General features: G+C 42.4%; 1 protein-coding gene, 2 long non-coding RNA genes and 1 pseudogene across 6 annotated transcripts; 3 read left to right on the top strand and 1 right to left on the bottom strand.

Annotated features, from left to right (window-relative positions):
- Positions 1 to 7,652: 7,652 nt before the first annotated feature.
- On the top strand, positions 7,653 to 11,034 carry LOC131830215 (alpha-internexin-like; annotated as a pseudogene).
- Positions 11,035 to 55,902: 44,868 nt separating this feature from the next.
- LOC131829793 (uncharacterized) lies at positions 55,903 to 77,690 on the top strand. Its single transcript, XR_009353000.1, has 3 exons — positions 55,903 to 56,059; positions 69,420 to 69,636; positions 76,732 to 77,690. It is a non-coding gene; the product is annotated as an uncharacterized LOC131829793 (long non-coding RNA).
- Positions 65,165 to 92,673, bottom strand: BPGM (bisphosphoglycerate mutase). Of its 2 annotated transcripts, none has more exons than XM_059171900.1 (3): positions 92,529 to 92,673; positions 79,095 to 79,757; positions 65,165 to 67,154 (listed from the first exon to the last, which is right to left on the bottom strand). In XM_059171900.1, the coding sequence occupies exons 2-3, from the start codon at positions 79,693 to 79,695 to the stop codon at positions 66,973 to 66,975; spliced, it is 783 nt and encodes a 260-aa protein (XP_059027883.1). In that variant the 5' UTR covers positions 79,696 to 79,757; positions 92,529 to 92,673; the 3' UTR covers positions 65,165 to 66,972. The 2 variants fall into 2 exon arrangements, with proteins under 2 accessions (XP_059027883.1, XP_059027884.1); XM_059171901.1 differs by lacking the exon at positions 92,529 to 92,673 and adding an exon at positions 80,423 to 81,183.
- Positions 92,674 to 92,889: 216 nt separating this feature from the next.
- On the top strand, positions 92,890 to 136,028 carry LOC131829791 (uncharacterized). Of its 3 annotated transcripts, none has more exons than XR_009352998.1 (5): positions 92,890 to 93,024; positions 95,564 to 95,736; positions 120,799 to 120,876; positions 121,145 to 121,260; positions 134,150 to 136,028. It is a non-coding gene; the product is annotated as an uncharacterized LOC131829791 (long non-coding RNA). The 3 variants fall into 3 exon arrangements; XR_009352999.1 differs by lacking the exon at positions 134,150 to 136,028 and adding an exon at positions 125,715 to 125,825; XR_009352997.1 differs by lacking the exon at positions 134,150 to 136,028 and having other exon boundaries at positions 121,145 to 125,825.
- The last annotated feature ends 4,651 nt before the right edge of the window (positions 136,029 to 140,679 follow it).

Here is a 140,679-nt window from a genome sequence, read left to right as displayed (position 1 = left end):
CCATGAAGGTTGAAAAGATCAGACATGTAAAGCATTCAGAGAAGAGTCTTGTACATGGGAAGAACTCAACCAATATCACCCACAACCACTGTTGGTACCACCAGCATTGTTATTATTATTGTTATTATTATCGGTTTTTTTAAGGGAGCATGCAGTCTAGCAGATGAGAAAGACTACAGCAGAAAGCTGGAGGAACAATACAAACACTAAGAAGGTCACCAGAATATGCTACGCACGCAGAGGCAGGAGACATCTTTATTCACCATCCTCATCACCTCCTCTGTGTAGTCTCGTTTGTCCCCGTGCCAACATACACAGATTTTAAAAAATAATGCCCCAGATTGCATGTGAGGAGCGCAGAGCCTAATGTGTCTCCTGATGATCACACAGTGCTTCCATGAACACAGCTCAGTTTGTGCAGCCATATCGCACTGTTGGCTCGAATCAAGCTTTTGGTCAAATAAGACCCCCAGGGCCTTTTTACGTCAACTGCTGCCAAGTTACACGGTCTCCATCCTATATTCCTATAATTCATTCTGGGACCTCAACACAAGACTCTGCATTTATCCTTATTACATTTCATGTTGTTAGTTTGGGCCAAGCACTGCAGCATGTCAAGATAATTCTGAATCTTGATTCTGTCAATATCTTATATCTTATTTCTATCCCCTCCAGAGTGGTGTCACTAGCACATTTGATCAGCATACCTACTACTACACCCTCATGCAAGACATGGATAAAAATGTGGCCCAAAACAAGTACAAGAGAACAGTCCAATGTTTCAATCGCAGAAGCCCCTGCTCACCTGAATGCACCCACTAATCACCTGGGCTCTGACTGTTTAGGCACCTTTAAATTCACTGAATAGTACCCTTTTTTCATTCTTTTATTCAAAATGCCTTGTCAAATGCCTTGCTGATACTGAGATACACTGGGTCTATAACACTGCTGAATATCATTTGAAATTTTAAAATGTCCTGGATGCTGGTATCTCCTTTAAATTTGATGAGACTATCGATATCTACGTCCAGGTTACCAATAAAGAATCTGGGGGGTAGGGGCGCCTGGGTGGCTCAGTGGGTTAAAGCCTCTGCCTTCGGCTCAGGTCATGATCTCAGGGTCCCGGGATGGAGTCCCACATTGGGCTCTCTGCTCATCAGGGAGCCTGCTTCCTCCTCTCTCTCTGCCTGCCTCTCTGCCTACTTGTGATCTCTGTCAAATAAATAAATAAAAATCTAGAAGAAAAAAAAAAGAATCTAGTGGGTATAGTTTAATAGATCACTTAAGGGCGCCTGGGTGGCTCAGGCAGTTAAGCATCTGCCTTCAGCTCAGGCCATGATCCCACAGTCCTGGAATCAAGCCCAGCATCGGGTTCCCTGCTTCTCTGCCCCTCCCCTGGTTTGTGCACTTTCTCTCCCTCCCTCTTGCTCACTCTCTCTCTCCTTACGTAAATAAATAAAATCTTAAAAAAAAAAAAAAATCACTTAAAAGTTGTGCCAAGATGTATGAGTATGTAGGAGCGTCACTCTTATGTAAGAGTGTTACCACTCTTACAGTCCCATTTAAGGCTTTAATCTGAAGGGGGTCCTTCTCACGGTATGCTATCTGCCCTAAAAACAAAACAGAAACACAAAACAAAACAAAAATAACTCCCAAATCCCAGTTGGCTTAAGGCAACAGAAATTTATTGCTCACATGAAGTCAGGTGAAGTGTTCCTGATTGACAGGCTGCTCACCATGTGTCATTCTGGAAATCCAGTTTCTTCCATCTGTGGCTTCACCCTTTTCTTGGTCCTTGGAATTTTCTGCCCTCAGCCACTAAAAGGGAAAAAGAGAGAGACGATTACATGTGGAGTGTTTCTGTGGTCCAGGCCTAGAGCACTGTACGTAACCCCGACGTGTTTCACTGGTTAGAATTCAGTCACATGACCACCTCCACCTCTGTGGAAGACTGGGAAGTACAGTCTAATTATGTGCCCAGTAAAAAGAGGACATGAGTGTGAGGAACACTCAACCTTGCTCGAAAAGAAAGAGCAAAGATAACTTAGGTGGAACACACATTTTCTTTCAGGTCAAGTGTGTGGCTAACCCTGTCAGAAAGGAAGGGTTTGCCAGATCCGGACTTGTAAGAGTTGGGTTCTAACTCTAAGTCCATCATTTACTGGGTAAGAGGCTTGGATAAGTCCCCAAACTGTAAGATATCTAGATCCATGAAGTACTGTTAGCATGTTTCCTCCAGCCCTAGCCCAGTGCCTGGTACACAGGTGGTACAATAAACAATCATCCAATCATTGCATGAATATATGAATAATTTTTCTGGACTTTTTTATTTATTTCCAAATTTTCTCTACCTATTATACTGGTTGTTTAAAGATCAAATGGACCATGGCTATAAAAATGGTTTGAAAACTAAGAGACATTATAAAAAATAGAGAATATGAATTTTACTCATATTTATATAAATTTGTACCATTTGTTCATATTCTTTTTTATGATTTCATTTATTTATTTATAAATATTTTTTAAAGGTTATTTATTTATTTATTTATTTATTTGTCAGAGAGATAAAGAGGGGTATAGAGAGTGCCCAAGCAGGGGGAACAGAAGGCAGAGGGAGAAGGTGTTTCCCCACTAAGCGAGGAGCCCGGTGTGGGGCTTGATCCCACAACCCTATCATGACCTGAGCAGAAGGCAGACACTTAACCGACTGAGCCACCCAGGCATCCCATTTGTATTACATTCTGTGTTTGACCTCCTCTGCACAGTTTTTTCTTACTGCACACAGACAATCTCCAAAACCAATCAAGGTAAATCTCTGCGCTAGTTGTTTCTCCTGTGGCTTGAAGTCCAATCACCAATGTCTCCTGTCTAATTAAATTTAAGAAGCAGGTATGAGTGCCTGTTGGGGTCAGGGCATGTTCTAAGATTTGGGGTGATATAAGGACTAATCCAATTTGCACTAAAATAGATAAAAATACTTGTCCTATAGTTGAGGACCCATCTGATAGCTTCATATACGAAGTAGTACTCACCTAATTTTTTTAAAAGAATGGTCAACTGTTCAAGAGAGAAAAATCAAAAACATCACTAAAACCAATAAAAAATATATTTAATTGGAGGCCAGATTACAGATGACCTTAAATGCAAGGACAGGGAATTTAGACTTTATTCCACAGACTTCATGGGGCCCATGAACAGTGGTTAGTTAAGTCAGATAATCATGCAGTCAAAATGTTCTTTTAGAATGATATAACTGAGAGATGGTATCTTAGACAACCCAGAGGAAAATACATGCAAGGGCTAATGCAGAAGTCCTAGCAAAAGTCATAAAGGTCTTGATCTAACAGTAAGAGGGGAAAACACAAAGCATAGATGAAAGGACTTCTAATTCTGATAATATGGCAGACTAACATAACTTGAAAACTCTCCCTTCAAGTATGCCTATATTAGCAGAATAAAATATAACAAAAAAATGTTTAAGATTTTATTTATTTGAGAAAAAGAGAGTGTGCACAAGCACACGTACAGGGAGGGGCAGAGAAGAAGGAAGAAGGAGAGAGAAAGAATATCAAGCAGACTCTGCACTGAGTACGGAGCCCCCATATGCAGCTTGATCTCATAACCCTGAGACCATGACCTGAGCAAAACCAATAGGACGCTTAACCAACTGAGCCACCCAGGCATCCCAACAACAACAAAAAATTTTAAGCGAAATTAAGATTATAAGAAAGAAGGGGGAATCACAGGAGAAAGAATGAAACCAAATAAGTCAGCATATAAAGTTATGCTCCATTTGCCCTCAGAATTGGAGTGAGTTACAGATCTTCAAAAAACTTAGAACTTGGATTTTAATGACCACAGGAGATAAGACCTTGAGCCTGCACAAAATAGGGGGAGAGATGAGACTACTACATGAAGTCAAGACCCTTGCAGGCCTGAACCCATCCTGAAGAATACTAACCCTTCCTACCCACCCCCATTCAAAAATTCCCTAACCACCACAGCAAGATGACACAGAAACTCATTTGTCTCTCTTTGTGGAAAAAAGCCTTTCCTGAGAATGTGAAACCCCACACCTGGTCTACACATGAATTTGGTTTTTGAAATTTCCCTACTGGAATGGCCCAGAAACTTTCAAGCCAAGAAATTAATGTAAAAACTGGTCCCTGGCTAGTAATATTTTGGGAGTACCTGGCAGAAGCAGTTACAGAAACACTCTAGAGAGACATTCCACAATGCAGAATACAGTTAGTTCCACAAAAATAAGCAAGCCCCACACGAGATGAGCTCACAATAAAAGAAATGGCAAAACACTGAAGGGACAAATCCATCATGGGCAAGAGTCAATAGGAATTCACCAATGTCACCCCTCCCACCTTCCAAAGAATGGGGCTACTACAACAATCTGAAAGAGAATATAAAATAAGAATGTTTAGAATAAAAACATTACAAAAAGAAAAAAAAACACACACAAGAAAAACAGAGTGCCATGACCAAAAAATGCAGAAATTCTAGAAATAAAATACATAGTTATTGAAATTAAAAACTCAGTGGGCACACTAAACAGTAGATTAGACATGTCTGAGGGAAAATTCATGAACAAGGAGCTCAAGCTAAAGCATCACACCAGAATGTATCCCACAGAAATAACAAGATGGAAAACTTGGAAAGGAGGTTAAGATAGAAAAGTAGCAAGAGAAGGTTCAATGAAGTCTAAAAGGATTTCTAGAAATGAAGGAGAGAGAATGGAGCTGAGGCAACATTAGAAAAGGTAATGGTGAGACTTTTCTAATTTGATGAAAATCATAAGTGAAGCAGCATATATATGCATATACACACATATAATACATATGTATTTATGTATATTATATGTATAATATATATTATATATATGTGTAATATATATGTGTATATACATATGTATATACATATATTTAAAATATAAATATGTAAGTATATTATCACATTTACTTATTTATAATATACATATTTTATTTATTAAAATATGTAGTTATAATATACTTGTTATTTATAACATGTATATTTATAATGTATTATATATAATTTATAATTATAAATTACCTATAATTTATATATTTATACACTTATATTTATATGTAATTTATGCATTTCTAATATATACTTCTATTTATAATGTATTATATATAATTATTGTAATTTGATAAAAAACATAAATCCTCATGATGCAGTATACATATAAGTATAAATACATAAAATATTATATACATATATGTGTATGTATATATATATGAATGAATGAATCCTGGGCAATATATATAAAAATTTGTCAAGGACCATCTTTTTTGGTGGTGACGTACTCTCCCATCAAACACACCACCAGTGTTAGCACTCTAAGGATTTATGGCCATCTTGGCGCTGTTGTCATTAGCCAAATCAGCTGCCATAGGCCAGACAGTGTATTGTTTAGCTTTGTTCTCTAAGGGAAGGCACTCTCATAGGCACTCATTTTGTCTATGTATAAGATAGAAATTTCTCTTCGAAGTGTCTGATGAATGAAAGGAAGGATCAGTCTGGGAGTAGGTAGAATGTGGAGTAGCATGAGGGCAGTGGAAGGAGCTGAGGTGTGCATCTAGCGGGCTGAATTTTTCTACAGCTCTGTACCCACATGTACATATGTATCTGTGCAAGAGCTTTAAGTAGTACATAAATGTGCTATCTTCTTTGGAAGGGTCACATTCTAAACTGGAATTTGAGACTGCCCTCCTCGGCTTTCACTGATCTTATGCCTCCATTAAGAGATTTGGGGACTTCATCTATCATAATCCAGTTACAATTCTCTCCATTTAAGGGAGATGTTTGTTTCAGGTTTTTGATGTTCATGGAGATGGTTCTTATGGCAGAAAGTGACCCCTGTCTTCACTCCTTTTCCTCTATGAGGCACACAGAAGACAAGGACTTACATTACATTTCCTATGGAAGGCACTGTATGCAGGAAGCCAAAAGCCTCTCACAAAGGACTTTTTAAAAATATATGACACTGTATCTGGTCATCCCTTTCCTTCCTGGGATTTCAGGTATGAGTAGCTTTTCCAGGTTTCTAAGTCAGCATCTTTGTGGATTTTTTCCTTTTAGTAGTCATCTTCATCAGCTTCCCAAGACATTTCTTCATAAGTTACTGCCGCAGGACTTCTGAAACCCCTCAGAACCTGGACCCCAGCTGGGCTCTCAGGAACCACCAGTGCACTGAGCTCTTTCAGAAGACTGTAGAGAGCGTCCAGGTTTGCACACTGCACTTCCCCCATAAGAAGCTCACTCCCCCACCCCATGTACCCCAAGGGAAGAAGCACAATGCCCACAAACACTGTCTTATCTCAACAGACATTCCTTATTACTCAGCGGTTTCCTCTGAGGGGCTTGGTATTTATCTACCTCCCAGAATGGTCTCAGGTAGCCATAACATTTTACCAAAAGTTCCACACTCAACTTTCAAGTCTCTTAGAATAGGTAATAGGATAATGTGTTAAATTAAGTCCCAGGGCAATCCCAAGGACCCCACAGCACTTAGAATAAGTGTATACATTTATTTCCCCTAAGAGCACTAAGTTCTACCTACACACACACAGAGAGAAATACCATTCCTTTAGGAGTGTTTGACTGTTATCCAAATAAGTGTCCTGCACGACACACACACACTCGTCAGATTATAGGCATATATGGTATTACTACCCAAGTTTAAGTTCTAAGGTTTATGTCAATATTTCACCCACCCAAACTCAGTTATTCGAATATCCTGGATGGCATTTGTTAGTGTATTTTTCTATCAAGACCCCTCCAAATAAACGAAGGCGTATAAATTTTGAATTATGTGCTATGAGGAGGTGATGCATCAATACTGAGGCACTTCAAAGAGAAACACTTGTGCTGCATCTACTTGACACCAAATATCTTAATGAAAATTGAAAACAGTGACTCTCAAAACACTAATTTTCTACAGATCCAGATGGCGGGCATCACATGAAGTTTCTGGGTGGTACAAAATGATTCACTCTTGAAAAATAAAACGAGTATGTTTTCTCATGAATTCTGAAAGGAAATAAAAATCTAGCAGCTTGGATAGGATTTTAAGAAATTATTCTTTATGGGAAACACTGTTTTATTTGAGCATTACCTTTGGACATGCAAAGAAACTAGAACTGTGTTCATTTTCTCTATGTGTCTCTCCCCATGCTATGTAGGCCCAAGAATAATTTGTTCTCCTGTGCAAAAACGAGCTTCTCCTCTGTAAATCTCTGGTAAAGCCAGTACTACACACTGGCAGCCTTTTGAATTTGTCAAATTCAAATAAAAGTAATTCAAATAAAAGTAATTTATTTATATAACTGCATAGTATGTTCTAAATCTATGGTATAACATTGTATCAAATGTATTATATGCTAATGTGATGGTATATAATAACAAGTATATATAATAAGTTATATACATAACTTATAGTAATAATTATGGTATATAATTTAATTATCTGACATTATTAAGCATCTGTCACCAAAAAGATGTATACAAAATATAGTCCCTGACGTCAGAAGTCCACAGTTTTATCAGAAAGGATTCTGACCTCTTCTATTATATCTAGAAGAGATGTTCTTTCCTAAACACCCCTGTGCTGTTCTCCCATGCCTTACCCCTCCCTGTGGAGGAGCGAGTTCCTGGATGGAACTTACAAAGATCTGCCAGGGATGGGCATGATCTGCCAGGGATGGGCATGCTCTGCTCCACCAACTACAGGAGCCCAGTGTGCTCTAACCCCACCTGTGACTGCAGAGGAGTCTGTCAAATTCTGGTATGTCCCTCTTAGGGAGCCTACTGTTGCAGCACAACAAGGCACCTTTCTTCAGAACCAGTTTTATCAATAAAAAAGTATTGTTTTGATCTTATCTGCCACTCCTCCCTCTCAAACAGGGAGAAGGGTATAATTCATTATCTTATCCCAGCAGGAATAAGACAGGTAAGGGGTAATTATAACACAAAGCACACTGTGATCAGTGCAGTGTGAGCTCCAAAGAGGAGGAGATCATTAGCAAAGGTGAACTCATTTCCGTGGACAGAATTACAAAGTAGCAGAATCACAGTGGAGACCTTTCTGCCCCAGGGCCCAACCTGCTTCGGAACTTGTCATAATTTTTTATATATGGCATATAATCAATAAGCTCAGTTATCAACTAAATCATAAACAAATATGGTCACTATTGTCATTTTTGAGTTAGAGTTTTTGTGTCTTGCTGTTGGACATAAAACTACAGCATGTGCTTATATGTTGGTGTTCAAAGTCAAAACTGGTGGTGCGGGGAAACCTCATGGGAAATAAAACTGGAGAGGTAGTTTGGAGCTAGAGGTAGAGGGTCCTACTTGTGTTGTGTGCATCTGAGTCTTCATGCGTTAGGTATGAGGGAGCCAGTAAAAGTGTCTGAGCAGGGAAATAACCAGCTTCGAAGGGTGCTTCAGGACTTAACATGGTAGTGCTGTATCAGAGTATAAGGGGCAGCTCAGGAGAGTAGGACCGGAAGCAGCAACACCTTAGTAGGTGACTATCCTTAAAGGAAGTGGAAGGAAGCCAGGTCTTGAACTAGCAGGTATGAGCAGGAATAAAAAGGAAAGAATGAACACAAAAGAAACATGTTTCAAACAAAATTAATAGAACTTGACCGCTACTCAGATGTGGGACAGAGAAGAAAGGGTGGAATTAAAGATTCTAGCAAAGTTTTGAGCTGGTGAAATGAGAAAGATCTTAATTAACAGAAATGGGAAGAAGTAAATGTTCAGGAAGGGAAATACTGACTTGGATTTGAGTCTGCTAAGAGCAACACCCTGGTAGATGGGTGGAAACTTCCAAAGAGGAGCTGTCAGGACTAGAGACAGGGTTTCAGAAATGAGTCACCAACAAGGAAGAAGTAAAGCCATGGGACTGAATGGGCTCCCCAAGAAACCACACAGAAGTGAGGATGGAGTAGAGGGCCAAGGACAGCTTCTAAGGGGAAACATATTTCAATCTGGAACAGAAGACAAGGAGACACAGGGATAAAAGGAGAGGTGAGAAATTATTATCAGGGAAGCCTAAGGAGGTGAGAACTTCACAGGCGTGGGGGAGGTGATTAGGATGAGGGAACAGGGTCAATCATATAAAGGGATTAGGCAAAATAAAGGATAAAAAGGAACACTGCATTTGGTAACCAGGTGACTAGTGACCTTTAAAAAATCACCGAGTGGTAAGAGCGGAAGCCAGTTTACAATTAAGGAACGAGGGAGTGGTATCCCGATGGAAGCAGTTGACAAAGATGACTTTTTAAAGAAGCTCTGTGATGGATGGAAATAGGGGAGGCACTTGCTTAGAGGGGCCAGCAGAATGGAGGGAAAGTGGTTGTGTGTCTGTGTGTGTGGTTGTGTGTGTGTCTGTCGGGTTGGTTTCTTGTTTGGTTGGCTAGTTTTGGATAAGAGGAACTTGAGTATGATTACAGTCCGGGAGCAAGGGCCAGTGGTGAAGCGAAGGAGAGGAAGAGAGGGAACTGGCGTGAAAACGACAGAGCAAAGCTTCAGGGCTGGCAAGAGCTCCAAACGAGAGAGAGGGAGACAGACAGACAGACAGACAGGAGAGAACAGCTGGTGAGCAAGCAGAAGGAAGCTGTAAAGGGTCCATTACCTGGGCGGCGCCTCCTGCTACCACGAGGTGTTCGGAGGTGGCCCTCGCCTGTCCTCGCGCCGCTCCAGCGCTGGGGGCCACGCGGCGGCTCGCAGTCCCTGCCCCGCGGCGGTGCAGCCTCGACGCTCCGCCTGGGCCTGGGTTTGAGCCTGGCCTCCGCCAGAGGCCCTGCGGCGTTCACAGGCGGCTGTGCACACCGACGAACCCAGGATCATCCGCGTCCATGGAAGGAGCAGTTGGAAGACCTGAGGGCCACTTTCCCCGCGGAGGTGCACCCGCCAGAGACAGAAAAGCGCGCGCCAAGCCGAGGTGGTGGCACTGGGGAAGCGCCACACAGGCCCGTCGCGTGTCACGAGCTCTTCCGGCGCCAGCTGCGTGCGCAGCAGGCGGAGGCGCGCTCGGCGCATGCGCAGGCCTCGCTGCTTCCACGGCCTGGGGAGAGAGGTGCGGCTGCTGCGGTCACACTTGGAAGAGGCGAGAGTGTCGGGCCCGTTGAGCGTAACGTGGATGGCGCCTGGGTGGCCCTCCTGGACCTGAAGAAGAAGCTGGAGTCTCTGCTGAACTGGCTGGCCTTCGTGCGCCGGGTGTAAGAGGCGGAGGTGGCCAAGCCGCTGGCCATGCGGCAGGCGTCATTGCAGGCCATTGTGGAGGTGGACATGGCCATGGCCAAACCAGACCTGAGCTCCGCATGGGGCGAGATCTGCGCTCAGTGTGAGTCCCTGGCTGCTGGGACAGTGGAGGAGTGTACAAGTCCAAGTTTGCCAACCTGAACTAGCAGGCACTGCGGCTTTCGGGACCACAGGCGCCGCGAGATTCACAAGTACCGTCGCTAGCTGCAGGCACGGCATGCCCGATGGGGACTGGGGCCAAGGAATCGCTGGAGAGGCAGGCGCTGGAGCCGGAGGGGCGGCAAAGCGCAGACGTATCTACCTACTGGGATAGCACTGGGCAGCTGGGGGGGCGATCTCAGGAACACCGAAAGTGTGAGAGGGCCGGCCCCTTTCAGTAATACCGGGACTTGGTCAATGGCAAAATGGCTCTTGGCATTGAGATAGCAGCTTACAGGAAACTGCTGGAAGGCGAGGAGATACGTTTTAGCCCAGTGAATTAAGCATGGCAGGGCTGAACTCAAACCTCCCAATCCCAATCCAGGTTATCTGTGCTCACCTAGAATTCTCAGTTCTGCATCCTCCAAAGTCTCAGCCACGGGGCTATTTCTTAGCAGAAGGGGCTTCTAAGACAGCCTCTAAGAAAAATCTAGGTAGGGAGGAATTTCGAAGAAATATTGGAAGAGGCAGTAATATCTACCAAGAAAACCTTCAAATATAGAAGGAAGCACTACTTCAAGCCAAAAAATATAATTTTTTATATTTAAATAATGCTTCTGGGGTACCTGGATGGCTCAGTCTGTTAAGTGTCTGCCTTTGGCTCAGGTCATGATCCTGGGGCCTGGGATTGCGTCCTGGAGTCAGAGTTGGACTCCCTACTCAGCAGGGAGCCTACTTCTTCCTCTGCCTGCCGCTCCCCCTGCTTGTGCTCTCTGTCAAACAAGTAAATAAAATCTTAAAGAAAAAAAAAAAAAAAAGCAAAAGGTAATGCCTAACGGGATAATGTGCAGGGGCATCTGGTTGGTTCAGTTGGTATAGCGTGCAACTTTTGATCTCTGGTTGTGAGTTGAGTGTAGAGATTACTTAAAAAAATAAATCTTTAAAAGTGGGGGAGAGAGGGCACCTGGGTGGCTCAGTCAGTTAAGAGGTTGCCTTCGGCTCAGGTGATGATTCCAGGGTCCTGGGATCAAGTCCTGTATCAGGCTCCCTGCTCTGCAGAGAGCCTGCTTCTCCTCCCTCTGCCTGCTGCTCTGCCTACTTGTGCTATCTCTCTGTCAAATAAATAAATAAAATCTTTTAAAAAACAAAATAAAAGGGAGAGAATATGCTTTTGATGTATTAAAGAGCCTATTCCTGAATCAAAACACCTGTCACCACTGTAAAATGTTTTCAAGATGTCAGTTTCCTATTTAATATTGAGTATTTTTCTCTACTAAGAAAACCACCTCTTGGGTTGGTGCAGACTCACAAAGAAGTTATGGAAGAATCCAACTTTCTCCCCCAAAGTGCACGCTTCAGAGCAATGGATGATTTGGGTACAGAAGTAAAATGCTAAACCTGTGCTTGTTATCATTTACTGTGAATTCAAAGTAAAACTTATATCCACTCACTATACCCAGCCATCAGCCAGCTATATAATGTCACTGTAGGTACCTAAAACATGAGATCACTGTCAAAGATAAACCAGCGATCCCTGCCTTACTCCACTCTGACAGAACTGTTACACAAATGGTGGGTGTTTGTTTAATGAACACATTCCTTCCCAACTTGTTCAGTTCCATATATCCCTTTTTTTTTCCCAATTCAGGGGAAAAAAGGCTAGTGTAGTATTTCACTTTAAACACATTTAGGTTCTTCTTAAAAGAACTTACCCCCTTTAGCTGTCTTTGCTCAATGATAAAATTAGATAAATGTTGACTATTTCTATAATTCGTGTAATGACTTCTTGTCCATTTCATCCCTTACAATTTTGTAAGTTAAAAAAAAAAATGGTGGTAAAAGTTTTAAGGGTTGCCCCCAACAAAACAATGAAAAGAGTCCCTAGTTTTTAGGCTTTCAGCTTATTCAAATCCATTTAGTTTTGGGCTGGGGGGGGGGTCCTATTAAGAATATAGCTTCTCAAAAAAAAATATATATATATAGCTTCTCACCTTAACTGTGGAAACACAGTAATAGTATCCCAACCTGTGATTAAGCTGACCTTAGATTTAGTAGTATAAGCTAGGAAATTAGGGGTTTTATGTGAATGGAAAAGGCCAAGGTCTCATTTATCTGTGGCAGTTCATTTGTGGTGGTATAGAATTAGCTGTTTTGTGCCCTTACCCTGAGATAAGAACCCACATAGTACTCTTCCTACTACTCTATATCCTAAAGAGGCCTTGTCTTCACTCTCCCATGCCTTTTAAGAGTTTTGGGTATAGATTATGTTATCTCCAGGATACAACGCAGTAGCCCCAAAGTCGAAGAAGTCACTCTGGTTAATCAACCACCAGCAAAAACAAACAAACAAACAACAACAAAAACCAAAAAACCTTTCTCTTCTTAACAAATCTTGCCCAACAGTTTTACCATCCCTGCATGGTATGTAGGGTCGCCCTTCCCTACTGGGGAGGAAGAACACTCAGGCCAGAGAAGGGGTATACATATTCCTACTCATGTGCCAGGAAGTACATTCTGGAGATGCAACTTTTCATCTGCCCAACTGTGTAGCAGCTACATTGCATGGTGTATGGTTAATTTTCTGTTGGCAGTCACTTCTACCACACCTAAAGAGCTGCCCTGTCCCTGTCGCATCTTTCCACTAAGCACCCCCTGGTAATAGGGACATGATACTTTTACTGAACTTTCCTATTCCAGCACATTCTTCAGTAGATCAAGGAACTTAAAGGATGCTTTTCTTCCTTTCCCTTACTCCATCCTTGTCTTTACTCTCCACACTTCCTATAAAACATTAATAAAATAAGAATTTAAATCATGCAGTAGGGTTATGGACATTGGGGAGGGTATGTGCTGTGGTGAGTGCTGTGAAGTGCATAAACCTGGCGATTCACAGACCTGTACCCCTGGGGCTAATGATACATTATATGTTTATAAAAATTAAAAATTAAAAAATTAAAATAAAAAGAATTTAAATCCTGCAAATCTCACCAACATTTAAAAAAAAAAAAAAAGAATGGCTTTCCTTTGGGATTACTCACTCTAAATCTGCAAGTCTCCCCTCCCCACCCACCCTCGCACGAATGCCAGCCTGTCTGCACACAAAATCTTATGAATCTTGAAAGCCAAAAGTCTATTTTAATCCCCAAATTACCTTCCACTTTGCTATTTTGTAACTTGTGTTGTTCCTAATTATGGTATTAACCAGTCAATGCTTTAATTTTTTTCTTATTCTGGAAGATGAATAAGGCCAGAAATTTATAAATAGACTACACCACATTACGAGTTTCTGCGCTTCTTCAAAAGACAGGATGCCAGAGAGAAGACGTTTTGGAGATAGAATCTGTTATCAGTCTAAGTGCCGTAAGTCTGGGTTTTTTAAGAGGCTTAAATCACAGTGCGGTGTTTGCATGACTACTTGTAAAGCCTATTTCTGCTGATAGTACCCGACCGACTCTCTTCTGATGATGAAAGAATTGGGAAACTGGAGTCATGGCGTGATGGATTTGGCAGAAGCTTTTCTGTATTTCTCCACCATTGTCTGATCTGTTGGGAAAACCAAAGGATTGCTCGATGCTCTTTTGTTTTAGTTCCCCCTTACTTATCGTCCAATGTTTCTGGTTACTTGAATTATATTTAGAATCAGACACTGTGGGTGCTGGAGAAAGAGAGAGGGAGGGGGGGACAGAGAGAGAATCAGGATGAGATTGGAATCCTGGTTTGGAGTCTGACCTTCTCTGTGAAAGGATTGCCCCCAGAACTAAATGTCATTATTAACTTTCGGGCTAGTAAATTCCCTAGCAGAAGCAGCAGTGGTAACATTTGTGGCTTCACATCTGTGAATATTTGGGCTTATGAATATTAATTTGTGGAGATTTGTGAATCTGTCTCTCCAGCAAGAAGGCTCTGGGGCTTATGTTTCACAGAGCTCGCCTTCCAGAGACATAAGCCCCCAGTTGGATTCTCCATCCAGACATCTAGACATAGCTAGCAATGGCACCAACAGCTTTCATCCTCTGTCCTCAGGAGCTTGCCCCACCGTTATGCATATTGCTGACTTTGCTTTCCATAGGTAGCAAATGATTTTCCTTATCTCCTTAAGGATCACTCGTGTATCCTCTTGATACTGCTCTCTTACCCCCACTGTATCCTTGGATCTCAAGGTGGCAGACAAAGTCTGCCAATTTTATTAGGTATGAAGGTAATTGATAGAAGGCAGAGCCCTGAAGTCAGAGCAAGTCTGCATAAAAGGGTTAAGGTCCACTAGCCAGGAAGAAGGACAGCCCTTGGCCAAAGGGCGATGTATGCTGCACCAGCCCTCCAAATCCTTCCTCTGTGTCCCTTCAGAAGAGTTCCTACCTGGACTTAGGCCTGCCTTCCATGGGCTATGTGCCATGCACTGGACCTGGGCTCCCTCCTCCCTTATGTCAGCATTTACCAGCTCTGTGTCCTATTTCTGTCACTGCTCGCCTAGAAGATAAGCAGCAAAGGACATGGGCTAAAAGGTGCGTGTTGGGGATGGGCACAGGGGGGTTTGAATCCCAGCTAAACCACTTAGTATCTGTGCAACCTTGGGCAAGTTATTGACTTCTCTGTCCCTCACTTTGCTCATCTGGAGAAAAGGAACAGCATAAGATCACCCTATGACAGGGCTTTTGTGAGGAATGATGGGATGAATTGTGCATAAAGACGTGTTAGTTACTACTAGAAAAATTCACTCCTTGAAGGTATCCAAAGTGACAACTGTTTTATATGTTGTCACTTATGTGATTTTGTATTTTAATGAGAGCCTTGTGGAAAGGGTCCAAGGAATTAACGTCAAAGGATAAAGCAATAGAGACAACGTAGAGGTCTTCCATCACTCTTCAATCATAGTAATGCAGCTGTCCAAAACACTGGCCTTTCCAGCCAGATATTCTCTAATCTAACACTTCCCTTCAATCAAGGAGAATGAGAGGGCCTGCTTAAGAATCATCACAGATCAAGGACTTAATTCATCCAGGAAGCAAGCTGGTCAGGGCTTAAACAGGGTCAAAGTCATTCCCTACACTAAATACCAAAGTGCAAAGGAAAGAACAGTACATTTAACTACCTGCCACCCTTTTAGATTTTATTTTTCCTTCTCTTGGACACAAAAATAGGTAGCCAATAGAATGTCCATAAAGGAACAAACATTAGTTTAAAAAAATTTTAGCCAAAGTAGGAAGTTAGTGACACAGATTTAGATGATTTACTTCCTAATGATCTCATAATTCTCAAATATATCTGACTACAAAGTATTCTTTACTAATGAGACACAAAGAAGAGCTTAGATGAGTGGCAAAACTAGGTCCTTAAGAGTAGAAGATGGGTCACTAATGCCAAGATCTCCCCGTTGCCCTGTTCTCATGGCTTACTAACATTGGTAGACCTGAAGGCATGGAATGGATCCTTGTCAATTACTATCATCATCATCATCATCATCATCTTCATCACTATTATTATTAGGCTGTTCACATTCTGCACACTCCCAGTTTTGAGAAGACCTATTTTCCTGTACATCTGGATGCAAGGGAAAACTTGCTTCCCGTCGCAGACTGAAGACACTCTCCCAACCTCGCTTGCACTTGGAGCTCACACTGCGACCTAGACACTGTCAGTCAGATGCATGCTCGGCAGCCTAGAGCTAGGGATACAAAGAAGGAGAGGTGAGGCGCATCCTTGCTGGTGGTTGGCAACAGCAGTGTCATCAGTTCCAACTTCCTAGGGGCAGCCGCTGCACCTGTGACTTGTGCCTCCAGAGTGCAGGCTGTGGCATCCAGCACTGTCCTCTCTCGATGGGCTCTGGAGCAAGATCTTGGCTGCGGTCCTGACTGCGGCCAGGCCTCATTTGTTCCTGCTCGATTTCTAAGGCTGGTTCTGTAGTCTGTGAAATACACAATATCCTTTTATTCATTACTTTTTCTGCTTAAATCGACCACATCTGTTTCAGTTGTTTGCAACTATAAAACCCTGACTAATACAACGGGTGAGACAAGATTTTTACTACGATGGCTGGGACTGCCAGCTGTCTGCCAATGTTCTCCATTTCATCCTTTGGTAATAGAACTTGGATGTTAGCTGTATCCTCAGCAGCATTAGGTCCTGATCTGAAAAAGAAAGGGAGTGGGGCTGCGAGTTTTCCATTTGTGTCTTTTCTGGGTCAGTTGAATTGATTGATTTTTCTTCTCATTATGTGTTGTCTTTCTTCCCCCCCCCCCCAACTCTTTTGCATGCCTGTTCACTTTTGATTGGATGTTAAACACTGTGAATTTTATCTCATTATGTGCTGAATAATTTTGTAATCCTATAAATATTCTTGAGTCTCGTTATGGAGTATGGTTAAGCTACTTGGTGTAGTAGTCTCCTGGTGCCACTATAACAGATTATCCCAAACTTAGTGGCTTGAAACATAGGCATTTATTCTTTCACAGTTGTGGGGGCCAGAAGTCTGAAACCAAACTGTCAGCAGGATATCTCCAGGGGCTCTAAGCGAGAATCTTTCCTTGCCTTTCCAGCTTCTGGTGGCACTCAACATTGGCCATATCACTCCAATTGCTGGTTCTGTCTTCTTCCCATTGCTTTCTCCTCTGTGTGAATCTAATCTCTTTGCTTCCTCCTCCTCTTTTTTTTTTTCCTAAAGATTTATTTATTTACGAGAGAGGGAGAGAGAGAGAGAGAGAGAGAGAGAGAGAACTCACGAGCAGGGGGAGGGGCAGAGGGAGAGAATCCCCAAGCAGACTCCCCACTAAGTGTGGAGCCAAACACAGGACTGGATCTCACGGCCCTAAGATCATGACCTGGGCAGAAACCAAGAGTTGGGTGCTTCACTGACTGAGCCACCCAGGTGTCCTCTTTGCCTCCTTCTTAAAAGAACATTTGAGATGGCATTCCGGTCCACCTGGAGAATCCAGGTTGATCTCTTCATCTCAGCATTCTTAAATGTCATGTAACGTCTGCAAAGATCCTTTTTCCAAATAAGGTAACACTGATAGATTCCAGGGATCAGGACTTGATATCTTTCATTCATCCCATTCCATTTGGAAACAATTTGATCCTTTTATGTCTTATTTTAAGCTTTGGTCAGACCAGAGCAGTGTTTAACCTAGGGCTCATTTTGCCTCACTGAAGTCAGACTCCGTGAGAATTCTACCAGAATTCTACCCACTAATTGGAAGATTTTCTGCTCTGGCTAGTGGGTAGAGGAGCTAATTCCTGACTGAGCACTTGAGAATTGTCTTTCTGCGATGCTTAGGTGATTCTTTCCCAGGCCTTGGCTGGTTTCCTTACCTACATGCAGTAATCAGGGCTGAGAGGAGACCCAGGGAAGGGGAACCCTCTGCAGATCTCTGGAGTGGTGTCCGCGCAGCACCGTCCTCTGCCATACTTTGCCTCTGAACCCTAACTACCTGGGCTCCTGGGACTCGCAGCCCAACCCTCAACTCTGGATTGCCCCATCTGGCACCATGGCCTGGGGCAACTCACTCACTTGTTTCCTGTCTCTCAGGGATCCCTTTGTCACCCACGTCCACCATCTTGAAAACCATCATTTATCATTTAATATGTTTTGTTTCTGTTGTTGTTTGAGTAGAGATTATAAATCTAGTTTGTTACTCCATCTTGGCTGGAAATCAAAAGCTGTGGTTTCTTTAAACTAAAAATTATAACCAACTGTGCCCTCCTTTCGCCCTTCTCCCTTCTTGATGACTAGAATTTGGGTGTGACTGTGGGAGGTAGAGCAGCCATCATGGACTATGAGGCAAAAGCCAAGGTTGACAGAAAAACAAGGTAGAAGGAACGTGAATGCCAGTCCCTCACTGACCACCGGACACTTACAGGGAGAGAGACACACACATCTGTATCTTGTTAAAGCCATCATAGTCTTACATCTCTTCGGGTCTGTAGTTTGGTACCTATTTAATAGAACTTATTTGTGAAATATTGTGATATATCATAGTGTCCTCTAGTTTTGCCCTTTCTGGCAGAGTGATTTGGAAATGGATACAGTTCATCACTGAATGGTGCCAGAGGGCCACAACAGCAGTATGTAGTCACAACCTCCTCAGGAATTCAAAACTAATTTCCCATGGGAAAATATGCATATATATATATATATATATATATATATATATATATACACACACACACACATATACACACACACACACACACACATCCACACACATCCATGCGCATGTGTGTGTATGCACACGTGTGCTGCATTAATCAACAAACACTGTAACTTGTTTTTACTTCTAACAAGGTTTTGGGCACAATAAATAGCACTTACTTCGTGGCATTTTATGACATCTAACTTCTAGTCCAGGGGCCATAAAACTATGACCTGTGTGGAGCACCCGGGTGGCTCAGTTGGTTAAGCGGCCGTCTTTGGCTCAGGTCATGATTTCAGGGTCCTGGGATGGAGCCCCGCATCGGGCTCTCTGCTCAGCGGTAAGCCTACTTCTCCCTCTCCCACTCCCCCTGTTTGTGTTCCCTCTCTAGCTGTGTCTCTCTCTGTCAAATAAACAAATAAAATCTTTAAGAACAAAAAAACCCTATGACCTGTAGACTCAGTGCAGCCCATCGCCCAGTTTGGTGCAGCCCACAGCTAAGAATGGTTTTTACATTTTTATATAGTAGAAAAATCCCCTAAAATAATTCCTTTGACAAGTGAAAATTATACAAAATTCACATTTTAGTGTTCATCTGTAAAGTTTATTAGAACATAGCTACATTCAATCACTTCATATTGTCTATGTCTGCTTCCATGCTTTAACGGCAGAGAGGAATGGCTGTGACAGAGACCAAAAGACTTGCAAAGTCAAACAGGTTTCCTATCAGACCCTTGCAGAGAACATATACAAACCCCTATTCGTTCTACCACTTAACAGGCACTTGGTTGGCATTGTTATGTGACATAAAGAGGATCTTCACTTATTGCAGTAGCAATTGATTAAAACAAAACCAAAAAACCCCAAATAACAAAAAAACAAGGCCACAGACACCAAGTTCACTGACAGTTCTGGAGCGATCGAGTGTCCACACCCTACAGCCAACACCTGCAGGACACGGCTGTTCTCCAGGTCCTCCAGTCCGCCAGGAAGCACACAGCCTACCCAAGGTTTTGTACTTACCCAACCCACCAGATTCAGAAGTCAACTACTCTTGAAGCTTTCCCCTCAGCTCGGCCTCCGCGCCAAAAAAGAGGAGCTTCAAATTTTTACAATTTTTATTTATTAAATAACATATTGGAATATTTCAAATCTTCAAAATTCAAATTGACCAACAACACAACCATATTGTATGATAAAAGTGCCTCTTTCTCTAGAGAAATATTTTCCCTCTGTTGCCTGCTTTATTTCACTGGCTAAAACTTTTGCAGAGCTGTGAACTAAGGAGAGAAGTCCTGTTCCCTTTAGTACCGATTCCAGTGGGGCCCTCAGTTAAGAACCCCTAAACTATATGATCTCTCAGGCTCTGTTCATGTCTAAGGGAGGGGGGACATTTTTCAAGCACCAATGTTTCACCATAGAAGTACCACAGAATTAAGGGGTGATGCTAATGTCATATGTGATCTAGAAACTGAGGAATAGCTAAATCCTGCCCTAAATCAACCACTTTCGAAAGTCTCCCCAAGAGAGATAAGTGTACAAAACCTGAAACGAGACAAAGTAGCATTTTGTTCCCAGCAGAGTTCCAGTCCCACATGCAATGTAGAATCCGGAAACCGAGGGCGAACCCATGGAAGTTTCCTTTTGTTCCATAGAAGAGAAGCCTGAGGAGGCCTGTCTCTGTCAGTTTCTGCACCCAGGTCCACAAGTGGTGGATTAAGGAAAGGCTTCACAGAGCAGAAGAAGACGACTTTGCTTTGAGGCCTACGAGGGGAGCTGGCCTGGGCTTACCACACCGGCACCAAGGCCAGGCTGAGGAGTGGGAAAGAGGCGACAGGTCTTCCCAGTTCTGAGGAGCAAGGCCTTTGCCACCTAACTCTATTATCCCCAGAAGTGGAACAGAAAAGGGAGGGAGTTGAGTGCACCCCCTTCCAAAGCTCCCTAGGCAAAGGGAGTTGACTCGTTTGGCAGAGAGATCTAGGGGACCTGGCAGGGGTCTGCCCCCTGGTTGGGCACAAGGCCTTTAGCTCAGCACACTGAGGCCCCCAACAGGGGCGATGGCTGTGAATGTCCTTAAACCACCAGCCACAGCAGGGGAGGGGAGGGAGGTGGACAGGAGGAGTGTTGAGTCCCCCCTAGAGGCCAGCGCCAACTACAAGCCAGAGGTTATCAAGGATGGTTCTTCCTTTGACGGGGTCCGGTCTGAGGGCATCCGTTCAATAAGGGAGGAAACCAAGGCTTAAAGCCGCCAATGATTTGAGGAAACTGTGATACCTTGGAAAAAACAAGGGCTTTGGAGTCAAACAAGTCTAGGGTGATTCAACCAGCTACTGACTCTATATGATCTAGCCGAGCTACTCCGAAGTGTTAAAAGGAAAAATACAGTGAAAGCATATTGCATGTGCAAGACTCGCGTTCGGTGTGGCCTATGAGAGGTGGGCGGTAGCTCGAGTTATCTGCCTTTTCTGTCCCAGCTCACAGAGTCCGTAAGCAGCAGAAGGGCGGGGAGGTGGGAGTCTGGCCTTCCTGACCGGAACCTCAGGTCGCTCCTGATGGCTTCCTCTCAGCTGCCCCTGAGCATAAAACCCAGGTTCCCATTTCAGACGTTTTGCCTCTAAACCAGTGACGCAGGTTGATCTTCATGTCTTAGGCACAGAGGATCGTTCCCAAACAACCCCTTTTTAGGTCTAGAGTCCAGTCCCTGCACCACAGCCTCTTCACTCTCACCTCCTGGGAAGTGTAAACACCCCTCCGGGAGGGCTGCCGCTGGAAGGCGGGCCAGACTTGCCCTTTCCCAGTGATTTGTCAGGCTCACAAGGGAAACCCTTGAAGGGAATCCCTCTGGGCAGCAGAGTCCATCCCTTTTATGGACAGATTCTCCTGCCCTGCATAGCAAACCCTGAGCACATTTTTTTGGCACGTAAAAGGCTACAGATCTTTTTGCCCGAAAGGCAAACATGCCTCTGTGATTCATAACAGCGACTCCTCCGTTTAAAGGTTTACAAATCCCCCTGAATGCCTCCTCTATCTAGACTTTTCTCAGGCTTAATAGTAAGATACTAAAGCCAAAAGGATCCCCCTAATAACAAAACGACTTTGTGTCACTGGCTACCTCTAAACCAGGGTTTCTCAACCTCGGCACCATGACATGTTGGCTAGGGGGATGCTTCACACTGTGGAATACTCAGCAGCCTCTTTGACCTCTACCTATTACATGCCCCACACCACCCCCAAGTTGTTACAATCAAAAATATGTCCAGACATCATCAAATGTCTCCTGGGAGGCAAAAATCATCCCCCAGTGGCGAACCACTGCTCTCAACAGATCTGGTATGAGATTTAAAATGGATTTGGAGCTGGCAATTTATTTTTATTTATTTGTTTGTTTGTTTATTTATTTATTTTGAGAGAGAGAGAGAGCACAAAAGCGGGGTTGGGGAGGGGACAAGGAAGAGGGAGAGAGAGAACATTAAGCAGGTGTGGACCCAGAGCAGAGCCCGACACAGGGCTCCAACCCACAACCCCAAGATCAGGTCCGGAGCCAAATCAAGATACAGATGCTGAACTGACTGAGCCAGCCAGGCGCCCCTGAAGAATCTTTTCGATCATGCAGGTAAGATTTCACAGTGTAGTGGGGCCGCCTGTTTCGTGTGATTTATGGAAAGCAGCCTCAGGACCTCGTGATGGGGATCCCATTCGGCGTTGTCCCTGTGACTCTATACTGAAGATCCGCCATGGGGGCTCTCGATTGACTTCTTAACAGCAGCTTTTTACTCTGATGATGGTTTCCATTCTTCTCCTAAACAGAGAGTACAGCTGAACCCTTTGGGCTAATGTCATAGTCTAGAAGGGCGGGGTTCTGAGAGGCGGAAGTTTTTACTATAAGCTGTGCACAGACATTTTGTCATCGGTTGGCGGGTAGGATGGGAATGAGGAGCTCAGCAGAAGTCAGCAGCCACAACGATGGCTTTGGAGCCGATTCTATTCACTGTTCCTTTCCTCCAGTTAGGTTTCCCTCTGGCCCTCCCTTCCTTGCTCTTTGTTTCTCATCTTTTGTCCTTTTGACTTTCTCCTTTTGTCTTCACTCTCCTCCCCTGCTGACTGCACTCTCCCCTCTGTCCTACTCTGGCCTGTGCATTCGGCAGTGTGTTGCTTTTCCTACTGCTTTACCACTTTCTATTCCATCCTCTTTTCCTTTTTATTTTCCTGGGCTTGAACTTACCTAGGATTCTCTCTCTCCCTCTCCGCCTTTGCCCGACTCGCTCACACAGTCTCTCTCAAATAAACAAATAAATATTCTTCCAACAACGGATCCAAAATCATAAAAATATGATAGTTGCCACTTATTGATCATTTGTAATTGTTCCTACAGCAATGCTGTAAGGTGAGAACCATTAACTCCATCAGGGATAGAGACATGGCCAAGAAATGTTGAGCAACTGGCCCAGGCTCCCACAGCCAGTCACTGGAATTGGCTCAAGACCTCTCAGTCACTCCCCCAAGGTACACGTACCCCTCAACACACACACACGATCACACACACACACAATCACACACACGCACACAATCCCACAGTCACGCACTGCCATCTGGTTGTATTCAATGCGTAATTTTTGCTACAGCAGAACAGTAAACGGATAAATTCTGAGATTTTAGCCACAGAAGCTGAAACAGAATCCTGCTTTGTGCTCATTTCATAGAATTATAGAATTCCAGGACCCGCAGGGACAGGGTCATACAGTCCCCTTCTCTTTTTGTTTGCAGATAACCTAAACCAGCCTCAGTGAATTGAAAGGGCCAAAGTCACAGCGTTAGTAGCTAACAATTAACTAGAAAATTCAATTAACTCAAAATCCTCATTCTCAAAAATACTCTGTTCCTGCAGGGTTTTCTTGGACCCCAGAGGGCACATTCTTCTCTCTTAGGGGGCTGCTTTGCTGCTTTCACACCAACTGTGGGGCCTTCAGAGGGCCCCCCCAGGGCACCATTTTGCCCCCCTCCAGAGGTGGGTCGGGGCACCCGAAGAGCAGCCTCCAACTTTTGAGGGGCAGGTAGGGAGGAGACCCAGGAGGTCTAGCTCAGAGACCACAGCTTTGCTAGGAAGCTATGTGGCAAGAACAAAATCAGCACTTTCCAACTCTTTGCTCCATACTCTCACTTTTATCATCTATGGCTCCCTTTAAATACAGCGTAACATAACAGGCTTATAATTCAAAACACATTTGGAAAAATGTAAAATCCGTACTCTACAAGCCCATGAATGTAAGAAGCAATGTTCCCTTCAGGCCTCCTATTGAAAGCAGACAACACTTCTTCAAACAATCTGACATTTTTTGTCTGCTTCCTTTCACGCTCCGCAACATCCACTCACTGTTGTTTTCCTATCGATCAACTGCTAAGTTTCACATGGGTCCTCTTGCTGGTATGCGAGTGCACGTTAAGCACTCTTTTTTTTTTTTTCCAGGACAGACATTCCCTGCTGTGCTTTTCCTGGATTTGGACTATTTTTATTATTTACTTTATGTTGCCAGGGAGACGGGGAGATCACAGATGTTAAGAGTTGGAATCTAGGGCCACAGGAGACATTTATCATTGTACTTTGTATGAAGTGGGCTCTTGTTCCCTGTTTCTGCAGAGCCTCGTGTTTATTTTATATAAGGGCTACTAATGAGGACTCAAGCCTAATGAATAATAGGAAACTCGGCTTCACCCCCACGGCACACTATTTTTTCAAAAACGGTAAGTGAGCCTGTAGGAGAGCAAGGTGGGGCTCAGGAAAGCACAGAGATGAGCAGCTGTCAGTTTCTTCCCTTGTAGGAGGCAGAATGATGCATCAGAACAAGGGAGCCATTCATCATTCTTTCCCAGCCCCCTGAAGAAGAGAAGCTTTCCCAAATTATTTCAACCATGCTCTGTAAGGAAACAAAGAACAGGGGGCTCACCAGCATGCCACCATCATCACTGACAAATGTTTGCAGAGTGTCAGTGAGCTAAGTGTGGTTCTGAACACAACAAAATAGGGTGGGCAGTGCTTACGAGGCTACATGCTAGAACCATATTGTTTAGTTACTACTCAAAGTGGGGGTCAAAGAACAGCAACCTTTATTATTTTCAAGGCCCTTCATGGCTCAAAGCACAACTCAATTGAACAAATCAAAACAAGGGCACAAAGAACTCACGGCAGGTGTCTTCGGTGGTTGACTCCAAACATTTTGGTTTTTGAACAGATATCTGACAGAGTTCATTGCCCTAAGGAACAGCCAAAGGTAAATGGCAGTTGCTGTTGTTTTGTCCAAACCAGATTGGGGTCCTTAACAGTTTCCTTCTGCACAAAGTCAATAATAATGATAATAATAATAATAATAAAGCAGACAAACACCCAACAGTGACAACAGACTGCCCCCATCACAGTAATCCAGTGCTTTGAGAAATCTCCCCTATCTTCTCTCTCCAACTACCAAGGCCTTGATATTCTTCCCCGTCTCTGATGAATGTCTCATTTGCTTGCTTACTCAACTTTTGGCTCCTTCTAGAGCTTACTGTGGGCTCCATGTTTGAGATTCTCCATGGATCAACACCAATTCCCCTTAATCATATCCATAATCCCCTCCTAACTCCAACCCTTGCTTTAGGGAACTTACTCCACCATTTGCACTAAAAGGTATTTGGACATATTCTTCATCCTCTCTCTCCTCTATTTCTTTCACACCCATTCTTTCTTCACCTCCTCCTGTCCTTCTAGTTGAAAGTTCACATATTCTCTTTAAACAATCAGTTTATTTCCCAGTGGCATTTATAATTTAATTTGAAAGTTAACATTTCTGAAGCTAAAATGTTTCAAGAGGCAATAGTGGCAAAAAGAACATTGGGCTTGTTTCAAGTTTAAGTTCTAACATTTACTAGTTGAAAGATATTGGGGGAAATACTCAGTGTCCCTACTCATCAGTTTCCTCATTTGAAAAATGAGGCTAATAGTCTATACTGGACAGAGCTGTTATGAGGCTAGCATGTGGGAAACCTCCAGTAGGTTTTCACTAAAAGGTGATTCATTTGTTCCACTTACCTCAAAGATTCCTTTGACAAGTGTTATTGATTTAGGTGGTGGTGATGGTATTTTCATAAGATAAAGAATATAGATATAGGTGTCAAGAACTATGAAAGGTCTGAGGCTTTACCCTTCCTGCAAACCAGCAAGGTAGTATGGTATAGTTGCATGAATGTTGGCGAAGACTTGAGGCTCCTGGGTCAGAGACAAAGGATTTCATTATTCATAGCAATGTCAGTAGTCAACATGTTTTGGCATTTTTCTCATGCCACTTTCCTGAACCACAGTAGCCACAGAACGACACGAAGAGGGCCAGGTGACACCTACACACACAATCAGTGGTTAGAGGAGGGGAACCCTGAGCTTAGGGAACCTGAACATTTTATAATGGCTAGTAAGCCATTATAAAATAGTAAATCATGCCTGCTCCAGGAGAAGACACCCATCTCTATCTTCCAAGGCTATTCACTGTATGAACACCCTTGGGAGGTTGTCTAGAAGAAAGTCAGTGCCTCTTCCTGCAGGACACCCAGAAATGCAAGAGACCTGGAGAATTGTCTCCCAACAAGACCATATTGTTTGTCAAGCAATAGCATAATCCTAGCAACAAATGGACAGCACATTTGAAATTTGGACACAAGTTCAAGTCTGTTAGGTCCATCTGCATTGTAACCAAATGTATATTAAAGGATGAAGAGTTCATCTTCGATTTGCAACGTCAGTTTGAACAGTAATTTATTACAATTTAAGATTCATACATTCCTAAGTACAGGACAAGTGTTACAGACTATATTTGGTCACTTGTCTTAGCTACTCTCTTAGATATATTGTTATATTACATTTTCCTTCCTTTCCCAAAATATATAAATACATAATTTATAGCAGTGTAGTATAGGGGTTAAGAACTCAGCCTCAGGAGTCAGCCTGCCTAGGATCAAATCTCAACATAACCATATAGAGTGACCTTTGGGCAAGTTAATTTAACTTCTTTGTGCTTTATTTCTGGTTCAGCAAAATGGAGATTGTAATAGTGTTTACTTCATAAGATTTATGAGTGAGTAAATGTTATAATCCATGTAAGGTGCTTAGAACAATGTCAGGCTTAAAATAAATGTCAGCTATTTTTAATAGTAAATATTCACACCAATCCTTTGGATGCAGTGTTCTTCTCTAAGTGGAAGACTTTTAAAAATGTCTTCAGTCTAGAACCTAGGATTTCACAGTAAAGCCACAGGCACTTATAAACAAAACTACTATCCCACTTTTCTGCTTCTTACCACTAACCAACTTTAGTTTGGTTCTGTGTAAATAAGAAGAAAAGACAAATTGACACCAAATAAAAGGGCCACCTTCTCTGAGAATTCATACACTTAGTATCAAGTTTTTTTTTTTTTCTATTCCAAGAAAAACGTTCCTGTATTGACTTTGTTCATGTACTAAAGGGGAGATGAGGAGAGTCCACTTACATGTTCTCATCTAGAAATAAGCTGAATTATTAGTAATTTCTTTTCCTTTTAGCTGTGGCCCAAACGTACCATTTAATGACAAAATTGGTAAAATCCCAAACAGCAATTTATGTTAAGTTGTTCTTTTATTTCTTGAATTCTCCAAAGGAAATCAGCACAAGAATCCTCAGGCTCCAAGAAAATGTTTTTCAGTTCGCTAAACACATACTAGCCCTGGGTATAATTATCTATGGCCCTCTTTCACTTGGAGCTGGAAGGGCATTGGCGAGCAGGACTTCAAACCACTCACTTTGTGGACCAGGAAAAGGAGCCAGCAGCTGCAGGAGAATCTCCCAGGCATTGAGTGGCAGAGTTAGAAGCTGGGTTCCAGGGATGTTTGCCACTCTGTATCATACCTTCCCTTCTGCCCCACCACTTTCTATCCCCTTCCTCATTTTTCATTCTCAGGCCCCAAACAGGTAAATTTAGTGGGTCCTGCATGAAATGTGTCGAATGTGCTGTGTTGAGCTGAAATTAAATTAAATTTAATTTAATTTAATTCATCTTAGTTGCTAGAGCTCTGTCTGCACTTGGAGGCAAGGTAACAATGTTACTTTGATATCCCAACTGAGCTCTTTCAGCTTCTTAAAACCACCATGATCCTTACAGTGATGATACCGTTCTGTTTGACACGGTCATGGCAGATACATGACATTATACGTTTGTCCAAATCCACTGACTTGTGCAACACAAAGAGTGAACCCTGATGTAAACTACAGTCTTTAATTACTAGTAAGTAGTATATCAATATAGGTTCATTAGTTCTAACAAGGGCACCAAACTAATGCAACATAGGGGAAATTGTTGGGGGGGTAGAGGAAGGAGTATGTGGGAACTCTATACATTTTGCTCGGTTTTTCTCTAAACCTACAACTGCTTTAAAAAGTAAAATTTATTATACATTTTTTTTTAAAGAAAAGAATTTTTTTTTTTAAGATTTTATTTATTTATTTGACAGAGAGAGATGACAAGCAGGCAGAGAGGCAGGCAGAGAGAGGAGGAAGCAGGCTCCCTGCCGAGCAGAGAGCCCAATGTGGGGCTCGATCCCAGGACCCTGAGATCATGACCTGAGCCGAAGGCAGCGGCTTAACCCACTGAGCCACCCAGGCGCCCCAAGAAAAGAATTTTTAAAGATTTTATTTATTTATTTGTCAGAGAGAGAGAGAGCACAGGCAGACAGAGTGGCAGGCAGAGGCAGAGGGCAAAGCAGGCTCATCACTGAGCAAACAGCCCGATGTGGGGCTTGATCCCGGGACGCTGGGATCATGACCTGAGTTACTCAACCAACTGAGCCACCCAGGCATCACATACATATATATTTTTAAAAACTATATAGTGGTTCACCCATGTTATATTTGAGAGATGGTGTGGTAACAGTTTCTTAACTTACAAAAATAACCACATATAAACACCAGTGATTTTTTTTTTTAAATAGGTAATTTGCCATAGATTTTTGGTGTAAAAAAATGAAGAGTCGAGCAGCTCAACTGACTGAGCCACCCAGGTATCCCGATATTCAGTGTAGTTTTGGGAGAATTTGTCGTCTTATCAATAGCTAGCACACATCCAGTCAGTGTACAGTGAGCATGTAAATTAACTTTGGTAATTGTTTTGAAATGAATGACTCCTTCTGACTTTTCCCCCTGCCATTGTTTTCATACTGTTCATACAACTAGCTTATATTTTTGCCAGTTTATTTGATGGTGTGTTAAAAACTGATCTAAACACCTAAAAATTTCTTCCTCTGTTGTGCACATGTCCAAAGTTTTGGAAAGTAATAAATCTTTTTCATATTTGTCTGCATAGACTTCTAACACAAAGGCAAACAAAACAGTTTCTCATTCACCAGATCTGCAAAGATTTCATAAAATCTCAGCCTCTGAATTAATTCATCAAGCACATTGGGTGATAATTCTTGCATTCCATACTATGCTCTTGTCAGATAATTTTAATGGTTTCATTTTTTCTTTTTCTTTTTCTTTCTTTTTTTTTTTTTTTTTTTGTGGTTGAATTTTTATAGTAGACAGTTGCATTGTTAGTGACAGAACATTTAAAAGTGTTTTCCCTGGTGGAACATTCCATTCTCTCTCATAGAGCACATCTACTTTGAATGATGCTGCATGTGAATTTTCATTGCCAGATTTAATTTTAGTTCATATTCAGTTTTCTAGGAACAGTAATCTCAAGACTGTGAGAGGTAAGATGTCAATAGCCTTATTTTTATTCTCACTATATTCTGTTTCAAGATACCCTTGTAACTTGGCAGGAGTCATAGAACTATTTTGCAAATTTTTACTGCATGAAGTACATCCAGTAACTTTTAGCACCATAAAAGGTGAACCCCAGTGACAAATAATTAATACCTTTCTTCACGTCTGTAGACACTTTATGAGAGAGCTTTCCACACATGGCCTTCGTGTTCTGGACAGGTGCTTCATCTGGTCAACCTTGTCTTTATTATCTCAATTCTTTTCTTGTTATCAATATAATTATCTCACCCCATGAAGGGAAGCGATAGATATAAATATAAACATAAATGATCTCTCACACACATATACATGTGTATACCACCTACTAATGTGAAGGTCAGAAGCACAGAAAACTTAATTCACTAAAACCGCCGTAATACGCTACTATTGTCATGCAATGCATTACATGCCCACGTGTTTTTGAACAACCGATTTCCACCCCATGAAGAGAGAGCATGTGCGGCACATATGCCCCCAGGCTTTGCCCAGCACTTAACGGAGCAGGCTCACCCCCTTATAAATGGAGGGGATGCACTTACAGTAATTTACCCTAGGGGACATGCACAGGCCTGAATTCAGGAACAGATCGGGGCAGAGTTAAAGCTCTGCTCAAAGGCACATCTATAAGACATTCAAATATACACACAGAGACATCAAGAGAAATGCTATTTCCAGGTCTAAACTAAACCGAGCTCACCCAGCAACACAAGTCACCATGGTGGTGGTCTCTAAGATGTTAAAATCTGGTACATGTCAAATTAGAGTACGTGTTTATTATCCTAGTTTCTTTTTTCAGTAGTCGAAGTATATATATATATTTGAAAGCGAAGCTAGAATTCTAGCCTCGGAATCTTTGCAACAAGGCATAAGCTTGGTCCATCAGTAATGTAGGACAATGCAGGGATGGAAGTGAGCCAAACACTCAGAAAAGTGGAGCCCCCTCCTCTCACTAGGCAAACATGAAACCTCAGCTGGGACCAGCATGTGGAGGGGCAGAGAAAAAATGGTCTGCCGAAAGGAGCAGCTAGGATGGAGTGAGATCTCTGCGGAATCTTCGATGAGTGAGAAGTTGACAGAGACTGCAAGAGGTGGGACCTGAAAGGACCGGCAAGACCCTCCCAGAGGAGGAAAAATCAGCTGAAAGATGAAGGGAGACACTGCATACCCGTCACCGTGGCTGGGTGGGTCCATGTCACGGGGCTGGAACACCCTCCAAACCAGTCCCCTCCAGTTCTAGACATCTGATCTCTCTGCTATTTGGAGTCATCTGAAATCTCTCCATTTCTACTTCATTAGCTTGGGGTGTGTTTTCCAAACTCGTGTTCTGGGGACCATCATTCCTTGGTGGGGGGCAGGGAATTTCCACCTGGGATTATTATTAAGTTAAACTAAATTTAGTGAGTTTCTTTCCTGCAGGATATCAAGACTTTATTATGCTAATGTTCCTTGGGAATTTCCAAGGAAGGATAAAATATGTCATGTTCCCCATATTCATTTGATTAAAAAAAAAAAAAGTCTTTTCATAGAGTACCTGCAAATATCTCCTGAAAGTCTCGCTCCAGAAAAGGTGGTCAGAGAAATACCACATCCCCTGGGGGCCTCTGCTCTCCGTCCCATGTACAGTATATCATTTCACAAACCCCTCCACAGTCCTGGGGGACTTGGATGTGGGGGAGCCAAGGACATTGTCAGCCAAAAGGAAATTGTCTACTGTTGTTGTTTTCCAGGGGAGAATGACCGCGACGTAGGGCAGGTAAGACTGGACTGGAGTGGAATGAAATTGACAGTTGGGTGCGTGTCGTAGGCAGGCATTAGGAAGAATCACCGAAGAGCACTGTGGCTGTGCCGGGACCGATCCCAGGCTCAGCACTCCAAAAAGAAGATACTACTGGTTAGACCTCTAAGCGATAGAGGTAAAAGAGGTGTCTGGTGTAGCAAAAGATTTGGGGAGAAATGGTAAGAGATTTGGGCTTGTTGCCTGATTTTACAGCCTGTGGAAAAGGAATGCTTCAGGCACTGCGTCAAGGATTACAAAGAAAAAGGACAACTAGAATGGTCCTGACTGGAGCCTTCCTTGGGGCTTCCCATTTTGCCTCTTTTCCCCTCTCCTGCCTACTCTCCTTCCTCTCCTCCCTTCTTCCTTTCTTTCTTCCTTCTCTCTCTCTCTCTCTCTCTCTCTCTCCCTCCCTTCTTTCTTCTTTTCATTTGATAATATGCCAGGGACTGTGAGAAGTCTACAAAGGTAAATAACACAGGGTTCCTGCTCTGAGCATATCTCATAATCCCCTCCCTCTGTCCTTCATTGACCTTACCTGAACATTAACTTCCATTTTACCTTCTTCTGTGTTTCTGTACTTTACAGAATAGCCTGTATTAGTTAGGGTTCCTCAGAGAACCAATAAGACACACACACACACACACACACACACACACTTTTTTTTTTTTTTTCCCTTTTGAGAGAGGTTTTTAGGAATTTGGTCATGAAAGAATATTGAAGCTCATGTCAGGAGACAGAATTGCCTCTTCCTTAGGGGAGGTCAGTCTTTTTTCTCTTAAGGCCTTCAACTGATTGGATGAGGCCCACCCATATCCCTCACTGTTTATTGATTTCAATGCTAATCACATCTAAAAAAAAATACCTTCACAGTGACATCTAGACTGGTGCTTGACCAGGCAGCTGGTTACTACCACCTAACCCATCTGACATGTAAAATTTACCATCAAATAGCCCTCCCTACCACTACTGCCAGGATCCTCCCTAGATTCTTCCTTCTTGTGATTCTTTTCTGTACCTTATCCCACCTTGTTCTCCCATCAAACTTCCCCCATGGTCATGGAACACTGAAGCAACAATGATACTAACATCTATGGGCTCTTTCTGTTTGATACACATGGTACCAAGCTTTGCATAAATTCTTATTTCTGATAACAACTCTATGAAGTAGATACTATTATGTTCTTCTCTTACCAGACACCTTACCCAAGCCTCTATAGCTGCTGCATCGTAGGATAGCGATTCGAGTCCAGTGAGCCGGACCCTGAAGCATGGGGCATGAACTCCTGGCTGGGCTGCCTCCCTTAATATGCGAGATGCTACAACCAAAGGCATCCTTCCCTCTTCCGACGCTCCAAGGGGCAGTTCCAGATTGTCAAGGTCCTCAGGGATCAGAGGCCTGTGCTGCTGATTCTGCTGAACCCCATGGGAAAGCACAGGGAGTGTGATGGTGGGCACAGCAGACGAAGACAGATCGTGTATGCATACCATGTCCCCCACCAGAATACGGGTTCCTCTAAGAAAAAGAGGGGGAGAGAAATGTTGACCCATCCTGGCCCCAGGAAGGGGCTCCCCGAACCCTGTGGCAAGATCATATCCCAATCCCACTGCCATGGGCTATACTCCAACCATCTATAATCCTTCAGTAGGAGAATGTTAAGTGACACAGGTAAATGTTCATGATAAATGACATTAAAAAGCTAGTTCCTAGAAGTTTGTAGACATAAGCTCCTTAAGAGTGTGTACTGTACACATTATACATACATAACATATATGTAGGTGTATATACGCATATAGATACATAGAAGAAAGAATAAAAATATAAGCTTACAAGGAAGCATGATTTCTATTTTATTCTTTAGGATTTCTTGCATTTTCTAAATTTTCTACAAATGAACATATTTTGTAGAAATGTATAAAATATGGTACTTTTGAGATTTAAAAAAACCAGGGTGACTATGCAGACATTTAGATATTTAACTCTTTCTGGGCCATTTAATCCCACATGAATCCATTTTTAAAAATCAAATCCTACAAATACTGGGCTCAGACAGATCCATACTGAGATTATTAGTTACAGATGGGACGTCAGCCCCTAAAGAGATAAGGTGCCTTGCCCAGGAGGGAGCTTCAGCTCTCCCAAGAGGAACCTAATCCAACAAAGGTGTTTGGCCTAATGACAAGAATTTTTATTGCAAAAATATTTTCCATTCTTTAATCAGAGCCTAATCCAATAGGAACTTCAGATGCCCGTCATGGTACTTTCCATGTAAATTTCTACCTCCCTCCTCATTTCAGTCTCAATAGCATTCCTGTGTTTTGCAAATGGCCAAGAAAAAGCAAGGGATTGCAAAAGTCTTTGCCCAATTTTCACCCATTTTATTAATCCCTCAAATTAAAATGGTGTGACTAGATTTTTGACTAGCATTCCTGGATTAATGCAGCACATGAGAACTGTCTACTTTGTGAGGAAAAAAACTTATTCCAATTCACTTCCATGTACCCAAACAAAATTTTGGAAAGCTTATTGTGAAATGACTGTCACAGGCTATGTATATCTCTTTGCATGACAATACTGAACAATGATCCAATGTATTGTGCTATTTATACATTACCCCATTCGCCCTCAAATACCTCCAATTTTGTTGGTCGGTTGGTTTGAAGACTTGCCAAGTCCATGTTGGATAGGGAGACAATTGGTGATACCTGAATCCTCAAAGATCAGGGACTGGTCCCGGTGTTGGGTCATAGAAAGTGATGTGCACACTTCCTCTAACCCATTTGTTTCCATTCCCCAAACACTCTCAGAATAATAGCTCTCACGTTTTACGAGTTTTCCATGTTCGAGAAAAAATAGTGGGTGTTCAACACACACATGTTATCTCATTCAGTACTCAAGACAGCTCTCTGAGTGGGTGCTGGCACCCTGGACTGGCAGATAAGAAATCTGATGTTTGGCAAAGCACTCCTCGACAATGAAAAGCATGATGTTAGCTTCGTAATTACTTGAACATGTCCCCACAGCGCGATCATATACACAGTGAGATGAGACTCATTTCCAAAATGGATGTCCAGGGCCCATTTCAAGTGAAATGCATCGGGGAGAAGGTTCTATAGCCCTTGGTGTTAAATTGCATTAGGTTCAACCCCTCTACCTGCTTATTAGTAAAGGGACCTCTCTGCTGGGTAGTTAGCCCTGCATTTGGGGTATATCCCAAGGCCCTTGGATCCCTGGCCGCATTCAAAGCATCACCAGACAGTATTTACTGAGGTGACCCAGGAAGATTCACTCATTATTTACAAAAATGCTGCTGAATGGGTTTGCAGTAAAAACCAGCCAAGGGCTTTTTGAAGTCCGCATTACTGTATCAAGAAGGTCTCTACAGAAACATTGCTCCCATAGGTTGTCGGCCCTAAATATTTGGAAAGTCCAAGCGCACAGAATGCCAAATTTGTCTGTCGGGCTCTGCCAATAAAACTACCTATTATTTTTCCATTCAATACTCCACACTTCCTAATTTATGCATGACAGGTTCGAACTCTGCTGGGGCCGCATGGGAGGGGGATCTGAAGGGGCAGCCTCTTCTGGAACAGGCCTGGCCCTTGGAGGCCCCTTCGACCTCCTCCTCTGAAGAGTAAGGGTCTCCTTTCTCAGGAAGACTTTCTCCTCACCCTGAGGCCACGTGGACAGCAGGGCTACCCCGTTCTGGGAGGTGGGGGTGGGGGGCAATAGGCCAAAGGGCATCCAATCTACCTTTCTGGAAGCCTCGGGAACTGTCTGGCTCTTTCCGGCCCACATTCTTCCTGGTGCTTCCTCGCCAGCAACCTGAGCACGGTGGCCTTGGAGAAGAAGCGAAGTGGCATCCTGCTACTCCCCTGCACTGAACAACTTCCCTCTCGAAGGAGGCACCTGAGGAAGAAACAGCGGATCCTCATTCGTAAGCAAGGGGGGAGGGGAACCGCAGCGGTGCTTCCAAAGCCCACCCTAACCCTCGCCCAAGGTGCTGGTGTCGGGTCCCTGGGGTCCCTCGGAGTGGGTCACCTGACCTGGAACAGGTGGCTTCCAGCTGGGGTAAGCCGGGTGACCACTCGGTGCACCCCCGCGGATACATGCCGGTGCTCCCCTCCCCCACGCTATCTCTTCGCGGTCCCAGACCCCGAAATCAGCCTCCACCAACCGCTTAGCCAAACCCTGCCTCACTGCCCTCGGACAGAACCTTGCAAGCCCCAGTCCTGACCCCGCACACGGTTTTCCTCCGTGACGACGGCTCCGAGCGTCCTGTTCTTCTGCCCCAAGGGCCTACAAGCAAGACCAAGGGAAAGAAGAGAAGCTGGTTTTCGGCTGAGCAGAAGGACTGGAACTTTCTTCCACCACTGCCCATCCTCCCCCTCCCCAATCCATCCCATACTCTTATCTGCACCCTTGCCCTTCCTTAAGCTTTTTTTTTTTTTTAAATTTTATTTTTTATTTATTTTCAGCATAACAGTATTCATTGTTTTTGCACCACACCCAGTGCTCCATGCAATCCGTGCACTCCCCAATACCCACCACCTGGTACCCCGACCTACCCCCCCAGCAGCCCCCCCCCGCCCCTTCAAAACCCTCAGATTGTTTTTCAGAGTCCATAGTCTCTCATGGTTCATCTCCCCTTCCAATTTCCCCCAACTCCCTTCTCCTCTCTATAAACAGAGAGAAGCACAAGCGTATCAGGGCTAAGCGGCACCTTCGAGAAATCCCGTTTCTACGTCCTGACTTTCCAGGTAAGGAAACTAAAGGACAAAAGAGGGGCAGGGTCTTGCCCAAGGTCATGGAGCCAGCAGCCGCCTTGGTGGGGCTTGAATCCAGGCAGGCTGGCAGAGCGGTATGGGGAGGACGCCCGGGGAGTCTGGGGCTGCGGCTGTCCCCGTGTTGTTCTTGTGATTGTGCGCGGGCAGTGACAAGGGTCATGCCACGTGCTGTCTGGACACTTTGCAAACCCCGAATTGGGTGCTTACACGGGAGAGGGGATTCAGGCCCAAAGTGTTTGGATTATCTGGCTCCTGTCACTTCATTCTTTGCTCTAACGCTCTGGGAGAGGCAGGCAGTATGGGCAGGATAGGGAGCAGCCTGGGCTAAGATTAGACGTGTGTCCCCCAATGGATTGAAAGGGGCGTTTGTGTAGATCGCTATACCCCTGAAGCTAATGGCAAATGTCTTTGTTACTTGCATTTCTACTGACTGGTTTTCTGTTGATTCATATCATGACCCTTCTTTTTTTTTTTTTTAAGATTTTATTTATTTGACAGGCAGAGATCACAAGCAGGGAGAGAGGCAGGCAGAGAGAGAGGGAGAAGCAGGCTCCCTGCTGAGCAGAGAGCCCAATGTGGGGCTCAATCCCAGGACCCTGAGACCATGACCTGAGCTGAAGGCAGAGGTTTAGCCCACTGAGCCACCCAGGCACCCTACCCTCACCCTTCTGAAAGGGGAGACCCTTTGCAGCCCTTGCAAGTCTCCTGAGGTTCTGGAACAGTATTCTGTAAGTGACAGCTATTTAGTAAATACTGCTGAGGGGCTGTGCACGGGGCCAGAGTCAGCTGGGGACCCGCAGGTGCATCAGGGCTCCTTCCTCTCCCTTCCTATCCAGGAAGCCACCCGAGAGTATATAGGGGGCTCCAGGTTTCAACAGCAGATCTGAGGGGCCCTGTGCAGCTGTGATCTCCCGAGTACAAGACAAGAACACAGTCTATCTCCCTGACTCTTGTGAGGCGGGGCTTCCCAACTCACGCAGATATCTGGCTGCAGGCAAAGTGTTGGTCTTTGCGCTTCTTGCTTGGGTTGTCTAGGGCGCCTCTGGGTTTCCTTAATAAAATGAGAAGTGTTCTACTTCTTGAAAGTATCCCCATCCCTACCCGTGACAAACAACGCCTTCATCACCAAAAGCTAGTCCATTCCATTTCTTCTGCAATGTTCGTATTTCCCATCGTCCGTTCCATCCCGGTTTCTAAAGCTGCCAGATGGCCTCCACGATGATGTTTGGTGGTGACTCCGTAAGAGGAGATGCACATGGACTGCCACATAGGAGAGACTGCTGGTCAGACATAAACCCCCATCCTCCTGGAATGTTCTGGAAGCTGTGCTGCCTGAGGCACAGGGTTGTTGGAAGCCAGGCTCAGAACTTTGGACCTCGGATGCCTAATTCAACAGTGAGAATGTGAGCTAAATGCTTTGAGGTCTGGATGGGCCAATAGGCTTGGCTTAATTCGGTGGCCCAGACCCCACCACTGGCTCCAATGTGGTGAGTTTCAGCGTAATTATTCAAAAGGAAAACCAAAAAGAGAGATTGCGCCTTTAATTTTCTCAGGTTCCCCTTCAACCCCAATGCAGTTTGAAATGCTAATACTGACTCCGTAATGAGGTGAGTGGGGGAGGAATTAGAAGATTGGTGGCAAAAGCTGAGTTTGTCTAGAACTTTGAACACATTTGCTCCAAGGGAAAGGATACTTCCTTCCTTCTGTGTTCTCTATATGTTCATGTCCAGGTAAAATTCTGCTTCAACAATATATTAAAAAATGGGTAAAATTTGACTGCTCAAAATAAAAAGGCAGGCAGAGTTGGAAGTAGAAGGCTTTGTAAATATGCAAGCTTTCTGCATAACCCAGCTGTATCCCTCTCGCCTGCATGGCCGGTCTTTGCCGACTTGTTACAACATGCTTTCACCAAGAGTTGTCTTTGTTCAGGCTGCAATTAAAAAATGCCACAGACTCGGTGGCTAGAAAACAACAGAAATGTATTTCTCACAGTTCTGGAGGCTGAAAAGTTCAAGATCAATGTGCCAGCAAATTCAGGCTCTGGTGAGAGCCCACTTCCTGTTCATCGATGGCTGTATTTCTGCAGAGTGACGGAAGCGGGGAGAAGCTCTCTGGGGCTTCTGTTATCAGGGCACTAATCCCCTTCATGAGGGCTCCACCCTCATGACCTTATCACCTCCCAAAGGCCCCACCCCCTAACGCCATCCCATTGGAGATTAGGCTTGAACATATGAACTTTGTGGGGATGCCAACATTCAGTCTAGGACAAGAGTCATTTAGTGCAATAAACTAGTTATGTTCCTCTTTTAGAACACTTTCTTTTTCTTGCAAAAATAACCAACCTATGGTATTTGCCTTACAAGAAGAGAAGTAGATCAGAGTTCAATGCAGTTGTGTCTGAACTCAGAGCTCTCATCTCCAGAAAGCAGCCATTCCTTTAAATTATATATTTATCTCTGTTCAGGCCCCCAATCTCACAACACACATTAAACTCCAAATAATACAGCCAGATCCATGTGTCTGGCTGTTGCAGTGGTTTCCTCTCCCGAGAGGCTGAGCACAAAAATCTCTTTCATTCCCTTCTCCATTCACACGGTGCAATATCTGGTTGTGAGTTGCTTGTACATGCCACCAAAACAAGTGAACGTAAAATTGAATAAAGTTGGCTCATTTTTTGCTGTATGGATTCCAGAATATTCCATTATGTTGGTGATTAAGCTTCCAAAATGGATAAACAGTGTCCAAAAAATCTAAATGGCAGCATTATGTAGAGGAATAAGCACTTGTCAAGAGAATAAATTTTTCTCTTAATTTTTACCTGTTAGGTATATGACCTTAGGACACACATAGCCTCCCTGGGCCAGGATCCTCATCTGTGGGCTGGATGGTCACTCATGTCCCCCTGATACTGTGCCCTTTTGCTCACTGATGATTTAGGAAGCTTTCCGTTTTGGATAGGGTATCTTTATTCTTCTGCTTTTCTAATATTTCAAGACAGTAAAAACTATTTTTGGAAATTTTTTTCACAATTTGCCATGTATGTTATTTTTTTAAAGATTTTATTTATTTAGGGGTGCCTGGTTAAAGCCTCTGCCTTCAGCTTAGGTCATGATCCCAGGGTCCTGGGATCAAGCCCTGCTTTGGGCTCTCTGCTCAGCAGGGAGCCTGCTTCTTCCTCTCTCTCTGCCTGCCTCTCTGCCTACTTGTGATCTCTGTCTGTCAAATAAAAAAAATAAAATCTTTTTTTTTAAAAAAAGATTTTATTTTTTTATTTGAGAGAGAGAGAGAGAAACAGAGCAGGAGCAGGAAAGAGGAGACAGAGGGAGAGGGAGACGGAGAAACTGATTCCCCGAGCAGGGAGTCTAATGTGGGGCTTGATCCGAGGACCCTGAGATCATGACCTGAGCCAAAGGCAGACGGTTAACAGACTGACCTACCCATGTATCCCACCATATACATTATTTTTACTTAAATTTCAATTTCCCTATCCAATACTGAAAACATTCATTATTAAAGTCGACCATTCCTTTGATGTTACCACTTTATACTTAAGTTACTATGCAAGAGGTAACTTAAGTTCATGGTGAAGGAACCACTTAGGAGAAGAAGGAAGTGGAAGGGAGGAAGGAAGATTTTGTGTTTGGCTCACTTTTATTTTAGTTTTTTTCCCCCCGCTCTGTGGGTGGGCCTCATCTAATCAGTTGAAGATCTTAAGAGAAAAGACTGAAGCTCCCGGAAGAGAAAGGAATTCTGCCTCCAGAGTGCCCTCAGATGCAAGCTGCTAACATCAGCTCTTGGAGCTTCTAGCTTGCCAGTCTGTCATGCAAATCTTGGACTTGTCCACCACCCCCTCCCTTATTTCTTAAAACAAATCTATTTCTTTCTATTTCTGTCTCTGTGTATATAAACAAACACCATTGATTCTCTTTCTCTGGAGAACTCTGACTAATATAGTACACATTTATTAAGAGTTTATGGGACTACAACTTAATAACAAAGAAAGGCATATGGCAAGTGGAGCTAAAGGCTGGCTAGGAAAGAGGAAATGGCTGATGACATGTGGGTTGGTAGACAGAAATTGAACAACCAAGGAAGAACTATGTGTCACTATTTTTAAAATAATTATTTCTCCATTTATTTTGCACCTGGGCACCATATGTGCATAGAAATATTTTAATGCAACTGGATACCCTTGAATTTTAGAGATTCCCATGTAAATATAGAATGGGATTAAGGTATCAAAAAAGGGATTGAGACCAACATAAAGCACACAAAACAAAGTGTATTTACATTTTATAGGAGATTTTCTGAAATCTTTAGGACCTTTTGGGACTGGATTAAGTCCCTGAGATTCCTAAACCCTTAGGAGTCCTCAAACTATTTTCAGTATTTTTAGAAGTTACCGTTAAAGCCCTGCCCCTGCCTGCTAAGCCTGCATAGGCTCATTAAAATGTCAAATTTTGTTTTCTTTGGGACAGAATTTTATTAGCCCAGTGTGATGACATTGGTTACCCTTTTCTGCTCGTATCTCAGTTTGATCATTGCACATAGATTTGATTCATTTCTTAAAAATGAAAAATAGCTCAGCTGATTAACACATACAAGATTTTGATGGCAAAATCTTTTGGGAAAAAGGGAGCCCAGGGGGTAGAGAAAAGAAAAGAAGTAATGAAGGAGTTTCTGCTGATGGGAATGTAGGGACCCTTGCATTGGATGATTGCTGAGCTCCTTTGAAAGCCCAAGAGCTTAGTGAAGCTGCTCATTAACCACTAGGCTTATGATGGCCCAATGGGAAGTGCCTCGGGACTGCTTCTGTGTCTGGCCTCAAGTACACACACAGGTGGCACCAGTGAATGGCTCCCAGACGCCAGCACGGCCAGCCAGAGGGTCCCGGTGGGCGGCAGTGTGCTGGAATAGCAATGGCTCATGAAGTCTTGACTCTGGGAGGCTGGAAGCAAGAAGTTTCATCCCAGGGCACCTGGGTAGGTTCATCTGGTTGAGTGACTGCCTTCGACTCAGGTCAGGATCCTGGAGTCCCGGGGTAGAGTCCCACATCGGGCTCCCTGCTTGGCAGGGAGTCTGCTTCTCCCTCTGACCCTCCCCCTTCTCATGCTCTCTCTTTCTATTCTCTCTCGCAAATAAATAAATAAAATCATTTAAAAAAAAAAGAAAGAAAAAGAAGTCTCAGCCCAGACTGCCTAATTTTGAGTCCCAGCCCTGTCCATCACTAGATCTATGACCTCTTTGTGCCTCATTTCCTCATTTATAAGATAATGGTGGGGAGGTGTTCTAGTGCTGTTATAATGATCAAATAATATAGTATGGAATGCCCTGGAACAGTGCCAGGAACAGAGAAGCCTTCAAGGCTTCTTACTTACTTACTTCTTACATTCTTACTATATGCCTGGCACTGTCTCAATCGTTTTGTAGACACCTTCGCCCAGTCCCTAGAAAAATCCCTTAAGTTAGGTACAATTATTATCTCAGTCGAACACTGATGCGTACAGAGTTAAAGGAATTTGTCTGAAGTCACTGACTTATAAGTGGCAGAGGGAGGACCCAAACAGAACGTTAATATGGCCAACTGCCCTTTGTCTCAGTGGAATGTACCTGCTGGGGGACACCAAATTTCTTCATTTACCATTTGCCTTTTGGTAAGTCACCCAGCCTTCCCAAGCTTCCATTTTCCTCACCGATAAAACTAGAGGGTTGTTTCCAGCTTTGATAATATATTATGGTTGTGTATGATGTTATCATTGGGGAAAGCAGGATGAAGGCTACATAGCAAACCTATGTGCTAATTTTGCAACTCCTTTGAAACTTCTAAAATGATTTCAAAGCAGAAGGTTTAAGTACGACCATAAGGGTTTGCTATTTGATGTCAGGCACTGCATTTTGCACATAACTGAGCTCAGTAAATGATCTTTTGATGCGATTTATTTGACTTTTAGTAAATCAAATGTGCCGGTCCTGAGCAGCTTGTTCTGTGTAGCATGAAAAGCAGACGTCTCTCTATAAAGTCTCTCAATTTAAATAGCAAAAACAAAGAATTTGAGGTCATGAATATATATTATTCTTTTTAAAATATTGTATTTATTTATTGGAGAGAGAGAGAGAAGGAGTGAAGGGAGGTGCAGAGGGAGAGGGAGAAGCAGACTCCCCACTGAGCAGGGAGCCTGATGTGGGGATCTATCCCAGCACTCTGAGATCATGACCTGAGCTGAAGGCAGACAGACACTTAATCAACTGAGTCATCCAGGTGCCCTGGAAAATATTTTATTCTTTTTTTTTTTTTTGAAGATTTTATTTATTTCAGGCACAGTGAGAGAGCATGAGTGGGAGAGAGGGGCAGGGAGAGAAGCAGGCTCCTGGCTGAGCAGGGGGCCCAATGTGGGGCTCCATCCCAGGACCCCAGCTTCATGCCTGAGGCAAAGGCAGACACTTAACCAACTGAGCCACTTAGGTGCCCAAAATATTTTATTCTTAAAAGTAACATTTTTTCATAGCATTAAAATTTTATCTTAAAAATAAATTAAATATAATATAATATAAATATATAAATATAATATAAAATTAAAATTTTATATTAAAAATATCAATGGACTAAAAAACAAAAATCATATGATCGCATCAACAGATGCAGAAAAAATTGCCAAAATGCATTTGGCGATAGAAAATATATTTGAGGGCACCTGGTGACTCAATTGGTTAAGCGAATGCCTTTGGCTCAGGTTATGATCCTGGAGTCCTGGAACCGAGTCTCACATCGAGCCCCCTGCTCGGTGGGGAGTCTGTTTCTCCCTCTGACCTGTCCTCTCTCATGCTCTCTCTCTCTCATCCTCTCTCTCTCTCAAATAAATAAATAAATCTTTAAAAAATGTTATAAAAAGAAAAGAAAATATACTTGACAAAACCCAACCCCCATTTGTTATTAAAAACTCCCAATAAACTAGGAACAGAGGGAGTTTTGTCAGCTTGATAAATGCCATCTACGAAATTCCTACAGCTAACGTCACACATCATGGTGAAAAAATTTGGAGCTTTCCCACTAAAATCAGGTACAAGGCAAGGCTGATTACCAATTTTAAAGTTTATCGGGTGCGGTAAAAGACCCAGAATAGCCAACACAATATTGAGGAAAAGAACAAAGTTGGAGGATTGACGCTATCTAATGTTGAGATTTACTATAAAGCTACAGAAGTCAACACCAAAGTGTGGTAATGGCCAAAGAAGAGACAAATAGATCAACGGACTAGAACAGAGAGCCCAGAAATAGACCCTCATAAATTTAGTCAGCCGATCAAATAGAGGCAATAGGATAGAACAAGGACAGTTTCTTCAGCAAATTGTTCTGGAATAACCACACGTCCCCATGTGAAAGAATGACTCTAGTCACAGACCTTACATCCTTCACAAAAATGCCTTACATTCAAAAAGGATCATAGAAGTACAGGTAAAATGCAAGACCATAAAACTCCCACAAGGTAGCAGAGGAGAAAAACCTAGATGACCTTGCTGGTGCCTTTCTAGACACAACTTCAAAGTCATGGCCCACAAAAGAAATTATTGATAAGCCGGACTTCATGAAAATCAAAAACTTCTGCTCCGTGAAAGACCCTGTCAAGTGAATTAGAAGACAAGCCACAGATGGAGAGAAAATATTTAGAAAAGACACATCTGATAAAGAACTATTATCCAAAACAGACAAAGAACTCTTTTAAAAATCAAGTATAAGAAAACAAACAACCCAGTTTAAAAATGGGGCCAAAGACCTGACCAGTCACCTCGCCAAAGAAATTTACAGATGGCAAATAAGCATATGGAAAGATGCCCCACCTCATATGCCCTCCGGGAAATGGAAATGAGATACCACTATACACCTATTAAATTGACCAAAACCCAGAACACTGACACCACCAGATCACCAGATGCTGGTGAAGGTGCGGAGCATTGGGATCTCCCATTCATCGCTGGTGGGAATGCGACTTGGCACGGCCCCTTTGGAAGACAACTTGGCGGTTTCTTATAAAACTAAATATACTCTCACCACGTGCTTCAGCAATCACTCTTCTTGGAATTTACCCAAAGGAGTTGAAAACACGTCCACATGAAAACCTGCACACAGATTTTTATAGCGGCTTTATTCATAAATGCCAAGACCCGGGCAACCAAGAGGTCCTTCAGGAGGTGAAGGGGGAAATAAATTGCGGTACGTCCAGACTGGGAACCGTTAAAAAGCCATGAGCTAGCAAGCCATGAAAGGGCATGGTGGAAACTTAAATGCTTATTACTAAGTGAAAGAAGCCAACTTGAAAAGGCCACATGATCTGTGATTCCAACCATATGACATTCTGGAAAAAGCAAAACTATGGAGATGGTAAAATGATCTGTAGTTGCCAGGGGTTGGGGGGGGTGGTGGCGGTAGGGAAGAAGAGATGGTTAGGTAGAGTACAGAAGATTTTTAAGCCAGTGAAAATACCCCATGTGCTATTTATACTAGTGGACATAGGTCATTATACATTGTCCAAACCTATAGAATGTATGATACCAAGAGTGAAGCCTAAGACTTTGCGTTCTTAGATGTTGGGTGGTAATGATAATAATAATGTAGGTCCATCCTTGGAAACAAATTTATCTCTCTGGTGAATGATGTGGATAATGAGGGGCATGTGTGGGGTCAGGGTATATAAGGGAAATCTCTGCACCTTCCTCTCGGTTTTGTTGAGCCTAAAACTGCCCTTAAATATTAGTCTTTTTTAAAAAGCAACCTAGAGGGCTGAAGGCAGGGATGTCTAAGGGCCCTTCCTGGGGTTGGCCCGCTGCCTGCGATAGATCAAGCCAGCAGAGGCAGAGGTGTCCCGTGCAGGCCTGGCCCAGCGCCTTGGGCTGCCGGTCACATCTCCTTGTCTCATTTCGGCTTAAACTCTGCCTCCAGCGCTAGCTTGCCCGGTTTCCATCCTTGACGCAGCCCTTCAGAAGCAGCTGGAAACCCTTTCTGCCAGGTGTATTTTGTCTGATCATGCATGGTCCATGCAGAGGTGAGAACAGAACTAAAAGGCCCTCTGTCTTGGGGAGCAGTGAAAATCTGGGGCCGGGCAGGTGGGCTCTGAGCAGAATTTCCAGAAATAGCAACAGTGGGATTCTTTACAAAGTTTGGTGTTTTGCTTTTGATTTCATACTCTCTTTGCTTCCAGAAGTTCTGTTCTGGGCACAGAGACGTCCCTGTCTTTGTTATATAATGGTTAATCCGAGCCAGGGCACACCTCTTGACTGCTCTGTGCCTTGGTTTACCCATCTTTGTAAATAACGCCTATTTTGCCGGAAGCCTGTCATTTACACAGTGGGGGGGTGGGGGGGTGGGGAGAAGCTGGGAGGGAAGTAGAGATGGAATGAAGGGCTTCTTCTCCCCCAGTTTACTCCATGGCCAGAAGGTAAATAGCAGCCCATTGGGAATACTCAGCTGCCGGAAGAAAACCAGCGAGCCTGTCAATCCAAACAGAAACAACTGATGTGGTTCCGTTTGGGTCCCTCGCGGGGAGCTGCCCCTCAAGTCCAGGCCTCCTGGGCCGTCCTGGACGTCAGCTGGGAATGATTTGGGCACATCCGGTATGGGCCAAATCTGATCCTTTGGGTAAGGTCTGAAAAAGCAGAGAGGGAGAAGAAAGAAGGCAAATCTATTCCCTTAAAAACTATGCATACCGAAAGCTTGATACTTCATGCTCACCCCTTAGAGCTGTTCGCCTAACTCTGGGTTTGTAAGACACAACATGTTTTTTCCCCTAATCCTTTCCAAAAATGCGTTCCATAAATTGTTAGCATCCCTGCCAGCGGCCCCAGTAAACTCACATACCAGCTTTAAAGTCAACCCCTTTTAAACCAATGCATCAGTCCTTTGAGTTAAGGGGGTATTATTTCCAGATTCCTGTAGCTGCTAGCTCCTTTGTAAAGTGGCAAATGATCATGTTTCTTTGTTGCTGTTAATTCTCAGAGAGAAGCAGATACAGTGGCAGCAATGTATGTCTACACTAGCTGTGACATCCTCCAAAGCCCCCTAGTACACTCGGAGATGTCCCGAGGGGCCCCACCCACCTCCCTCCTGGTTGCACTGGCTCTCTTCCAAGGGCTCAAAACTTCCCTTATTCAGCATGGTCAAGAAGTTCCCATATACGTTACTATGTCACTGCTATTATGGTATGTTTTAAAGGGAGAGGTAGTGAAGGTGGTGTTTAACACATGGGCTCCAGAGCCCAGCTGCTTAGGTTTAAAGTCTAGCTCTACCGCTTAACAGCTGTGTGACCTTGAGCAACTCACTTAACTGCTCTGTTCCTTGGATTCCTTACCTATAAAATCAGAAGGATAATAGTAGTTACTTCATATACAAATCCAAAAAGCAAACTGAGCAGGGCTTGCCAGAACAAGTTCCGCACAAATGTTGGTTACTGTTCCATAATTTTTCCAGGTGGCACTTCCAGCCATCAACATGGAAGGTGTCTAGAAGGATCTAGGGACAAGCTAAGGTACATGCATAGAATGCAGGGAGACATGCCTAGCGAGTGTGGCCTTTCTGAGCCACAAAGGCTGACAAAGGCTGTAGCCATAGACTGTATAGTGCAGGGAGGTCCTCATAGACTCTGGGGATACCCCCCCCCCCTTGTTTTAAAAGCCTCTCATTGACAAGGTGAGGGCAGGACTGATGGCAACCCTGCCCCTAGATTCCCCATCTCCAATCCCAGACCAAGTTCTCCACACTGCCCCGGGGCCGCTCTCAGAAGGGAGAGCTGTCCTTCCCAGCACAGAACTGCCCCACACCCAGGGTCTGGATTCATGCCGCCATCATTCTCCCTTTCTTGAATTTTCCCTGCTCTGATCCCTTCACCATCTCTTTGCCAGAGTAGTTTCTCTCAGATACAATTTTCTCTCTCCCCACTCCAATGTTCAAGGATCTGCAGGGCTTCTTTCCTGTATGTGATGTGGCATGGGACGTGCCTTTGATTTTCAGGGAGAAGTAAAGAACCAGTTCCATCGCTTCTCATTTTTTATGTCATTTCTTATTTCCTCCAGTGCTTCATAATTTTCAGGGCAAGAGCACAGAACTCCTCTCTGCTTCCTCTGGGTCTGGTGGGAGTGGGGTGTGTGGATGGATGGTAGCTTGGTCAGGGAAGACAGGAAGTGTATCGTTCGAACCATGTAAATTATCCATGACACGTGGTGGGACATTTGTCATCAGGACCCAGCAGGATGGCAGACATGAAAAGGGACAAGAGGCAGCCTAGGCTAGCAAGGAGGGGCTGACCTGGAAGGCAGATTACAGAATTGTTCATAGAAGATGTAATGGGTAGAGCTGTTCCAAACAAAAGGATTATTAGTAAGAAATTCCTAGACCTTCCATATATTCTGGCAGCCTGAGCAGCTAAGGAAGACATTATCTACCTTTTGGGGGGGCATCCCAAGGCCCACTAACAGCACCTTCCTCTGACTCCCATGAGCAGAAAAAGGCTCATAGAATATGTGACTTATTCTAGAACAGGATTGCCAGATTCTCTGTAACAGTCCTCCAGCAGAAGATTCTCTTTGACAAACTCCTAGAGATGTTAGTGGCTGTCTCGGGCAGGGCAGTTCAAACTCTCTGGGGTTCTGATGAGGTGCTTCAGGGGGCAGAGGGTGGGGGGGCGGGTACTGGGAGCTGGGTGGGCAGGCTTCTGGGACCCCTCCTCTACTTCCACGGGGGCAGCTCTGCATTCAAAGAAAGCATCCCAACTTGGAAGGAAGGAAACCCTGATCCGGGACACTTACTGAGAAAATGAAGCATCAGGGAGGAAGTGACTGGTCCCAGGTTGGTCATTCAGTTAGTTGGTGGCAAGGGCCTGGGGTAGAACACAAATCTTGGGCTTCCAATGCCAGGCCCTTTGCATCTCACTGTGCTGGGCCACCAACTGTCTCCTGTACATATCATATCTCAAATAATGATGCTACGGAATGCTCAAATAAGGCTTTTGAGAAAGCATTAAGAAAGAAAGTGCTCAAATCTCCATAAAGCATACAAAAGATTATCTATTGTCAACAGCCCCATGGGACTGTTCTCTTTCCTCCCCCGCCAACTGAAGAGAAACAAGGCCAACCCTTAGTAAAATCAGCTAACGTTGTTTTCTCGGTCTTTCTTCAACATAACCCCCTCTTCTTTAGCACCTCTTTCTTCTATCAAAACAGGGAAATCTGCTGCCAGTCATTTTCACCTGTCGTTCAACTTCCTGCCCACCTTTCCATGACAGATGAGTGTCTTCCATGTGCTCTGTTCCTTCGTGCTATTTGCTTTTAAAATGTTATCTTTAATGATTTCATTAAGATTTTTTTGTCCTGTATTAAAGGAATGTCAGGCATCTGGGATGGAAAAGAGGGGAAGACCCTTTTTCTTAGCGGCTGGAAAGATTTTGTGATCATATTAGGTATTCATTCAAGGTACAGCTTAAGGTGGCCTGAGGGCAAATTATATTCTGCTCTTTCAAAGGAAGAAATCCCTCCCTGGCAGTCTGGTTCTCTGAGTAAAACTTAAAGCATCCCAGGCTGATTTTTTTTTTTTTTTCCCCCAGCCATAGGCTATCTCAAAAGCCGTCGCATACATTTTGCCAGAATTCTGTCTGGTAGGGAGAGATACATAGGTAGTTTCAGTGCCCTCTCTCCCTGCCCCCATTCCACCAAAAAATCTTAACTTTCCCCTGCCTCTGCCAACTCTCCTGTGGTCTCGAGTGTTCCAGGAAATGAGGAGTCATTCTTTATTTCTTGCTCGGTGGGGGGAGGGCACCATGTGACTCCTTGTGGACCGGGCGGCAGGCTGGGGAGGGAGAGTGGCTCAGCCAGAGCTACAGAGATCCAAGCTCAGGACTTCTGGGGGGCGGGGCGGGGGGCTGGTTCTGTCCCCGGCCCCTGAAGCATCGCCAGCCTGGAGACCGGCTTCACTTGGCAGGGCTCCACAGTGCCCCTCACCCTCCCCACACATCCGCCTTGCCTAGCTCTCCCCTCCCTCCGCCCCAGGGCTCCTGCTTGCATTCCTTCTATCTTCTGGCATTTTTTTTTTTTTTATGTCATTTTACTTTGTATTTAATAATAGCTCCGCATTTTCTACTTTATCAAGAAATCATGTGTTCACTTTGGGAATAAAATTTATGGCCAGGTTTGCCGTTGGACTAATTGCTTTTCATTAGCTTCATACTTCTTAATGATTACAAATTGTTTGCCTGTGCAAGAAGCAGTTCCATTCTGTTCTCCACATTTACTAGCCTTCAATTGCAACCAGAAACTGGAAGTCTTGAATTGCTTGTGCTTGGGGAATGAGGTTCCTGGCTTTTTGCATCAGGGTCTGGCCATACTGAGGGTTGGGGAGAGGGTGGGTAATCCTAGATCTTTAGACTTCAAAGCCCAGATGATGGTCCCTGGTCCAAATAAAAAGCAAAGTTAGCTTTTCTAAGCCATTGGCTGTTCTTTGTCTCAGTTCTCAAATCCGTAAAGTGGAGTGAGAAAGACAGAGGGACGAGATATGTATATTTAATAACAAGCTACTTGAAAATCAGTTTGAAAAACCTATACTTCATATAATGAATTGGGGTTTCAAAAGCAAGACGGAAAGAGCATACCCACCAAAAGGGAGCAGCCGAATCAATCCCAATGGAAAATTTGTGCCTCTTTGTGGTCAGAGTCCTTTGGTCAAGAAGTGATGACATTACACATTTCTGAAAAGGGTGTGTGTTTTGGACTTACTGAAGTCCAGGTCTCAGCATGATATTCGGGCAAGGCCAGCATTTAACTGCTCTGCAGAATAAAGAGAAGGAAGTGGTCAAGACCAACATTCTTTCCCACCACAGCAGCGCGTCCCAGGTCTGACATTGCCCATGAGTGTTTTCAGCTCATGGACTTGGAATTGGGCTCTCAGCAAAGCCTGTGCCCGCATCGTGCCCTGGGAGATAAGTCGTTCTTTAACTCTCTCTGGGAAGGGGTGGTAGCTGGAGGGTGGGGTGGGGGATGAGGCAGTCTGACCTGCGCAGAGGACTGGTGTATGCAGCAGCAGCCCTTGGAGCCCATGGCCTGGCCCTGGGGAGCCATGGAAGTTTCTCTCTGCAGAGGGAAGGGCAGGGAGTGGGAGATGGACTGGGAGTAGCAGGACCCCCTGCTGAGCAGGGAGCCAGACATGGGACTCCATCCCAGGACCCTGAGATCACAACCTAAGCCCAAAGCAGACGTTTAACCCACTGAGCCACCCAGGGGCCTCAACAGGCAATTATTGAGTACCAACTGAATCAGCATGGGAGCTAAGCTGGTTGACAAAGAGGCGTACACCACACTGACAGTGGCTTGAGAGAGCTGCCATCTGTCTTCCCTGTTACAGAAGATCATTTCCTGACTCAACTTACCTCCCTCGCGTTAGTCTGTTTCCCTCTAGGGCAGTGCTGTTCAAAGAATGGCCCAGGCACGGGCGGCTGCAGCATCACCTGGAAGCTTGTTAAAGATTTCCCCACTTTGGAACTATTGAACCTGCACCCTTTTGGGTGAGGCCTGGGAATCTGTATTTTACCAAGCTCTCCTTGTCATGGGATTTTTTTTTTTTTCCTCCCAAAAATGTATTGTGGTCAAATGGAATAGAAATTTACTATCTTAACCATTTTAAACTGTATAGTTCAGTAGAATTAAATCCATTCAGAGTGCTATGCCGCCATCCCCAACACTCACCTCCAAATTTCTTTTCATCTTGGGAAACTGAAAGTCTGTGCCCATTAAACATGACCTTGCCTTTCCCCCAGCCCCTGGCGAACGTTATTCTTTTGTCTGTCTCTACGCGTTGACTACTCTGAGTTCTCATAAGTGGAATCATATAGTATTTGTCCTTTTGTGACTAGCTTATTTCACTTGGCATAGTATCTTCAAACTTTGTCCGTGTTGTAGCCTGAATAATACTTCTTAAGGCTGAATAATACTGCACTGTATGTACATACCACATTTTGTTTATCCACTCATCTGTCAATGGACATTTGGGTGGTTTCCATGTTTTAGCTATTTTGAATAAGAACATGGGTGTACAAATGCCTTTTCAGGACCCTACTTTTAATTATTTTGGCCACATGCTCAGAAATAGAATTGCAGAATCATATTGTGATGCTATTTAAAAAATTTTTTAAACCACCATACTGTTTTCTCTAGAATGGGGCTCCCAAACCATTCTTGATGATGGGTACTTGGCAAAGGTAGTCTTGGTAGATCCTAGGAAACATTGAAAGTCAGGCTTCCCCACCGCCAAAGGAGAGGAAAAAAGTGGGGTAAGGAAATTGTTTATTCTAGGTATGGTAATTTAAACTTTCTTCTGTGGCCAAGCACTCCACTAGACATGTAGACATATTATCCTATTTCATTCTCACAAAACTCTACAAGGTAGAATCACAGCTGAGCCCATTGGCTTCCCTTTTGTGGTCCAAGGCTAGGTTTTTAACTGGTCACAGACATGCCCATAAAGATAATCTACTGATACTTCAAGCCCAACATATTCAAAATGAAATTCATCACGTTTCCCTACACCAGCCCCCTTCTTTCTTCTTTAGACTCTAAAGTAATACCTGTTTCATTGATTTCTCATTGCTAGCAAATCCTAGAACTGGTGCATTTATTAACCACTTCTCTGTTTCAGTTAAGGTTATTCTGGTCATTCCTGCTTAAAACCTACATTAGTCTATTTGGGTTTTCCCATTTTCTGAGACTCCTTTTAGCCAGTCTCCTGCCAGACTTGTCTACCTCCTTGTCCTCCATCCTTCTGCTGCAGTCCCTAGAGTCCAGCTCCAATGCTACATCCCCCATGAAAGCTTTTGTGAACCCTGCTAACGAACACCAACAGTATCTTATTATTCCCACATCATAACACTACTGTGCACATTCCTTCTAGAACCATGGCTAATAACAAACTTGAGTTAAGCTCCTTAATAGAACCAAGAGCTTGCCTTCATATTAGTACTGACCCCAAATTCCATCCTAAGATCTTTGCCTATAACATGTTCGGTCCTCTTAGCTATGCTAGCATCTGTAAGAGCTCATCGGTAAGTGGGAGACCAGAGCAGAGCTCCACAGAGAATAAGAAATGTTGATGTCCTCCAAAGTATGCGCCTCACAGGAGATACTTCCCTGCTTATTCCCTACGATCCCCTGAAACTCTAGCCCAGTCCAGCTACTACTTGAAAGTTGCGTCTACATGATGGAACAGATTTCGACAGAGGGATTCCCCTCTTGAATTTTCAGAGTTCAGATGATAATCAGAGGAGAGAGGAATATATTAGCAGAACCACTGGCTAAGCTGAAGCCATATGGCACTACTGCTTTGCCTCAAACAGAACAGTATGGTCAATGTGTATATTTTGACTGGGGGTCAAGGTAACCTCCATTCTAAATCTACCTTATTTATTTATTAGCAGTTTGACATTTGGCAAGTTATTAAGCTTCTGTGAGGTTCAATTTCTTCCTCCTTGGCACATGTAGATAAGGTACCTGTTCTTTTGCCTTAGAGATTTGGGAGCAGAGAGTGAGAAAAGGTATGTAAAAGAATTTAGTAAACTAATATCAGGTACCTTTTGCTGCGGATACCTCAAACTTAACTTGTAATAACCATCATTTATTTAGCTTGTGATTTTGTGGGTTGGCCAGACTGTGTGGTCTGTGCCAGCTTCGTTGATCATGGCTGGGCTCACTCCCGTGTCCTTGGTGAACTGGCAAGCCGTCTAATAGGTGGGAGATTTAGGTCGGCCTCAAATTACATGTCTGGTGGCTGACAAAGCTGTAGGTTTGGGTGGCAGGGGTGACTGTGCCATGTCTGTCTCATCATCCTGGAGGTCAGCTTGGGTTTCTCCAAGCTTCCAAAGTTTTTCCGGGTTAAAAAAGAAGACAAGCTCCATAGGGCACAGGCTTCACAAATCTCTGCTAGCATCACTTTCCTGACATCCCATTGGCTGAGCCCTGAATCAGGTGGGAGGTCATTCAAAGTATCCTGGTAAAGGAGCATGGATGGATGGATACAGGAGAAAACAAGAATTGATGGCCATTTTTGCAATCTACTAGACCATTGCCAATTGGGATAGCAGCAGCAGATGTTCTAGAACCGTGTCCAAAGTCATGGCTGGGAGCTACAGGGTCTGTGCCCAACGGCAGGGGCATTGGAGTCGTTGCTGGAGCCATTCCACTCTGTGCTTTGGGTGTTATTCTCAGTGGAGTGGAACTTCCAAGCTTAATTCTCTGGCTTTCCCAAGAAGTCTGCGAGGCACTTGACATCCTTTAAGAAACTTGTGTTTTGTTCAGGCTAGTGAGAATGCTTTCTACTGTTTCTGACTGAGGATCCTGACACTGATAGTTTCCAAAGGCTGGAGCACGATGGCTTTAAATTCCCCATAACTGAAGAAGGCACGATGTTTGTTTTACTTTTCGGCAAATAAAATGTTCAGCTTGCCCATTCCTATGTGTGTATTCATATAATACAGCTAGACGTTAACACACAAGGTCCAGACTCCCCAAATATCAAAGCAGATGGTTTGAGAAAAGAAGGAAAAGTGAATTCTATTTGTCTCACAGAGAAAAGCAAACCCTGAAATTTTGTGTGAAAAATCTAAGCTCTCTAGCTCCACTCACTGTTCTGCTGGACTTCTTGGTGGCACCATATTCGTTTGTAAGAGAATGCAAATGGGACTGGCTTCACTGGACTACCTTTGGCCAGTTTTAAACAGACCTCTCAATTAAAAAAATTTTTTCAAACTAGCAGCAGTATGGTGTAGCAGTCAAGGGCATGGGCGGTGGAGGTAGTGAGCCCTGGGTTTGAATCCTGAGGCAGTTGTATACTAATTTTGTGACTTTGGGCGAGTTCCTCAGCTTCTCTGAGGCTCCTCTGTCACATTAGAATGTATCCTCCCACTATTGCTTGGTGGATTTAATGAGATCTAAGACCAGGCTTACTTTGCATTGGAGAATCCTTTTGGGAAGTAATTTATGACACCTGTATGATAAAATTCAAAATCCAAATTTTAAATTCGGTACTTTTGCAAGACTTTGACGATCATAAAAATAACCATCGTCCTTTTCGTTTCATGCTGATGCTTGTCATGACATCATTTCCCTTCAGAAGTTTAGAAGTCTTGGGACTCCTGGGTGGCTCACCGGGTCGAGCGTCTGACTCTTGATTTCAGCTCGGGTTGTGATCTCAGGGTCCCGGCATCAAGCCCCGCATTGGGCACCACACTCGGCGGGGAGTCTGCTTGATATTCTCTCCCTCTCCCTCTGCTCCTCTCCCCCACTTTAACACATACACACGCTCTCTCTAAAATAAATCTTTTAAAAAAGTGTAGAATCTTTCCCTTCATCTCTTTTTTATCTTGTGCTAAAAACACATGACATTAAATTTACCAATGTAACCATTTTTAAGAGTACAGTTAAGTGTATTCACAGTGTTGTGCAGTGGGATCCGTGGAACTTTTTCAGTTTGCAAAACTGAAACTCTCATTAAATACTCATTAAAAACTCGTTAAATACTAGTTCCCTCTCCCTGTAGCCTTTCTAATTTCTACTTGTATGATTTTGGCTATTTTAGATACTTCATATGAATGGAATCATACAGTATTTGCCCTTTTCTGACTGGCTTATTTCACTTAGCAGAATGTCCTCAAGGTTCATCCATGTTGTAGCAGGTGACAGAATTTCCTTCTTTTTTAAGTCTACATAATATTCCATTATACGTTTATATCACATTCTCTTTATCCATTCATTTCTCAGTGGACATTTGGGTTGTTTCCATCTCTTGGCTGTTGTGCATAACGTTGTAATTGACAGGTGTACAAATATCTCTTCAAGATCCTGGTTTGAATTCTTTTGGATATATACCTAGAAGTAGGATATCTGGACCATATGGTAATGCTATTTTTAATTTTTTTTAGGAATTTCTATACTGTTTTCCATAATGGCAGTACCATTTTACACCCCCGCCAACAGTGCCAAAGAATTCTCTGCATCTTTGCCAACACTCTTTTCTGTTCTTTTGATAGTGGCCATTCTAATGGATGTGTGGTGATATCTCAGTGTAGTTTTGATTTGCAGTTTCTTTTCTTTCTTTGTTTCTTTGTTTCTGTGTGTCTGTCTTCCTTTCCTTTCCCCTTCCTTCCTTCCTTCCTTTCTTCATAGAGGAGGAGAGAGGGGTTGGCAGAGGGAGACAGAGGATCACAAGAGGGTTCCATGCCCTGACACAAAGCCCAACTTGGGGATCTCAAGGTCACAACTCTGAGATCATAACCTGAGCCAAAATCAAGAGTCAGACACTTAACTGAGCCACCCATCTCAAGGTCACAACTCTGAGGTCATAACCTGAGCCAAAATCAAGAGTCAGACACTTAACTGAGCCACCCAGGTGCCCCTTGATTTGCGTTTCTCTTGTAATAAGTGATGTTGAGCAACTTTTCATATGTGTTGGCCATTTGTATATTCTCTTTGGAGAACTGTCTTTTCAAGTCCCTGGCCCATTTTTAAATTGGGTTATTTGTTTTTTGTAGAGGTTGAGTTGTAGAAATTCCTTACATATTTTGGATATAATCTCTAATATATATGATTTGCAAATATTTTTTGCAACCATTTGCAACCAAATTTTGCAACCAAATATTTTCAACCATTCTATAGGTTGTCTTTTCACTCTGTTGAGTGTTTCCTTTGATGCACACAAGTTTTTACATTTCATATAGTTCTCTCTGCCTATTTTTACTTTTGTTGTTTGTGCTTCTGGTGTCCTACCAAAGAAATCATTGCCAAATCCAATGTTCTGAATCTTCATCCCCACATTTCCTCTAGGAGTTTCATATTTTTAGTTCTTATAGATAGGTTTTAAAACCATTTTGAGTAGTTGTTTTTTTTTTTTTTAAGATTTTATCAATTTATTTGAGAAACTGAGACCACAAGCAGGCAGAGAGGCAGGCAGAGAGAGAGAGGAGGAGGAAGCAGACACCCCGCTGCGCAGAGAGCCCAATGCAGGGCTTGATCCCAGAACCCCAGAATCATGACCTGAGCCGAAGGCAGAGGCCTCAACCCACTGAGCCACCCAGACAGGTGCCCCTTGAGTTGATTTTTATGTGTGATGTAAGGTAAGGTCCAACTTAATTCTTTTGCACTTGGATATCCAGTTTTCCCAATACCATTTGAAGAGACTGTCCTTTCCCCATTGTGTAGTTTTGGCATGTTTATCAATAATTGTTTGACCATATCATGCAAAGCTCTCTTCCTAGGATCTCTATTCTGTTCCATTGGTGTATATACCTTTTTTTTGTGGCAGTACTACAGAGTCTTGTTTCTTTGTAGTATGTTTTGAAATAAGGCAGTGCAAGGCCTCAGGATTGCTTTGGGTATTATGGGTCTCTTGAGATTCATTTGTAGGATATTTAATTCTGTTCCTACAAAGAATGCTATTGGGATTTTGATAGGGATTGCACTGAATCTGTAGATAACTTTGCATAGTACGGACATTTTAACAATGTTAAGTCTTCCAATGCATGAGCACAAAATATCTTTCCATATATTTGTGTCTTCCTTAATTTCTTTAGGCAATGTTTTGTAGCATTCAGTGTGTAAGATTTTCATCTTGGTTAAGTTTATTCCTAAGTATTTTATTCTTTTTGATTTTATGATAAATGGATTGTCTTACTTTTCTTTCCAGATTGGTCATTGTTAGTGTATAGAAACATAGTTGATTTTTGTGTGATTTTCTATCCTATAACTTTGTTAAAATAATTTCTTAATTTTAACAGGTTTTTTTTGGTGAAATCTCTAGAGTTTTCTCATAGAAAATTATGTTGTCTATGAAACAGATATAATTTGACTTTTTTCTTTCAAAATTGGGTGGCTTTTATTTCTTTTTTTGGCATCAGAGTAATTTTGGCCTCATAGAATGAGTTTGAAAATGTTCCCACATCTTCAATCCTTTGGAAAAGTTTTAGAAGGGTTGGTATTAATTCTTCTTTAAATATTTGGTATAATTTTCCAGTGAAGCCTCTGGTCCTGGACTTTCCTTTGTTGGGAGGCTTTTGATTACTGCTTCAATCTCCTAGTTATAAGTCTACTCTGATTTTGTTATTTCTTATGAGTCAGTGTTTGTAGGTTGTATGTTTCTAGGAATGTATCCATTTCTTTTAGGTTATCCAATTTGTTAACATAAAATTGCTCATGGTAGTCTTTTATAATCCCTTTTACTCCCATGACATCAGTTGTGATGTCCCTTCTTTCATTTCTAATTTTAATTATTTGAGTTTCATCTCTTTTTTTTCTTTGTCTAGCTAAGGATTTGCCAATTTTGTCAATATTTTCAAAAACCATTTCTTGGTCTCGTTAACTTTTCTTTTGTGTCTATTCTCTGCTCCATTTATCTGTGCTCTAATCTTTATTCTTTCTTTCTTTCTTTCTTCTTTTGGTTTAGTTTGCTCTTCCTTTTGTAGTTCCTTGAGATGCAAAATTAGTTATTGATTTAAGATCTTTCTTCTTAATGTTAAGCATTTGTCACTATATACTTTCTTCTTAGTACTGTTTTTACTGTATTCAATATCTTTTGGTATGTTGCATTTTCATTTTACCTCCAGATTTCTTCTAAATCCCCTTGTGATTTCTTCTCTGATTTATTGTTTCAAGTAAATTGTTTATTTTCATATTTTAGGTGATTTTCCCATTTTCTTTCTGCTATTGAATCCTAGTTTCATTTCAGGTGGTCAAAGAAGATACTTTGTATGATTTCAATCTTCTTAACTTTGTTAAGACTTATTTTGTTGCTTAGCATGTGATTTATGTGCACCTAGAACTTGAGAAACTTGAGAACTTGAGAAAAATGTGTATTCTGCACTTTTGGGGAGCAGTGTTTTGTATATGTCTCTTAGGTCCAATTGGTTCCGTTGTGTTGTTCAAGTCCTCTGTTTCCTTATTGATCTTCTGTCTAGTTGTTCTAGCCTAACTGAAGGGGAGGTATTAAAGTTTGCTACTATTAATGTATTGCTGTCCATTTCTACTTTCAGTTCTCTCAGTGCTTTATATATTTGGGAGGCTTAACCTCTCTTTAAAGATGATAGGATTTATGATTCTCACAAGGATCATATTTCACAACAGTGAAAAGTAAAACATTGCTTTGGGGAGACTATGCTCAAATGGCTGAAGCTCTTTGTGGCCAGAAGGGCTTGGGCCGCTGGACCACTCTTCTGCTGAGAAGACCTTCCCCATCCCTCTCTTCTTCCATCCCTCTCACCATGGCCCAATGTAGCATCTGTCTACTTCTCTAATCCTATCCCATGATGCTTCACTGCTCATTATTGTGCCCAAGCTACCTTAGCCTTAGCTTATCTACTTCTTAAATACCCCTTTCTGCCTTAGCACTCACACAGACATATGCGCATATGCACACTCTGACATATACACTGTATCATTCAAGGTTTGGTATGTATGACATCTTTTCAGAGAAGACTTCCGTAGGCATTCTTGATGTTTGCTGGGTTTCAGTCATATAAAATGTCTATGTATTTTAAAATACTTTTTGTTTTAAAGGTATAATTGTTAGGTTATATAAAACATACAAAACATTCTATGTATGTTTGTTAGCTTGATTGGTATTTTAAAATATTTAGACAAGTAGCATGTGGGCCACCACTGTGCTCTTGTACTAAAGCTCACACTCATTCAAGATGGGCCTGTTATAGAAACAGAATTATTTATTAGAGCAGAACATTGAAAGCATCTAATTTTTTTCCTTGTTGGGACATTTAAGTTCTATCCAAATGACGGGACAATATTTATCCATATATTAAGATAGTTTGAAGCCCATGAACCATGGAGAAATATTTATGATTTTAAAAAACCCACAATGGAATGTAAACTAAGAATGTATCTATGTGAAAAAATGCATATAGGAAGAAATAAATGAAATAGCTCTCAGGATGGCAGGATTAAGGGATCCTCTACTTATTTTCAAAATATTTATACTACTACATTTAATTCTATAATTTGATTAAAAGGCAAGAACACGAGTCATTAACCTGTTTCCACACCATGATGGCAGCTGCCCATGGAGAAATGCTCTGAGCTGTCGGGCCACTTGGCTTCATTTGGCTCTCTGACAACCAGCAGCCGGGTTTCTCCATCTGTGTGGACTGACGGGAAGACAGCCACAGAGCACGGTACAGATTAAGATCAAATATCTGCTAGACGACAAATATTTTGAACCTATAAAAATGAACAGTCCAGGACTCAAGGGGTATATGTTTTTGAAATGTTGGAGAGTAAATATTCATGACCTTGTCTGGCCCTCAACTTCAGGAGGCGGGGGACTTGAGATTCATTCAGTTCTCCTGACACAAAGAGAAGGGACAAGGGGACAAGTGAGGTCCGCATAGGTAAGTCAGGGACCATAAGGGCGCCTAAGAGTCCCGAGGGATAAGCAGAGACTAGGCAGGCAAGGAGCGGGGTGATAGAGAGATGATGAGGGCAAAGGCAGATCCTTAAAAAGGTGTTGGTATCCCTGAAAGCCTGCATCGTGTTCTGTGTGGCAGAACTTTTGTAAAGTCACCCGACAAATTTTTGGAGAGGACTGGAGAAGAGCAAAAGTAGAACGAGGGAGCTCGATGTCCGAAATGTTTAAAGAGAGCAAAGCTGAGGACGTGACCCAGAGCCTGAGCGGGGAGGATACAGAAGAGATGGATTTGAAAGGAACGAGGAGAGAAAATCAACAGGACTCTGTAACTGATCAGAACGAAAGTCAGGGTGACGGCCAGGATGCTGGCTGAGCATCTGAGTGTGTTGGCAGGACCACGGTTGCCAGACACCAGCAAGACTCCAGAAACCAGCAAGGACTTGGTATTAGTTTATATTTTAGATTAAAAATCTAAGTTTGCATTTATTTATGTCTCTTTCCCAAGTTACAATCCCATGGGGGACCCTGAGGTCTCTATTTACAGTTCGTGTTTACATCCGCTGAGCTCTACGCTTACCGGATCAGGAAAAGAGATCCTACAATCCATTCCAGGCCTCTTCGGCCATGACCTCTTGTAAATAGAACTAGGTTTACAGGCAAATCCAGAGGCATTTATGAGCAAATACTGACCCCCAGTGTCTGGGTGTAGAAATAAATGTTAAGGTTTAAAAAATCAAGATTTTAAAAATACCAAGACTCTCCCAAGAGAGTACCTGGAATTCTGCTACAAATCATGTTCCCTACCATCCAGTTCAGAATCCTAGTGTGCTTCAGAAACTAAAATGCTGACCAGCTAACCTATGGCCAGTAGCTGTCTGGAGAACTCTAATGGACATTCTATAGAACATGTGTCAGAATGGATTAAGGACCTCAATCCAAGAGGCCAGTGGGCACTTAACTGTGTGATGCACTTTACCCTCTTTGTTCCAAGGTCCAGTTTCAATCACTCCAAAGAACCTTCTCACTAACAGGGTAGGTTTGATGCAATAATTTTACTAATAACCCTCTGATCCCTCACTGAGGTCAATGTTATGTCAAATGAGGTTTCCTTGCAAGTGGACACGAGGCAGCATGGTTTATGGACATTCCCTTCGCAGTAGCTGTGTGGCTAGAGTGAGTTCATGAAAAATCCTTGAGTTAACTCTGAGGCTGCAGGTGCCTTATTGAGAAAGTGACCACTTAACATTTTGGCCAACAGTTGCTAATGTTAATCTCGGGCATCTATCTTCTGCAGACTGGAAATTAGGTTTAGTTCTTGGAAGGTGTGTTTGTATCACATCCTGGGCTATGCTGAAGTCTTTAAAAACTTGGCTGTTCAAAGAATTAAATGAACAGGTTGAGCAAGAAAACTGTCTTGGGGGTAGGGCTTCCTTCATAAAAATAGGATATTTTCATGAACTTTGTTTTGTGAAACAAAGCCTTCAGTGGCCAATCACAACATAAATAAAAGGCACATCTTAAGTACTAGCACAATCCATTTGCGTGTTGTTTGGGCAGTGAGAAGTCATTGCTGGCCTCTGACCCTCAGCGGTCTTAGTAGAAGGAGGCACGGAGGAACGGTAGAAACCAAGGCTGCTTCAGAGTCACATGGATTCAGGGCGGGGCTAGGCCACTGAGATGACTGACATGAGGAACACTGGTGACCTTGCTCCTGCACCAAGCTGAAGGTCAACGAAACATGGGTCCAGACCGTACATATTGGTTTTGGAGCCAAATGGTGACAGTAAGAAGGAATGGCACCCTCAGGCAGTAAAGGAGATTAAACTAGAAGGGTTTGCATCAGGAGGAAGAAATTCCATTTACTCTTTGCTCGGCTACAAGGGAATGGCAATCAACACTCTTCGTGAGTTGCTCTATCAACAGAAAAGCTAATTGTTGGTATAATGCCTAACCGTAGCCCCAAACAGAATGAGGGTACTTGTTTCTTGACAATACAGACCCGAGAAGTTCCTCTCTTCCTTAACAAGGCCTGAGATTTCAGGAAGAGTGAAACTGCACAGAAAGCAGGACACCTTTATCCAGTCGGTACAGAGATGGTTTTAGCTGCTCCTTTGTCCATTCTTTTTTCCCCCTCCTGCCTCCTGTCACTTTAGTTTTCCTGGTTTCATTTTGAAAAATTTCAAACCCACAGAAAAGGTGGAAGAATAGTACAATAGTACATTATACATTCTTTGCTCAGTTTATGGATTGTAACATTCACTGCATTTGCTTTCTGTCCCTCTCTAAATATACAGCAACATTGTTGGCCAAACCATTTGAATGTGAGTTGCAGACATGACATATCACCCTTAAATTCTGCAGCCCCTAAATGTCCTTTATAACTTTTAATTAAAATATTCAGTTAGAGTTCAAATATTGAGGCCTTGATCCCCAGCGTGCTGGTATTTGGAGGGAAGGCCTTTAGGAGGTACTTAGATTTACATGAGGTCATGAAGGTCGATCTCCCCCATGCTGAGATTAAGGTCTTCGAAAGAGGAAGAGACCAGCGCCCTCCCCTCCACTCTAGAGCGAAAAGATATCTGTCTGAAAACCAGGAGGGTTCTCATCAGGCACTTGATCTCTGGTGCCCAGTCTCTGGCACTGTGACATATGTCTGTCATTTAAGCCACCTTGCCTGTGGTTTTCCGTTACTGCAGTTTGAGCGGACTGGGACAAATGTCCCATAATCCATCATCATCACTCTTTACTTTAATGGCAAATTGTCCCAAATTTGGCACTTGAAGCCAATTTTTGTGTCCCATCAGTTTTCGGGCATTTTTTTCTTTTCTGACTCAAGATGTTCTAAGCTCCCCTTCTCCTTTATCTGTCTCAAACCTGGAAATGACCATTTCCCCCAAACAATCCCAGGTTCTGTGGAACAGTAATTAGAAAGCTAGCTCAGGACTGTAGGTGTGCTCATTATTAGTGTATTTACTGCTTCTAGGTCATTTCAGAGGACAGGGGCAGAGCTGGGGGTGAGAGGAGGTGGTGTTAGGGAGAGAAAACACACACACACACACACACACACACACACACATACATACACACACACGTTCATATAAATAGCTCCAGTTCGGGGCGCCTGGGTGGCTCAGTGGTTTAAGCCTCTGCCTTCGGCTCAGGTCATGATCTCAGGATCTTGGGATCGAGTCCTACATCAGGCTCTCTGCTCAGAGGGGAACCTACTTCCTTCTCTCTCTCTCTCTGCCTGCCTCTCTGCCTACTTGTGATCTCTCTCTGCCGAATAAATAAATAAAATCTTTTTTTAAAAAAGTGCTTATTAAATAGCTCCAGTTCAAAACTGATAAAACAGCATTCTTCTTTATCTGCTTCCTTGTTCTATCTCCCTTCTCCCATAGTGAGTAACCTGATTTACAAGAACAACAAATTTACTCATTTCTTAAACCTATGCAGTTGGTTTCAGAATTATTTAAAATAGTCTCAGGAACATTTTCATCTTTAAAACAGTTGAATTTATCATCAGAGTCACCAAATCATCTCGCATTATTCAGCAGAAATCACACGTAACAGACTAACAGGTCTCCAGACAGCAACCAGAGGGAATACAGATTGTATACAGCCAAGACTCAAATTGGACAACTTAACAAAGGCTGCCGTGAGGTTTCTCTAAAGTACCGAGAAAAGGCAAAGTTCAAAACAGAATACTGATGCTTCCATTCGAACTGTGCAAAGACTACTTAAGCTGTTTTCCTTTTTGGAATCTATCCCGCTTGATGTTTGGCATTTATTCCAGAATAATCCAGTGCCAGCCGGGGAAGACGGAGGGCATCTATACAGAACAGGAGTCGTAAGTGAATGAGGTGGCAATTGGGGGCTAGACGGGCATAGGAGTGTTCTTTGTGCTAGTGTTCTCTGTTTTTGTGGCTCTTTAAAGCTTTTTATAATAAGAAGAATTTTTAGATGACTGTTTAAAAATGTATTCCTGCCAAATCAGAGTAAGTGTAAGCTTAAATGGCCAGCTCTGACTTAAAAAGCAAGAGCTATGTGGCTGTATTATGGATACGCAGGAAGAGAGGGTGACACTCTAGCTTACCCCTAGAACATTGTCCAAGAAAGTTAAAATTTATTTTGGCAACTTAAGATCCCAGTGTCTTAAAGGCTAGACTATACAGCCAGATCATCCTCCAGTAAATAAAACGTGGCAACCTGTGGAAAAAGAGTGACTTTCATTCTTCCTATCACTTGGCCAACTAACTTTGTCATAAGAGGGAGATTGAAGGATTAAAATATTCTAATATTTTGGATGTTTCATTTTTCCTCTTGGAATCGATGGTTTAAATTCCCTTCATAGTCCAGTGTGTTAGACTCTCAGGCCATAGCCAGATCTGCTTGTGAGGTGAGCCATGATTTAATACTACAAACAGTATTATACAAGTCAGCCAAAAACTTGCAAAATTCAATTATGCAAAACACAAAAGCAGGAAACATAATCAGGAACCGCAACATTGAGGCAATTTGAGTATGTTTCTGAGGGAAGAAGAACCTAAGAAAGGCTTGTCGGGTACCAGGGAAGCTGAACTTTGAAGAGACTGTGGCTTGCAAAAGCAAGCAAATGAATTAAAAATGACACCAGGGAATGACGAAATCTCTGTCTAGGAAAAATGCTTCCCCTAGCCCATTCTGTCAAAAGCAGTGAAGGGTCAGGGGGAAAAAAAAAAAAAAAGAACTGTAACTACATGAAAGAAGGAGTGGGGAAATATTTGACCTTTTTCTTCTCTCTTCCCTTGGGGCGGCAACATGACCAGTCAGGTTTCTGCGTCTGGCCACCAAGCTGGCCAAGTGCTGCCCCCTGGGGGTTGGTTTTAACAGGCTCATGCACTGACCCCAAAATACATAAATACATAAATACATAAATAAATCCCACCCCTGAAAATCTTTAGAGCATAGGGAGGCTTCCCAGACCAGAGGACCAATAACCACCACCATTCCTGTGCACGTGCAGTAACAGCATTCAAATAAAAGCGATCATGCTCCCACACAAGAAATGGCCTCCAAGTCTTGGGCGAAACCATCGCGTTGAGATTGCATTTAGACATCTCTCTTGCACATCTTAGCGAAGGAAAATGTATGACACGGATGTATTCTCCTCCAGGGATGCTTTGTTGTCGGGGCTCCAGTGTTAGATGACACGCAAACCTCCATTTTTCTGGAGAACTCCTGCTCTTTTGGAAAAAGAAATTCATGGTGTACAGGGATATGGTACTCGTCTGAGATATTTAAAAGTTAATACTCCAGGAGGAGCACCTTGCTCTTGCCCTCATCTTACCATACTCGTTCCACACTGGGACAATTATTTCAGCCTGGGCAGAGGACATATGTCTCACTGGCTCCAGGACTAGCCCAACCGGGCAGCAGGACGGCGTGCCCTCTCTCATGGCCAAATCTCTAGACAGGCTATCTAGCACTTTCTTAAAAAAAAAAAAAAATCCCCCTCTTTTTGTCCCAACTTCACAAAGAACAGAAGGATGCCAACATTAGGATGCAGGTTTCAGTCTTCAAGATTTCTACATCAAAAATTCTGGATATCTTGTAAACCATGTGAAGAAAACAGGTATATTAGGTGGTCTAATACAGGTGAACTGTTGGAGTTGTTAGAAATAATTTTGCATGTTTAAAAAAAAAAAAATGAGGCGCCTGGCTGGCTCAGTTGGTAGAGTGTGTGACTTGAGGTTGTTGAGTTCCACGGCTGTGCAGGGAGTAGAGATTACTTGAAAAATAGAATCTTAAAAAAAAATCATTTTACATGAGGTTTTCAGAAATGTCTCATTTATTTCAGCCAAGATCTCAAAAACAATAAGCCAAATTACAGCAGAAAAGTGTGGGCAAAAATAAACCCTATCAGAGGAAATCGGCAAGATTCCAAACTGCCTGGTTCTGAGTGTAGCTTTGTGTGTAGAAGTATATCATCCAGCCAGGGGGTACCCTGGGAGTGAACACCTCACTGCAGGACAAGGAAAGACTCCAACTCTAGGGTCTCGAGCCGCATTAAGATACGGTCACCGGTTGGGTTAGAAAATTCAGAGGTCAGTTCCAGAGATGAAACTGTTAAAGAATGGTATTCTAGGAAGACCTGATCTCTGAATTCACTGGTTAAGCAACTGGACTAAGATGATGGGCTACAGTAGACACCACGAGTCGGTCAGAAACGTAAAGCATCCACAGTCCAGCTTTTCTTCCCAGCCATGTTCATTGCCAGTGCGGGAAGAGTCCTACTGTAAGGACTAAATGAAGGCCAAGCTGTAGCAAGGGTTCTAAATTAGTTTTCTTCTATGGCCATTTACCATACAAACAGATTAATCTGCCAAGGGGAAAAAAAAACATGAAAAACTTATAAATAGCTACAATTTTTCCCACATGACTTTATCACTGAAATACAGGTCACCTGCCTTGAAATAAGGCAAGAGTTTAAAGAAAGAGGACTTGCATACCTATGATGTTTAAAAATATGATCTAGAAAATAGGGTCATTGAGATTGAGAAGTAATCCCGTCTGCTCATGGCCTACCCACGCTGCTCTATACTATGTACCATAATTGTTTGCTCTCAGCTGGTGAAAAATTCATGTACATGACAAGCCCCAATGTACCATATTTTCCCTGCTCACGTGATAAAATTACGTGCACTATATTCTACTTTCCCTCCGATCCGGATGTTCAATTTGTAGAGAATTGTGAGTGTCCATGCAACTCTGTGAGGGTCCCAGGAAGGTTCTGAGCCAAAGACTAGTTCAGATGCCTTTGCTTAATGTTCATCACATATATGGAGATGCTTCGGGGATATTCATTTTTTGGTCACAGACCTTTATTTTTAAACCAATTTTAAGTACCCAAAGATTGAAGTTTAACAGAACGAAACAAAAGGAGAACACAAACAGCTAGGGCTGTGTCCATGCTGCTAATTCTAGCAGCCAAAGGGCAATCCTTCCGAATGTCAAAGAAAGGATGTCTCTGGCCTAGAGACAAGGCAAAGGGCCTTCTAGTTTGTTGTTGGCTTTCTTGAAGAAGCCCATCTATGATAGCCCCCATTTAATGGGCCTCTGGTTTTAACTGGAAAAGCATCCCTTTTCCCAGAGGAGAAGCCTGATAATAAATACTTACGTAGAGTATATTTCTAATATACCTTACCATCATCCCAGAAAGTCTTAGTAAATATAAACGTGAACTACTTACTAGAATAAGTAGTGTCTCTCAATAGTGACTCAGTAATGATGTATTGAATGATGAAAGCTTTAAACTTCACCTCTACTTGTTACTCTCCTATCTTGGATATTTAGGACATTGATTAAGCCCTTCTGGTTACTAATTAGCCCCACAACACTAACTCAAATAGGACTATCAGGAGAGTTCATCCTACTCATGCCTAGTGAGTACTCATGCCTACTCAGGCATCCTAAAGCCTTTTTCTGAGCAACATAAGTTACGTAGTTGCCTATATACACTCTACCCCATAGCCCAGTTCTGGAAAAACAGGGGGAAAAAAAGAGAGAGAGATCAGCACCCATAAAACACTGCATGCCACTTCTTTTGCAGCCATTCCTAGCCATCAAATGGGAAAGCCTTCATTTTTCAGCTCGTTTTTTCACTTTTCCTTGATCATCTATTTTCTTAATGGCAGCTTGGATAGCTTCTTGGTCACCCAGGAACTGGTGGGGCCCAACAGCATGCAGGTTCTCATCCAGTTCCAGGAGAATGGGGACTCCAGTGGGTAGAGTAATATTGATAATGTCTTCATCGGAGATACCTGTAGAACAGACAAGACATAGAAGGCAATGTAAGAGGAACTTCTCTTCACTTGTGTAACTGCACATGGGTTTTTTTTTTTTTTAAGATTTTATTTATTGGGGCGCCTGGGTGGCTCAGTGGGTTAAGCCGCTGCCTTCGGCTCAGGTCATGATCTCAGGGTCCTGGGATCGAGTCCCGCATCGGGCTCTCTGCTCAGCGGGGAGCCTGCTTCTTCCTCTCTCTCTGCCTGCCTCTCTGCCTACTTGTGATCTCTCTCTGTCGAATAAATAAATAAAATCTTAAAAAAAAAAAAGATTTTATTTATTTATGTATTTGTCGGGGGGGGGCAGGGGGAGATGATCTCAAGCAGACTCCACACCGAGTACAGAACCTGATGCAGGGTTTGATCCCTGAACCCTGAGGTCAAGACATGAGTTAAAATCAAGAGTCAGACGCTTAACTGAGGGAGCCACCCAGGTGCCCCACTGCACATTTATTGAGTCCCATAACAGCTGCAGGTCTGGAAATATACCAGATACTAGGAGGGATTCGAGCTATAGGTCCTGGAAGGAAAAAACTTCCCAGAAATTAGAATAAAACACCTTAGACAGAGAGTTGCATCACATCAAATTGTAGTATAACAGATACCCTTCAGGGCAACCTGTTATTCCTTCATGTTTCCTATCTAACTCTTGTAGGAAAACCTTCATAATAGCATTAGTCATAACTGCCAAAAAGTGGAAGCAGCCTAAATGTTCCTCGAGGGATGAATGGAGAAATTAACTGTGGTATAGCCATAGAGTGGAATATTACTTGGTAATGAAAAATAATTGAGTGTTGATACATGCTAAACATTGATGAATCTTGAAAACATTATGCTAATGAAAGAAGCCAGTCGCCACCAACTGCATGTTGGATGATTGCATTTATATAGGAAAATATACAGTGAGACAAAGAGATTAGTGGTTGCCTAGGGCTAGAAGAAATAGAGAAAGTTGGAAGTGACAGCTATGTACAGGGTTTCTTTTGGGAATAATGAAATTGTTCCAAAATTAACTGTGGTGATAGATGGACAATTCTGTACACATACTAAAAGTCACTGAACTGTACTCTTTAAATGGGTGAACTGTATATTATGTAAATTATATTTCAATAGAGTTGTTAAAAAAATACTAAACAGAACCAGAGAAGTTAAATAAAGCTTCTCAAATCACAAGACTGTTAAAGCAATAAAATTGGACCCGGGTTTTTTAATTCAAAATCCCAGGACTTCAACCCTGGTTGTCCAAGGCTACTTCATGACAGTTTAGGGAAAGAGGAGAATGTCTGTATCCCTGCTGTGCCCCTGTGAAGGGCTGGGTACTATCTGTAGCAGCTAGTGTTCTCCTGTTTTCAGGACTGGTAAAGGGCATGAACAGATTTGTCTGAGCTCTTTGAAACAGCTAACACAGTGGGATCGTGATGGGTGGGCCAGGTTTAGGGGTTGTGGTCTGTGACCTTAGTAAAGCGTTCTAGCTTTCTGGAAAGGGGCTGGAGCACACATGGGGCTCTCTTGTTTGACCATGGCCCCAGATCTAGCCAGATCTCGACAGGTCCTCTCTTTAGTAGCACTGCCCTCAAGCTCATGCCTATGGCATTGATAACAATCCAATTTTGTGTAGGACCAAATCAAAGAGCCAACTCAACAAAAGCCACAAGTACTAGAATATTTCCCCTACAAAGGAAGGAGAGCTCAACAGAAATAGAAATGTTTCCAATAAATAAAGTTGACATTCCACTTTGATGACTACTCAAATCGTTCACACAGCAGACTAATTACTTACACATATTTAAAATACCTAGACTGGTTAATAATCAGTCCACGAGACTTAAGGACTGAAATTTTAAAATAGCAAATTAGGAAAAACCACAGTGAAGCCATTACTCATTACTTGATTTTGGCATAAGCCACTCTTTGTCCTGAGAAAAAGTTAAGCAAGCAGAGGTCCTCAGGCTAGAACAATGCATCTGCACTGAATTAAGCCAAACTGAATCAGTACTATATTATGCAATACCATATTATAAATTCATTAACTGGAACATCATATGAAGTTTAAAATGAGTGGACAAACAGCACAAGCCTGTCTGATAACTGGCTTAGATTTTTTATCTAGCATCCAAGAATGTATTGAAAGCAATCATTGGAGATCTCATTACTACCCCTCTCTGTCTCTCCCCCTCCACGACCACCCCCTCTTGAAGCCCCAACCATTGTCTTTAATTCTTTTCTTTTCTTTCTTTAAAGTAGGCTCCATGCCCAGCATGAAGCCCAACGCAGGGCTTGAACTCATGACCCTGAGATCAAGACCTGAGCGGAGGTCAAGAATCAGACACTTAGCCGACTGAGCCACCCAGGCGTCCCTGTCTTTAATTCTTGAACCTTTACAAGAAGCAACTAGGAGTTAACTGCAATCAGTCTACATGACTGGGACATTTCAAGTAAGAAATAATGAACATTTATGGTAAGTCAAAAGGGTAACTCAATGCCACTATGGAGAGAAATTCAAACGATTTCATTTTCTGCATACAGGATTAACTTAAGGAAGTCAAATCTGCACCTGTGAGCCCCAGTCCTCAAGTCAATACAGCAAGAACAGGAAACACAGCCAGATATTAAGATCACTGTACATCTACGACAGCACTCACACTTGACCTTCTGTTAGAGGTGGCTGTGCAAATGCTTGCTTCTCCTACCAGGGTTACAAACTTCCTTGAGAACAGGGACCATGTCTCATCCATCCCTGTGTCCCCTATCATCTTAGAACAATGCCTTGGTCACTGTGAGAATTTAGTAAATGGTTTGTTCAACTGTAAAGAACCCTATTATGGTGCCAGGATCCAGAAATCATTTAGCTCTATGATCCACTATTAGAAATGTTTACATTATATGAATCTACTTCTTAATATATATACAAGCAATAAGGAATGAAATAGTAACTAAAAACTCTACTGCATAAAGCCTATGCACGAAAGCACTCTGAAGACTTTGCCAGAGGTATGGTGTTGGCCAAATTTCAGAACAAGGTCAAAACAGAGACAAAATCTCCTCAAAAGTAAAGATTTCGTGTGTCCAATCCTAGAGGCTGTATCCTGCACCAAGAACCTTGGTGAAAGATTATGTTTCCTTTCTAACCTTACTAAGAAAAGAAGAGAGCTGAGAAGGCTCTTAGCCTTGAAGAAAAGGTTGTTTATATTTAGAGCTAATAAACAACTCAAATTAAATTTGTCCTCCATATAATTTCTTTGATTTCCTCTAAAAGGTTTGCTTAAAACCTTTGAATCTTGGGAAATAGGAGGGAAGATGTTCAGGGAGGCAGATCTGTCACAGAATGAGAGTAAACCCCAAATACATAGTGCATATTTTTGGAATCTAGGAAAAGAGGGAAACCACTTTGACCAGCTCATTGGACCAGGAGGTGCCACCCCAGCCCTGAGGTACCTCTCCCAGGCAAGTAAGTCACAATTCAAACCCCACCAATGGGCGATTTGCAGGGAGAGGTCTGTATTCTGTTGCAAAAAATAAGAGCTGATACAAGAGACTCTCAATTTCATAGATGATCTGCCTATTTTAATTAGAATTCCTTTAGTGTTGGAGGCTATTATGTGCAACTTAAAGATAGGCTGGGGAGCAACTGGAAAGGGGTTATTTGAATATTGTAATGTGAAGATAGGATCACAGCCTCTAATTTAGAATAAGGCAGAGGGCAGAGTCCACTCCACATTGAGCTTTATAGTGAAAATAGCCTACAGCTTTTAAAAGTGAAGGTTTTTGTAAATCAATGATGCTTCTTCTAATAAGAGAAAGCTTAACCATACCAACAGGCCAGCATTTGCTCCACCAGAGAGAGGCCCGAATTTGCTGCTGCTGAAAATATCCTGCTAAAATGCCAAAGGTGATGCACTCCTCAGCCCCGCCCCCACAGCTGGCCCCAGCTGACCTGCCCTCCCTGGTTCTCTAATTTCGCCTCAAGGCTTCTCTGCCTGGCCATGTGTACAGCTGCACACAATTCTTCAGGGATCAAGCCTGTCGTTCATGAGTCTCCTGCACGCCACTCCGATTCCAAACTTGAGACTGCCTAGCCCTGTGCTTGAACCCAGACTAAACAATCCACTTCCGCTGGCAAGAGGCAGACTACATCCAACGTTCCAGTTCAGTCCCTGGCTTTTCCTTCAGTGTGGGCCAGCAGGAAACAAACAGGAAGTGACTATGCCAACCACAGAGAAAGAAACACACGCCTGTCTGGAACTCTACAGAACAGGATGCTCTTAGATACTAAGCCTGCGTCAGGAGCTTTCCTACGGGGCTGCTCTGGGAGAAGTGGGTCTGGATGCTTTGGCCTGGACTTACTAGCCCAGCACTGATAATCGTTTACATGCTAAAAATAGGTAAAGCCGCCCCTTAGGTAGGCATTTTCTTACTATATAATATCTCCTGAGTCTGTCTCAAGTCTTCTTTCTTCTGAAAGTATTAAGAGCTACTTTCAAGTTAAAGGTCATGAAATCTCCCCCAGTGATCTACAATTGAAAAACAGAGATTAAATAAGTAATTCACAGGGTAGAGACTGTCCCGATCGGGCAAGAAGTGTATGCTGGGTGCTGACCTGTGGGTCCTGGGTTTGTAATTCCTATACGAGAGTGTTGCCTTGCTCTGAATCAGTAACCCTTGCCTCACTGTACTGTGCGTTCTCCTACGTTGACCTATTATTACTGGGCTGGCTGGTTGTGAGAAGGATAAAAAGTCAGAAGACCCCATGATGACTAGAGAATTTGGTGGCAAGTAAGGAGAAATCATTCTGAGGCAGAAAAACCTTTACTAGAGGAACTCACACCCCTAAGTACAAAGCTTCGTGGTCCCACAGCTTATAGATAATTCATGAAGATGGGCTTTGACTGGCGATTTCCTATGCTGTCCATGGTTTGGGTGCTGAGTAAAGACAGTACCAGTTGCTCCCGAGAAAGCATACCAGTGCCCTCCAGGTTAGTTTTCAAAGGCAAAGGTAGGTGCACGTAGCAACCTTCCTTTAATTCTACTATCTGACAATCAAACTAATCTAGTCTATTATTTTGTGCACCAAAAGGCATGGTCCCCATTGGGGCAATGGTCATTTTGCTGGATAAAAGCAAGACTTTTAAACTGAGGTATAATTTACATACAATGAAATTCACCCTCCTGGGTATACAGAATAGTTCTATGAACCCTCCAAATTTCCTTGTACTGCTTTGCAGCCTACCCCTCTTCCACTGATCTGTTTTCTGACCCAATAGTATTGCCTTTTCCAGAATGGTAAATAAATAGAGTCTACAATGCCTGGTTTGTTTGTTGCTTAAAAAAAAATAATAATAACAGATATTTATTTCCTCACAGTTGTGGAGATATCATGGTCTGAGGCCTCTCTCCTTGGTCTGTACATGGCTGCCATCTCCCTGTGTCTTTGCGTGGTCTTCCCTCTGTGTCTGTGTCCTGATCTTTTTTGGGGACACTCATCGTGTTAGCTTTGGGGCCAGCCTAATGGCCTCTTTTACTTAATTACCCTTTAAAGACCTTATGTCCAAATACAGTCATATTCTGAACCACCAAGGGCTAAGACTTCAGCAGGAAGGTATAATACAGCCTTTTGAATTCAGCATCTTTCACTTGGCATAATACAGCTTAGACTGACCCATGAAGTTAAGATAGATCAGTAGTCTGCTCCCTTTTATTAAAGCAGTTTCTTTAAGCAAAAGAGCTTAGTGATCAATGATTGACTGGTCAAATGAAATAAAAAATATGACCTAGATACACCAAACAGCAGAGTAAAACACAGGGTTGAAACACAGCTTTCCAGCCGGGGCAGAGCCTTGTGCTAGTTCCTCTATTAAACAGGATATGAGGTAAAATGCCTAGAACTGCACTTAGCACACGGCATGCACTCCAAATAAGGCCACCTTTATAGCTGCACTAGGAAACACCACACACAAACCACAATGTTAGGGTAACAGCAATAATAATTGGAGACTCAGTTAGTTGCATCAAATTAACTTTTAATGGTTTACCTGCCATGGATACTCTTGACTCAGCTTCTTAAAATACAGTATTCCAAACAAGAAATAGATCAAGGGAAGGGCTACTTTTCAGGAAAAAAAAAGTTAAAACAAAAAAGCCCAGGGGGTAATCATGTGTGGAGACTCAGTGAACCGGGTTTGGGTGGAGTTCAGGACTCCAACTAATTATCATGATCATGGCTAAGTCATCTGAGGTCTGTCTGGGTTTCGTTTTCCTTCAAAAGCACCTGTGTTCTTCTTCACAAATGGAAGAAGTGTCAGTCAGGACTCCACTGCTTATAGGGTAAAGTTATAGCACAAAGAGCTGAGAAATAAAATAATGTCTTAACAAACCATAAGTGACTCTTAATCTCACAAAACAAACTGAGGGTTGCTGGGGGGAGGGGGGTAGGGAGAGGGTGGTTGGGTTATGGACATTGGGGAGGGTATGTGCTATGGTGAGTGCTGTGAAGTGTGTAAACCTGGTGATTCACAGACCTGTACCCCTGGGGATAAAAATACATTATATTTTTATAAAAAAAAATAAAATAAATTAAAAAAATAATGTCTTAAGAACCAACACGCTTCATAATTGAGGTAGATACAATGTAGAATAGATGTGGAACACTAGGATACTTTTTAAGTAAAAAGATCATAAGGCACTTAGAGGTTTCAGGGTAAACCAATATTCTAAGTGGTTATTTAATAGGATCATCATCCTTCCTACCCCTAAGTTCTAGTCTTTAAACAATAACATATTTGTGTGATATGATGGTATGCTGTCAGTTGGATTCTACCAACTACCACACTCCTCCCCAGCAGGAAGTGACAGCTTTAATCTGTCAAACAGTTTAAAGACAATACATAGAAACATTGCCCAGTTCCTTCAAAGGATCCTGTTTATAGAGGAGAATTTGATATAAACATATCTAGAAAGCATGTCTAGGACTCCAATGAATCTACAATCACAAGCATTCTTATTTTTGTAATCAATGCAAAGAATTCAGCAACTTTTGTGTTTATAGGAAGTATGGAATCTGGGCATAGCCAATTCAAGGATTCATTCCTTTTTTGTTTTTTTAAAAGATTTTATTTGTTTATTTGAGAGAGAAAATGAGAGAGAGAACACGAGAGGGGGAAGGTAAGAGGGAGAAGCAAACACCCTGATGAGCAGAGAGTCCGATGTGGGATTTGATCCCAGAGTCCCGGGATCGTGACCTGAGCCAAAGGCAGTTGCTTAATCAAATGAGCCACCCAGGTGCCTAAAGAGTCATTCTTAATACTAGTGAAGGCTAACATATTTATAGTAAGGTGACCACATAATTTATTAATCAAGTGGGGCACTTCTGAAAGTGAAAGGAAAGGCTATTAATAATTATACTGGGATGACAGGTATTAACCAGAAAACGGTTAATGGTGATATATATAGTCATGTAACTTTACAGTAAGAATAAATTGGCAAGAAAGATGGTAAATTTTATGATACATTTTTAACACACTAAACACATATAATCCCCAGTAAATTGCAAGTAGTCCTTACTCCTTACTGTCAGATAAAAATCTCTATTTTCCCCCCTTAAAGTAAAGGAGAGTCACCTAATATTTTGGAGTCTTAAAGAGTTAGCATCCAAATTCAAAGGAATATTTTCTTTTAGTTTGGGAATTTATCAGTACCACATTATGCCCTATAGCTTGGCTTCTGAAGGTCAGACATGCATGGTAAGAGGACTCATGTTCCGATTCCAGTGATCATGTACATTCAGAATAAACTTTAAAAAACCTAAAATCCCATTAATAGAAATGACATGGGAGAAATAACACACGATTTCTTCTGATCTTGGGAAAGTCACTTATACGTAATTCTTAGAGCTGTGACACGGAATACCCGCATCTTATTTTTCTGTATACACCAGAGCAGATATCTCTTAGTGGAGATTGGTACTTAGAGAACTCCTAAAATAAGACACAATAACTAACTTTCCAAGTGATCCTAAAATCTAGTTTAGTCCATTTTATATACATGAAATAATTTCTTCCATGTTAGATGCGGAAGTCATTATAGGAAGTCACAGTGACATCAAAGGGCTCCATGAATCCTAACAGCACCACCACCAGGGGGTACTACAGGCCAAAAAGGAACAAACTTGTTCTCCTACCCAGGATGGCTGAGCCAAGATTACATACCAGCCTATGGCCAGACCCCCATCTTCCCAGCCACTCCATTTGGTTCCCCACCTGTGGGCCTGTGCCAATAGCACATTCTGGATTTTCTGAATTTTTCTCCCCTGAATGTCTGCCATCCTCCCTGCTCACCTGCCTTCCCGTTTCCAGTCCCTGCCTGCTTCCTCGACACCTCCCTTGTCCTCCGCTGCAGACATCAGCCAACTCCACACCTTTTCCGCTTTCATACTTCCGACTAGAATCTCCTCATACCAGTTACCTCTTCCAGCATGAACACCGCTCTTTTAAATTAATTCTCTCCCAAATAAACACATTTTGTCTAAGGCCTGTTTATAGTGAGAGGAATAGGAATTATAATTTAAGGTTGCTTCGGTTTCAGTAAGCTCTGAAAGGTGATTTAGTTCTATACATTCAACTTAAAAAAAAAAAGACCTTCAGAAGAAAGTTAAAATGAAGCCTGAGAACTAATGTCTGCTAATTTCTCAGGAATCCCTATATCCTTATAAATCCATTTCTGCTTTAGTGGTCGAAGTCGTATCTTATTTTTATTTTTTATTCTGTACTCCACATCTATGCATGCCTACTTTGATAGCATTTCCATATATTTGCCCCGAAATCTTTTTTTCTAGGCCAATATCAAATCTTTTCATCTTTCAATCCCATTGATTAAACTATTTTTGCAGCTTTAATTAGATAAATGACATACCATACCACTTACCCCCATGAAGTATACAGGCCGATGGGTTTTCGTACATTCAGACTTGTGTGACCATCACCACGATCCATTTTAGCACGTTTTCACCACCCCAACAAGAAGACCTGTACCTAACTACAGTCACTCTTCATTCCACACCACCCACCACCTCAACCCCAGGCCTAGGAAACAGTCTGTTTTCTGTTTCTAAAGATTTGGCCACACAGACACTTCATTTAAGTAGAATTGTACAATATATGCTCCTTTGTGACTGGCTTCTTTTAGGTAACAATGATTTCAAAGTTCACCCATGTTGAGCACATAAGACTATTCCATTTGTTTTCACTGCCAAATGATATTATATTGAATGGATATACCAAATTTAATTTATCTAGTCACTAGGTGATGGGCATTTGAGATGCTCCCATGTTTTGGCTCTTATCAATAATACTGCTATGAAGGTTTGTGTCCAAGTTTTCATGTAGACACATGTTTTCATTTCTCTTAAGTACTGTTATGGGTTGAACTGTATCCCTCCAAAAAGGTCTGTTGAAGTCCCAACCTGAGAAGATTTTATTTGGAAATAGGGGCTTTATAGAGGTAATCATGTTAAGAGGAGGTCTTTGGCCCTAATGTACTATTATTTGTGTTCTTACAAAAGGGGGAAATTTGGACAAGGAAGAGAGAGACGCATGGGGAAAACACCAAGCGAAGACTGAGGGCCACAATGATGCATCTACAAGCCGGGGAACGCCAAAGATTTCCAAAGAACACAAGAAGCTAGAAGAGGCAAGAAAGGACTCTCGCCTTGAGTCTTCAGAGAGAATATGACCCTGCCAACACTTTTCTTTAGGACTTCCAGCCCCCAGAACTGCGAGAAAATGACTATCTGTTGTTTTAAGCCATGCAGTGATTGATACTTTGTCTCGGCAGCATTAGGAAATGCATACAGGTAAATACCTAGGAGTAGAATGAGTAGATCATATGGTAACTGATGTTTAATCTATCAAGAAGCTGCCCGATTGTTTTCCACAGCAGCTACCCCAAGTGATTGTTTTTTAAATAAATTATTAGTGGTTTCAAAACCTCCCTCAAATGCAGAAAGTAAGCTTTCTGTGGATAACTTTTCCCTCCACAGGTGGTTTGGCCTCCGCCCCCATCATGGGAATAGTCTTCCTCACTACCATCTGTAAAACTCCCTATTTTCTTTAAGAAAAGAACAGTAACAAATCGTGATGTCACAGTGCACTAATAGAATGGGGGTATCTAAGATGAGCTATGGCAGTGGATGCAGAATAATCTTAAAGACATCGAAGCCTGAAGGCAGTTGAAGAATAAATGGTGCTAAACAGTAAGACGTCGCTTTTAAAGGGAGGATTTCCTAGCTGAGACAGGAACAAAGAACAAAAAGAGGATCCCAAAGGAGATGATGGTGTTTTCTTTAGGGGCGGGGGCTTGGCCACGAAGAGCTCTAAGGTCCACCTTTGGAAAAAAGGAACTGGTGTTGTGGGACGGAATACATCTTTCGGCAGAAACTCTGAAACTCTCAATTTCAGTTTGTCGCTATCCTAAGAGAAGGCTCAACTCTTCTTCAAACAATAAAGTACTATAGTCCAATAATGATGAAGTTATTTGTCATTTAATCCAGTATCTGACTATTCTGAAAGAGGAAGAATAGAACTCTTTGTAGAGTTGAGTAAATAAGATACATACACAAACATACACCAACAGACTGAGCACCATGTCTAGCCAGTAACGTTTTTAATAGCCAGTAAAGTCTGTAGAATTTAGATCTCTGCACAACTAATGGATGCAGGTACAGGAGTAATGATTTATGGCTCCTGGCCATGTTACTTAAAAATCAGGGGTAAAAACACATGCTAAAAAGTTTACAATGAGATCTCATAAAGATCACTTTGTTTTGTTAATAACCTATTTTCACTTATATCACAAACAATGTCAACCTCTTCATTTCTCACCAGCTCTTAGAGAAAGGTAAATCCGAATGGGAAGGGGATGCTGGAGAGAGGATTCTAGTATCATGGGTTAGCGGCTGAGAGTGCTGACAGACAGGAAAACGGTGGACGGAGCAGATCACTCAAAACGCACAGCTGCCTGGGATTACTTAGTGAAGGGAGAAAGGGGAAGGAGAGACCCCCCTGAAGGTGTCACAGGGCCATCACTGATGCCCAAAGTGGTGAGCGTAGGTCTTCAAGAGTTCATTTAGTTCATGTTACTCAAGAGGAAGATAACAATAGTGTACATTTTGGAGTATGTTTAGAATACAACATCAAGTAGTTAAAATAAAATAGAGGCAACCGATTATCTGTAATAAGCCATCCTTTTCTTTTCTTTTCTGTCTCCCTAACTTTCTCCCAAGCAATGACTCAGCCTGATCTGGAAAGAGAGGGCTGGAACAAAGGAACTGTTCAAGAAGGCCAGGTCTGGAACACCGTAACTGTTTAAAGTTGGAAGAGCATGGGCAAAACCAAAGTCTAGATAATTTTATTTATCAGGAAAGACTCAAATAAATAAACTGGCTTTGCATACCATTTCTACAGAAAAGTATACCCTTCCTAGCCTCCCTAAAAGTTACTATAACAAAAGCCATATAATCTTTTAGATCAAGAGTCCTCAAAGTGGAGTACCCCAAGTAGCAGTATTGGCATTACCATAAAACATCTTAGAAATGCAAATTCTCCAGCCCCCCTCCAGGCCTACATATCCAAAACTCCAAGGATGGGACCAGCAATCTGTGGGAGATCAAACCCTCCCTCCAGGTAATTCAGATGCTTGTTAAAGATTTAGAATCACTGCTGTCTATAATATGAATGTGAAACCCACCGGGGTTTTGATTTATAGAACGAAATGATTCTTAAAAGACTAAAGAGGCGAAAAGGAATAAGAAAGAAAGTCTGTCATGTCAGTTGTGTATTGCAAGCAGAAACCACATCTCTTCTAGGTTAATAAGGCTCACATATAACACTTAGCAACCTTTAGGAAGTAGTAGCACAAAGATAGTACCTTCCAGATGCTTCAGGAGAGCTCTGCTGCTATTTCCATGAGCGGATATCAGAACGGTTTTGCCACTTAATACTTCAGGAGCAATCCTTTCGTTCCAAAAGGGAAGGAGTCTCTCCAGAACATCCTTTAAGCTTTCAGATCGGGGCAGCTGATCCACAGGGACGTCGCACACTTTATACCTCCGGTCATTGTAGATTTCATGGTAGAAAGGGTGCGATTCCTCAATGGGTGGTGGGGTCACATTGTAGCTTCTTCTCCAGAGCCTCACTTGTTCTTCACCGTGATTCAAAGCCATCTGCTCCCTGTTGAGGCCAATCAAAGCTCCATAGTGACGTTCATTTAGACGCCAGGAACTTTCCACTGGAACCCACTCCTGCCCCAGCTCTTCCAGGATCAGCCAGGCCGTGTGGATGGACCGATTAAGGATGGATGTGAATACGAGATCGATCTCCAAGTTTAGCGCTTTGAGTTGCTTTCCACAGTTCCGAGCCTCCTCCATTCCTTCACTGTTGAGTTTCTGATCCACCCAGCTACAAAAACGATTCTCTTTATTCCAAGCACCCTCTCCATGTCTTAACATAATCAGTCTGTACTTGGACATCCTGATGGCGGAGCTTCCCTTAGCACTTTCAGGTAGGCCAATACTCAATGACAGCAATACATCTAGAAAGAGAAGGAACAAAAAGTATATTGTTACATTCTTCATTCAACTGACTCCCGGGAACGGAAGCACAACTTTACCACAGTCGGTGTCTGAACTAAATTGAAGTCACTCCTTTTACCAGATTTGACATCAAGAGATCAGACACCTTATACGCTATGGCACATACAGGCATAATCCTACAAATAATTCATTATGGGGAACCTAGTCAACTTAAATTTTCTGACGGCGAGACAGTATGTTAATTGCATGATGTAAACAGAACACATCATTGTAATGGCTTGCTGCATTTCTGCCAGATAAAAAGGCCTTCCGTGCTTACAGAAGAGAGGATTTAATGGAATGAGTTATAGATGTCTAAAAGGATGACTAGTAGCTGGGAGTTCCCAGCTTTGAGCAGCTGACTCCGGGTCAAAGGCATCCTCCTCACTTTGTTTTTCTTCTGGTGAAAAAAGGAAGTATTTACCAGTCTCGCTTTATTATAGACGTTAAACACGTTCATTCAATGACTCCACCACACTGATCCAGGATGTAAATCACTACTAACTGGGGGCAGCTAGCTCTTCATTGCCATAAGCTCCATGACCTAGACGAAAATCTAAGGTTCAACATTCAAACAACACTAAAAGTGATTTAAAGCAACATTAACGCTGAACGCGGCACTCACCGAAATAATCTCACCGGGCTCAAGATCGAGCTTTCGGCAGGCATAAATCCGTAAGCCAAACAAGCTATCAAATGCAAGCAGCTCAGAGATGCTGCCTGTGGGAACAGATTAGCAGGAGCAGGTCTGCCGGAGTGAGAGGAAGCACGCTGATAAGGAAGCCTGGACTCCTCCTCCGTGGTCCTTAAACGGTCCCACGGAAGCCAGCCACATCTCAGTGGGAGAGTCTGGTGGAGTGCCACAGACAACTTTAAAGTGTTTCGGAATTCCCTAAGTTAAGCTGCTGGCACGAAGCTCTGCTGGTCCCACTCTGTCCCCTGGAGATTCTGCTGCCTTCGATGCTGGTGGAGCTCTGGCCGCCTCAGGCTGCCTCCACTCTCCTTGCTATGGACATACTTATGCTGACAGATGCTGCTCCTTTTCCTTGCCCACTGCCTTCCATTTCCATCCTCGGGTTTTCCACCCTGGGGAGTAAAAATGATAGGGGCCCGGTCCTCTGCCATTCTTGGCAAGCCCTGTTCTGTGCCACTTACCCTGTGATTCACCCACGGTTACATAACCATCGGTGACAAAGTTAACTGGAATCTAGGTATCTAGTTGTTTCCTTTCTTCAGTAATTCCTAGAGATTCTGATGGGAAAAGCGCCTTTACCATAAGGTGTCATCTTATTTCAGGTGAAGGCAACCCAGAAGGACCTCCTGAGGGAGGAAGCGGACTGAGGTAGTCGGCAAGTAGGTGAAAGATGAGGGTGGTTGGGCTTTGAACTTCCATTTTTTTTTTTAAGATTTTATTCTTTGTTTGACAGGGAGAGACAGTGAGAGAGGGAACACAAGCAGGGAGAGTGGGAGAGGGAAAAGCAGGCTCCCCCGCCAAGCAGGGAGCCCAATGTGGCAGTTGATCCCAGGACCCTGGGACCATGACCTGAGCCTAAGGCAGAGGCACAATGACTGAACACCCTGGTGCCCCTGGACTTCCATTTCTTTTTCTTTTTTTTTTTTTAAGATTTTATTTATTTAGGGGTGCCTGGGTGGCTCAGTGGTTTAGGCCTCTGCCTTCGGCTCAGGTCATGATCTCAGGGTCCTGAGATCGAGCTCCACATCGGGCTCTCTGCTCAGCGGGGAGCCTGCTTCCCCCTCTCTCTCTGCCTGCCTCTCTGCCTACTTGTGATTTCTCTCTGTCTCTCCCTATTTATTTATTTGACAGAGAGAAATCACAAGTAGGCAGAGAGGCAGGCAGAGAGAGGGGGGGGAAGCAGGCTCCCCGCTGAGCAGAGAGCCCGATCTCAGGACCCCAAGATCCTGAACCGAAGGCAGAGGCTTAACCCACGGAGCCACCCAGGCGCCCCTGGACTTCCATTTCTTGTCAAGCATCAGGTCTGAAGCTTTATTGCACGAAAAGCGAAAAGCGGGAAGCATCTGGAAGAGACTGGGCTCGGGGCTCAGGCGAAACCACCTCCCAGAGCTGAGAATTTCTGGAGGGAGGGAGAGTGAGCGATGCTTCTGCCCTCCCTCAGCACTCCTTTGGGGATGGCGGAAGAAGAAAGAACAGGATGAAAGACATCTGGGCAGCGTTTTGCTGCGTGATTACTGGTGCCCTGAAGCAGAATAACCATGAAGCTAATGAAGCTCAAGCTTTAGGCTCCTTCACTTGAACAAACTCCTTCTGGGGCACTGGGAGAAACCAAATAATAAATGTGCGTGCGTGTGTGCACATGTGTATGTGTGTGTGTGTGTGTGTTTAATTTGCAAAAGAAAGACATTTTTTGTATTGCTTTTTTCTTTCAAGAGCCCAATTCACCAAGTAGTAGAAGCTTCTGATCAGTCAAAAACTGCATTCACCCCCTTGTAACAGTCACTGTTTTGGTTTTTGCTTCTGGTGGAGAAGGGGGATGGAGCCTTCCCCCTTCCCTCCGTCCCCTAAAGAGAAGCCCCCTCAACCCTTACTCTGTCTTGTCAAGGGGGAAGCCTCCTTATGCTAATGAAGCTATTTTCCCTTCAAATGGAAAAGGACATGTTAGACAAATTCTGTAAGCAGAAGCATTTCTCCATTGTCTTTGATTATGAACTATATCAAGAGAACAAAATAGAGCAAGAACACGAACACCCAGGCACTTACTGCCAAGCTTGGCAGTATTTTAAATCTGCTCTATTTGCTTGATTTGTTTGAGAAATAGAACAATTTCTCTGTTTCCAGTCTCCCCCCCCCCCCACCCAGGCCCCCAATACATACACTGGAGCAGAGAAACAATACTATAGCCAGAAAGACTACACAAATACCCTTCCCTCACTCTGACCTCCAGGGGTGGATACAGGATAAGGTACTAGACTAGTGCATCTATCTTGGGTAAACAAAGTTACTTCCTTCTTTCCACCTTGCTGCTATCAATTGACTTCCTAGTTAATTAATGCTGAATATTTACAGAGGAGGTGTTGAGGTTTAGAGCTTGCAATCTTTAAGATTTTAATCACCATGGGAGCTGGTATACCAAGTGTTTACCAACAAATACACAGCAGCCCAGTCAGTCTCATTTCAAGTTTCAGGCAGGGGCTGCAAACTCACACGTCTAGGGGGCCAGACAGAGAGGAAGAGCAGTGACGCTGGGCCACAGGGGTGATGGGAACCTTAGAGAACTGTGGGGACCACACGGGCTTCTCTGATGGATGCGACTCTTGTGTAAATGGACAGAGCTTTTGCATAAGCCCGTCTCACTGAACCAAGGGTCCCATTCTTGGGATCTTTCTGGGGAACAAACAGAAGATGGAACTCCTCAAAGTAAACACTGGAGAGAACGTAAGAATGTAAGACTTCGAGTCAGACCACAGAGAACCTATGAACTCAGTTTTGTCTTCAGGTTAAAAAAAAAAGTCTTCAAAAAACATAAAAAGGGCCATTTCCACTCCTAAAAGTTCATATACAACTAAAAGGAGAAGCGACTACTTAGCTCCCCCATTTCTCCCCCATTTCTCTGAGGCTGAGGAACTGGGGTTCCCGGATCTTGTAATTTTCAAGAACACCAAAAATGCACCTTTTAAATGTGACATCTGATATTAATACTGCTGACTAATTTAAATATATTTGAAAAATATGAGCTAAACAAAACATGTCTGGAGGCTAGATGGAGTCTGCTAACATGTGAACCGTGACTTCCAAAGAAATCTCCTCCAGGCCGCAGATGAAGGGAGAGGCCACCATACCCTGGGAGATGGTCAGACCCCCAGCCTCCAGGCTCCAATCCTGGCTTTCCCTGCTTTGTCTAACACCCTCTCACCTCCACATGTGCCGCTCTCCTTGTCTCTGGCCTTCCTTCACCAAACCCTTGGCCAGGGCCCTGCAGAGCCCAGCTCTGGAATCAAACTTCTACTCAACTTTGTACTCTTCCTGGAATGCTTCCGCCAGCTCTGAGCTTTAACCCAGCGGAAAGTGAACTGAAAGCAAAACTGCCTCTCCCAGGTGTCTGCTTCCCCATCTTGTCTGGGGTGTTTGTCCTTGGATCCTGGGGCCAAGGCAGGTGATGGGTGCGGTCCTGCTCCCTCTGGGTCCTGACCAAATGCCTCCACCCCCACCATCTTTTGGGGTGGTGGAGGAGAAGCTTGGATTCTGAGAGTCTTGCTATATTCAGATGTAGCTCTCATGCCCTCACTGATTAGCGCAAACATCCTGAAAAGTGAGCACCCTATTTAAAATCCCCAATCAGGGGCACCTGGGTGGCTCAGTGGGTTAAAGCCCCTGCCTTCAGCTTAGGTCATGATCCCAGGGTCCTCTCTGTGCAGCAGGGAGCCTGCTTCCTCCTCTCTCTCTGCCTGCCTCTCTGCCTACTTGTGATCTCTCTGTGTGTCAAATAAATAAATAAAATCTTAAGATAAAATGAAATAAAATAAAATAAAATCCCCAATCGCTTTCAGTTGGTCTTAGGATAAAGTTCAAAATCCTTCATGTGACCTGTGAGGCTTTGGTTTTCTTTCATTTCCTTGAGCATGCCGTGTTCTTTCTTGCTTCAGGACCTCTGCACACACTGTACCCTATCCAGAACCCTTGCCCAGCATCCTCCCCGCCCCCACAACTGCCACCTCAGTCCCACTCAGCTTTAGGTAACTTCTAGTCTTCCTTTAGATCAGCTGTGTCCAATCAAAATACACAGTTAGCCACATACATAATTTCAGATCTTTTAAAAGCCATGTTAAAAAGGGAAAATAAATAAAATTAACTTTAATAATATATTTTATTTAACCTTACAGTTTCAAAATATTATTCTGACCTATGAGTTCTATAAAATTCTTCATGGGGTATTTTACACTCTTTTTTTCATAGTAAGTCTTTGAAACCTGATGTGGATTTTAGCTGTAAAGCACAGCTCAACTTGGACCAGCCACATTTCAAAGGCTCATGTGACCAGTGGCTACCATGTTGACTGGAACAGCTTTAGAGCTGAGTTTTAAGGTTATTTCCTCGAGGCCAGTGGTTCTCAAACTTGAACATACATCAGAATCACCAAGAGAAGTGGTTACAAACGAGTGCTGGGCTTCCCTTCCAAGGCCTGACTGATTACCTCTGGCATGGGCCTGAGACTGAGAATCTAGATTTCTAACAAGCTCCCAGGTGATGCTGAGATACTGCTGGTTTGAGACCACCTCGGCTCTACGCCAACTTCTCTGCCCTTCCTTCCTACCCCCCAGAAGTGGTCAGTCCTGCTTGGTCTACACTCTTGAAGCAGCCGCTCTAGAACACTGGGTACAGTTGTGATGGGTCACTGGTACGGATTACTTGTTCAGCATCTACGTGCTCTGTTACACTGGCAGCTGCATCTCACGGCAGGCCTCACTCACCACCCACTCTCTAAAACCTAGTGTGACATGTGACACATGCTGGGCACTTAGTAGGAAGGTGTGTTGACGGAACCGAAGTCAACAGAAGTGATTACATTGTGCTAATGAGCCCAAGGCTTGGCAGTTATGAGTGGTAACCGCCAAAGTAAAAACACTCGGTTGGCAGGCCTGAGGGGTTAGGAGGCCTTAATCCGAGCATGGCAGCGTATTTAATGGCAAAGCCAAAGCCAGTCATGATCATCTGTTACATTCCTGGATCCTTCACGGTTTAGCATATTCACAAATGGCCAACATCTCCACAGAGCTGTGGAGACTCCAACTGACAACATTACACTATATGTTAAGTAACTAGAATTTAAATAAATACTTGAAACAAAACAAAAAAAAACCCGAAAGACAAACCAGTGAAACCCACGGAGCCCCTAAGTGGCAAACTGGAAGTGCCATCCACATCCGCCGCCCATACCCCTGCTCTTCCTCCTCACCATGGAGACGTCAGAGTCTGGGTTGGAGTATCCAGGCTCACTTGGCTTCACTTCACAGGACCATCTCCAGTCACAACTCGTTCTTCCAAACCCAGGCAGTCGTTTCATAAAATGCACACAAACAAGGTGAACATGAAGGAGGCTCAGCTCTGACTGCTCTGGGGAAAGGCCTTACGGCACAAAGTCAAGTGGGCAATTTACAAAGAGGTACCCCACTATGAATATACACACCCCACCGCAAATTAAAAACTTTTTTTTTTTTTTTTTAAATCCAGCTTTGTTTTTTGTATTGTTTTTGGTAAAGCTCACCGCTCTGGAGTTGATTCTCAAGATGCCTCGTTTATGCCTTGGCAAGGGGTTATCAGCACCTGAATTAAGCACTAATTTTAGTCAATGATTTACTACTGTATTAGCATACCCCAGGGTTTCTTCCTTTTTTAAAAAGATATATTTATATATTTGAAAGAGAGAGAGAGAAAGAAAGCACACTTGTACGGAGAGGAGGGGCAGAGGGAGAGGAAGAGAATGTAGAACAGGCTCCCCTGCTAAGTGTGGAGCCCAATGCAGGACTCAATCTCATTACCCTGACATCAAAACCTGAACTGAAACCAAGAGCTGGACACTTAACTGACTGAGCCACCCAGTACCCCAAGGTTTCTTCCTTTTTCAAGTATGGTGTTGCTCAAAGAAAAAAATTACTAAACAAACAGATCTTTTACGTGACTCTGTGTCTCATCTTCTCATACCTTCCTCTTTGTTTTCCCCTCCTTCTGGCCATTATTTTTTCAGTCCTCTGACACCTAAACTGAGCCTTAACCACACTACTGAAATGGTCTCTCAAGACCGCCAATTAGTTATGTCTTACTAAGTGAAGACCATCTTCTCTCAGGACTCACGCCTCTTTGATCCCTCTGAGGCTGACTACCTCAATGGAGGGGTTAGAATTATTCTAAGATTCTGGTGCTGTGTTTCTCTCTGCTCCTCTACTGTTACATCCTGGTCTTGGGTCTCAGCTCTTCCATTATTACATTCTGGTCTTGGGTCTCTGTATTTTCCTACCCACCACTAACAGCATACGATGTCACAGCAGCCAATATTCATGGAGGGCTCACCATATGTTTGGGACTATTTGAATCCTCAACCACCATTCTATGGAGAAGGTTCTATGGTTACTCCCATTTTACAGAAGCAGAAACTTAGAAGGTAAGGTCAACTTGACCAAGGTGACACAGATTACAAATGGCGGGAGCTGGAGTTCAGTCTCAGGCAGGCTAGACTCCCAAGCCTACCCTTTGACCTTGAACCACAGTGCTACATCACCACATTGGCACCTAAGTCTCTGTCCTCAGTCCTTGGAATCTTTTCTCACTACTTTATTCACATAAAATGGCCAATTTACAAACTGACAGCCCCAAATATTCATCAGTCTCCCCAGTCTAGTCAATTAACTCATTCTTTAGGCATGCAAACCCCATTTGAACGGGGTATAATGCAGGACTGAGAGGAGTACAGAATCCAACAACTAGGTCTTCAAGGAACTGATGGGGAAAAGGGGTGTGTGTGTGTGTGTGTGTGTGTGCACACGCGCGTCTGTATCACTAAAGCAGAAAGTAATCCATATCATGAGAAAGCACTTCATTCATAAGGGAGATGGAAAAGGGGAGATTATTTCTGAGTAAGGCTTCATGAACATGGTACTATTTAAGCTGGATTTGGAAAGATGTTCAAGAGGTAGATTTATAGAAAAAGAAAAACGAATTCTAGCCTAAAGGAATACTGAGTAGAGGCAAGGGAACATGTGCATATGGAGAATGATGAGCCATTCAAACTGTCTGGAGTATAGAAAGGGTGACCACACCTCCACGTTTGCCTAGAACAGTCTTGCTATAGGTCTGTTTCCCCAACATAATTATTATAGGGCCCCTTTCACACCTCAGTGTCCCATATGGAAAATTATACGATCTCTATCCAAAGTACAGGGTATATCAAGGAAGTAGGAGGAGACAAACCTAGAAAGATAAGATTGATAGTGGCCCCACAAAAGGCCTTGTGCCAAAGAAGATTGGTTCTTCCATAAGTATTGGGACATCACTGAAGATTTAATAATGTGTATTTTAGGAGGATCAGGCAGCACTTACAAACACAGAATGAGATGGGGAAAAACGACTGATAGGAATACGTGAGAGGTTTTTGCGATGATTCTGGTAATATATAATGAAGACCTGGAGCAGGATAATGGCTGATGAGATGGAATGAAGGAGACAGATGTGAAAAACACTACAGCTTAGCTGAGGTATTGGCAACTTTTTCTGTAAAAGGACAAATAGTAAATTTTTTAGGCTCTATGGTCTCTGTTACAATTGCTCAATTCTGCCACTGTAGCTGAAAGCAACTATATAAATGAATAAAGGAAGTTTTATTTCAATGAAACTTTATGTATGGACACTGAAATTAGAGTTTCATATAATTTTCATGCCCATGAAGTATTGTCATTCTTTGATGTATTTCAACCAGTAAAACAAAACAAAACAACAACTTAAAAACCAGTCATAACTTGTGGGCCGTACAAACACAGGTAGTAGACCAGAAGGCCTTAGTTTGGCAAACCTTGGCATAGCTGGATACCATACTCAGACCTACTAATCACATCAGCATTTTGAACCTTTAAGCATCCTGTCGTGGGATAATCTCAGAATTATTAAATCACCTGATTTTATTCTTGGCTAGAACTGCAAGTACCTTGAGTAATGGAATCCCATTCATAATTGTTTTTATTCCTCACAAAAGACAATACCAAGCACATTCAAATCAGTCTGTTTACTTCTGCTTAATTGGTTTAATAATGGGTTCAAGGTAAAATTATAGAGAAAAAGTATTCATGCTGTTAACTAACTTCAAAAATATGTCATTCTGACGTGCTTTACTTCTCTCAGACATCACCTTCGTAAATTGTCACAGTGCCTTGCACTTCAGGAGAACGCAGGCTGGCTCAGGCATACACGCTGAGAAGCTGGCTGAGCAGTAGAGAGACAGGTGATTCAAAGGAAACACACTATGCAGGTGGAATATTTTCAAAGATTTCTCACTATGTCTATGTATAGAAATTCCATCTCAATTGCCTACAGAGCAAAAGATATTCTTTCCATAAATGTCACCGTAAAACTGAAGTTAATTTTTTTTTTTTTTTTTTTTTTTTTTTTTACCATCCTTTTGTCAAGGCAAGGCTAGGCTGGAGAGAGTAGGTGGGTAGGGGCATAGGGGACTGGTCCAAATACACGGCATTGCATTTACTGAGGCTACTTCTACCATATTTCCAGGACCTCTAGATAGTTTCAGTAAATGTGGCACTAGACAATCTTGCTGCTGCCTCCTACTCTGTCCCTCATCAAACCATTTACTTTCACACACCTTCCCTACCCCCCACCGTAACTGAGGCTCATCCCATCTTCCAAACTAATGTTCCTGGGATGCTGCTGCCTCCCTTCCTCGGGAGTCTGAAAAGTAGTATCTGATATTCTAGTAGAACGACTCATGAACAGGCGAGGGAAATGATAGGATAAAGACCAGTCTAAAAATAAAAACTTTGTTTTCTGCTTCTAAAAACTGAGTAAGAAGTGTGATCAATGATAGAATGTTGAAGTAACAGAAAATAAGGGATACAGAGCCAGAGTTGCTGTGATCAAAAGCTTCCGCTAAATATTAGGTATTCAGATGCCCCCTTCACCCGTCAGATGTTTTCCCTAGTCAAAACCCTCATTGCATGGCTTTGAACAACTCTTAATCTAACTCTAGAGGAGTCTAATTCTATAAAAGATAGGCTGGCGTACTCGAGGATAGAAAAAAAAAGGTTAATCATGTTTCGGATAAATTAAAAAAGGAACAGTTCTCAGGGGAAATGAAATCCAGAGTTCAGTTCCTTAGAGTCAAAAAAGCTCAATTTTAGAAGTCCAAACATGACTGTATGTAAAAGTACCTTGTGTTCCACCACCTATTACTTTCCCTAAAGCTTTACGGTAACTTTTCCATCTGCGCTCTAAGAGCAACTCTTTCCCAGGAGAAGCAGATGCTATCACTTCCTGGTGCTTTCCAGGCACCGTAACCCTGGTCATTCGCCAATTTTACCTCTACCAGCAGCCCCTACTGATCCCTTGTTACATGGGTAGCAAACCATGCATGTAGACCCCCATTCATAGGGAAGAGATCTACCTGGGTCATGTGATGAGCGCTTGCCCGGGGCATGCCGCTTGTTCCAGCCTGCGCGGCATCACTGATGAGCCCAACACCCACTCAGGACACCTCCTTCCTAACTTTGGTTACTTATTTCCCCCCAGATAATAGCTTTTGTCTACACAAGCTATTGCCACCGAATCCCAGAAGTTTGAGGTCTAGAAACCTGGACATTAGTCTCGGCTCTGCTACTTACTGATGGTGTGGTGTTTATCAATTAATTCAAACTTTCTGAACCTCAGGTTCCTTATCCATAAAGATGGGGATAATTGCTGTTCTCAAGGGACTGTTAGGGAGACTAAATGAGATTATGGTGGGAAAAAAAAAACAACAACAACACTCTGCTGAAGAGTGAGAGGCATTCTGGGCTGAATGGAGCAGACTAATGAAAACTCACCCAGACCTCTGGCCCCTGAAATTGATCCTACCTTGCTGAGGTATGTGTGGAAGTAAAAGCTGGGAATAAAGTAAAATGAGAAGGGGGATACAGAGAAAAAACTAAATTAGGTAGTGGAAGGAGAAATACAACCAAATGTTGTTTGTGCTGGGGGTGTGGAGAGTTGATGGTAAGACACAGCTCTAGAAGCATACCAAATATTAAGCACTATTCTACAATCCAAATGCTTTAATCAAGTGGCTAAGGTTTCCTCTACATTTCATAAAGTTTTTTTTTTTCAGTATTTGTGGCCAAATTTCCGTGTAAGAGTTTTATTATTAAGTAATACTTTTAGTCTTATTTCTCCATGTAAACATTCTCTCACACCAGATTTCATTCCAAGGATGTTCAAGAGACCTGTTGGTTCAAATATTTGTGTCCTCTGTTCTCTGAGCACTGGACCCAAAAAACTGAACGCACAGCTGAATTTAGATGTATCGGTCATTACTTAAAATGAAATATGCCACTTAATCTCAGCCAACCGTAGAAGGCAAAAGAGGAAGAGAGACTGGCCAAACCTGCCCAAACCCTGGGCAGACTAATAGGTACCCCCGAGTGACAGAATAAAGGAGCACATTTTCTGCCACATTATACTCTGTATAATGGTTATTCTGTACAATGACCAAATTTTCTACAATGATCCTTTGGGTGTGGCTTAAAGAGGGGCACAAGAGAACAAGTACTACCCTTTGTAGATGGGAACGTTTATTTGCTGACAGATTGGCCCAGAATTTACTGCTATGAGATTTTTGCTTATGTACTTGTCGTGGAAAATGTCTAATCATCTTTATTTTAAAACAGACTTTTAACATAAGCATGGCCCCTCCAAAATAATTTGCTGCAACCTCCGCTTTTTTAAAGATGCAAAAATTAAGCCAGAGGGTTGAAAAGATTTGTTTAAGATTACACAAATAACAACAGCTTCCACACTTCCTGACTTCCAACTCAGAGCTCCTTCTGCTATACCATTCGCTTGAATTACATTTCTCTAAAGTCTACCACCATGGGGATTAAGGAGTGCACTTGTGGTGAGCACAGGGTGACGCATGGAAGTGTTGAATCACTACCTCGTACCCCTGAAACAAATATAACACTGCGTGTTAACTAGAATTAAAAACAACAACAACAACAACAACAACAACAAAAACTTATAATAAAGGAAAGCCCACCACCATATGAGGGGCATCTATGGTGGATGAGGAAAAAAAAGATGGATAAAACCAGGGGCCAGGGGAGCCTCAGGGGAGAGAGTTTTAAACCAAAGTACACGCTGACATGTGTTCTGCTTTCATTACAGAAAGCTGTAGTACCTCCCGGTGAAAGATGCCCTTCAATTTCCCCCACCCAGAGGCTGCATTTGGTCAGTTCGCGTTCTGGTTACCACTCACAAGCTATAAAGCCTCCGTCATTTGGAAGGGAGGTGGTAGGGGAAGAGGAGTATAATAAGTTAGCAAACAACTAATTATCCTTTAACTTTACTTTTTCAAAGTAACTGTGAACTATCCTTCCATGAAGCATTTCTCTTGTCCTTCTCCACTCATACAGCCCTCATCCCTTTGAATGGAGGAGAAATAGACTTACTTTTTTTTTTTTTTTTAATTTTTAGTGATTCTAAGAACCTGTGATTTAGCTCGATGTGAGAGCTCCGTGAAACCACTGCACTTATTCGCCTCTTTCTCCTTCCCTGGCATGCAGGCTTTTCCTATCTACTTAGACGGTTAGGGCCAGGTCTGCCATCGCCCTAGAGTGCCGGTGGCCCTGAAAACACCCGAGTTTGCTTCCAGGACCCCTGCTCCGCTACCCTGTGCCTCACACGTCCGGGAGAGATCAGTTCATCCTTCCCTCCCACTCCTCTGCTTGTGCTCGCCGTCAAGACACCACGACCAAAGCGCAGTCCTCCTTTCAGCGGACAGATCTGTGCGTCCCAGAAAGGCTTATTCTGAGGAAGGGACGTGAGAGGGACCTGGGGAGTCAGCGAGGGTGGGGGCTCGAGCGGCGGACGAGGGAGCACCAGATTCCCTCCAAAGACGGAATCGGGGGCGTCAAGAACTGGCCTTCCTGCACTCCAAATTAAAACACCCCATCACTTAAAAACAGAAAGGTTCGCAACCGCAAAATCCTGAAACAAAACCACTCACCTGCAAAGAGGCCAGCAGCAGCAGCAGCAGCAGCAGCCGCTCCTCTGCGCCGCCGAGGAACCAGCTCCTCCTACAACTCATCACCGCCGCCGGCATCGACGCTCTTTTCTAGCTCGGGAGCCTCAAGGGGTGGTCCTAGCCCTCTGCGTATTGGAAGGCCCAGCTGTCACTCACCTAAGGCCCCGCCCCACTCCCGGGAACAGGTCTAGGTCTTTTCCGTTTCCCAAATCCCCGGGGTGAACGGCTAGGCTCTGATTGGCTCTCTGAGGAGACGAGCACACTCCAGGACCAGTAAGAAACTGACATCGACGGCCGGTGGGCGGGCTTGGGCCTGGGGAAGTAGGAAAAAAACAAAGCCAGGAGCCCTGCTCGGTCCATAGAGGAACGTCAGGCGCTGGGAGAGTTTAAGTCGTGGAAGTGGTAGAAAGCGTTTCGGGTCGCGGAGGAGATCCCTGCCAGTGTAGAGAAGCGTCCGCGGAAGCCAGGAAGTGATGAGGTGATACCTTCTTTTACTCCTGGGAAGTTTCAACCCGGGGATGTAGGCGGGAGTTCGCGCAGATGAAAGCTCTTGCTTTCCTTGTGGTTGTCAGTCTTAAATTGTCATTAAAGCGAAAGGCTTTAAAGTGTCTGATTCATGGGCAGTCACTCGCCCTCCCCCCCCCCCCCCGCCTTCTCTTAGTACTTTTATAGGGACTCACCTTAGGCAATTCCCTGACACTGTTTTGGTGGGGTTAGAAAAGTGTATAGAACAATTGAAAGGAGAATGGAATAGAATGAGGAGGAGAATTGTAAAAACTCGGAGGCACAGTTACTGAACCCGAGAGACCCATGAAAATACCCAAAGCCTGGCACAAGGCCCTTTTTGCGCATCTAAGGAGGCTTGAACTCTTACCCCACAAGAGTTTGAAGCAAGTTTCAGAACTCTTGGTTGGGTGAGAAAAGGAATTGTATGTTTTTCTGATCGCCCTTCTTGATTTCTAGAAGCTGTCCTACCTCGTGTTTAGTGTCTTCTTTTGAGGTTTTTCCTATTTCATCCCCTTAACAAGTTCAGTAGGTTTTGTGACCGCCAAGCATAAACATAAGCATAAGTTTGAAAAGATAATCTTTCCACGTTTTAAACTCTGTAACATACTGCGTATTGAATTCATTCGTGCTTAAGTGTTTGTAGTTAGTTCTTCATCTCATTTATCTGTCTTAGAGTATAACAGTTCCTCCTGGGATCTCAAAGAACATATCTTCGCTTCTGGAAGAGCACAGATCCAAGGTCCTACAGGTCCCAGCAGGTGATGGGTCCCACCTTGTGATAGTTGGAATTTTTAACTTGCACAAGATCGACTAGAGTCAGGTCAGAGCAACTGGAGGAAGCAGCTTCCAGTCTCGACGCCCAGGAATGTGGCTTCCAAATCCTACACTCTTACTCATTTGTTTTTCCTCTTCTCCCTATCAGATGGGGACAAAGTGAGGGAAAAACTTTTCTACTGTAGTGTCACATCCGAGGTCCCTACTCAGTGCCCATCATCCCTACTCCCGAGGTAAAGACAACCATACATGTGTCAGAGTCTTAGGAGCATTTGACATTTAGGGATACTTACATGGGACTTAAGGGCACCTGCTACTGGATTTGGTTTTGTTGTTGTGGATACCCACAGAATGCTAGCTTGTCACATAGAACATGAACAATATCAGACATCACCTACCTTTTAGAATCTCATTGTACAGGTGAGCAATTTGAAGTTTAAAAGATTTATTCACAGTTACATAGCTGGTTGGGGACAGAGCTGTGACAAGAACCCAAGGTTACCAATTCATAATTCTGAGAAAATGTCTCCTCTTCCACTGCCTCCAACCCCCCCCCCCCACAAAAAGCAATCGTTTTTTGTTTGTTTGTTTACTCAAGATTACTAGTGTTAAAATTAGCTTCCATTAAGGCCAATCAGGAGGAATTTAATTCTGATATAGCAAACAGCCTAGATAGGAAAATAACTGTGTCTCAGTTCATTACTTTACTTTCAGCAACTGTTGGTGTAATCCTGCTTTGATCCAAGCAAGGAATGAAAATGCAGTAAATTATTATAGCTATGTTGTCTCTTTGTTTTTCTGTTATGTGTGTGTGTTAGTGTTAATACATGTGGTAATTAAAGATTGGTAGTGGATTGTCTTATTCAGGACCTGAATAAAATACTTTTATGATAGCATACATACCTGGACCAAATAATTTCACGGCTATTTGTACAGAGGCCTTGGCCTTTGAGGTGGGGTTGAGCTGGTTCACCAAGCATCAAAGCATCTACTGACCTAGGCTATTCTGCCTTTTTCTATCTTGGCAGAGCTATCGGTTCCCTCCCCTACACCGTCCCACTAGCAAACTCCAGAATTCTTTGGCCCTGTAGCCAATGTACAACTGTCTCTTCGTCTTCATGGTTATCAGGTCACATCATAGTCTTGTTTGCTACTAGTATCTAGTGTCCCACCACAGCCTACCTTCTTCAGATTCAGATAAAAAATCTAAACAGGATGGTAGGCTTATGTTTGGCTCCCACCATTGCCCTATTAAGTACAGGTGGCCTCTAGTGAAACCAAAAGCTGAAAATGCTCTCATGAATCAGTCGTGTAGACCCACCATAGGGACTTTAAAGCCATCTGTCCCTTCATTTCCCAAGTGAAAACGCAGAATCCTCCTCTCACAGAGTACTGTGAGGAACAATAGAGGCAATTTTGAAACAGTTTTGTAATCTGTGAAGCACCTGACGTCAGCCATTTTCCAGCACTGGAAACTTGGCCATGACGCTTGACCGCAGCCTACGTCTTTATCTGTGAAATGGGGAGAAGCCCTAAGTGACTAATGTGAAGATTCAGTGCCATAACACAGTGTCTACCTGGTACACAGAAGGGGCTCAGTAAATGGTAGTGATCCTGAACAGTCACAGGAAATGATAAGTGTAAAGTGTTCTAACTATTCAGAAGGACTCTTATTTGAAGAACTCAAGATTAAGTTTGGGCCTTGTGCTTTCTCCCCCTTTCCTGCTCTCAAGCAGAGACCTGAACTCCTGCAGAGGGTACAGGAGGTGACTGTCAGGAGGCAAAGTGGAGAAGTACACACAGATCTACCGGCTCAGCCAGGAGCCACCGTATTGGGAAGCTTGAACAATGTGCAATTTCCCTATTCTAAGTCTCGACATAGAACATCATCAGGCAGGAAGAGAGCCAGGTTGATTTTTCTGTTTTTTCCATTCTCCATTGGGGGGGGGGGGGAGGTGGGAACCCAAAACTCTTTAAAAGGTGGGACAAGGGAGAAAGGGAGGAAACTTGTAGATAATCAAGAGGCACCTTGCCCCTATACAAATTCTTAACCTCACTGCTGAGGAAAAGGCCACATTTCTTTAAAACACTTGTTTTTCTGTGGGGATGAACAAAAAGTCACAATTTCTGCCCAGTGGAATTGTTGTTTAATAGATGTGTCATATTTACATATTATAGCTCTATGTTGAAAAAATACTACATTTATCATATAAGGCTTAGAAAAGAAAAAATTTAAAACCCCCGTAACTCTACCACTCAGAATTTATCATTGACAATTATTATTTCCTTCTGTTTTCCCCTATAAATCAGTTATTTAAAAAAAAAGGAATCTATAATATACATACTATTTTATAGCCACGTTTAGTTCATTTATCATGAACATGTCCCCCTGTCATTTAATACTCCTTTTCAATATGTGATTCCATCATGTACATGTGCCTTCCAATATTGTGTCTCACTCTTCAACTCATCTGCTACTCTTGGACATTGAGGGATTTTCACTTTCTTGAAAAGATTCAGGGATTTAAATGGGCTGCTTCTGTCCCCAGGTGACAAGGTGCTCTGGGAATGTCTGGTGAACCAAAGGGACTGCCTACTGGCCACAGTTCTTTTTCAACAAGGCTAATTATAAAGGTGGCCAGGAATTTTTTTTCTCTCTGCCGAGTGTTGCAGAACCTGAACACTGAGGCCATGTAAGTCTGAAAGTTCCAGGAAGGAGGGTTGCCCTTTGACCCCTGCTTCCCTCAGGGTTTCCAGTTCTTTAACCTGAAGAAAAGGAGTTTGAGTGGCAGAAAAGTGGGGGAGGGAGTGGGAGTCAGGTCTCCATTAATAGAACCTTGCCAGACTCCTGGCATTGATATATCCTTTCTATAGATGAGGAGACTGAGGCTCAGAGAATTTGTCGAAGCCCCAAGAGCTCGTTAGCGAACCAGAGGTTGACTCCCATGCTTGGTTCTGAAATTTGGACTCTTCCCATCAAGCTTCCCACTGTTTCTGGAAGCTGATGGATAAAACTTCCTTCTTTTCTTTCTCTGTGAGGAATTTGTTGTCAATCTTCTAGGATATATTTGTTATCAACTCCCTAAAAAAAAAAAAAAAAAATCCCCTACTGTCCAAGAATTCCTTCCATCTGTGGATTTTCTAAGTTGGCTCACTCTTTGCCTGAAGAATATATCTTCAGGGTGTTTTAACGATTTATTTATTTATTTACTGGAGAAAGAGAAAGAGCTCAAGCAGGGGGAAGAGAGGAGGAGCAGAGAGAGAGGGACATGCAGACTCTGTGCTCATGTGGGACTCAATCCCACAACCCTGAGAGCAAGACCTGATTGAACGCCAAGAGTCAGATGCTTAACCGACTGAACCATCCAGGAGCCCCAGTCCTCAATGTTTGGTGAACAGTCAGATGACTTAGCTTTTTTCCTACATATTGCTTATTTTCTTATGTAAGTGACCTTACTGTATACATTGGAAGGTCAGAGTCATAAAAGGAGGGTCTTAAAACCCTGCTGAAGTATGACTGTGCATGTGGATATGTGTGTGTGTATGCATATATGCATATATTTATGTTTGTATACGTATGTATGGGATATGAAATGTGACTTGAAGTATGATATGTATGACATGAAGCATGTGTATAACAATGAGTCTGTTTTTCTGGTTTGGCTCATAAACTATTTCTGGAGGAAATTCTGAAAAAGGTTTTCCAGAATTGTTTGGAGCCATGAAGCATTCTTGAAATGGGTGTATAACATCCCAATCTGACACTTTTAAGCCAATAATGCTTATTTGGAAGTGTAATTTCTAGAACGTTTTGTTACAGTCTCTTTATACAATCTTACCTAAATCAGTTTCAATCAAGGGTACATGTTTTAAAATAACCTTGTTTCCATTCCTCCTCTTCCCCACCGCCACCCCCACACTATCAACACCCTAACCCAAGCTACCATTACCTCCTGCCTGGAGTTTCTCAGTAGACTCCTAATCAAATTTTCCTGATTCCACTGTTGCTGTCTTTTAGGCAGCCAAGGTGATATGGGTGGAGTATCTCTGTACTCTTAGGACAACTAACCTCCCAGCCTGTCTAGTTTAAAACACTGCATTAGTAAATAAATCTTATTGGAGGAAGGTGCCTGGATGGCTCAGTCCATTAAGCCTCTGGCTCTTGATTTCAGTTCAGGTCATGATCTTGGGGTTGTCAGATGGAACCCCAGCCCCCTTCAGGCTCTACACTCAACAAGGAGTCTGCCTGAGATTCCCTCTTTCCCTGTCCTTTGCCCCTAACCCCCTTGCAAATAAATAAATCTTTAAAACAAAACAAAACAAAAAACACTGCACTGGTTTCCCATTGTTCCTAACGTTGGCCTGCCTTCTTTGTCTCTAGGACCACTAGGCCTTCGTATGTGTACTTTCCCTCCGTAGAACGCTGTTCCCTCCCAACTTAAAGCACAGAACAGTAATCTAAGTTTCCTAACTCCCAGGCTGACTCTCTAATGCAAGTATATTACTGGGGACTAATAATTATCCAGCAGGAAGAAAATATGATTTGGAGGTTCAAAAGAAGTGTAAGAGTGTGGGCTTGGAGCCAGTCTGCCTACGTTCCAACCCTGGCTCTGTTCTGTACTAACCATGCAAACTTGGGCAACTTGTTGAGCATCCTGGCCTCATTTCTTCTGTTGTATAATGAGCACAGTAAAAGTTCCCACCTTATAAAGTTGTATTATTTATATAAGTTAACACATGGAAAGGAGCCCAATAAATTTTCACTTTAAAAAGTCTCCACGATACATTAAAGACCCAATATTATTTCTTACGTGTAGAGCAAAATCAACCTTGCTGATATTCTCTTGTTTTCTTCTGGAGAAAACCAGACAGAGCAAGCAACTGGGAGGCCCTCCTTGGGAAGGGGAGGGCTGGTCCCAGCAGATAACGTAGCAGGGGCCGCACCGTGGAGAGTAAGGCCTATGATTACTTGTGAAAACAAGTGCCAGGCCACAGATGCCAGTGTATTGAGATAACATGAAGCTAGGGGTTTTTAAAAATACAGAGCAGGGGGGTATTACTAAAGAAATCTAAAATGGTATAAAGAAATCACAACAGCAAACATAGAAACTTATGGTAATTTCACTTGTAAGCAGACTTGTTTACAAGTGAAATTACCATAAGCTTCTAAACCAAACCTTGTTATGTAAAGTTTCTTTTTCCTGTGTAACAGACTGTTTTTTATTGTTATGTTAGTCACTATACAGTACATCATTAGTTTTTGATGTAGCGTTCCATGATTCATTATTTGCGTATAATACCCAGTACTCATTATAACATGTACCCTCCTTAATACCCATCACTGACTTACCCCTTACCCCTACCCCCGACTCCTCTAAAATCCTCAGATTGTTTCCCAGAGTCCACAGTCTCTCATGGTACATCTCCCCCTCTGATTTCTAGCCCCCTTCAGTTTTCCCTTCCTTCCCCTAATGTCCTCCATGCTATCGCTTATGTTCCACATATGAGTGAAACCATATGATAATTGTCTTTCTCTGTTTATTTCCCTTAGCATAATCCCCTCCAGTTCCATCCATGTTGATGCAAATGGTGGATATTCATCCTTTCTGATGGCTGAGTAATATTCCATTTTATATATGAACCATATCTTCTTTATCCATCTGTTGAAGAGCTTCTCAGCTCCTTTTACAGTTGGCTGTTGTGGACATTGCTCTGATGAACACTGGGGAGCATGTGGCCTTTCTTTTCACTACATCTGTATCTTTGGGATAAATACCCAGTAGTGCAGTTGCCAGGTCATAGGGTAGCTCTACTTTTAACTTTCTGAGGAACCTCCACCCTGTTTTCCAAAGAGGCTATACCAACTTGCATTCCCACAAACAGTATAAGAGGGTTCCCCTTTCTCCACGTCCTCTCCAACATCTGTTGTTTCCTGAGTCGTTAATTTTTGCTGTTCGAACTGGTGTAAGGTGGTATCTCAAGGTGCTTTTGATTTGAATTTCCTTGATGGCTAATGATGTTGAACATTTTTTTTTCACATGTCTGTTAGCCATTTGTATGTCTTCTTTGGAAAAATATCTGTTCATGTTTTCTGTCCATTTTTTGACTTGATTATTTGTTCTTTGGGTGTTGAGTTTGAGTTCTTTATAGATCTTGGATACCAGATCTTTATCTGTAATGTCATTTGCAGATATCTTCTCCCATTCTGTGGTTTGCCCCACCTTTGCTGTGGGAAGCTATTTATCTTGATGAAGTCCCAAAAGTTCATTTTTGCTTTGTTTCATTTGCCTTTGGAGATGTGTCATGAAAGAAGTTGCTGTGGCCAGTGTCAAAGAGGTTACTGCCTATGTTCTCCTCTAGGATTTTGATGGATTCCTGTCTCACATTGAGGTCTTTCATCCATTTTATCTTTGTGTATGGTCATGTTTCATTCTTCTATACATAGCTGTTCTATTTTCCCAGCACCATTTACTGAAGAGACTTTTTCCATTGGATATTTTTTCTTGATTTGTTGAAGATTAGTTGACCATAGAGTTGACGGGCCATTTCTGGAGACTCTATTCTGTTCCATCGATCTATGTATCTGTTTTTGTGCCAATACCATGCTGTCTTGGTGATCACAGCATTTGTAATATAGCATGAAATCAGGCAACATGATGCCCCTAGCTTTGTTTTTGTTTTTCAGCATTCCTCTAGCTATTCAGGTTCTTTTCTGGGTCCAGACAAATGTTAGGATTGTTTGTTCCAGCACTTTGAAAAATGCCATTGATATGTTGATTGGGATGGTATTGAAAGCATAAATTCCTCTGGGCAGCATAGACATTTTAACAATGTTTATACTTTCAATCTATGAGCATGGGATGTTTTTCCATCTTTTTGTGTCTTCCTCAATTTCTTTGATCAGTGTACTATAGTTTCTAGAGTATAGATCCTTTACCTCTTTGGTTAGATTTATTCCTAGGTATCTTATGATTTTGGGTGCTATTGTAAATGGAATCAATTCCCCAATTTCTCTTTCTATAGTTACATTATTAGTAAATAGAAAAGCAACTGATTTCCATGCATTGATTTTGTATCCTGTCACATTACTGAATTGCTGTATGAGTTTTAGTAAATTGGGAGTGGAGTCTTTTTGGGTTTTCCACATAAAGTATCATGTCATCTGCGAAAAGGGATAGTTTGACTTCTTTGCCAATTTGAATACCTTTTATTTCTTTTTGTTGCCTGATTGCTGATGCTAGGACTTCTAGTACTATGTTGAACAATAGTGCCAAGAGTAGGCATCCTTGTTGTGTTCCTGATCTTAAGGGAAAAGTCCTCAGCTTTTCCCCATTAAGAGTGATATTCACTGTTGGCTTTTCATAGATGGTTTTTATGAAATTGAGGAATGTTCCCTCTATCCCTATACTCTGAAGAGTTTTAATCAGGAAAGGATGCTATATTTTGTGAAATGTAACAAACATTTTTGAGGCTACCTGAGGTCCTAGGATTTTTTAACAGAATGTTTTCTGGTGGCTTCCAGAGATGTCATTTCTATAGCTACTGCTTTTTTTTTTTTTTTAAGATTTTATTTATAATTTATTGGAGGGAGAGAGCAGAATCGGGGGCTGGAGCAGAGGAGGAGGGAGAAGCAGACTCCCCACTGAGCAGGGAGCCTGATGTGGGGCTTGATCCCAAGACCCTGGGATCATGACCCAAGCTGAAGGCAGATGCTTACCACTGAGCCACCCAGGTGCCCCTTCTGTAGCTACTTCTAAGTGCTGTTTTGTGCCCAGAGAAAAGCTACTTTACCTATAGCTCTGTGACTCCAATGTGAGCGAGACAAAGCTCTTCACATTCCCCATTTGAATCTTCACAGAATCATTGCTACTTAAATTTAGAAAATAGCTTGACTAGCTTTGTTTATCATGAGTTTTCAAGTACGGAATAATGAGACTAAGCAATTCGTTATCAGTCTTGTGACCATCAGTCAGTACCAGCAACTGAGCATTGGTCTTTTTATGCCAGTTGAGTACCATAACTAGTCCCTGACATCATCTCTCAGTGAGCTGTCAGATAAGAGAAACAGGGAAATCACCTGTTGCTAACCACAGGATATAAAAGTTTGCAAAAAAGGTTATTCTGTAAACTAGTTATGATTTGTAAGGTGAATAATGGCAAAGGCACCAATGCTGAGATTTTTGACATGCTGAAACTTGGGATTACTGTGATCCATGATTACTCAGTGCCAGTGGAAGCAGAGAATTGCAATGCCGAATGACCTACATGTCTTCATCTTTGGAACTCTAAGCAAGTGTGTAAAAGCCAGGCATCTATATCTTGCTAAAATTTCCCTTGTGTTGAAAATTATGTTTTTTAATTTTATTTCTTATATTTTTTGTCTTTTCAATCTTTTTAAAAATTTTTAAAATTTCTTTTCAATGTTCCAGAATTCATTGTTTATGCACCACACCCAGGGCTCCGTGTAATACATGCATAATACCCACCACCAGTCTCACCCAACCCCCCCCAACCCCTTCCCCTCCAAAACCCTCAGTTTGTTTCTGAGTCCACAGTCTCTCATGGTTCATCTCCCGCTCCAATTTCCCCCAACTCACTTTTCCTCTCTATCTCTCCATGTCCTCTGTTTTATTCCTTATGCTCCACAAATAAGCAAAATCATATGATAATTGACTCTGTCTGCTTGACTTATTTCACTCAGCGTAATCTCTTCCATTCCCGTCCATGTTGATACAAAAGTTGGGTATTCATCCTTTCTGATGGAGGCATAATATTCCATTGTATATATGTACCATATCTTCTTTATCCACTCGTCCATTGAAGGGCATCTTTGGTTCTTTCCACAGTTTGGCAACTGTGGCCATTGCTGCTATGAACACTGCGGTACAGATGGCCCTTCTTTTCTCTACATCTGTATCTTTGGGGTAAATACCCAATAGTGCAATTGCAAGGTCATAGAGTAGCTCTATTTTTAGTTTCTTAAGGAATCTCCAAACTGTTTTCCAAAGTGGCTGCACCAACTTGCATTCCCACCAACAGTGTAAGAGGGTTCCCCTTTCTCCACATCTTCTCCCAATACATGTTGTTTACTGTCTTGTTAATTTTGGTCATTCTAATTGGTGTAAGATGAGATGGTGGCATCTCAGTGTGGTTTTGATTTGAATCTCCCTGATGACTAATGATGATGAACATTTTTTCATGTGTCTGTTAGCTATTTATATGTTTTCTTTGGAGAAGTGTCTGTTCACGTCTTCTGCCCATTTTTTGATGTGACTATCTGTTTTGTGTGTGTTGAGTTTGAGGAGTTCTTTATAGATCTTGGATATCAGCCCTTTGTTCTTTATAGATCTTGGATATCAGCCCTGTGTCATTTGCGAATATCTTCTCCCATTCCGTGGGTTGCCTCTTTGTTTTGTCAACTGTTTCCTTTGTGTGCAGAAGCTTTTGATCTTGATGAAGTCCCAAAAGTTCATTTTTGCTTTTGTTTCCTTTGCCTTTGGAGACATATCTTGAAAGAAGTTGCTGTGGCTGGTGTTGAAGAGGTTACTGCCTATGTTCTCCTCTAGGATTTTGATATATTCCTGCCTCCTGTTGAGGTCCTTTATCCATTTTGAGTTTATCTTTGTGTATGGTGTAAGAGAATGGTCGAGTTTCATTCTTCTATACATAGCTGTCCAATTTTCCCAGCACCATTTATTGAAGAAACTGTCTTTTTTCCACTGTTTATTTTTTCCTGCTTTGTTGAGGATTATTTGACCATAAAGTTGAGGGTTCATATCTGGGCTCTCTACTCTGTTCTACTGGTCTGTGTGTCTGTTTGTGCCAGTGCCATGCTGTCTTGGTGATGACAGCTTTGTAGTAAAGCTTAAAATCAGGCAACGTGATGCCCCCAGTTTTGTTTTTCTTTTTCAACATTTCCTTAGCAATTCGGGGTCTCTTCTGGTTCCATAGAAGTTTTAGGATTTTGTTTTTTAAATTATTGGTTGTTGTTGTTTTTTTTTCGAGAGAGAGAGCACTCATGCAAGTGCAGGGTGGCGGCGGGGGCAGAGGGTGAGGGAGAGAGAGAATCCCAAGCAAGTTCCACACCCAGTGCAGAGTTTGACCCGGGCTCCATCCACAATCCTGAGATCATGAGCTGAGCCAAAATTAAGAATGGGATGCTTAACCAACTGAGCTACGCAGGTGTTGCCCTGAAAAGTATTTTTAAGTCTAATAGGAAAGATCCTGTGTTCTCAGCTCCAACCCCAATAATATTAGGCAAAATATTAATAACAGACCAACTTTTAACAATTATAGAAAAATTATATTTTTAGTCCCCCAAAGGGTAAATTTAACAAATATATGCATACTTTATTATATTAGGTATATAATATATAAATATATATATTCCTCTTTACTTAAACTCCTATATTTCCTTATGCTTTGTAACATCTCTCTGCCTTCTCTAAAAATAGAGTAGAAAGAAGTGCAAAAAAGGAAAAGGAAAAATGAAAAAACAGTAAAAACTTTGGAAATGTACAGGATCTGTTCTCAACCTGCTAATCAAAACCAAAAGTAACCAATTATTCATTAAATGTCTCCTAATGTTTAGGAAATTGTGGTAGGGGGGCACCTGGGTGGCTCAGTGGGTTAAGCTCTGCCTTTGGCTCAGGTCCTAAGATAGAGCCCCCATTGGGCTGTCTGCTCAGTGGGGACCCTGCTTCTCCCACTCCTCTGCCTGCCTCTCTGCCTATTTGTGATCTCTGTCTGTCAAATAAATAAATAAAATATTAAAGAAAAAAAAAGAAATTGTGATAGGGAGTGCCTAGGTGGCACCCAGGATTAAGCGTCTGCCTTCAGCTCAGATCATGATCTCAGAGTCGAGGATAGAGTCCCCTATCAGGCTCCCTGCTCAGCAGGGAGTCTGCTTCTCCCTCTGCCCCTTCCCCTGCTTGTGTGCACTCACTCTCTCTCTCTCTGTCAAAAATAAATTAATTAATTAAAAAATTTTTAAAAGTTAGGAAAAAAAGAAATTGTGGTAAGAATTTTGAATAAATTGAGTTAACAATGCTTTTAGTGCCTACCATGAACTGTGGTAGGAGCAAGAGGTTTAAATCTAAATGAAGCATTTTCCTTGTTCTTAAGAAGCATGGCCCAATAGGAGAGAGACCCAACTCATGAATTGTAAATTATAGCCCAACAAATATAAATGCCAGTGCAATTATTGAGGTGTTTTGGTGGAAGGCTAGGGGATGCTTAAGTGTGTGTAGGGCAGGCTCTGGGGGAGCAAAGACATTGGCAGTGGGCCCGAGTGCCCTGCAGTGTGTAATCCCTCCTTAGTCATTCGTTGTCTTTCACAACCTCGATGTGTTTGAAGAGTACAGATGATTTTGTCAAATGTCTCTCAGTTTGAGTTGCCTGATGTTTACTCACAACTGACCTGGGGTGATGCACGTTCGGTGAGAATACCACGGAGTACTGTGTTCTTCTCATACGGGCTTCAGGATGTTGACGTATCTTATGATCAGTGGTATTAACCTTGATCACTTGCTTTAAGGTGCCAAGTTTCTCCACTTAAAGTTACTGAATTTCCCTTTGTCATTAATAAATATCTTGGGACAGATATTTTGAAAAGTCGCAAACTTTATTTCTCCACAAACTGACCCACTAACTTTGTCATCTATGGATGGAGCTTGTCTGCAAGCATTATTATTGTGGGTATTTCATGGTAATTTTATATTTTCTCTTTACTTTTACACTTATTCACTCACACTCTACTGTAAGGAAGAGCTATGCCATCTTCCCCACTTAATTAATTACTTTTATCAGTACGGACTCATGGATATTTATTATGTTTATGGATTAAACTCTAACGCTGTGGTGATTTATCTTGCTGAAGAGATTGTTCCAGCTTTGACACATGTTCTTACTTTCTGGTGCCACAAGACATTCCAGGTTCATCTTACATGTTACCTGTCCAGGCCCTGGAATCAACGATTTCTGCAAGGCTCTGATTCCTGTCTTACTTAGAGTGGTGTTTGGAAACCGAGATCTGAGCACAAGATGTGACACTGGCTAAAACTTCTGACAATTACAAGTTGATGAAAATTCAGAGTAATTGGAATTCATATGCTTATGAGAATTGGTACAGTTGGTTTGGAAAACAATTTAGCATTAGCTAAATACCAGTAATTCCACTGGAAAAACTCTCGCCCGTGTGCAGCAGGAGTATGCACAACTTAGTTCAGAACAGCACAAAACTGAGATAACCCAATGGCCATTGGTCAGAAGAAAGATGAACAAAGTGTATTATATTCATCAATCAGAATCCTTTAAAGCAGTGGAAATGAAATACAGCTACACACACCAACATGAGTGACTCTCAGACACATAATACTGCCCCAAAATGAGTATCTGCAGTATGACTCCATTTACTTAAAATCCATCCACATGCAAAATGACACAATATGGGCATTTGTAGGGATGCACAAATGATCAGATGAGAAAGCTGAAAAGAAAAGGGAGTGATAACTACAAAATCCAGGTTAGTGGTTACAGGTAGGGGGTGGGAGGCAGTGGCCTTCAGAGGTATTGGTAATATCATTTCTTGAGCTGAAAGATGGGTTAATGGACACTCATTTCATTTAGGCAGGTATATATGGGTGAAATACTGCATGATGAAGGAGGTAAGGAAGGAAAAAGAAGAGAGGAGGAACAGAAAGCATGGAAGGATGGAGGGAAGTCAAGAAAAACAAAAAAGCATTCCTGTATGTGGTATCTTAGGATCTAGCTAGTGCTAGTTCCAATTCTGACATAAAATATCTCTTTGGCTTTGGACGAATCACTATACTTCTCTGAGACTCAGTTTTCACGCCAGTTAAATGGGAGCGATGTACTTTGCCCTCTGTGCTTCCCCGTGTTATTGCGAGGACAGAAAGAAATACTTGTACCCATTAAATAATACTTCAAAAAAGCAGCGAAGTCTTCAAAAACATAAAAGAAAAAAATTGGGGCACCTGAGTGGCTCAGTGCGTTAAGCGTCAGCCTTCAGTTCAGGTCATGATAAATCACTAAAGAAACTGCAATCCGGTTCTACTCAGCCTGAAAAAAGGTACAAGAGTAGACAGTGTTCATGTACATTGAGTCTTTACCCCTTTAAAACCTACCCCAGGGTGTCTGGGTGGCTCAGTGGGTTAAGCCTCTGCCTTCAGCTCGGGTCATGATCTTGGGGTCCTGGGATAGAGCACCGTTGTTGGGCTCTCTGCTTGGCGAGGTGGGGGGGCGCTTCTTCCCCCTCTCTCTCTGCCTGCCTGCTTGTGATCTCTTTCTCTATCTGTCAAATAAATAAATAAAATCTTGGGGGAGAAAAAGAAAAAAACTACTCCAAATCAGCTAAGCATACACAACTTCTGAAATTTCAAATCTCCCCCTGCCTCACTCCACACAGGTACATTTCCTCCTTTCCCTCCTAACCTCCTTCATCATATATTTTCTGTTTATATCTCTGAAACACCTTGACTGTAATGCACAAATGAGCTTTTTTCTGGGCTCTAACTAGAACTGTGTTTCTCATTTAATCTTGGGTAGTATCATTCCTTATCTACTGAAGTTAGGAGTTGAACTATCACCAAAATAAAAAAAAAGAAGAAGAAGAAGAAAAAGAAAAGATTTTTGTCCTTATAGCAGAAATTATTTTCTTTTAAATACACAATAGAGGATTTATTTTCATCAAGAAAATGTGCTTCTTTCAGCAAACAAGGTTATGTATGAAGTCATCAGTTCTGTAAAAGGCAAGGAAGAAAACAACTCGTTCAAAGAGGGCATTTTCCCCCCTTCTTTTTGGCATGCGATGTCACATTCTTGAATACTTCCTATCAAGTCAATTCAATGGTAGAGTGTGGTGTAATACATAAGCAAGGCTTAGAGTCAGGAGACTTTGGGTCGACTCCCACGATTTACTAAACTAGCTGTGTGACCTTGGGATAAATTGCTTAAAACTAATGTAGGTTATTTGTCTGTGAATTTAAGATGTTAACTGTGTGACCTTTAAAGTTGTAGGCTTTCTCTGACATGGAGAGTGAAACTGTTCCCCTAAGCCATAGTCTTTGAATGAGTCTAGAGTGGTCCCAGATCAGTCTCCTCCCTGTCCTGGATCCATGAGAGAATAAATATAAATCCTCCGTTGAAACCTCCTGATTTGTTAAAATTAAAAACAATTAAATATAATTAAAAAATTGGGGCGCCTGGGTGGCTCAGTGGGTTAAAACCTCTGTCCTGGAATCAAGCCCCACATCAGGCTCTCTGCTCAGCAGAGAGCCTGCTTCCTCCTCTCTCTCTGCCTGCCTCTCTGCCTACTTGTGATCTCTGCCTGTCAAATAAATAAATAAAATCTTAAAAAAAAAAGATCCTTTCTTTAAAATAATAATAATAATAACAATAAATTTAACAAACCTACCATGAATGAAAATCAGGAGAAAACAATAACTGAGAATTTAGATATTGAAACTATCAAACAGAGTGTAAAATAATTGTGGATCAAGTCTTTCAGGAGATTAAAGGTGGAATGAAAACTGAAAAAGGGTCAAAATACAAATCTAATAAAAATACCAGAAACATTTGAAAAAAACACTTAGAACATTTATGGATATCATATAATTATTAGTGGATGAGTTGAACAGCAAGATATATGCAGCTGAAGAGAGTTAAATCTGAAGGAAATATGCTTTAACACATAGATAAATAAATATGGAGGAGATGTTAAACTACATGGAGAGTATAATGAATAAGTATAACATATCTAATTTGAGTTCCAGGAGGAGGAAATAGAAAAAAGGCAATATTTGAAGACATAAAGGCTGAGATTTTCCCAAAACCATTGAAAGGACATGAATCCACAGGTAGAGAGAACAGGGGTCCAAAACAGAAGTGATAAATAAAAAGAAAGTCCCACCCAAATATATGTTAGTAAAACCAAAGAATACCAAAGACAAAGAGAAGATCTTAAAAGTAGACAGAGGGAAAAAAAAGTAGATAATTTACAAAGGAGGACATGTAGATATCAATTTTTCAATAGCAACAGTGGAAAGCAGAACACAGCGGAATAATATCTTCAGAGACTCTCTTTTTCTCTTCCTTTGGTCCCCCGCTTTCTTTCTCTCTCTTTCAAATAATAAATAAATCTTTTTTAAAAAATGAATGTGCTTTAAAAAGAAGAATGGTTCTAAAAGCAAGTTCAGATACCCACATGCAAAAGAATGAAGTATACAAAAATTAGCCCAAAACAGATGAAAGACCACGAAAACTGTAATACCCTTGGAAGAAAACATAGGAGTAAATCTCCATGATCTTGGATTTGGGGATGGTTTCCTAGATATGACACCAAGAGCACAAGCAACAAAAGAAAAAAAAAAAAACATGCTGGCCTTCAAAATTGAAGATTTGTGCATCAAAGCACATGATCAAAAATGAAAGAACAGAATGGCAACTATTATTTGTAAGTCATGTAAATCATGTGTCTAGTATTCAGAATTTAGGAAGAATTTCTACAACTCAACAATAAAAAAGACAACCCAGTTAAAAAGTGCGGGCAAATAATCAAATAGACATTTTCCAAAGAAGAGACACAAATGGCCAACAAACATATGAAAAGATGTTCATTTGAGAAGTGCAAATCAAAACTGCAATGAGATGCCCACTTCATGCTCCGTGGGATGGCTATAATTTTTTTAATGGAAAATAACAAATGTTGGGGGAGAATGTAGGGAAATTAGAACCCTTGTACATTGCTTGTGGGAATTTTAAATGGTGCAGCTGCTATGGAAAAAATGTTGGTGGTTCCTTCAGAGGTTAAACATAGCGTTACCATATGAACCAATAAGTCCACATCTAGTTATATACCGCCCAAATTGAAAGCAGGTATTCAAACAAATACTTGTACACAAATGTCCATAGCAGCACTATTTACAATAACCACATTATGCTGAGTGAAAGAAGCCAGACACAGAAGGTCACATATTATATGAGTCCATTGGAAAGATCCAGAATAGGCAGAACCGTAGAGACAGAAGATTGCTGGTTGCCAACGGCTGGGGAGAGGAAGGAATGTGAAGTGACTGCTTAATTGGTACGCAGCTTCATTTGGGATCATAAAACTGTTCTGGAACCAGAGAGAAGTGATGGTTGCACAGTGTTGTAAACGCACTGTCACTGAATAATACCCATTAAAATGGCTAAAATTGTGAATTCTATGTTATGTGAATTTTACCACAATACAAAAATCAGGGGTGCCTGGGCAGCTCAGTTGGTTAAGCATCTGGCTCTGGATTTCAGCTCAGGTCATGATCTCAGGATCGTGGGATCAAGCCCTGTATGAGGCTCCATGCCTAGGCACAGATGGGCCTTAAGATTGTCCCTCTGTCCCTCTGACTCTCCCCCCCCACCCCACCCACACGTATGTGCTTTCTCTCTCTCCCCTTCACTACAAAAAAAAATTTTTTTTTTTGCAGATGCACAGAAATTAACAAACATGAAGGTAAATCCAGACATTGTGTAATACAAGTGATGATGACAATAATGTCTCATTTCTGTGGTTCCAAAAATGAAAATTAAAATCGTAGACAACACAAACATGTGAGTTGAGAAAGGCATAATCGGAGAATTAAAGTCCTAAAGAGAGACCCTATGAGAGCCATTGGCTCTCATACTGTGATTGACAGTAGCAAGTGTCTTCTGTTGTCACCCAGTGTACACACTTTGTATATGACCGAAACCGAAATCTCACAAAATAGGCCTTGCCCTAACTATGTATGTTGTACACCATTTTCTAATCTAATTAATTTCATTTTAAAAATGCTACTTGTGTCCCATTAGGTTTATTTCATAAACCAATAATGGATTATAAAGTGCTACTTTTAAAAAAGCAACTGTTATAAAGAGGGTGTGATGACACCCATGTAAAGATGTGAGCCAGAAAAAAAAAAAAAAAGGAAAAAGCCTTGAGTTGTTCAGAACCTGCTCTGATTCTGGGTCAGCAAGCAAATGCAAATGGTGAATTGGAAGTATTTTCCTCAATCTTTTGACGATGTCGCCATATTCCAGTATGGTAATCTCCATGGGGCAAAAGTGTGTTTCTACTAATGCACTGGAAACCTTTGGAACAATTCTGAATTTGTGTAGTGTTCTGTAAATTGCCAAGATAAAGTTCCCTTGAGTTACTCGGTAGGGATGCAGCTAGTGGAAAGAATTTCATATTCATAATTTGAAATTTCAAATTCATATTCATGGGCAGAATAGTGTGTCTCAGTTTAAAGAAATCAGAAGATCTGAGTGATGGTCTTACTCTTGTTATCTTGGACAAATGACTTCATTTGTCCTGGTTTCAAGCCCCTCATCTGCAAAATTAAAGAGAACTTTTAAGTTTTTCCTAAAAAGGAAATCTGTAATTCATCTAACAAGTCTACACAAACCCCTGATTTCTCTCTCTCTCTCTCTCTCACACACACACACAGACACACACACAACTGCACTGCATCAAGATGAAGGAAATTTAACATAGACTCTTATGAAACATTCACAACATTGGCATTAATCTTTTAAAGTAGGGAGTGATGAGAGGTGGTGATTTATTGAGCATAGTGTATATTTTCAGACATGATTTTTTATTTATAAGACACGTATAGCTTTTGAACAATTAGTTGTTGATTGGGTGTGGTCTATTTTAGTTACTGCAATTTCAGGAGTTTTACCAGGTTAAAAAGGGATTATACTAGTCTGAGCCTGTACCAGTAAATACGTCCATATTCCATGGTAGCTAAATGGCTCCTGTTTAAATGCTGGTTCCAGCTGCTGCAAGATACCTCAAGGAACAATATTTGGTGAGTTATGTTTACACGTGAGATATAAATGTCTGTTTTTCCCACCTCAGCTTTTTGTTCATGTTAGCTAAGCATTGTAACCATCCGTGCTCTCAACTGAGATGTGACTAAGAGATTTGGTGTCTTCAGTCCATCATTGTCTGGAAGCTAGATGAACGTGTAGAAAAGATACGCTCCACTTCAGCCATTCTGCACTGTTTTTAGTTGCCTGAAAGCTTTTTGATGTTGCTTGCTTATTGAGTTTTTGTTGTTTGTTTTTTTACGTGTGTTTGTGTGTGTGTGTGTGTGTGTGTGGAAAATTTCAAACATAGATAAACCAAATTGTGTAATGAACCCCACTTAGTCATCACTCAACTTCAACTATGAATATTCTACCACTCTTATTTTATCTGTACCACCCACTCTCCAGCCCCTCTATTTGATCATCATTATTTTTTGGAGTTTTTATGATAAAATTTACATACATTGAAGTGCACAGTTAATTGAACCGTTTTCACCACCAGATACACCTGTGTGCATATGACCTCACCAGAGTTCCATCTCATGAGAAAAAGTCTTCCTCCCTTCCCAGGTGACTTCCCCACATCCCCCAAAAGCAACCAGTATTTTTTTTCCCATCCTAGGTGAGTTTTTGCCTACTGTAGAACTTCATCTAAGTGGAAACATACAGTATTTATATTCCCTTTTTGTGTCTGGCTTTTTTTCTCAGCATTAGGTTTGTGAGATTTGGTCATGTTGCACCTATCAGTACAATAAATCATCCTTTTAATACAGATGATAATATAATACCACAACTTGTTTACCCAACTCTTGTGGGTGGACATTTGGGTTATTTTCAGTTTGGGGCTATTGTGAATAAAACTGCTTTGCACACTCTTTATACAAGTCATTTTGTGAACATATATTTCCACTTATCTTGAACAATGACCTAGACCTACAATTGCTGGCTCTTAAGGTAGGTATACATTTAACTTTATAATGTATTTTTCACGGGTGGTTCCTTTGCCCAGAACACTTGCTACCTACCACGACTTCCTAGTTAACTACTTACTCCTCATCTAGTCCTTTTTTTATTGAAAGGAATCCTATCTAACATAAAGTTACGAGATGAGGATATCAGCCTAAAAGCTCCAGGAGAGCCAGTTTTCTAGAATCAGCACCAACCACTGTCTTTTTGCAGCGCCCTGGAACCTTAGGGCAGGGGAAACTCTCCTTTCCTGCACGCTCCTCTAAGTCCCAATTTCAGAAATACAAACAGCCTTAGTCATAGTTGCTCATTCAGTTTGACATTACCAGGTACAAGAAGCTTGCAAGTCTGGGACTCATGTGAAGACAGGGACATACCATAAAATCTAAAAGGAAAGTACAGTTATTGGCAACAGAAAGCTTATCAGATGTGAAGTGACAAGGAGATGTAAATGGTGTGGCGAGGTACATACTCAGAGGCATAACTGATTATCAGCACACTACTAAAGCTTCCCCTTCATGGGAGGAAACCAAATTTCCAATTACCAGTAAGACTGGAAATCTTGTTGAAGAATAGTGAACATCTTGTCTTCAGTATTTCCCTTTGAAGGGATAATCCCATGGCTTTCAAGCCTGTAGAAAAATAAGGTGGTTAGAATTTTATAGCATGAGCAAGAAATATTATTTCTTTGGAATATGGAATCTAAGTTACCATTGATTAGAAAAGCGTTGGATGCTTTTGCTGTGCTCTGTAAAGCTTCTTCCCTGACCTTCTCCCAGTGTCTTCTGAGAAGATAAGCAAAAAATTTTCTCAGGCCTCCCTTGGTCTGACCTCCAGGGACTGCCTAGGGGTCGAGGAGAAGCATGCAAGGATCCTGTGTGGGAGCAAAGTAGGAAAGTGATAGCAGAAGGGTTACAGTTTGTGCTTCTCATATCTTGGCAGCCTCTGTTGCTGGCCTTTGGTTTCCTCCCATTAAGAGGAAGCTTTAGTAGTGTGTTGATAATCAGTTATGCCTCTGAGCGGGTATTTGGACACACCATTCATATCCCCTTGTCACTCAACATTCCTATGCATGCTGATAAGCTTTCTTTTGCCAATACCTGCATCCCTTCGGAGCATTCTGGGGGCCAGGCGGGCCGGAAGTGCCCTGGAGTTGACATCTCTGGGAGCAGCCTCAAATTCATGACAGATGGGGAGTTAGTGGCTAAGTCCTCCATCTTTCTCATCCTTCAGGTGAGACAACTCTTGGGTCTGCTCTACACCACTTCCCAGAGTTGCACAGTAGAAGCAAAAATGAGCTCAAGTTCCCCACAGCTATAACCTACTCATGAATTCATCTACTGGCTTCCTTCCCTTCCCTGGCTCATTGTCCCTCACCCCCTACCAATGTTTCCTGAGATCACCTTCCAGATAAACTCTTAGCCTCCGTCCTAGTTTCAGGGACTGTTCTGAAGAGACCCAATGTAGGCTAGCTTAATATCAAGCAAACTCACTAATAAAATACTGGTGTGGACATATTGTTAGTAAATCTTCTGATACTTGAAATGGTTCACATCCAGCATTCCTGAAGACCTAGAATTCATTTCCATTGAGTTTACCAAGCATTAGCCCCAAATAGTATTGTTCGAGAATTCTTCTTAGGAAAAGATTTGGTTTAAGGAATAATCTCAAAACCAGGGAAGTGTGTCTCACATATTTGAGTTCAGATGAAGAGTCAGCTACTTGATTTTTCAAAGTAAATTGGTATAACATATAGTATTGTTTCCCAGCATATTAAGATACTTCTGTGTATAATAGGAGATACCCTCAACACATGGATATTTGGGTTTTACTCACTTTAGCCCATTTTTTGGAAACAAAAATAGAAAGGAAGTGTCATGTTGCTGAAGAAAGTTCGCCAATGCTGGTGTATGTGTAGGCATGAGTGTATATGGACCCAGGAGTCCTCAGCATCCCTAGCTTTCCACTCTCACCTGAAATATTTTGGCAAGGTTGGGTTTATGGATCTGTCATGAGTTAAGTTTGGTAAATAGCTCCACATAATATTTTTATAGGCCAAGAATCAGAAGAGTATCACAAAATTGAAACAGTGTCAGAGTTTTATGGCTCAAGGTGTTAGAAATCTTCTGGCACCAAGGTATGTTTTGCTTCACTATCCATTAAAATATTTCTTCTGAAATCCCAATTCCAAATCCATAAATTCAAGTAGCCTAGCACTCCTCAAAATAATTATCTTGCAGATGTTTTAATATTAATTTCACTGATCCCCTCCAGTGCCATAGGCTTATCTCATGATGCCTTTACAGAAATTCTTGAAGTCAACCTAGAGCAGGGCCAAGAAACCTACTGGTCCGATCACAGATTCTTTAATTCTCCATCTTTTTGCTGATCAATTAACAATGAAAGACTGTACACTTTCCCTAACCAATATCCTTATAAACATCACACCTTTCTTGCCCTCCCTCCCAGCCATTTTTTCTTCTCTGAGGAAACTGGGTCAGGCGTTAGTAAACCTCTGCAATCATGCTTGGGTTTAAGTGCTTCACAGGTACTGCATTTTTATTATTTATTTTACAGTTTGAAGGTTTGTGGCAACCCTGAGTCACACGAGGTCATCGGCACCATTTTCCCAATGTTTGTTCAGTTTGAGGTCTTTGACTTAATATTTTGATAGTCCTTTAGAATATTTCAAACTTTTTCATTATTCTTGTATTTGAATTGCTGTAAACTCGTGATAAAACTTAAACAGATAAGTTGCTCCTTGTGGACGAGCAAAGAAAGTGGTTTCTTACAATGAGATAACCACCTCACACCAGTCAGAATGGCTAAAATTAACAAGTCAGGGAATGACAGATGCTGGCGAGGATGCAGAGAAAGGGAAACCCTCCTACGCTGTTGGTGGGAATGCAAGCTAGTGCAGCCACTCTTGAAAACAGCATGGAGGTTCCTCAAAACGTTGAAAATAGAGCTACCCTACGACCCAGCAATCACACTACTGGGTATTTACCCTAAAGATACAAATATAGTGATCCGAAAGGGCACGTGCACCCGAATGTTTATAGCAGCCATGTCCACAATAGCCAAACTATGGAAAGAACCTTGATGTCCATCAACAGATAAATGGATAAAGATGTGATATATGTACACAATGGAAAACTATGTAGCCATCAAAAGAAATGAAATCTTGCCATTTGTGACAACGTGGATGGAACTAGAGGGTATTATGCTTAGTGAAATAAGTCAATCAGAGAAAGACAATTATCATATGATCTCCCTGATATGAGGAAGTTGAGAGGCAATTCCTATTGGGGCATAGGAAAGGAATAAATGAAACAAGATGATATTGGGAGGGAGACAAACCATAAGAGACTTTTAATCTCACAAAACAAACTGAGGGTTACTGGGGGGAGGAGGGGAGGGAGAGAGTGGTTGGGTTATGGACATTGGGGAGGGTATGTGCTTTGATGAGTGCTGTGAAGTGTAAACCTGGTGATTCACAGACCTGTACCCCTGGGGCTAATAATACATTAAATGTTAATTAAAAAAAAAAAAAAAGAAAGTGGTTTCTTGAGATGGGAATTTACTCCCGATGAAGATGGTGTGAAGACTGTCAAGATGACAACAGAGGATGCAGAATACGACACGCTTAGCTGATAAAGCAACAGCAGGGTTACGGAGGCCTGACTGCCAGTTTTGGAAGAAGTTCTACCAAGGGTAAAATAGCATCAAAGAGCATCGCATGCTACAGAGAAAGCATTTGTAAAAGGAAGAGGCAGTGGCTGTGCTAACTCTGTTGTGTCATTTTAAGAAATCACAACACCCACCCCAGCCTTAAGCAAGCCCCATCCCAACCAGTGAGCAGCCATCAGCACTGAGGCAAGACCCTCCACCATCAAAAAGATGATGACTCACCGAAAGCTCAGTTGGTCATTAGCACTTTTCAGCAATAAAGTATTTTTAATGAAGGTATGTACATATTTTAGACATAAAGCTATTAGTGTACACTTAATAGACAAGTGTAAACATAACTTTTATATGCACCAGGAAACCAAAAAACTCACTTAACTCACATTGTTGAAGTACTCCCTTTATTGGGGTGGTCTGGAACTGAATCTGCAGCATCTGGGGTATGTCTGTATTCTCCTTATTCTTTGATTCTCCCCCAGGTCAGCTCTGTTATCCTCTGCTGTGTTCTTTGCCCTGGGAAGCTGACCTCTATGGACTGTGTCACCCTCTAGCAAGTAGGAGTCACCAGCAGGAGTTCAGAATGTGGGAGGAAAGAGATGCCAGGGCATTTATTCCCTCCCACCCACTGCTTCCCTTTTTGTCTATGGCCTCATCACCAAACTGCGGCTGCCACGGGCCAGTCAGTCCCTCTGGCTTTAGCTAGTTCTCCACCAGGCGCTGATAACAGGGCCGGCTCCTCCTGCTGCTCAGGATGGGGATTGCAACTGCTCCCCACTGTCCCTTGTCTCTGGTTCCTCCCTCCTGGGTTCCTCTAACCCTACCCATATCTCTATAAATAGTTCCTTTACTAAAAACCTCCACATGGGGCACCTAGGTGGCTCAGTCGGTTAAGCATCTGCTTTCGGCTTGGGTCATAATCCCGGGGTCCTGGGACCTAGGCCCACATCGGGCTCCCTGCTCAGTGGGGAGTCGGCTTCTTCCTCTCCCTCTGCACGCACCACCCCTGTCATGCTCGCGTGCTCTCACTCTTTGTGCTGTCTCCCTCTGTCAATCAATAAATAAAATCTTAAAAAAAAAAAAAAAAAAGCCTCTACACTACAAAGGTGAGGGTACTCTGTATTTCTTGCTGAGCTCCTGACTCATAGAGCCTCCTACCTTCAAGTTTCTGGCAGTCCACGACACAGTGATAGATTGAAGGGTCACAATCAGATTGCTCTGAGCATTGACTCAAGCACCTATGCACATAGAGACACCACATTTCTCTGTGAGCAGTCACAATACTCAGTAGGAAACATGATGTCAGAAATCAAAGAAAAAAAGAAGTATTTGTCTGAAGGACACTAGGTCATTTGATCTAGAAGCCCATAGGAAAATACTATATTTGCATCTTTTTTCTTTTTTTTTTTTAAGATTTTATTTGACAGAGAGAGGTCACAAGTAGGTAGAGAGGCAGGCAGAGAGAGAAGGGGGAAGCAGGCTCCCTGCCAAGCAGAGAGCCCGATGTGAGGCCTGATCCCAGGCCTGATCCTGGGCCTGAGCCGAAGACAGAGGTTTAACCCACTGAGCCACCCAGGCGCCCTATATTTGCATCTTTAAGGGTCAAGAATCGGATTTTCTGCGAACTGACATAGAACTCTAGAAAATCTGGCTGTGAAGTCATTGATATTTACCTCAGTGAGCTATCGCCACAAACATTGTGTAACAAACTTTCCCCAGAACTCAGTACATTAAAATAATAATCACTTAATCTCACATAGCTGGAGGTCAGTGGGGAGGCTGCTCTGTATGTCTTCACCCTCTTTAGACCAGAGGCTAGTCAAGACATGCTCTTCTCGTGGTGATAACAGAAGTGCAAGAGGGCGAGCCCAATCACTCAAGCACGTTCATCCGTGTGCCAACTGCCAAAGAACGTCAGTGGCCAAGCCAAAGTAAAGGAGTAGGAGAGGATATTCCTTAGACAGAGGTAAAGGGGAAAAGGGTAATTTATTTTTGACAGTAACCTTCCACAGTGGATAAGCTATAGGAAAGTCATTCAAGTACAGGCTACAGTTTGTTCAATTAAAGGGAGGAAAAAAATTTTTTTTTTTCAGTTTTACTCTCACTCAGAACAAGTGAACTAGAGTGACTTTTCAAAATACCAGGCTAAATTTCTCAGTGTCCAAGAACAGTTTCTTGATACAGAGATGATACTGACCTAGAAACAGCCATGACCTGTTCGTGACTAAACTGCGATTGCCAGACTCTGAGACCTGGTTCCAGCCTTGTTCGTTTATTTTTCTCTGCGAGGTTCAGATTCCCAAAGAATTACTCTCATTCTGCATCCTGACCGTGGAATATGCCTCTTAGTGATTCCACAGCCTGGATTTCCAGAAACTAGGATTCAGAGCACTTACTCCAAGTGGTACCCCAAACCAGTATTTTATCTGCATAGGGTTTCCTCAATGAATAACTGATTTGTGCTCTAACTGAGGTTTATTCCATTTGGAAGGGGTTAAAGGTTAAGAGTTCAATAGTTTTCACCAGTTTAGTACACACTGGTTCTTTCTTGCTAAGAAGGGGGAGAAACATTTCTCTTAAATAGGGTTTAAAAGGAAGAAAAGCCTTGTTATCTGGGTCATCTTTGGGAAGGAAAGAATTGTTTAAAATGGTGACCAGCAAAGACAATAGCTAGAAGACCAACCAGAAATCTCCATTATGCTCTGAGCAGTGTATGGACCCAATGAGTGTCCATAAATGATGGATTGATTTCAAAAGAAGCATTTTGGGATTCTAGGTCTCAAGTGGCAGTAGAGGAATTGAGAGCAGGGAGATAACAGTATGATCTGCAATCATGACAACCCCCCCCTAATCAGATGGTAATGGGACTAGAATTTAAGAATGAATTGATTTGAATAGATAGAGAGGGAAAATGCACCGAGAGGTGGAAAAACAGAGTGTGAGTAAAATTTTGGAGCTATGAATGAACATGAATATGTAGGGGCTAGTGAGAAGAACATCTTGATCAAAATGGGGAAGTGGTCACAAATTAGGTGAGATAGACCGTAGTACCTGCATATCGGGGTCTTCAGGGGCCAAGGAAGTTAAATGGTATATGGCGGATGGTAGCAGCTGTCAGAATTTCTTGGTGGGGAGATATTTTTTTAGTACAAACTTCTCCAGTCGTCACAACAGGCTGGTTCTCATTGTGACTCTTGGCCAGCTTTTGACTTGGAGATAGTAATGGCCATGGCAGATGAAAGAGCAGATGATTCATGTGTATTTTGACTCCTTTACAAATTTGATTTTAGTCTGAATCATAGAAGGAGTCTGTAACCTTTTCCCATGGTTTTTTTGTTGGCAGCAACTGTTTGTTCCCATGGGAACATGTACCCTTACCTACTCAGACCTTCCTCTCATACTCTCAGCTCTGTTCACGTATATGTTTTCATCTTTTCTATGGAGCATGTTCACATAAAAGCTTAGAGCACAGTCTATTTTTCTTCTACAACTAAAAATTCCTCCTGGATGTTTTCAGATACATAAAACTCCAGGTATAGAGGCGCCTGGGTGGCTCAGTGGGTTAAAGCCTCTGCCTTTGGCTCAGGTCATGATCCTGGGGTCCTGGGATCGAGCCCCGCATTGGGCTCTCTCTCTGCTTGACGGAGAGCCTACTTCCCTTCCTCTCTCTCTGCCTGCCTCTCTGCCTACTTGTGATCTCTCTCTGTCAAATAAATAAATAATACCTTAAAAACAAACAAACAAACTCCAGGTATAACTCCAAACAAAGCATGATGCAAGGAGACATTTGGGTAAACCAAATGATAACATTGCATTGCACACCAACTGCTGTAAACTCTTGAGCCTTCTGCAGTGGCCAGATGAAGGAAATGTGGCTCAGTGTGCTTCTTCAGTGGTTGATTCTAGAAAGTTTTTTTTTTTTTTTTTAAGATTTTTATTTATTTATTTATTTGACAGAGAGAGATCACAAGTAGGCAGAGAGGCAGGCAGAGAGAGAGAAAGAGGGAAGCAGGCTCCCTGCTGAGCAGAGAGCCCGATGCGGGACTCGATCTCAGGATGCTGAGATCATGACCTGAGCCGAAGGCAGCGGCTTAACCCACTGAGCCACCCACGCACCCCAATTCTAGAAAGTTTTTGCTAAACTCTCCTTCCAAATATGAAGAACCTACCTCCCATGGGTTGAAGAAATTTGCCATCTGTAGGGTAACATTACCCTTTTTATCTGCAGGAGAGAAGTTTCCCTCTGATCATAATGGCAAAGCAGCCAAACTTACCTCCAAAATTCTGCGCTGAACTCTACCCTCATATAGGACATGTTAATTTCTATGTTGCTTTGTTCTTCTGCCAAATGCTAATGGTTTGATATCCAAAATAGATGAAGATAATTAACAGCAGTTGCATATTTTTGAGAAGCTTTGAATTTGGTTATTGCAGATTTTCTAAGATGTTGCTTTCCTTTTTTATACAGAAAGCATTTATTGAGCTGGCTTCTGGACCAAGTGCTGGTGATTCAGCTGTGAATAACACTTCCTCTGGAGTGTTTCAGGTAAGACAAAAATATAAAAAATAAGCTGTAATGAACTTTAATAAGTCCTTGAACAGAGGTACACAAATTCTATGGGAGCGTAGAGGAAAACAGAATTGATTCTGTGGTTCTAGGGAGGCCTTCCCAGAGCAGAAGGCATTTGGGCAGGTCCTCAAGGAGAGGCAGGAGCTCCCTAAGTGGAGTGAGAGCACTTAAAGTAGAGAACAGAATGACTAAAAGCTCTGATACATCCAAGTGCGGTGCAAGTTCTTATTTCTTTTCATTCCAGATGAGACAAATCAGGAATCCAGGGAGAGACCCGTGTCAAGGAGGCTGCTCTCTCCAAGGGAAGACTTCTCTTCTCAGACCTGCTACAAACAGAAATTTCAGGACTGCAGAAGCAGGGTAGGACTTCCTGGGGAGCAAGATCCTTGCAAACACTTTCATGGAGATGAGACAGTGGACTCAGAGTCTGCAGGCTTTCCAGATTGTCAGGAAACGTGATTTCTGGAGGAGGAGCCATAGTCTTGTAAAGGGAAACTAAAGGAAACACCCCCAAGGTTTTAGGAAATGAAAGTGGATCCAGCCTCCTTCCCTAGTCCCGAGAATGCTTCATTATTATTTTCCTGACCTTGCACTTTGCACTTTATCAAAATATGAGTTCACTCTCTGCATCAGTTTCTTATAGCTGCCGTAACAAATCACCACATGCCTGGTGGTTTAACACAATAGAAATCTGTCTTCTCTCAGTTCAGGAGGCCAGATGTCTGAAATCAAGGGGACAGCAGGGTTGGTTTCCTCTGGAGACGCTGGGGGACACTATTCTGTGGCTCTCTCCTCACTTCTGGTGGTTTCCAGCCATCCTTGGCTCATGTAGATGCTGCATGCCAGTATCAGTCTCCAAATTCACATTGTCCTCTGCCTCTCTATGTGTCTCCAATATTCCTCTCCCCTCTCTTGGAAGGATACCAGTCCTAGATCTGGGGCTACCCAAAACCCACGATGATCTCATCTCAAGCTCCTTAATTACATCTGCAAAGATCCTGTTTTCTTTCTTTCTTTCTCTCTCTCTCTCTCTTCTTTCTTTCTTTCTTTCTTTCAGATCCTGTCTTCAAACAAGGTCACATTCACAGTCTCCAGGAGTTAGAACTTGGATGTATTTTGGGGGAGGCATGATATTCAACCCCCTGTGCCCTCCCTTCCATTGCCCACATCTGGAGGCTTTATGCCATCGGTGTCTTCTGAGCACTGGTAAATGCGCTGTTTGACCTTCTTCGGAAACTAGACACTGGGACAGAAAGACACAGTATCTTAACTCTTCCTGGGCCAGGGGTAAAACGAAAGTCCAGAATATCCAGCTCCAGGTCTCAAGAGTTTTCTTAGTAGAATCTTTGACCAGAGGCTCATCAAAGACGTGAGCCTTACCTACAAAGTAGTTAAGACATTTTTATAGAAGAAGGTGGGGCTACTTCAAACACACCTTTCTCGCTTTTTACAATCCCTCTGGTCGTACTATACTCAGCCTCTTGTAAACTGGAATAAATTATTCACAGCTCTCCCAGTTAAATGGATGCTGTGTTCGGACTTCTTCCTGGCTAGCAGCAGAGCTCACCAGAGTCAAGAAGCCCAGAGAGGAAGTCCAGCTCCCAGCATTTACCGAGGGTAACAAGGTTAAACTGTCCTCTGAGCTATTCCTAATGCTGAATGACTATTTCACACCTCTCTCCTCAATATTCAACTACTTCTCCTCAGTCCTCAAATGTTAGCAGATGTCCTTGCTTCTGTGAAAAATACTGTGATTCAGAAATGAATTTCCACACACTCCACCACCTATCCACATCTACGGCCCTACCCTCTGCCTTTCAAAACTCTGCTACCGTCGATGAGTATCTGTGCTCCTAAGAGAGCTATGTTTAGCTGTGTCCAGATTCCATTCCCTCTTGTGTACCAAGGATATCACTTCTATGACTTTCTGTCTCTTTCCTTCATTATCAGCTTTTCCCTCTTGCCTGGATTAGTCTTATCAACAAACAAACATGCTGGAATATTTCCCATCTTAAACATGCACGTACATGTACACACACACACACAGACACACAGACACACACCCACCCCTCTCTTTTGGTTCTCACATCCCCCTCTGGCTAGCATACAACTTCTCTACTCCAAACTCTGTTTAAAAAGTTGTCTATACAGGCTATCTCTGATTTCTCTTTTCTGATGAACTCACTCCCTATCTTGAACCCCAGCTACAAAATTGATCCCCTCAAGGTCTTCATTGACCTCCAAGTTGCTAAATCCAATGGCCCTTCCTCAGTCCTCACTTCCATGAGCTTTCTTGTAGCATTTGATAATTAATCTCTTCCAGCTGCTAGGAGTACTTTCTGAACTTGGCTTTTGGGTCTCCACTCTCTCTTTTTCACAGGCCTCTCCTCAGTCTCCTTTGTTGGTTCCTTCTCGTTTTCTTGACCTCTGAATGATGGAACACTATAGAGCTTCAGTGACCAGACGCCTTCTCTCTCTAATCTCACCCAGTCTTGGGGAGATGTTAGATCGTCTCATGCTGTTGGGGGGCGGGGTCCCACCTTTATCCTTCAAGACCTCTGCACACTGAGGGCTGCTTACTGGGAACCTCACTTCTGCCCTTCTTCCCTGGGGCCTTTTATTGTCCGTGGAATACTGGACAGTACTGGAAGTACTGGACTGTCCTGTGGAGAACCTGGACATGCTGGAGAGTTCATGTTCCTCAGAACAAGCCCACAATCAAAGATAGATGGCAATCTGGTGGATAAACAACTTAGCTTTCTGATCCCCCAGGATACCTTGAGGCCTATTCTACACTCTTTCCCAGAATTCCACAATGGGGATGAATTTCAATTGCCGACGAGGATAACTTACTTCATAATGCACCTATTATTGACTTCCTTCCTCTTCTGGTCTCACTTCTTCTCTTCTGGGCAATAATTCCTGGACTTGCCTCCCAGATAAACTGGTTGAACTCAAATTCTTGTGTTTTTTTTTCCACTTTCTTTTTTTTTAAATTTTAATTTTTAAAAATTTTTTTTCAGTGTACCAGAATTCATTGTTTATGCACCACACCCAGTGCTCCATGCAATACATGCCCTCCATAATACCCACCACCAGGCTCCCCCAACTTCCCACCCCCTGGCCCTTCAAAACCCTCAGATTGTTTTTCAGAGTTCATAGTCTCTCGTGGTTCATCTCCTGCTCCAATTTCCCTCAACTCCCTTCTCCTCTCCATCTCCCCATGTCCTCCGTGTTATTTCTTATGCTCCACAAATAAGTGAAACCATATGAAGATTGACTCTTTCTGCTTCACTTATTTCACTCAGCATAATCTCTTCCAGTCCCATCCATGTTGATACAAAAGTTGGGTATTCATCCGTTCTGATGGAGGCACAATACTCCGTAGTGTATATGGGCCACATCTTCCTTATCCATTTGTCCGTTGAAGGGCATCTTGGCTCTTTCCACAGTTTGGCAACCGTGGCCATTGCTGCTATGAACATTGGGGTACAGATGGCCCTTCTTTTCACTACATTTGTATCTTTGGGGTAAATACCCAGTATGCACTCAAATTCTTACCAGAGTCTGCTTCTAGAGGAACCCAAATGAAGACAAATACTATTTTCATGCCAGTAATTCCCATATTTATATCATTCACCCCAACCTCCCCCAAATTCCGGAAACATATATCCAATGGCCTTTCCTCACAGCTCTATATGGAGATCCAGTCTCCATTTCAAACTTCATGTTACCACTGGTGAACTCCCGATTTTCCCTCCAAACAGCACTTCTCCAGTTGAAGTCATTTTTGACTTCACTCTTTTCTTTCACACCCACATATCACCCAACAACATAAAAATCTGTTGGTTTTACACTCAACAGATATACAAAATCCTACCTCTCCTCATCTATCTCTTGGGCCCTCACTCAAGCTACGTTGCAGAGATTATTAAGATAACTTCCCAACTGTTCTCTCTCTTCATCTCTTGCTCCATTAAAGTATATTTTCCTCACAGCAGCCACAAGGATCCTTCAAAGCCATTGTCACATCATGTTACTCCTTTGCTCAAAACTCATCAATGATTTCATCTCAGAGGCAAAAGGGAAGTCCATAGCATGGCAAATAAAGTATCATCTGGTCTGCTGCCTGTCTTAACTTTTGATCTCTTCTCCCACCATTCTCTTGCTCATTCTTCCATTGTAGGATCATTAGCAATATGTTCTTCTTAATATACTAAGAGTGTTACCACCTAGGATCTTTGCACTTCCTCCTGCAACCTAGAATATTCTTTGGGTTTGTTTTGTTTTGTTTTGTTTAGAACATTCTTATTCCAGATATCTACATGATTTGCCTCTTCATACTTCAAAGTCCTTACTGAAATGTCGTCTTATTTAGAAGGACTTTGTTGGGCATGAACCTGCATGTTCTCTGATCATTCCCTTGCCCAACTTTGTTTTCTTCTACAGGCTGCTTTCCTCAGACTCCTACGTCAGCTGGCTTCTGGTTGGGTTCAGTCAGTGGGAGTGCCAAGAAAAGACTGGAGAGTGGGAGGGTGGAAGGGGAGGCGGGGTATTTTGTCCTATCTCAGGCTGCATCTCCAGGCGGCAGTGAATTTGCCCCATGGCTCTAGTCCCTCTTGAAATAGCTCCCAGGCAACTCTAGCCTTTGAGATCTGATAATTCCATATATTTCCTTTGTTCCTTCAGCCTAGGAATGCTAGTGGCTTCCAGCCATTGCTGATTTCCAGATTTCTCTAATGTTAATTATTTGGCTTCTCAGGTCTTCCAGTACCCAAGTCTTTCCAATAAATTCCTCTCTTTTTATTCTTCAGACCTATTTCTGTTGTATTCACTGGATTCTGACTGGACAACTTATATCAGTTTCAGTCCCAGAAGGAAATTTGTAATTTGAGGAGAGCTTAATAAAAGGACTGTTTACATAAGTGTTGGTTTGGTTTTGGAAAAACAACAAGGGATGGTATAGTCACTCTGGGCCAGTAACAGCTGGGTGCCATTACTCACAACTTGCAGGCTTAAGGGGGCAAGTCAGGGCTTCTCAACCTCAGCACTATCAACATTTTTGGCCAGATAATTCTATGTGATTGGGGGAGGGTTATCCTGCACATTTTAAGGATGCATAGCATCATCTCTGTCCTCTGCCCACTAGATGCCAGTAGCATTCCCCTCAATGAGACAACCCAAATTGCCTCCACACATCCACAAATGTCCCTTGGAGTAAAGAATCACCCCAATTCTTGCCACTAGGGAAGGACGGTTCCTAGAATCCCAAGAGAGTCAAGTGTGGTGAGATGGCCATCCAATTAGACAAACCTTCAGTAGAAAGACATAGCCATACCATTGTAATACAGTAAGAAAGGAGTCAGAAGAAGAAATACCCCAAATCTACTCTCTTCTTTCCCTCTGATCTCTTGCCAATGCTCCCACTAGCCGAATCCAAGTGAAAGCCAAGTGTAAAAGAGCATACTGTGTAGTCCATACACGTTAGCCTCCTATGACAGATAATGGAGGGGGAGAAGGGTGGGGAACAGATCTAGGGAAGCAAATGGAAGGTACCTAGCATACTACCCCATGTGATAACATTCCTGCCTCCTGGTAAACACCCCCTGCATCCTGCCCTTCTCCAAAGTGTTTTCTGTAACACTTACCACCATTTGACATGCTATATATGTCCTTATTTGTTCTCTGCCTCATGCTCAGAGCCTGGTGCATTGTAGATGTTCAGAAATATTTGTCAAAGGAATGAATGATGAAATCCAACAGGAGAGAATATACTGGATTTGCAGTAAAATCTTACTCTGGAAACAAAGTACAAATCACAGGGCTAAAAGAAAATATTTTACTTTCAGAATGGTTCTTCATAGCAAGTTTATCAGTCACTTTTCCAAAGAAACAGAAATAACAGGATGTATGTGTATAAAGAGAGATTTATTTTAAGGAATTGGCTTACATGATTGTGGAGGCTTGGCAAGTCAAAAATCTGATGGAGTGGGGACTCAGCGAAGAGGTATAGTTTGAGTTCTTGCTGGGGCTAGTCTTTCCCTATAAGGGCTTCAGCTGATTGAATGAGACCCATCCACTTTGTGAAGGGTTGTATGCTTTACTCATAGTCTGCTAATTTAAATGTTTATCATATCCAGGGCGCCTGGGTGCTCAGTGGGTTAAAGCCTCGCTTTCGGCTCAGGTCATGATCTCAGGGTCCTGGGATCGAGCCCCCCCCCCCCAATCTGGTCTCTCTGCTCAGTGGGGAGCCTGCTCCCCCTCCCCCGCCTGCTGCTCTGCCTACTTGTGATCTTTCTCTCTGTCAAATACATAATAAAATCTTTAAAAAATAAATAAATAAATGTTAATCATATCCAAAAAATAGTTTCACAGAAACCTCTAGGATAATGTTTGACTAAATATTTGGGCACTGTGGCCCAGCTGAATTGATACATAAAATTAACCATCACAGCAAGATTATAGTATATTAAATTACATTTGTAATTTGTATTAGGGATTTGTTAGGGATTTGTATTAGGGATTTATAGTCTAAAGAAGGTAGGCTGGGATCTGCAATCCTAACCCTTTTTAATAAAGTGAAAAAGATTAATACAGTGAACTGCAACTGTTAACTTAATTATGAAGACAGGTTTATCCTTAGACAATCCTATCCCACATTTTTAGCATTTATTTGATAAAAGACTTCAAAGCCAAATGTATCTAATGATAAAATCAGAATCCAAAAACAATTTGTCTAGATGGCATGATAAATATCAAGAAAAAGAGGTTTAGTAAGGATTCCAATAAGGTCCTAAATTAGGGTGGGATATGGATTCCTCATATTATAGACATTCTGAATTTAACAAGTTTCTGAAGTATGATTTAAAGTAGCATATAATTACAAATATATGGAAATCAAACAACACACTCTTAAACAACCAATGGGTTAACTAAGGAATTGCAACAGAAATTAGTAAATACTTTGGGATGAGTGAAAGTGAAAACACAGCATACTAAAACCAGTGGGATGCAGAGAAGGCAGTGATCAGAGGGAAATTTATAGCAGTAAAGAGTTACATTAAAAAGGAAGAAAGTGGTTGCATGGGTGGCTCAATCAGCTAAGCACTGACTCTTGGTTTCAGCTCAGGTCATGATCTCCGGGTCATGAGACTGAGCCCTGCCTTGAGCTCTGTACTCATCATGGAGTCTGCTTGAGATTCCCTCTCCCTCCCCCTCTGTCCCTCACCCTGTTCATCAGTGCTCTCTCTCTCTCTAAAATAAATGAATAAATAAATAAATAAGGTCTCAAACCAATGACCCAACTTTATGCCTTAGAAAAAGGCAAGCAAACTTAACTCAAAGCTAGCAAAAGGAAAGGACTAATAAAGATTAGAGCAATAATAAATGAAACAGACAATAAAAAACTGTAAAGAAGACCAGTGAAGATAAAAGTTGTTCCTTGAGGGACTCCTAGTTGGCTCAATCAGTTAAGCTTTGACTCCTGATTTCGGCTTGGGTCAGGATCTCAGGGTTGTGAGATTGAGCCCTGAGTGCAGCTCTGAGCTCAGCACGGAGTCTGCTTCGGATTCTCTCTCTTCTCTGCCTCAGCTCCTCCCCTACTTGTGTGAGCCCTCTCTCATTGTCTCTCTGTCTTTCAAATAAATAAAGATCTAGGACAGGAGAGTTAATGTGCCAAAGGCTAGAATCTAGGAGAAACGAACCCAGTGGGATGGAATTTAACTCACATGAGAGGTCCTTTACTTAGGTCTATAAAAACGAACAACTGTCCAAGACCTGGGTGGGGTTGAGATGGCTGAATAGCATCACCCAGGGAAAAAGAAAAGACTCTGGTTTCTGTTGGCTGGAAGCTAAATATGAGTCAACAGCAAGTCATTGCTTCCTAACAAAACAACAAAAAAACAAAACCCAAAGGAAATCTTAACCTAGAAAAACAGAATTTTAGTATTTGGGCCAAGGTAAAGGAATACTTTTATTTTTCCTTCCCTTGTCAGCCTGTACCTGGGAAACAGAATACTCTGCCTGGTATCATATTGTCAAGGGGCAGCATCAAAGCACAGGCGTCCAGAAGAAGGGGCTGGGATGGTGCAAGCCCAAAATAATCTCCTATGAAAAATGTCTGCAGGAATGGGGAGTATAACTGATGAGGGATGTAATATGTTTTCAACTGCCTGGGCGGGGGACAGAGGTTCAAGATGTGTTTCTAGCACTTTAGGAGTGTTCTAAGAACGCTCTTCCCTTTGAAGATCAAGTGAGGGGAAAGCATAAGCTTGTTCACATAAATACAGAATACTGATATTGGACTCCAGTGTCCACCTTGAAAACGAAGTGAAAGCGATCAACTTCAGAGGGAAAAGGCCCTTTGCTCATCGGGTCCAACACAGTTGTACACCATTCTCTTTCTGTATTCAGACCAGGACCAGACTAGAGCGAGGCAGTACCTGGGCTTCAAGGAAAGAGAGATTCACTGGAGGGGTTCTTCTTCTACTTCAGCTACTTCTGGCTGGTAGGCAGAATGAGAACTCCAGAGCTCTCCCTATTCTCTGGATCACTGCCATGGAGCAGTCTGGGGTAGCTGGCCCCAGTCACTGCTCTGACTCGGCATGTCCCGGCCCTTGAGCTCCTTAGCAGAGTCTTAGTCTCACCTACTCTATCTTCAGGTATAGTTTACAAACAAGGACCTGAAGATCCCAAGTAATGATTTGAAAAATACTAAGGAGAATACTAGAATTCCAATTAGGCACTCCTGTGCCTCCCTCTGACATAGAAATAGTGCTCCCTGGAGCCCAGTACTTTCAGCATAGAAATGAAACGTGTTTTTCAATCTTTGTTTTCTATGATGTCTCCACATGGGTTCTTTGTTTCATCTAAATTGAATTTCTCATCCCTGGGATCACTCTGCCATGCCTTTTCCTATTGTTCTCTCTCCCTGGAAGGATTTCTTTCCCTATGCCTTTCAAAATCATACTCAGGACTTCAGACTCCTTTTAAATATCAGCTCCTTCATGAAAGCTTCTTTGATCTGCAACCACTGCACTATGGGTGAGAAGTCACCATCATTGAGCTCAATTGCAAATAACTAAGACTTTTTTAGGGCACCTATGGTGCTACTTCCCAGTCTCTGAGACCAGTTCACATTATTATGGCATGCAGATTTTACTTATTTTGTTCCCTATGATTTTTTTCATTTTTTTATTGATTTTTTAAAAGATTTTCTTATTTATTTGAGAGAGATAGAGAGCATAGAGGGTGAGTGAGAGGAAAAAGCAGACTCCCGCTGAGCAGGGAGCCCAATGTGGGGCTTGATCCCAGTATCCTGAGATCATGACCTGAGCCAAAGGCAGGTGCTTAACTGACTGAGCCACCCAGGTGCACCAAAATATCTCTTCAGTAAGGGTTGTAAAAAATGATTAACTATAGTGAATGAGGTAGAGATTCTGGAAATTCCTTGGCTGAGAAAAGTGTGAAAGGCTCAGGGAGGTGGGCGTGTTAGAAGTGACTTACCGTGTGACACCATGAAATCAGAAGATGACAGTGCTTCTCTCAGGAAAACCCAGAGGACACTCTTCACTCAGCTAGAAAGGAATGCTTTGGAAGGGAGACACCATCATCTTGACAAACTCAATATTGTCTGTTTCTGTAGGCCAGGGTTGACAGACAGTAAGAGATATGCAGGGAAAATGGGCTCCCTGGTTTGAAAGGGGGATGATAGGGTTCTGGAATAGCAGAAGCTAGCCAATAGCACAAAACTGTCAGAGTGAAGGCAGGATTGGTGGAATTAATCAGCTGTGTTAATTGCTGTAATAAGCCAGGCAGATGCAATTACCCTAATGGGCAACAGTGACAGCCTGGAAGAGCCGACCCTCGGGAATTTGTGGCAAAAACCAATAAGCCGTGGTAACCTAGGAGCAGTATGTAGGCAGACAGTGAGGGTATTGCTTGATTTCTATATCCCCCCCAAAACTTGTCAGTTGTTCCCCTCAATGGAAAGTCATGGTCTCCTGTCTAGCTTCAAAAGTTCAGACAGTTTTCAGTCTCAGCATCCATTGTCCCCTTGAGGAAGGGCTCTGAAGCACCATAGCAAGTGGTTACAGTACAGAAGGATTAAAAATCCTTCCTCCAAGGAGTCTACAGACATTCACCCAATTAAAAACACAATTGGGAAAGTGAATACTCAGGTTATTTTGAGGCTATGGATAGGCTGACATGGAGCCAAGTGGCCCCAAATAGCATCATCATCCTTACTCAAGAGGGATGTTTAGAGGCCAAGTGATAGATGGAGTCCAAGCCCAAGTCAGAGGGCCATAGTATTCTTAGTAAATGGAAGATGGTCACATTGGTTCTCTGTGGAGTTAAGTCTTCATGGTAGGAAAGGCTAAGTGGAAATCCCTAAAAGTCCTCCCTGATCCCTATCCCTAGGCAAAGGTAGTAAGTTGAAAACAACAGAGAATCCTGCAGTGATTTATGTCACCCTCAGCTACTCAAAGGGTGAAGAAGGGATGCTCTTCATGATGACCATTCAATTAATCGGTCTGGTCCTTGCTGAAAATATGTAGCTCATGGACAGATGGACCTTGGTTATCTCGACATTCTGGTTACTGGTCTACCACACTGATGACACCATGCCAAGTAGGGCCTGGTAGCAGAACGTGGCTAGAACTTTGAACGTCTAAGGAAGAGATGATGAGAAATAAACCCTAAAATGATTCAGGAACCTGACACATCTGTGGAATTTTTTAGAGGTACGGCAATCTAGACTAGGGGTCAGCAAACTATGGCCTGTGGGTCTAGTCTGGCCCACTGCCTGTTTTTATATGTTCTGCAAATTAAGAAAGGTTTTACATTTTTAAATGGTTGAAAAAAATCAAAAGAAGAATTGTATTTTGTGACATGTGAAAAATACTTGAAATTAAAGATTAGTGTCTATTTTGTTGTTGTTGTTTTATTACAAGACAGCCACACTCATCCATTTATGTATTATCTGTGGCCACATTCAAGTGTTAACAATAGAGAAGTTGCCACAGAGAATGCATGTGGAACTCTCACACTTTCTACTGCTGCTCAGGGTGTCATAACTCACTCAAAACAATGTCAAGAGTGTTAAGCGTATTGTTGTACCATAATGTTTAATCTACTTTAATTTAATTTTACCTTATTTTTTAGTACCAATGCATATCCTTCATGTCAAAACAAGAAAAGTGGACTCTAAATGTTGTACTTTCTAGTCACTGTGAAGTGTGGCTTATTTTTTATTGAATTATATTCATTATGTAATGACACAATAACTGTGCTCAAACAACACAATATATGTCCGCATTACCAGATTAAGCAGCCATTACAATATTCCCAGTTCACAGAAAAGTAATAGTCAATAATATTATGAAATTTAAAATGGCATATCTTATTATAGCAGGACTTCTTCCCAAGAATTAAAAATGGAAATGAGACTGCAATCCAATGTTTCACGTGGCCCATTTCATAGCAAGCAAGGAAAGCCATTGACCATGAGTAAATGAATTAAATGGTGTTAGGCTGCAGAAGCTGAAAAAATGTGTCCAGAGAAAATAAACTTGTTTAAGACAACAAGTCTTTTGGTAATAACAGTAGATCCAAGTACTGAAGACATCAAGAACAACATCAACAGTTAAAAGAAACAAATGAACAAAACCCCAAAACATCAAGGCGAATCATTCTGAGTATTTTCTCTTGTATCTTGATGAGTTACCAGATGCCACTGATAGTGTTCAGTTACTATTGTTTATTGAAATGTGAATGCCACGTCTAAAGTGACTGGAGACTTGGCTCCTGTGAATAGTCTGTGTAGAACAGGGACAAGTTGAGAAAATCCAACCTGAGGTGGAATCTGCTAAGATGTTCTAACAACGTCTAGTGCTAAGAACCTCTGTGGCACAGAAAAAGGGCTTAATTGGACAAATTTTCACAAAACTTGTGGGGAAAAATGCTAAAGCCCGTGATTATTTATTGTCTTCTTAATCAGCAGATGCTTTGCCGAAAATATTTGAATCTTCGTGTTATTGAACCCGGAGTGTCAAAAATGACTACTCTGGTGGACTTACGCTTATCTTCAGTCTATGCGTTTTTGTCAGAAATAGAAGCAAAATATCTATGCATTTTGTCAGAAATAGAAGCAGAATATTCTGACCTGGTGGCTTAGAGGTAAAGTTTAATTGTGGTTCTTTTTTTTTTTCTTTTTTTCCTTTTTGTTTTTTAAGCTAAAGACAGAAATTGAGGTTTTTTTCTGAGCAAGAGCTACCTTCAACCACTACTATTTAACACTGAGTGAAACATGGAAATTTTTTGCTAATTTTTAAATGTGATGTGGTATTAAGAATTCTTATCTTTTAGAGATATATACTAATGTGTTTATAGATGAGAGGGACTGCTGATAGTATTTGCTTCAAAATAATCAGGGGGAGGTACAGAGAGCAAGGGGGACCAGATGAAATAATATTGGTCATGAAATGATGAAGGCTGAGTGATCTGTACATTATATTCAAGATACTATTCTCCCTAATTTTGTAAAAGTTTGAAATTTTTCCATAGTTAAGAAGTTAGAGAAAAGAAATGATCTCTGTTACTACAACTGACGAAGAAGCCACCTGGTAGATATAGTGGCTTGCAAAGATGTCATAAGAATCAAAGGTAACCAGAGTTCATTCATCAAGGTATTCAAAGCACTGACAGTATTTAGCCCTTCAGGCACTGGGCTCCCAGAGACCCACTGCAAGCTGGGGCTCTAGAGCTCATGAGCCCCATGGGAGAATCAGAGGGTCAGCAGGAATGAGTCAAGCATAGCATTTGGGTGAGCTCTCAGTTGGGAGAAATGTAGACTCCACTTGGTAAGGAATGAAAAGAATGTCTAGAAATCCCTCTTTAGGGAGTGGAGAAGGGCAGCCCTCTGGGTTAGCCAAAGTCCCTGCCAACCCAGGACAGTGTGACTAAAAGCCAGATTCCCTAGTAAGCAGACATGCAGGATTTCCAGACTTCCTTGGACAAACATGGAAAAGTGGAGTAATTAACTTTCAAGAACTTTTACAAACCCAGAAGGGAGGGAAAGCTGATGGAGTTGGGAGGCTCAGAAACTTGCCTGAGATCAAAGCAAGCCAAGTTGCCTGAAGCAAGGGCTCTTCTTCTTTCACAGGCCACACGTTCCTTTAAGGGCTAAATTAAAAAGAGAGAGAGAAAATAAACGAGTGTTTACAAAGTATATTTTTGCATTTGATTTCAGGGGCTCCCCAAAACCTGGGATCCATGAACTCCAGATTAAGAATCCCTCGAGGAAAATCTTGTTTACCGCAAGTTTACAGTGGAGAACAAATGTCAGGGAAAGTAAGAAGAGAATTGCTGAACATAGTATATCCACTTCAGGCCATGAGCGCACAGCAACACCCAGGATGTTTTCCTGCCCTAGGAAGATATACATGAAGCTGGAAAGTACCAGGTATGGGGACCTCTGTCTAGTGGAGATACGTTGGTACAGCCACTGGAAGGTTGAAAATAGCCGCTTGGCTCCAGAAAGCCAAATATTTGAAAGGATATCATATCTAAAAGGATAGGCCAACCAGTTCACAGTCGAAACCCCTTCCATCATCTGCGATCACCATTAGCAGTGTTTCAACGTTCAAATCCATTCCAACAACATTTTATAAACAATGTGTCTGGAAGTGTGGGAGATGAAAAATGTCACTGAGACACGGACTCTGACACAGGGATGGTCATCTCTGAGTGGAGAATACAAATGGCCCTTGCAACAACCTGGCCCTCAATTCTTTGACCTTCAACTTAAATGTCTTTCTTCAAGACTCTTTCAGTTGCACACAACCTTAGCCACTCCTTTGGTATTATCCTCACATGATATTCCTTCATCATCAAGATTTCAAACTCTAAAATTCTCTGAGACCACAAACTCTCATTCTTCTGTCATTCTCATACCAATTAATTTTTTTTTTCTTTACTCTCAGCATGAACTCCAGACTCCTTGAATATTCATATCCAAGCATTCAACTGCCTTGATTTCACTTGCCTCTTTCCTAGCCTGGATACCCTGGACACGCGAAGTGACCCAGGACCACTAGGTGGCAGCAGTGTCTCAACTAAACTGTCCACCAGGGTGGGCACGAAGATCATTGGTATTAATAACAGGAGCCTCGAGTTTGAAGGGGCAGGGCAAAAATGGAATTAAACAAAAGATAGAGAATACAAGGAGATCAGTCAGCTGGGGAAAGGTCTTGAGCCCCCACATAAGTGTAAACCAGAGAAATGGCTTGGTCTTAGCAATGGGAGGTGGCAGTCACTCCCAAGTTCATTGACTAAGCATTCCATACCTAGCCATGTGGATAGTCTTCCCTTGCTTTGAAATATTCACTGCCCAGCTTCCTTTTTAAAAAAAAAAAATTTGTTATTTATTTATTTGTTTGACAGAGAGTGAGAGAGAGCGTGCACAAGCATGGGGAGTGGCAGGGAGAGGGAGAAGCACGCTGAATAGAGACCAACGTGGGGCTCCATCCATCCCAGACCCTGGGATCATGACCTGAGCCAAAGGCAGATGCCCAACCGACTGAGCCACCCAGGCACCACCTCCTGCTTATCTGAAGTACTTTCTATTTAAGGCTTAATTACTTGATGGCAGTAAGCCTCCTGGAATCCTTTGCTCTTAACTGCCTTGTCAGTCCCCAGTGACAAAGTCAGCTCCCTTGTCTCTCTCCTTCTGGGCAGCCAGGTGCTCCTACAGAATGTTGGAAGGGTCTACACATGACTCAACTCTCCGTCCATAATATGTAACCTTCAGTGGGGACCTCAAGGCTGGTCACCATTCTTCTTTACGTCCTTAGTTAACCTCTTGGGGGGCATTGCTCATGGAAACAATTCTAACCCTGCTTCACTCCCTCAGGCTCCCTGGCCACATTTCAGCTCCCCGATCTCACATCCTCCTTTATCTGAAGGACTGAGACCATCCATCCCGTCCTTCCCCCACAGTCCTCCTCCACTGTAGCCAGAGCACAGGACCCACAGAGGCTTCCATGGGACCTTTCTAGAGGTGGCTCAGGAAGATGTCAGAAATGCCACCCTCTTCCATGCAGAGTAATAAAAGGATATCCTGCATCTCATCTCAGAATCAATGTGCTTCTCTGAAAGATACTTTACTGTCTCGGTCATCTCAGGCTGCCACAACAGAACACGACAGCCTGGCTGGCTTAAATATCAGCATTTATATCTCACAGTTCTGGGGCCTGGGAGGTTCCAGATCAAGGTGCCAGCCAATTTGGTCACTGGGGAGCATGTGCCTGGCTTGCAGAGAACCACCTTCTCTTACACCTTTACAAGGGTCTTTTCCTCAGGCATGCACCTCTCTCTTCCTCTTCTCATCAGGCTGCTGATCCCATCAGGAGGACCTAACCCTGTGAACTACCCCAAGCCCCGTCTCCAAACACCCTCACACATGAATTTGGGAGTGCACAAATATTGAGCCCAGTACAGTTATAAATGTTGATGACTGAAGTCTTCCCTAACTCACAGGAGGAAGCCCCGGGTGGCAAGTTGGACAATTCTCATCTGCAAAGATAATGATTGCAAATGCTTTTACTAAAAAATTAACACACAGACATAAAATAGATTCTCTTCTGGTAAATTTCAATTGGGCTTGTTTCCTCTTCAATGATTTCTGATTCATTTATTCAATCATTGAGTTAATAAATACTTACTGACTTGAGCCGAGACTCCTAACCACTGCTTCTGGCCAAATGCAGAAATGTGTTGATGCAGCACTTTTGCAGCAGATAAAGAGTATTTTAAAAGAAGAATCATTCATCCAGAATCTGTCAGAATCACCCTCCAGCACTATGGGAAGAGAGGTATGTCAGTGTGTCAGCTGTGAGCTCAGATGAAACAATAAAGTGCCTTGGGATGAACTTTTTTATTATCATTACTCCTGATATTCAAGTAGCTTTCAAAGGCTTTTGATCTAATGAAAAGATAACGTGTGGACGGAGACATGTTCTAGTCCGCTTGACGGGCACATCTTGTAGAACAGTGATGTCAACGAGAATTCCATCATTTTTATCAGTTTGTTATGAACTAGATTATTCAGGATCATTGCCGCCCCACCCCCATCACTCCTGAGTGAACTAACAAGAATGAATTTTAAAATCTACACTGCCATAGACTTGACCTTGGCCTCAGAATGATCTCACCAGTTTGCTGACTGGCATCCTCTGAAGTTCAGCCTGATCCTCCTGCTCCTGAAGCTTCCACTCTTAACTTAAAGTCATGTCCATGGGCGCCTGGGTGGCTCAGTGGGTTAAGCCGCTGCCTTTGGCTCAGGTCATGATCTCAGGGTCCTGGGATCGAGTCCCGCATCGGGCTCTCTGCTCAGCAGGGAGCCTGCTTCCCTTCCTCTCTCTCTGCCTGCCTCTGCCTACTTGTGGTCTCTCTCTGTCAAACAAACAAACAAATAAATAAATAAATAACTTAATAAAAAAATAAAAAATAAAGTCATGTCCATGTTAAACTGTATTCAGTGGGTTGAATTAATGCACTGCTTTAATATTAATAAATTAATTTATGGGATTATAAATTGAATTATTTAAATGAATGTAATCATTTTAAATCGTATCAATGGATAAAGGATGTTTACCACAAACAGGTGGGTATAATAACATGGGAACAGAACAGCTATATCAAATATTTAGCAGGTTTGCATGAGGAAAAGGATAAGACCTGTCCTGTGTGGTTAAAGCATATGAATTGAGTACAACAGGTGGAAGATGTAGGAAAGCGCATTTCAGTTTAGCATAACAACCTCTCTAAACACAAGATTTCTCTAGATACTCATGGGGAAAAGGGAATTCCTGGTCATGAGAGGTGGTTGGGAATTTGCCAGCCTCTGGTGTTGAAGACCTGGAAGACTTTCAATGCCCCCTGAGGCCCCGCGGACCCCGATAGTCTATGATCCCCGAAGTCAGCCCTGTCATTTCTGCCGCAGCCGGGGGTGCACAGCTGTATGAAAGCCTTGAGGCCTGCTCGGCTGCCAGCCCTCACTCAGCTTCTCCACCGAAGCAGGACGTGGCCCCAGGGACACACCAACATGGTTGTCAGAGATTAGAGAGCTTGTAGCTGTGAGGGTGCGGCTTTTCTTCTAGTAGCTTCACAATGGAGGATGTTGCAAGGCTGATCATTATGATAAAGCAGGTGTTTAAAATTCTTGTTTGGACTCTTGGCTCCCAGCTTCCAGGTAGAACTGAATTAAGTTATAAGGTGTCAGAACACAATTACAGCAGGCTTGTCCGCTTTAGAATATTACCTGATGGTTTAGAAATAAGTCAAGCAAAGCCGAAAGACAGAAACCACACTCTTACGGGGCTGGGATGGAAGATGAAAAGAGGAGAGGGATTCATTTTCCTGAGATCATTTGTGTTTCTCCCTCTGAAAGCGCAAGCAAAAGTTAAGGAAATTTATTCAGGAGTTCTAGGGCCTTTATAACTAACTTCATAGTGTTGCCAGGAAGTAGAGAGTGTGAGGTCCAGGAAGAGCCTTTTCTGGAGTGACAGCAAGAGAGGGAACTTAATTTTGGTGGATATGGAAATAATACTTCAGCAAGAGTTGTGGGTTCTAAAATATGGGAAGAGCCCAGAGGTGCATCGACAGATGAATGGATAAAGAAGATGTGGTGTGTGTATATAGTGGAATATTACTCAGCCATCAAAAAACGAAATCTTGTCATTGGCAATGCCATGGATGGAACTTGAGGGTATTCTGCTAAGTGGAATAAGTCAGAGAAAGACAAATACCATATGATTCCACTCATACATGGAATTTAAGAAACAAAACAGGGGCGCCTGGGTGGTTCAGTGGGTTAAGCCCCTGCCTTCGGCTCAGGTCATGATCTCAGGGTTCTGGATCGAGCCCCGCATCGGGCTCTCTGCTCAGGGGGAGCCTGCTTCCCCCCTCTATCTCTGCCTGCTGCTCTGTCTACTTGTGATCTCTCACTCTCTCTGTCAAATAAATAAATAAAATCTTGAAAAAGAAAAAGAAACAAAACAGATGAACACATGGGAAGGGAAGGAAAAATAAAATAAGATGAAAACCGAGAGGGAGGCAAACCATAGGAGACTCTTAACTCTAAGAAGCAAACTGAGGGCTGCTGGTGGGAGGTGGTGGGGGGAGGGGGTAACAGGGTGATGGGCCATAAGGAGGGCACTTGCTGTAAAGAGCACTGGGTATTATATGCAACTGATGAATCGCTTACTTATGCCCCTGGAATCATTAATACACTGTATGTTAACTAAATTAAATTTAAATTTAAAAAAAAGTTATGGGTTCTAACTTCACCAATTTACTAACCAATTTCTGGACCTCAATGGAAAATACTTGGTATTTGATTTATTCTGAAGAGATATATAGATCATGTATGTTGCTTTATTATGATAACTTACATCAGGAAAAGAGGTTGTTAAGAGAAAGAATGATCTGGGGTCCTTGGATAATTTTTCATCTTCAGAACCCTGCCCCCTTTGAGATCCACAGCCATCACCTTAGTGGGAGAAAGAGGGAGAACCCTATGTCTTGTGCTGACAGAAGGCAAAAGCCCTCAACCTAAGGACATGAGGAAGATGTATATGCAGAGTCATGGTGTCGGGGAACTCAGCCAGCAGCTTAACAATGGGGAGGATTGTGTTTGGATGTGATGGCACAGACTGCAGAAACCAACACACGTGGAAGACAACAGAACTGCTAAGGAAAAAAACAACAACAAAATGCAGGCTGTTTTTTTTGTTTTTGTTTTTCTTATAGAAACCAAAGAGTAGTCCTTATATATTTATTACATGCTGAATTCTAGGAGATATGTGTAAAAATAATCAATAAATATTAATTTTTTAAAAAATAATAATATGGGTCGCCAGGATGATTCGGTCAGTTAAGCAACTGCCTTTGGCTCAGGGTCCTGGGCACAAGCCCCACATTGAGTTCCCTGTTCAGCAGGGTGACTGCTTCTCCCTCTCCCTCTCCCTCTGCACCCCCTCTGCTCATGTTCTTTCTCAATCTCTCTCTCAAATAAATAAATGAAATCTTAAAAAAAAAAAAAAAAAGAAAAGAAAAGAAACTAGTACAAACCCTGCTATTGCTTCATAAAGGAAGGCCATTGTCTTTCTGTAACCACAAGGAGTGGCCCAGGACAGTGACAAAACTCTTGGCACTCTGTATAAAGTTGACCCCTAAACAATGCAGGGGATAGGGGCATTGACCCTTGGAGCAGTTGAAAATCCACATATACCTTTTGACTTCCCCAATAACCCACTGTTGATGGGAAGCTTTATTAGTAACACACACAGTCAATGAACACAGATTTTGTATGTATATATATTATATGCTGTATTGGAACAAAGCAAGCCAGAGGAAAGAAAATGTTCTCAGGAAAATCATAAGGAAGAGAAAACACATTTGCAGTTAAAAAAAAAAAAATCATATGTAAGTGGACCTTCTTAGTTCAAACCTGGTTTGTTCGGGGGTCAACTGTACTTTAAAAAAATGTGGATTACTGGAGCACCTGGGTGGCTCAGTCAGTTAAGCATCCAACTCTTGATTTTGACTCAGGTCATGCTCTCAGGGCCATGAGATTGAGCCCCACCACAGGCTCTGCATTCAGCACGGAGTCTGCTTGAGATTGTCTCACTCCTTCCCCCTCTGCCCCTCCCCGCCACCGCTTGAAATCTCTAAATAAATAAATAAAATCTTTTTTTTAAATGAATTTTCTTTTTTTTT

The sequence above is a fragment of the Mustela lutreola genome, chromosome 4 (assembly GCF_030435805.1).
Source record: "Mustela lutreola isolate mMusLut2 chromosome 4, mMusLut2.pri, whole genome shotgun sequence".
Taxonomy (NCBI): Eukaryota; Metazoa; Chordata; class Mammalia; order Carnivora; family Mustelidae; genus Mustela; species Mustela lutreola.
The sequence above is the reverse complement of the archived record's forward strand: the minus strand, read 5'-3'. Positions and strand labels throughout refer to the sequence as shown.

Excerpts from the sequence above, each read along its gene's own strand:
- BPGM (XM_059171900.1), bottom strand. The coding sequence starts at position 79,695 with ATGTCCAAGTACAGACTGATTATGTTAAGACATGGAGAGGGTGCTTGG. Across the intron at positions 67,155-79,094 it reads TCTCCTGAAGCATCTGGAAG|GTATCTCCGATGAAGACATT; the intron begins GTACTATCTTTG and ends TCTGTTCTACAG.